General features: G+C 32.5%; 8 protein-coding genes, 1 long non-coding RNA gene and 1 other non-coding gene across 17 annotated transcripts; 7 read left to right on the forward strand and 3 right to left on the reverse strand.

Annotated features, from left to right (window-relative positions):
- The first annotated feature begins 10589 nt into the window (after window positions 1-10589).
- LOC18601192 (monooxygenase 1-like) lies at window positions 10590-15859 on the forward strand. Of its 6 annotated transcripts, none has more exons than XM_088805203.1 (6): window positions 10590-10828; window positions 13592-13738; window positions 13819-13869; window positions 14135-14306; window positions 14570-14798; window positions 15129-15859. In XM_088805203.1, the coding sequence occupies exons 1-6, from the start codon at window positions 10749-10751 to the stop codon at window positions 15650-15652; spliced, it is 1203 nt and encodes a 400-aa protein (XP_088661329.1). In that variant the 5' UTR covers window positions 10590-10748; the 3' UTR covers window positions 15653-15859. The 6 variants fall into 6 exon arrangements, with proteins under 6 accessions (XP_088661329.1, XP_088661328.1, XP_017975126.1 ...); XM_088805202.1 differs by lacking the exon at window positions 10590-10828 and adding an exon at window positions 12744-13265 and having other exon boundaries at window positions 14206-14306; XM_018119637.2 differs by lacking the exon at window positions 10590-10828 and adding an exon at window positions 12744-12936 and having other exon boundaries at window positions 14206-14306.
- A 10561-nt stretch (window positions 15860-26420) lies between these two features.
- LOC108661545 (uncharacterized) lies at window positions 26421-27469 on the reverse strand. The gene is made up of 2 exons (XM_018118972.1): window positions 27197-27469; window positions 26421-27002 (listed from the first exon to the last, which is right to left on the reverse strand). The coding sequence occupies exons 1-2, from the start codon at window positions 27467-27469 to the stop codon at window positions 26421-26423; spliced, it is 855 nt and encodes a 284-aa protein (XP_017974461.1).
- Window positions 27470-46130: 18661 nt separating this feature from the next.
- LOC18601193 (glutamine synthetase cytosolic isozyme 2) lies at window positions 46131-49844 on the forward strand. Its single transcript, XM_018119641.2, has 12 exons — window positions 46131-46323; window positions 46862-46901; window positions 47005-47108; window positions 47250-47298; window positions 47426-47532; window positions 47666-47753; window positions 48251-48379; window positions 48502-48576; window positions 48669-48722; window positions 48845-48882; window positions 48984-49143; window positions 49414-49844. The coding sequence occupies exons 1-12, from the start codon at window positions 46250-46252 to the stop codon at window positions 49564-49566; spliced, it is 1071 nt and encodes a 356-aa protein (XP_017975130.1). The 5' UTR covers window positions 46131-46249; the 3' UTR covers window positions 49567-49844.
- A 959-nt stretch (window positions 49845-50803) lies between these two features.
- Window positions 50804-84167, forward strand: LOC18601194 (Tetratricopeptide repeat (TPR)-like superfamily protein). 2 transcript variants are annotated; one of them, XM_018119599.2, is made up of 18 exons: window positions 50804-51004; window positions 51443-51538; window positions 52214-52398; window positions 52486-52590; window positions 64970-65070; window positions 66328-66406; window positions 67979-67990; window positions 68191-68256; window positions 72630-72698; window positions 72793-72849; window positions 74172-74249; window positions 77064-77161; window positions 77243-77288; window positions 79418-79542; window positions 80605-80713; window positions 82037-82099; window positions 82892-82957; window positions 83840-84167. In XM_018119599.2, exons 1-18 carry the CDS (start codon window positions 50875-50877, stop codon window positions 84029-84031), a joined length of 1677 nt encoding a protein of 558 aa, XP_017975088.1. In that variant the 5' UTR covers window positions 50804-50874; the 3' UTR covers window positions 84032-84167. The 2 variants fall into 2 exon arrangements, with proteins under 2 accessions (XP_017975088.1, XP_088661450.1); XM_088805324.1 differs by lacking the exon at window positions 50804-51004 and adding an exon at window positions 51162-51252.
- Window positions 84090-85356, forward strand: LOC108661762 (uncharacterized). Its single transcript, XM_088805325.1, has one exon. It carries the CDS (start codon window positions 84507-84509, stop codon window positions 85092-85094), a length of 588 nt encoding a protein of 195 aa, XP_088661451.1. The 5' UTR covers window positions 84090-84506; the 3' UTR covers window positions 85095-85356.
- Window positions 85357-85488: 132 nt separating this feature from the next.
- Window positions 85489-88337, forward strand: LOC18601197 (Pentatricopeptide repeat (PPR) superfamily protein). Its single transcript, XM_018119598.2, has one exon. It carries the CDS (start codon window positions 86119-86121, stop codon window positions 87910-87912), a length of 1794 nt encoding a protein of 597 aa, XP_017975087.1. The 5' UTR covers window positions 85489-86118; the 3' UTR covers window positions 87913-88337.
- A 6829-nt stretch (window positions 88338-95166) lies between these two features.
- On the forward strand, window positions 95167-95796 carry LOC148763069 (uncharacterized). Its single transcript, XM_088805412.1, has 2 exons — window positions 95167-95348; window positions 95460-95796. Exons 1-2 carry the CDS (start codon window positions 95167-95169, stop codon window positions 95794-95796), a joined length of 519 nt encoding a protein of 172 aa, XP_088661538.1.
- Window positions 95797-98315: 2519 nt separating this feature from the next.
- LOC148763070 (uncharacterized) lies at window positions 98316-100652 on the forward strand. Of its 2 annotated transcripts, XR_016026022.1 has the most exons (4): window positions 98316-98437; window positions 99068-99147; window positions 100016-100083; window positions 100509-100652. It is a non-coding gene; the product is annotated as an uncharacterized LOC148763070 (long non-coding RNA). The 2 variants fall into 2 exon arrangements; XR_016026021.1 differs by lacking the exon at window positions 100509-100652 and having other exon boundaries at window positions 100016-100135.
- A 5731-nt stretch (window positions 100653-106383) lies between these two features.
- LOC18601199 (Eukaryotic aspartyl protease family protein) lies at window positions 106384-108141 on the reverse strand. Its single transcript, XM_007032056.3, has one exon. It carries the CDS (start codon window positions 108028-108030, stop codon window positions 106690-106692), a length of 1341 nt encoding a protein of 446 aa, XP_007032118.2. The 5' UTR covers window positions 108031-108141; the 3' UTR covers window positions 106384-106689.
- A 25901-nt stretch (window positions 108142-134042) lies between these two features.
- Window positions 134043-134149, reverse strand: LOC148763071 (small nucleolar RNA R71). Its single transcript, XR_016026098.1, has one exon. It is a non-coding gene; the product is annotated as a small nucleolar RNA R71 (small nucleolar RNA).
- Between the last annotated feature and the right edge of the window lie 10030 nt (window positions 134150-144179).

The raw sequence follows: 144179 nt of genomic DNA on the forward strand, positions 1-144179 counted from the left end.
TCAAACAATATTAAGGAATAAGTAGGCCTAAGGCATAAATGAATGATGAAAATAAGGGTAAAAGAATGAAGGAAATAAAAATAATGATGATTTCCAAAGTAGGGGTAAAATGGTCATTTTTTATCTTGAGTCAAAATTTTTAAGTTTTCGTGAACTCGAGCATTTCTAGACCATTCTGGACTTTGTTTCAGTGTAAAAAGAGTAAAAAGATTACACAAAGGATTGAAGGAGAACAGGCTAACTTGTTAAGGGCATTTTCGTAATTTAAATAGAGATTGGATAAGCTCTAGCTATAAATATCAATTTCTTCCAGCAGCTTCTTCTTTCCATCTCACGTTTCTTCATCCTCCATGGAAGTTCTCTTCAAGCTTCCATAACTCTCTCAAGTTAGTCTCAAATTTCATGCTTTTGTGCACCTTTTCACTAGCCCTTTATGCTCTTTTACTCTTTCACCTTAAAATCCTCCAAAGTCTTAAACTAATACTTTCTCTCACTAGCTAGGTGTTTTAGAGAGAGAAAAAAAGACTCTATAATAGTTTGAGAATTCTTAAGGAGAAATCCAATTACAATTTAGCAAGGTGAGTGTTGAAATTGAGTTGATATTTTAGTTGTTGATAATGTCTAGTAATTTGATTTGTGAGTGTTTTATTGTTGAGATTGTTTAATCATTTTTAGTATGACTAGAGTAGTGCAAATAATAGCCATTTAATGGTAGTTGGAAGCTAGTAGGAATGACTAGTAGAACTCAATTTAGAAAATAGCTTTGGAATAGTATTAATGCCAAGTTGGGTTGATGGTGATGATGCTAATGTGATGATAGGTTCCAACGAAGCCCCACCACCCCATTTGTACCATTAGAGGAAGTTGGAGTTGAGTAAAGATTTAACGAATACTGGTGAGTGAACTTGCATTTCAAAATATCTTTGGGAAATGTAGATGTATTTTGGGTGAAACATTTGAATGATTTTATCCAACTTTTCTTTAAAAATATACCTGGGAACAAGCTTTTGGTGAAATGTTTTTATCTTGTGAAAATGTGCCATATAAATGGTTCATGTGTTATCACAATATGTTGATATGTATAATATGCATTGGATGTTCCTTTTTGTGTGATAATGATGACCCAGCTATGTGCGGTGTGGGAGTGCACATGAGCTGATGATGACTCAGCTATGTGCACTGTGGGAGTGCACATGAGCAGATGATGACCCAGTTATATGCGAGTAAGGAGTGCACATGAGCTGATATGGTGAGATGGTATGTATGATGATGTGTGTATATATATGTGTGTGTGTGTGTGTGTGTGTGTGTTATAGAAAATTCATGAGTATGGTATATGATTGTAATACGTGTGAATCTTGCATGTTGAACCTTGGAAATTTCTAAACATGTTCAAGTTGATTTTGTCTTTGCAGCTAAATGGCCTTTTCTTGATAGAATGAAAACTTGTTGTTGGTGTCTTATTTCTCGCTGCAGCGAAAAACTCTCGGGTTTGGAGGGTTACATTGGCTTGATTCTCGCTGCAGCGAGAAACATTTTTTCTTGCTTACCTCCTTGTTTGGTTGCTGCCTTATTTTTCACTTTTTTAGCACCATAGTTGATCATGGACTTCCAACATCAAGGAACTAATTAATTAAGTTTGAAATGAGGAGTTTTAGTGAGAAACCCTCGGCCAATTGATAGTTTGAACCAAATTTCGCTGCAGCGAGGACTCGTCGTTTGACTTGACTTGACTTGCTTGAATACTATTAAAGTTTTCACTCTTCAAATCCCTTGTTGTGCTTGGACCATTTTCGTCAAGTGATTAACTCATTAAGAGTTTAATGAGGGGTTTTAATTAGAACTAAACTAAATTGCATAGTTTTTGAAAATAAATGCATCATGTTTACTTTAAATTTTCTTTATCATTTGCTTGTTCCATTCTTTTATTCACTCACTGGGTTTATACTCACCGTTTTTAATTTCATGTTTTCAGATCAAGAGACAGTCGGTAACTAGGTCGAGGTTCTCGTAGATTCGTATCCTTGGTAGGTATCTTGGCATTTCGTAGCCGCACCTTCACCTTGGTCACTTCGTTGAAAGCCTAGAGTCATTTTTGTTGTAAATACGTAATGTGATGTAAAGTACTAAGATGTATGCCTTAGACCATATATGTATATTTTGATTGGTACAGTCACCATGAGTGGCATTAGTTAATGTTATTTTGGGCTAATATAAATGCAGTTTTGATTGTTATAATTTACTATTAAAGTACTGAAGGATTGAGATTATGAGATGTAAATGTAAAAACAGTTGACGGAATGATGGGCAGGATTATATAAATAGGCTTGCTTGGGCTTTGTGGGCTACATCCATTGGGCCCATGCACTGGTTATAGCCCGAAAATTGGGTCGTGACAAGTTGTTCATAAGCCTTAAGGTATTCAGTCTTTTTAAAATAATCTACTAAGTACTTTATAGGATCTTCTCCCTCATAATAGATAGCACTGATGGCATGCTGGCATGGCACTCCACTGATGTCCCAAGCTCGACAACTACATGTCGCATGCTGCAAAGATATCGCATAACTTTCCCTTACCAGATGCTGATACGAAATGAACATAGTATTTTCAAGACAACCAACCACATCATGCAGCTTGCTAAGAAACCACATCCACGAGTCTTTGTCTTCAACATAGCCTATGCCAAATGCAATTAGATATATGCACTCATTCGCATCTTTGCAATCAACGACAAATAGAACACCCTTGAACCTGCCTTTCAGATGCGTCGCATCAATTGCAACCATAGAACGCATAACATCCCTAAACCCTTGGGTACAAGCCCTATATGACTAGAAACAATATTTGAATCTTTGTGCCTTATCAGTAACCACCGCAATGACTGTGTCGAGATTTTCTCTTTCCAACATATAAAAACACAAGGGTAGTAGTTAAAATGACTCCTCTAGGGGATCGAAAACAAGCCTTTTTGCATACTCCTTCGCTTGTCAAGCCTTAACATATAAGCATTCCAATCCCCACTAAACCCTCATCTCACCAATTATGTCCTTAGGTCTTAATGCTATTCCATTAGCTTGAAGCTTGTGTGACATAAGTTCAAAAATTATCTTCGCACTTACAGTTCAAAATTGCCCTTGCAAACCATCGACAGTACACATGTGTATTTTGTGAAACGTTTGAACTTGCCAATATTCTCCTTCAGGTAACTTCATTGCACGCACACTGAACTTGCATGCCTTGTCCTTGCAACCAACCTCAAAACGACCTTTACATAACCTTTCTACTTTTATCTTAAACTGCTATTTTAGAGCCAATATGTTCAAAACTCGTTTCAACTCAACCTTCGAGGAAAACATTCTTCCTTTGTATAAGTGATCATCGGCACATGTTGACTCATCAATGTTAATTGTTTGGAAGGATAACCTTTTTGCACCTAGAATTAGCCACGTACGAGATATCCCTGCACTTCCCCTAATAACTATCATCGAGTAATGTCTCAAGCAAATGAATCCCGTTCTCACCAACGATGGGGTTATTGTATATGGGGTTGATAATTCTATAATATAGAGTTATTTAGGCTTAACTTTGATAGTAATTTAGCTTAGTTCTTGTAGTAATGTATAAAAGTTAGTAAGTTTTATTTAAATATTTTAAATTAGTTAATTTATGTGAATCAATCTAATCTTAGTTAATTTTTTGCTAAATTTGGTGCTAATGTGGTTAATATAGGTTGTTATTGATTTATTTGTGCTTTTGTAGGTGTTTAATGAAAGAAGAATTTTAGTGGAAGAAGAAGAGCAATTTTAAGGTGCAGACTTCCATTGCATATGTTTTGGTATTTTGGCCATAAATCTCTCTACAGAGCTTCAAATGGGATGATTCTTGAGTCATTAGAAATATAAGGGAAAAAGATACAACTTTTGTGTTTACCACTTCACCCAGTTCGGCTTGAAAGGTGGTAAAAAATTTTGTCAAAGTTGAAGCACTATAGTAGTCCTAGAGCAATTGCAATTTCTGTTAATTAATTGGGCAAGACTGTGGCCCACATAGTCTGTTGAGGAAATCCTAGCTGAAATTGACTTCTTTCTTCATCCAACTTAGCCTAACTTCAAAGCCTTATAAAAACAACATTTCAAAAAAGAACGAGACACCAGATTGACAACTAAGATTCAAGCCGCAAAATCATTGAAGCTGAGAAAAATTTGAAAGATTAAAGAAGATTTGAAGATCAAGAATACAATCCTTGGTTTTTTTTCTATATTTTTGTTATTCTCTTATTTTCTTGGTTTTGTTTTTAATGTTTAAATTTTATTTGATGATAATGTGTGACTTGATGGGGAACTAAATTATTAATCTAATATTATGATTGAACTCAATATATTGTCTGATTTATTTATCTTTCTTTTGTTTATATTTGATAGATTTAAGTTGTTTATTTTATTCTGTTCTTAATGCTTCTAGTTGACTGCCACCAATTAGATTGAATTGGAAATCTAGGTTAAACCTTGACGAAAGAAATTTAGGCAGACCTTGAATAGAATAACATATGATCAAATGCATATAGGGTAGACATACACCTATAAGCCATACATAGCTTAAATTACAGTACGAACTTAATGAATCTTTCTTTAATTTAATTTGCATAGACATATAGTAAATTAATTGAGAAATGTATTTTTATGAGAAACTCGACAAAGACTTGTAAATAATTTAAGACTTTAGGTTAACAACTTAATCTATTAAACTGAGTTAAGAGAGAGAGACAATAATCAGATGCAATATTGAAGGACATCATAATCTTAGGTCTGGTAATCACTAAAAGCTAATAAAATAATTTTGTTGATTAGTTTTAATTTTAATTTTAATTGTTTAAATAAAATTAAGGTGTGTTAATTTTAGTAGTTAACAGTAAGAGTTAACTCAATACTCTGTGAGATTGACATTCTACTAATCACTATAGTATCTTTGCAATACGTATACTTATGTGGGTAGAAAATTAAACAACAAAAGTCATCACACTGAACATCTCCTATATCAACACCTCCAATAAGTTTCGTTTCGCCTTCAACATTATTGCAAATTAGAATGTCACTGTCATAAAGCCATTCATCATCTAAACTGTCATCATGCCATTCATCGGGTCCGTCATCTGAATTGTCATCAAATCTATCTTCACTAGTAGGGAACAAATCCTCATTTCCCTCATCAGACAGTATCATCCTTGAGCATCGTAGTGTCATCATCCAACGTCGTAGTGTTGTCCTCAAGTGTCATAGTCTCATTTGAAAATGATATTGCACCCTCTACAGTTTCACCCGATCGTTGCGTTTATTGGATAAAAGCAAGTAATCGGTATAGTGTGTGATCGGAATTATGCAACCAACTATTCTGTGAATGTCCTGTGTCTACGGGGCTGTACAAACTCTTGTGCATCCGTCAATTGTCATTGTTGTGGGTTATGGACCGAATGCTGTGGTATATGTGAAGTACTGTAAATCTCATTTTGATTGAGCTGATTACCATGTTGTACAACTTCTTCATGTGATATAACATTTGTATGATGTCCCTTAATGTTGACATACACTGCTGGAACATTCCTCAGTTCTAGTAGAATTAATGCAACATTCTCATCGTCCTTGATAATTGGGCATGATAGCTCTCCGGGTGTATTGTTCAATGATATAACCCAATCTCGTGAATTTTTGAGTTTACCCCAACAACATCTTCAATTAGCTTCATCAAGCCCGCAAATGACAAATCACTCTTAACCTCTCGCATTCATGACTCACCACCCTTGTAAATGCCATCCACCCACTGACCACCATGTTTTATCACAAGTCACACAATTGAAACTCCACTAAAATTTTGAAAACAAAAAATTTGTCAGTCATTTTACACATTACATGCTATGTTCTAAAATTTGTCAGTCATGTTGTTATACGTCAGATACAAAAAATGTTACACACCATGTTCAATAAAAATGTTACACGCCATGTGCTAACACATGTTATTTCAATATTTTTTTTACACACCATGTGCATTAGAGATGCATGGCATGTAATAACTCTGGGCAATGTTTCTAATCCATGTTGTAATTTACACAAAAAGTTTCAGAAATTAATGTGTTGCAGCAATAAACTCAATAACATACCTTGATGTCATCTCTGCTATAAGGTTTGTTTATCGACGACGATATGGCCAAATGCCAATAGATAGACCACAACACGATCATGATGGTGCTCAATAGAGAGTTGACAGAGCTGATACAATTTAGAGAGCTAAGAGAGTTGATGACGATGGTGCTCAATAGAAAGTTGACAGAGCTGATACAAAGAGCGCTAAGAGAGCTGATGACGATGGTGCTCAATAGAGAGTTGATAGAGCTGATACAAATCAAAGAGCTAAGAGAGCTGATAATAATGGTGCTTAACAGAGAGTTGACAGAGCTGATACAGTTTAGAGAGTTGAGAGAGTTAAGCAAGCTGAGTAGCTGAGCATTTATTTTCTCTATGACGGGAGGGAGATATCAAGAGATTAATTTGTCAAGATGTTTTTAAAAGTATTTTGATCTACTCATGTTTGTTTTTGGGTATAAATAGAGAGTTGACAGAGTTGATACAGTTCAAAGAGCTAAGAGAGCTGATAACAATGGTGCTCAACAAAGAGTTGATAGAGTTGATACAGTTCAAAGAGCTAAGAGAGTTGATAACAATGGTGCTCAACATAATGTTGACAAAGTTGATACAGTTCAGAGAGCTGAGAGAGTTGAGCAAACTAAATAGCTGAGCATTTATTTTCTTTATGACGGTAGAGAGATATCAAGAGATTAATTTGTCAAGATATTTTTAAAAGTATTTTGATCTACTCATGTTTGTTTTTGGGTATAAACAAATAATTTTATATGAATGATTATTTTTAAAATCACTTCATGAAAAGAGTTATTTTTCAAAATTTTTCTTATTTAAATTCACATTTATGATTTTTGTTTGTAGGACGTGGTAGGAAAGGACGAAGGAAAGGTTGCCATTTTTGAAAAAGAAAACAAGGTCTGAAACAAAAGGGTCAGATGAAATCTTTTAGGAAAAAGAATTATAACAGATAGAAAATATGCTCTGACCAAATACGACCCTCCTGGTCTTTAGCGATGGCACTGGCCTTTTATCTATCAATATAATTCAAATGTCCTTAAAAGATTCATCTTCACTGCTTAGCCTTATAGGCCTTTTGGTTTCATCATTTTAGAGAATAGAATTCAAATTCTTTCGATGCACAAGATCCATAAGTTATGGCAAGTGCAGAGCATACTCGAAGGATCTGATCTCTGTTAAGGGGCTGAGGATAATTTGTTATAGTAACCCTTAGGAAAGAGGAGAAGAGTTTTAGAAGAGCATGTTTAGAAAACACACGAGGAATTTTATTTCTGGAAGTAGTTTTGCCTCTTTTACATGAAATCCTTTGCTTTTATAGGCAGAAGATTGGACACGATAAACTTTTTACAGTAGGGTTGGATAAGCATTACAGACTCTAAACTTTTTACAGTAGTTGGATAAGCATTATAGACTCCAATAATTATACTAACAGACAAACCTATATTGGTCAAACACAATAATTATACTAGCAGACAAACCTATATGATAGAGTCTTTGTTCATAGTTTGTCTTTGGGTCCGAGGTGAGATTGAGCTCAATTATTTTTTGCTATTTTCTCTCTTTATAGATATTATTGTGGTGAAATAAGTCTTCTGGTTCTTCGTCATAATGTCCACCACATGTTTGACAAAGTGGTTTAGAAGACGTAGCTTTATCTTTTGACTATGGTCTAGAAGAGCGTGTGGTTTTGTCTTCAGATGTCTTTATGGAGAGCTATGCAATTTTGTCTTCGTTAATTTCTTCTCCATAATCCCATGGATCTTGGGACCACTCATGAGAGTCTGGTATTCCTTCATTGTATTCTTTTAATGCTGCCATTATTTGGTTGTGGTAGGGTCCAGGTCTTTCTGGGGCATAGTCTCATGACATTTCTATTTTTGATGAAGGTCAGATATGATCTGGGATGATATTGTTGTGTTGGCAGATTCTTCTTTGAAATTCTCGATATTGTTTGTCAAGTTCTTTGATGTTGCAAAGAAATGACTTGTAAGTCCAAGCAGAGGGAATAACACCAAGTTGGATAGCTTTTCCATGAGTGAGAAAATATTGTGGCTTGTAAAGGATAAAATGGTCATTTGGTTTTTTTTTCCTGCCTCTCAAATGACTAATTCTTTCCAATAGGAGAGAGGGTAGAACCATGTGAGCATATCAACAAAATTCTTTCGCCATGGTTCAATCTCTTGGTTGATTGCTTTTTCAATGAATTCTAAAAAATCCATGATGTGGAATTGTATACCTATGTGGTACTTATGGGTTAAGTACCAAAACATCCATTTTAATTCATCAGGAAATTCCATGAACTCATAATAAAAGGGATGGATAAAAGGGTATTTAGGATGAAGTCCAGAAAGTTTTAGGACAAGACCACCATATTTTCTGAAAAGTTCAATTTGGCATTCAAAAATCATTTGGTCAGTTTTTTGATGGAATGTTCCTTCTTGGACTAATCTGAGGACTTTAGGAGGATAATTGGGATGAAGGTTTGTGGCTGTTGGGATAGAAGAGGAAGGAGTCCCTGAAATGTATGTACCTGGTTTTGGTGTAAAACTGGGAGGTGTTGGTTTTAATCTTGAGGGTCTTTGGTTAAACATCAAGATTTTTTTCTCTTGAAAAGTTCTGGATAGGAAATCTACAAGATGATTCGTCTTTCCTTTAATGTGTTTGGTTTCAAAAGAGTATTTTGAAAACCATTCTACCCACCTTAGTAACTAGGGATAAGAGACTGTCTTCTGTTTGAACTTAAGCATTTGAGGAAATAATGACATATCCATTTTTACTAGAAAATGATGGCCCATAAGATGAAATTCAAATTCTGTTATGGCCTTTTTGACTGCAAGGATTTCCTTGAAAGTGGAATGATAATGTAACTCTGAGTCTAAAAATTTTTCGCTTTTATATGCACAAAGATGTCTCTTATCTTGCTTTTCTTCTAGAAGAATTGCTCCCCAATATTTATCACTAACATCCATTTAGAGAACTCTTTTACCATCAGAAAGGATCTGTAGGGGCTGTAAATTTTGAGTCCTTTGTTTGAGATCTTGTATGGATCTTGTCTGAGCTGGTCTCCATTCTGGAAGATCTTTTTTGAGCATCTTTCTCAAAGGATTCGTCCATTTTGAAAGTCTGGGAATGAAGTCTCTGAGATAATTTATTATTCCAAGAAATTGTTGAACCTACTTTTTTGTGAGGTTTTGATCTAGAAATTTCAACAATTTTTGTGAAATATGTGGACTTGGTTGACATGTTCCCTGGAGGATATTCATACCGAGGAAATCTATCTCAGTCTTGAAGATTTGCATCTTTTGTTCTGAAAGCATGACTCCATATTTGAAAATGAGACTCGAGAATTGCTGAAGTAGTTGGACATGGTCTTGTTCTATTGGGCTGAACAAAAGAATATCATCTGTGAAAATAAGAGCTGAACCCAAAATAGGTTGGAAGATTCTGATCAATGGCTTTTGGAATAGTGATGGTGCTGTTTTGAGCCCAAAAGGTAGAACATTCCAATGATAATGATGGTTGGGTATGCAAAATCCTGTTTTGGGCCTGTCTTCAGGTTGAATTCCTAATTGTGAAAATCCTGCTTTCAGATCAAATTTGGAGAAAAATCTTGCTTGGGCCAGACTTGAAAAAATTGAATTTCTATTGGGTAAAGGAAATTTGTCATCTAGCAGGAAATAATTGAGAGGTTGATAGTTGATGACCAGCCTTAATCTGCCTCTTGTTTGTTCTGCTCTTTTATTAACATAGAAAGCTTGACATGCCCATTGAGAGTTTGAAGGTTCAATCAGCCCTTGTTGCAGTAACTCTCTGCATTCTTGTTCTGTTAAACTCTTGTGTTCTGGATTCATACCTGAATGACTTGCCTTGGTAGGATTAATATCCTCATTAAACTTGAATGGAAGCTTAATAAAGAATTCAAGATTCTTCCAGAGTGGGTTTTCACATTTGTGGAGAAATTCTAAATGAGAATTAGCACATGCCTTTTGCCTGAGAGTTTTAACTTTTTTCTCTTGTCCTTTTGTATTTCTGTATTTTGGTTGTTGGGTATGATCCATTACTTTCCAGCTAATCCTCAAAGTAAACACCCTTTGCATTGCCCAAAAAGTTCATACAATCTGCACAAAAATTTTGTCATGGTACTAAATAGTTATTTTACAGGCTAATTGTCTATAAATAATGAGGAAATCTATTCACGACAAGTCCATGAAAGTTTTTCTTTAGGTTTTATATTTATAATATTCAAAAAAAGATATATAAGGAACAATAATTGATAATTGCATTGCACCCATGAGTTAACCACCAGCTTTTATTTAATAACAAAACGTGTGGAGAGATGTTTTATGCGTGCTGGTAAAATGAAGTGAAATTCCTGATTTTTTGTTTTCTTTCGTCAGTTTTGTTTCATTTCATATTCATACTTTTGCTAAGTTGCTTATCTCGATGTACAGCTTCAAAGCAAGTTGACAAGGCAGAAAGTGAAGCAGGTGATCGGGCGAGCCGCATATATATGTATATGTTTATCTTGAGGGAAAGAAGCAACTGAAGAAGAATTAAGATCAGTAAACAGAGAAGAAAGTAAAAAAGAAGAGTGGGAGATGGAAAGGGGTGAGGAAGAAAGGATTGTCATTGTCGGTGGTGGAATATGCGGCCTTGCCACGGCTCTTGCTCTTCACAGGTTTTTAACATTATTTATCTTCCACAGCCAACTCCACTCTCTCCTCGATCTTTTGCTCTTTCTTTCATCTTTCTCTTTTGCTTGACTGTTTTGCTAAAGTACATTTTAGATACATAGGAAGAAAAATTGCTATCTATTATTTCTTTTTCTTGATCAATATATGAACAAGCTGATCTATAACTTGGGACTATATGAAATTAACAGCAAAACTGCATGTATACCGAATTAACTTTTATCCTTGTTCATAGCTTTAAACTCTCCCTTTTATAATTCTGGCCAAACGCTGAGGGAAGGCGTAATAGGGAGGCTGTGCAGCAAACAGGACATCAAGGTAGTTCAACAGAGTGAGAGGGGTTTACCAGTCAAAAGGGAGGGAGGGAGGGGTGGTTCGGGGAGTTTGGGCAGCATGTGTGGTTCTGCGACTCAGGGAACCTGGTGTGATCTAGGAAAAAGGGGAATTTTGTACTGATGCATCGAGATAGTATGAGTCATACCGTATCCAGTGCTTTATCTATAATCGAAAGACTAGAGACTTGACTAACAGCTCTATAGATCTTTTTTTTTTTTTGGAAGGTATAATTTGTATTCATTCTGTAACAGAGTACATTCATGCTACGACAAGTCTTCAGTCTAGCATTGGATGAAGACTTATAGCTATCAACTTATCCGAAGTCTCAAAAATATAAAAAATACATGATCCAGATATCTCTAGATCACACGAATACAACTCTATAAATCTAGTTAACAATCAATACAAATACAAATACAAATACTTTTCAAACTAAAATTCTGGTCAAATAATAGGCTTAATTTAATAACTGTCTAGACTTCAAGTGTTCAACGAATTTCTTTTGTCAAGGAAAGAAGAAAGAAGAAAGAAGAAAGGAAGATTCGAATTTAATTTTTTCCAACAATATAGGAAGAGATCATTAGATGGTGATAATCATTTAAAGAAATAAATGCTTGCTAAACACTTATCCAACTTTTATAATTAATTTTTTGTGACATGGGTGAATATATAATCAATAAGTTGGGTGCATTTGAGTGTGCCACTAAATATAGAAGAAAAGTGCAAACTCAACAAATATCATATGTTTATTAATTTAGACTTTGAAGAGACATCTTTAAGTTAGAATTTAAGACTATTTCGAAAGTTCCAAGTTAAAATCTTGGAATAAATTAAATGAGGTTTATAACATAAATGATCAACAGAATTGAGGAATAAGTCCAGTCTTAATGAAGCTTGAATGAATAGAAGGCTTGAATGAAGAACAGCAGAGAAGAGCCCGAGCTTGAAATAAAGAAGGCTAGGCACTAGGTGCTCTAAACGCACCATTTGACTAAGGGACAGGTGCTCTATACGCATCGTTTAAAGAAAGACTGGCATATTATTAGCTTGTACAACGAAAGACACCATTTCATTTAATCAGTTTTTCAAAAGTTAGTTCGGTGCTGTTAGTTATAGAGATTAGTAAAGTTAATTTTCTCTCTTATTGGTCATTCATTACCCTTATGTATATGAGGCAGTGTACAAAGCATTTTTCAATGAATTTTTTTCACATTCTCAAAAATTCCTGTGCCTTTCTCTCTTTTCTTAACTTTTGTCAATAAAGAAAACTCTACCTCTTATTATATAAGTCAAATATTATTTAATTTAAGGCTTAATCCTGAGAAAGACATGAGTGAGAATTGAGAGAAAAAACAAATATCTCCATCATTTAAATGCTAGACCTTTATTTTATCTCAACCACGACAAGAAAATTTTAAAACTTTTAGATTTAAGTTGAAGTCTTATCATGTATGTGAGTTTCGTCCAATTCTATGTTGATATTCCTTTTGATTTATATTTTTATATATATATATATATATATATTATTTTCTTTCTAAAATTATTATAAAAAATCCAAAATGCGATAAATTGCTTTGAATCTAAAAAAGAATTATTTGGATTATACCGTTTAGTGGCTAGAATACCTCGACACCATGCCACATTCAAAATGGAACGAAAAATGGCAGATTGTAAATATACCCAGAGAAGATAATGGGGCAGCCGAAACTTTGGCTAAAGAAGGAGTTCTTTGGGAAAATGCTAAAGCGTAACTGTCCAGGTCTGTATCTTCTCTGGGTTGCTGTCTTTGATGCAAGTGCTTAACTGGTGTCTCGAGTTTTTTGCCTGCTTAAGATCTGTTTTCTTATTGGCTTTCTTTTTTCTGGTGGACGGTTCTGGTTATGTGGGCTGCCTTGAGGGACGGGAATATGGTTCTGTTTCTGTGAAAAGGGTTATGAGATCGTGTTTATGTTCTGTATCATCGTACTGTCATGACCTTGTTGAGTGTTTGTTTTTCTGGTATTGCAAGGGTTGGCAATGCAATTCCTGCTCTGGTTGTATTTTGGGTGGAGGGTAGGCCTTGCTTGCAAGGGATATAGCTGTTTCTGGGTAATTGCTCTTGAATCAACCAATCTCTGTATCTTACCTACCCTATGAAATATGAACACTAAGAGGAGTTTGATGTATAGATTCAGTAAAAGCATATATTGGTATTAATTAATATGAATATTCATTTTGGTACGTCAAATATGAAATATTTTAAGTTTGTACAAAGTACTAAGAATCTAGTGTATCTCAAACCTTAATTAGACTTTCTCGTATATACCAATAAAAAATAGCGGATTTGACATTCGATTCGATAAACTCAAATCTTAATTATAGTTGGATTTGGGGGTTAAAAGTTTATGATTGATGAAGAGGAATGTGGAATTCAGGAAAGGGATTGTAAGTATGGTGTTGGAAAGATCAGAAAACTTGCGAGCTACAGGAGCTGCCATCATAGTGCAACCAAATGGGTGGCGTGCATTGGATCAACTTGGCATTGCCTCCAAACTTAGGCAAACTGCTCTGTCTATACAATCGTAAGATAATCTTCCTTCCTCTCTCTCTCCGAAAAAAGTATTGTCACTTGTTTTAATCTACCTAGGATTTTTGATCGCAGGGGACGATACATTACAGTTAAAGATGGCAAGCAGAAAGATTTGCCTGTTGGGTAAGCTTACCTTTTTCCTTATTACATTAGTTGTTTTTTAGTACAAGAAGAAGTTCTTTTCCTTTTCAAATGGTCAACAAATAGCATTTCCGTGTGACCTCTTGTCAATATACCTAAGGATTTTCTGCATAATACAAAAAGGGTTTTTTTTTTTATTGGGAAAAAATATTTGAACAGAGCTTTTTGAGCCAAAGACACACTTATTATGGATCTAAATGTCGGGGTAAGACAAATGGTTGGAAAATTAACTTACGAGTTTTTGTAGGGATGTTGGAGAATTAAGATGTTTGAAACGGACTGACCTCCTCAATGCATTAGCTGAGAATCTGCCTGCAGATACTGTCCGCCTCGGATGCAAGGTGGTGTCCATAAAATTAGATCCCTCAACGTCTTACCCGATTCTTCAATTGCAGGATGGAAGTGTGCTAATGGCCAAGGTAATTGGAACAATTCCTTCATTCATGCATACACAAAAACAACATTCATGGTTTGTTTTCAAAGCTTGTATTTGAGGGTAGAATTTAGATTTGGACTTTAAATCTAATAATTAATCCAATTACAACTCTCTCTCCCTTCTCAGAGTTTTACTTTTGAATTATACATGAATGTTAAATTAAAGTATTTGAAAATACAAAAATCAAAATTGAGTTTTCTAGTGGAACCTATGATGATATTAATTTGCAAATTATTGGAAAAGCAGGTTGTGATCGGATGTGATGGTGTGAACTCTACCATTGCAAACATTCTTGGACTCAACTCCACGAGGCTTTTCTCCACAAGTGTTATTAGGGGCTTCACAAATTATGAAACAGGTCATGAATTTGGCAGTGCCTTCCTCGTTTTCAGCAAAGATGATGTTCAGCTGGGACTGCTGCCTGTCACTGAGAAGCTAGTGTATTGGTTTGTAACTAGGAAACAAACTTCTCAAGGTAATAATTTAGCTTAGTCTAAATGTCACAGATACTATATAAGTAAGAGATGAGATGGGTGTTGGATTCCTTTGAATTAAAAATAGAATTATATACTAATGAAAAATACCCGAGTCGAGATAGGTTCAGATCAAAATAGATCTTTCTTTTTTATAGGTGAAAGAGTCAATACAACGAGAACATTGCACAATTACGTACTGATGTAAGATGTGTAACATAATTGCTTCCGTCGTCTCATAAATATCGTTGGGACACTTGGAATTTGTCCTTGTACTCATATTAACAATTTCTACATGTTTTTTTTTTCTTTGGTTTTAAATTTACCCGCAGATTCAAAGGTTTCGAAATCTCAAACTCTCATCAAAGAGTCAACTGTGGAAGCAATGAAGGGCTTCCCCATCCACATAATGGAGATGGTAAAGGACAGCGATCTGGACTCCCTGCATCTGACGGATTTGAGGTTCCTAGCACCATGGGATTTGCTTGGAACAAATCTTCGTAGAGGGACTGTGACAGTGGCAGGAGATGCCATGCATGCCATGGCTCCATTCCTCGCGCAAGGTGGCTCAGCATCTCTAGAAGACGCAGTCGTGCTTGCAAGATGCTTATCGCAAAACCAAACCATGCGCGTTGATGAAAAACAAGCGAAAACGATGATGGACATGGAGGCGGCATTGGATCAATATGTTAAAGAGCGAAAAATGAGAGTGTTTTGGTTGTCGCTGGAAACTTTTCTCATCGGGACCATGCTCGATACTTCAACCCTGCTGGTAAAATGCTTATGCATTATCTCTCTAATGGTCCTCTTTAGAGACAAGATTGCCCACACCCGCTACGATTGTGGTCGTCTCTAAGCAGCAGCTGTTGTAGTTATTGTTGGACTTGAGCACCCATGGCTGTGCTCCTCTCAAATGCCAAATAAAGTAAACTGAGGAAACATGACCTTCACAATATACAACAGGGTTGATAGCTAGAAATAATTCTGTTGGACGAACATTGTTAAATTACCATATAATGTAAGGTAAAAATAGAATTATATATATGAACAACGTTTGGTGTAACTAGCTGTGATAATAAAATTTAAATAAAAGAAGGGGGAAAAAGTAAGAAAAATTGAATTGCAATGTTGTTATGCATAAAGCTCCTGGTCAGGTGTCAATTTCGTTCCAAAATTGTGGCGCAAATTCCATTAAACTAGCATCATCCTCATTTTCGACGAATTTTCTATTAAAAATTCAATCCAAATTTTGTTAAAATGGTCATTTTTCAAAGAAATTTTACTAAGATAAAACTTTGCCCAACATCATGATACTGGAATTTGTAACTTGCAATATACTCTGGGAAGGGTGACTAAGGGAACCAAGAGAGTGGAGTCCTACTTTATAGAGTAAAAAGGAATTTTTTGAAATTTTATTATAAATTTCACTAAAATATTTTATTAGAAATTTTTTGAAATTCTGAATATTAAAATTCGTCAGAATTTTATCGGTGCCAATTTCATTAAACTAGCTTCATCATCATCTACAATGGATTTTGGATTAAAGAATACTTCATCAGAAAAATTTATTCAAAGTTTTGTTAGAATTTTCAACAAAATTTCATCAAAATATTTTGTTAGAAATTTGTCAAAATTTTGAATAATAAAAATTTGTCAGAATTTTGTTAGACAATTGTGGTGCCAATTCCGTTAAACTAGCTTCGTCATCATTTTCAACTAATTTTCAGTTAAAGAATATTTCATTGGAAGATTTTATTAAAAATTCAACAAAATTTCGTTTGAATTTTCATTTTTGGATGAAATTTTATAAAAATATTTTATTAGAAATTTGTCAAAATTTTGAATATTAAAAATTCCAGCTCAGAATTTTGTCAAAAAATTGCGGTGCCAATTCCATTAAACCGGCTTTATCATCATTTCTGATGAATTTTCAATTAAAAAATATTGCATTGGAGGATTTTATTAAAAATACATTGAAATTTTGTTCAAATTGCTATTTTTTTAACGAAATTTCATCAACATGTTTTATTAGAAATTTGTCAAAATTTCGAATATTACGAATGTAGAAAAATTTCATTAAAAATGGTAATTTTTCAATGAAATAACTCTTACTTATTGCAATCCATCGGAAGAAACTTATAAAGAAGTAATAAAAATCTTACGGTTTCATTTGGTAGTGGGCGGGCCGTGTCAACAAGTAGAAGATACCAAAGCCCAACTCGTTGTGGCCTAACTTGTTGAAACCCTTTAAAGAGGGTGGTTGCATGGGAATATCAGAATGTTCCCCATCAATTATTTTGTCCCAAAACCGCCACCATACCATTACTGGGAAAAGATAAAAGGAGAGAATTTCCTTTGTTGTTTCTTCTTCAAACATATGTTAGGCACATAAAAATGATTCCAATTGCTTCTAAAAGGAGATCAGTTGTAGCCATATCTAAAAAGATAACTACAATTTTGGGGAGAATAAATTCCTTGGAATTCTGCTGCACCCAACTAGTTTTTTCTATCCCACCCAATTAGCTTCTTGTAAACATCACCCACCAATTTGGATCGAAACACAAAAGCCTGCCATAATTGGCACCAGATACCTGAATCATGTGCCAAGATAAAAGACAACTAGGAAAGCAAATGGGCCAATTATCAAACAACTAGTCTGTCACATTGTACAATTCCTTGTGATCAATACTTCTTGGGCAACAACAACTCCTATAGCTCTACAGTGTAATCCAAACAAGGCACAAGACAATGCTAAAATTATTTAAATTGGAGGGATTACAAGACTCATCTCCATTACCAGTTTTTTTTTTTTTTCCATGTTATACCTAGAGGAAGCATTAATTAATATGTAGTTTTGTGTTTCGTTTAAACTGTCTTTGGCCTTGCTTTTCTGACCTGCATGGAGAATTATGATGGACTATTATATGTGCTGCTAGAGTTGATGCCACGAATTGCTTTCTGTTATTCTTGTTTTCATCAAAAGTGAGAAAATAAAGAAACTGAAAAATTGTTCTCTTTCCCCTTTTTCGTTGTTTGTTCTTTCAAAACTCAAAACCAATCTCACATAATAAGGTTAAACTTTTCTCTCTTTTTTTTTTTTTTTTTCTCAAGAAAAGGGATAGAGTAATGTATGAAAAGAAACATTTATTTTAACTATTATAACTTGAAATTTTAACTTGGACATCATGAATTTGAATCTTAAAAGTGAGAGATGTACTACTAATGGAGTAAAAGAAGTCCACGATCATACATATCGTAATGAAAAAAGTAAATAAATAAAAAATTATACATCATGAACTCACACTTTTAACTCAAAAGATATTTATTTATAAATCCAAAACCAACGCATCCCATAGACTTCCAACTTATAAGTCCAAAACCAATACATTTATGGCTTGAAAGTATGACATCCTCTTTTGATGTGTACACTCTGATATCAAATGTCAAAGTTCACACCAACTTATGAAATATTATTCACTTTAGTTAAATATACTTTACAAGTTGAAGATAGTATAAACTTTTAAATGCTCAGTCTCACTTTAATACTACAATTGATATAAGATTCATGGTTCCCCGCTAGAATCATGATATTTTTTATTAATGTGAGATTTATAACTCTTTCCATCGATGTGAAATTCATGATTTTTCTCCGAAATCATAACATCTTCTCTCAATGTCAGATTTATGGCTCTCGCCATTGAGAGCATAGCATCTTCATGGCTCTCCATTAAGAGTGTACAATTTATTCGATGTAAAATTCACATAACTCCTCACTAAAATCGTAACACTAGATCGATTGAAAGGTAAAATAGAAACAAATTTGTTTAAACATCTTTCAATTTTGACACTTTTGTTTTAAACTATGGAAAATATCATCATTTAGAGTAAGATGATTTCTTGTAAAGTGAGTCTACTTCGGAATCTAAAAAAAATCTAAAAGAGGGTTGAAATATTCAACAATAGTTGTCTTTTCCCGTTGGAGATGTCGATGGGCGATGGTTCCAAATCGAAGACAAAACTTTTAAATGTAATTTTTGACTATCTATGTGCCGTAGAAGTGTTATGATAATGAGTGAGAGAGAGGTAAATTCTTAAATTCAAATTGTTATTGATAATTGATTTGAAATTTTATGTCTCTTTCGATTATAATGTCATGACATACATTGTTTCCTTAACTCCCTATCACGAAATTGTCAATACATAAATAAAATAAAAAATTTTTAAGTCATTTAAGTAAGGTGTTACCATTATTAAATATGAGTAAGATAGTTGCCAAATTTCAAAACATTTGATTGTACATACATACATGGTGTGTGACGCCAGGATTAGACAAAGCAAAATGACCATTACTATAATTATAATTATTTGTTTATTAATTGAGGACTGTGGATTCTCTATTTGAAAGGTCTTCTAATTATTAAATTAGAGTATAGCATGGCTGGCAACCCCCAATCAAGAGAGAATATGCATGATATATGATGCCAGGATTAGACACAGCAAAAGTCAATGACCACGACTAAAATTAAAATTTTATTGAAGGTTGAGATTCTGGAATATTCAATTTGTTTTTTTCCTTTTTTATGAAACAATTTGCAATTGCTTAATCATTTTTGGCCTAATAAACAACTTTGAGACTTGCCCTTTCGACATAATCAAATAATCAAATCTAGTGACCTTTGTGTTACCCAAAAATGTTATCTATGATCATTCTTGAAAGAAAAAAGTATAATACTTTAAAAAATTCTAGAATTATTTAACAAAATTTTAATATATTTTTATTTTTTATTATGTTTAATTAAACTCTTATACTTTTATTTAGATCAAATAGGCTTTCTTAATTAACAATTGACTATCTGTTATTAATTAAAATATCACTTATTATTTTATACTCATGTAACATTCACTTGAAGGGTAAAACATATCAAGTGATTATATAATCATAACACATCAATATACCAACATTACTATCCATTATGATATATTAATATATTACGTTAACATAATATGATATAAAATGATAAATGATTCTTTTTATTAATGTCATACTCATAAAAATTTATTTGATTAAAAAATAAAAATATAAAAATTTAATTGAACGTAATAAAAAATAAAATTTTTTTAAACAATTCAAAGACTTGTTTTAAATATTATGTTTAAAAAACATTACTTGTCACAATTATTTACTCCGGTGACGTATAAGACAAATTCAAACTTCAAATATGATGTAAAAGAACTTAATAATATAAATTGACAAATTAGGCGTTATTCGGAAAAACAAAATCACTTAGAATCTGTGGCTTTAACTGTGATCAGTAAGCAGTGACTAATGCAAAGTCATGGGTCAACTTCGCAATTTCAGACGTCACTAAGTTGTTCTAGAAAAACTTGGGTTTTTTCCAATGTTGTTTCTGCCATTGTGGGAAACGAATGTTTGAAAGGGCAATTGCTTGGAACCATGTAGAAGGTGGACTTTGAAAGGTTTGAGTGTGGGTCTTCTCTTCGAGAAGTGGAATTATATGAATCATTATAGGTTTAAATTTATGTTGGATAAAGCCTGGTTAAGTTTAAGTTTTTCTTTTTTTAATGTAAATTTTGATTAAATAAAAATTGATAGATTGATAAGGTTCAGTAAATAATTAATATCTTTACACAAAATTTAAAAATTGAATTATAATTTTTAACAAAAAAAATACATATTTAAGTTAAATACCAAAACTTATTCAAATTATATATTATTTTATATACTTCAATTTTATAAAAATCAAATAAAGGTAGATTAATAAAAATGGAACAGAGCGAGTATTATCTTACATCCATCCATTCATTACCCATGCAAGCTACTCGAAACTCTAGCTCCTAGGTAATTAAATAGAGTTTTTTTTTTAATTTTCTATATGTAATAAATAATATAACTAAATGTAGAATTTAAATATTCAACGAATCAAATTTGAAAAAAAATAAATTAACTTATCTTATTTCCAGTTATATGTATATAATATATTGGGTTTATTTAAAATGTTGCATTCTTTATAAATAAACGTGAAGAACCAATGGTTTACTTAAACCAATGGAATCAGGTTGAGTATGATAAAATACAGGCAAAGTAATTTTGTTTTGGGAGAATAATAATTTTTTAAGAAAACCAAAAGCAACATATATATTTTAATTAAACTAAATGCTGCATTAAATTTAGTGCACATAAACCCAAAAAAATAAATTTTAGTGCTCATAAAAACAAGAATACTTTTGGAAAATCGAGATGCGGTGGGTCAAAATTTTACACTCGAGATTCGCTCTCCGTGTGAATTGGAGCTCCACCGAACAATCTCCTAAATATTATAGATATAATTATATAATATTCAAAAAAACTTTGAAACTATTTAAAAAAATTTTAAATAAATTTTTATTTTTATATTACATTTAATTAATTTTTTGTATTTTTATTTTACATTAAATAAACTCCTATAATTAATAATTAATTAACTGTTTCTAATCAAAATGTCATTAATAATTTTTAAGTCATGTGACATGTTGAGATGTTATAATGTATGATGATATGATATATTGATGTGGTATGATGATATGACCATATGATATTTTTTTATCTTACGTATTAGCACTACGTTAGTGTTCTATTAATATAAAATAACAAATGATATTTTAATTAATGATAGTTCTTCAATCATTAATTATAAAATTCTATATATTTGACCTAGAATAAAAATATAAGAATTTGATTCAATAAAATAAAAGAATAAAGTATTATTTATATAATTTTAAATAATTCAATAATATTTTAAAGTATTATGACATATATAAATATTACTAAAATTTTCAACAATTCAATTATTTCATTATTTACTTAAAATAAATATTATAAATTATCATTTATTACATTCGTGTCATTTGTGATTTGTATAATTGAAATGTGGGGTGAAATAGTAGTAGTATTACTTTAAAAATGTTTAAGACTTTAGGCTAGGTTATACAAACAAGTACAAGAAAACAAAAAGAGAAAGAATAATACTTTGATTGTACATATAGAGAGAATGATAGCTAATTGTAAAAAACAATAATTTATATTTAATAGTTGTTATTCTCTTTTAAAAAGATTAAGATTTGATTTCACTTTGAAGTAATTTTGCTAACTAATTTAGTCGATACATAACATTACTTCAATAATTTATACTCTTCATAAAGTGTTTAATATATAAAACCACTAATTAATATTAGGTTAAATATCATGGATACAATATCATATAAAAAAGATTTATTTAAAAAAAATAAAAATAGAACGTTGCTTTTGGGAAGTCAAAATTTAGTTGAGATCCATACCCACGATTTCAATTTTGAGGACACGTGGCACTTCTATTCTTATCATCTTTTACCGAACAAACCTATGGTACTTTAAATTTTAAGTGAAAGAAATTTATTTTTGAGATTTAATTTTTGATGTTTAGTTATATATTTTTAATTAGAATTTATATTTGATGTATTGATAGTGTATAACTTCTATACGCTATCAACTTATTAAAATGTGTCACCTTATTAATATGATAAAATAAAAAAATTTTAAAAACTTCAAATTGTTATGAAAAATAACTCAAAAGAACAAATAATGATAACTGAAAGAACAATTAAAGAAAGAAAATATTTAAAGAGGAGAAAAGAGATCTTATTGAAGTGTGTGTTTACAAATGAACTAAGGGACCTATTTATAAGCAAATAACCCCCTTATCTTGATAGAATTTACAAGATGAAGATAACACTTAGAGATTAGATGGATTAAATTCTAATCCAATCTAATTTACATCAAATCTAGATATAGATAGAATAAATGGATATTCACAAAAATATTCATAACACTTCCTTTTGAATATCCATTGTATTAAGAATATGCATTGTTAAAACTTTACAAGGAAAAAACCTCATGGGAAAAAATCCGAGTGAAGGAAAAATAGTACATAATTCTTTTCAAGAATACGCTTATGAAATACTGCCTCATTAAAAACCTTATCAAGAAAAACTCAGTGGGAAAAACCTTAATGAAGGAAAAGAGTACAGTGCGTATTTTACTCCCCTTGACAACTGCATTATTTAAGATCTTTAAAACGACGCATTCCAATCTTTTGCATCAACTTTTCAAATGTTGCAGTTGGAAGGGCTTTAGTAAACAAATATACTAGATTGTCACTTGAACGAATTTGTTGAACATTAATATCACCCTTTTCTTGAAGGTCATGATTGAAGAAGAATTTTGGCAAAATATGTTTTGTTCGATCGCATTTAATGTATCCTTCTTTTAACTGTGCTATGCAAGCAGTATTATCCTCGTATAATGTTGTTGGAATTTCTTTCTTGATTGACAAACCACACATTTCTCGAATATGTTGAGTTACAGATTTTAACCAGACACATTCACGACTTGCCTCATGAATTGTTAAAATTTTTGCATGATTAGAAGAAGTAGCAACTATAGTTTGCTTTACAGAACGCCATGAAATAGTCGTACCTCCATATGTGAATAAATAACATGTCTGGGATCGAGCTTTATATGGATCTGATAAATATCCTGCATCTGCATAACCAATTAAATATGATTTTAATGTATTTGAATAATATAAACCCATATACATTGTTCCTCGAAAATATCGAAGTATATGTTTAATTCCATTCCAATGTCTTCGAGTTGGAGAAGAACTATATCTTACTAATAAATTCACAGCAAATGAAATATTAGGTCGTGTATTGCTAGCAAGATACATTAATGCTCCAATTGCACTAAGATATGGTACTTCAGGACCAAGAAGTTCTTCATTATCCTCACGAGGTCGAAAAGGGTCTTTTTCCACATCTAATGATCTTACAACCATTGGTGAACTCAATGGATGTGCTTTGTCCATATAAAATCGTTTTAGTACTTTCGCTATATAATTAGATTGATGGACAAAAATGCCATTTGTCAAGTGTTCAATCTGAAGACCCAAACAAAACTTTGTTTTTTCAAGGTCTTTCATATCAAATTCTTTCCTTAAATAATCCACAACTTTTGATAACTCTTCAAGAGTTTCAATAATGTTTAGATCATCAACATAAACAGCAATTATCACAAATTCAGATCCGAATCTCTTTATAAAAACACATGGGCATATAGGATCATTTTTATAGCCTTCTTTCGATAAATATTCACTAAGGCGATTATACCATATGCGTCCGAATTGTTTTAATCCGTATAAAGATTTATTTAATTTGATTGAATAAATTTCTCGAGATTTCAAATTTTGTGCTTCAAGCAACTTAAATCCTTCAGGGATTTTCATATAGATATCATTATCAAGTGAGCCGTATAAATAAGCTATAACTACATCCATCAAACGCATTTCAAGTTTTTCATGTATTTACCAGACTAATTAAATATCGAAATGTAATTGCATCCACCACAGGAGAATATGTCTCTTCATAATCAATACCAAGCTTTTGGGTAAAACCTTGTGTGACAAGCCATGCTTTATATCTCACAATCTCATCTTTCTCATTTTGTTTTCGCACAAATACCCATTTATATCCCACTAGTTTTATGCCATTTGGTGTACGGACTACAGGTCCAAAAACTTATAATCGACATTTATTTCATTTCGGTTCCATCTTTTTCCTGTCATGACATAATTGATTGAGATCTCTTCATTTTCACTAATTTTAGGTACCTGAATTTCTTCTGAAATTATGTCAGGGGTTTTTTCTAGAGTTTTTGTTTCCTCTTCTTGACCATCTTGAATATTTGCTCCTTTTCTTTTTCGAGGATTTTTATCTTTGGAACCGATTGGTCTTCCACACTTCTGTCGTGTCTTAGACTCATTAACAACAACAGATTATCCTACATCAATTCTGATTGGAGCATTTGCAGCTGGTATATGAGATTTAGTTACTTTTTGTAGGTCAGTAAATGCGTCTGGCAACTAATTTGCTATATTTTGCAAATGAATTATCTTTTGAACTTCTTGTTCACATTGATTTGTGCGAGGATCAAAACTAGATAATGATAATGTATTCCAAGATATTTCATTTTTCAGCTGCTTATTTTCTCCCCTTAATGTTGGAAAATTTTTTTCATCAAAATGACAATCAGCAAACCTTGCAGTGAATAAATCTCTTATTGAGGGTTCTAAATATTTAATTATAGATGGAGATTCATATCCAACATATATTCCTAACCTCCTTTGAGGACCCATCTTTGTGCATTGTGGTGGAGCAATTGGAACATATACCGTACATCCAAAAATTCTTAGATGGGAAATATTTGGTTCCTGACCATAAACCAATTGTATAGGGGAGAATTTATGATAACTTGTTGGCCTGATGCGTACAAGTGATGCTGCATGCAAAATGGCATGTCCCTAAGCAGAAATTGGGAGTTTGGATTTCATAAGTAATGGCCTTGCAATCAGTTTAAGGCGTTTGATAAACGATTCTGCTAGACCATTTTGTGTATAAACATGACTAACAGATTGTTCAACATTTATTCCAATAGACATGCAATATTCATTAAAAGCTTGAGACGTAAATTCACCAGCATCGTCAAGGAGAATAGTCTTGATTGCATAATCAGAGAAATGTGCTCGCAGACGAATTATTTGTGTAAGTAATCTTGCAAATGCCAAATTGCGAGTTGATAACAAGCACACATGTGACCATTTTGTTGATGCATCAATTAAAACCATAAAATATCTGAATGGTCCACATGATGGATGTATGGGTCCACATATATCACCCTGAATACGTTCCAAAAACATAGGAGATTCAATCCCAACTTTTGCTGGTGATGGTCTTATAATTTATTTACCTTGAGAGCATGCAGCAAATGAGAATTCATTAGATTGAAAAATCTTTTGGTTTTTCAATGAATGACCACATGAATTTTCAATAATTTTTTGTATCATTATTGATCCGGGATGGCCTAACCGATCATGTCAAACATTAAAATTATCAATAAACTTCTGGTTTACATAAGTTTCAATCATTTAATTTTTGTGTAGTACATTTCAAAGGACAAAGCCGGTAATTTTTTCAATACACATTTTTTACCCAATATAATAGATGTAATATAAAGATATTCAGTGCCTCTTTCATTTGTTGTCTCAAGATGATATCCATTCAAACGTATATCTTTAAAACTTAATATGTTTCTTTGAGACCTTGTAGAAAATAATGCATCTTTTATTGTGAACTTTGTTCCTCCAAGTAGTGAAATATTGGCTCTTCCAAAACCTTTAATTAATCTTGTACTACCAGATATTGTATTGATATTAGCTTCTTTCATTGTCAAGCGAGAAAAATATTTCTTGTCTTTAAATATAGTGTGCGTTGTAGCACTATCTATTAGACAAATATCTTTATCATTGATCTTGGATTTAACTAGATGAATATCCATATTTTTTTCAAGAAAAATAAAATATATATAGTAAGAAACTTATATAAAAGAACATTAAATATAAACTTTGTTATTAAAATACAAAAAAAAAAAATCTTCCTAATAGACATATTAAAACACAATAACTTCTTAATAGAATTGTACTAAACATACTAAGTTCCAAATAAAGTTGTACTAAAACACATCAACAAATAATTTAAGAAATTTCATTATTGGGATTTTCATCACCAATCAAATGATCAATCCGTCCTTCAGGGTGGGCAAAAAAATCAGTAACATCCAAGTGTGTTATATCAACTTGGCGATCATCTTCAACAAAATTTGTTTCGATATTTTTTCCTTTATCCTTTAGTGATGCTTGATAAAGTTCAACAAGATGTTTTGGTGTACGACAAGTTCGTGACCAATGGCCTTTCATGCCACATCGATAACAAACATTTTCTGTATTCCTTTTACTTTGTCCACCTTTATCTTTTTCATGTATCTCTTCACTATTCATCCACTTCTGGTGGGTATTCTTATTATTAGAATAATAATTTGTGTAACCACCAATACTACGATAATTATGACGACCTTTTCTACGACCATGATTACGACCACGATTACGACCAAGACCACGGCCAGAATTTCTAAATGATGTCGCATTCACTTCAGGGAATGGAGTAGAACCAATTGGTCGAGATTCATGATTTTTCATCAATAGCTCGTTATTTTCTTTAGCCACAAGGAGACATGAAATCAGTTCAGAGTATTTCTTAAAGCCTTTTTCACGATATTGCTGTTGTAGGAGCACGTTTGAGGCGTAAAAAAAGTAGAGAATGTTTTTTCTAACAAATCAGCATCAGTCACTTTTTCTCCACATAATTTTAGTTTAGAATTAATTCTGTATAATGCTGAGTTATACTCACTTACAGTTTTAAAATCTTGCAATCACAGATGAATCCAATCATAACGAGCTTTTGGCAGAATTACTGTTTTCTGGTGGTCATATCTCTCATTTAGACTTTTCCAAAGATCGACTGGATCTTTTATTGTGAGATACTCAATTTTTAATCCTTTATGAAGATGGTGGCGAAGGAAAATCATCGCTTTTGCCTTATCTTGATTGAATGCTTTATTTTCTTCTTTGATTGTGTCTCCAAGACCCATAGCATTTAAATGAATTTCAGCATCTAGAATCCAAGATAGATAGTTCTTACCGGTAATATCAAGAGCCACAAATTCAAGCTTTGTAAGATTTGACATTGTGATGGCTGAAGAAAATTTGAACTTCGACTTTGTGAAGCTTAAGTGTGAGAGATTAGAGAATTGTGCTGATAACCTGTTATGAAAAATAGCTCAAATTAACAAATAATGATAACTGAAAGAACAATTAAAGAAATAAAATATTTAGGGAGGAGAAAAAAGATCTTATTGAAGTGTGTGTTTACAAATAAACTGAGAGAGCCTATTTATAGGTAAATAACCCCCTTATCTTGATGGAATTTACAAGATGAAAATAACACTTAGAGATTATATGGATTAAATTCTAATCCAATCTAATTTACATCAAATCTAGATATAGATAGAATAAATGGATATTCACAAAAATATTCATAACACAAATTAAATATTAAAAATTTATAATGATTAATTAAATAAAAAAATAAAATATTTTCACTTTTCAATCTCTCAACCGTTCTTTTTTTTGTTCTCTTCTTGCTATTTCTCTCTAACTCCATCATCTTCTTTTTCTCTTCTTCTTCCATTAAAATTAGGTTCTGTAAAATTCTATAACTTCAAAAGTAATTTTTATATTCTTTTCTTATTCTTTAGAGATTGAAAAAACAAGATTCAAATAAATAAATCTTATTAGTATAATTTTATTTAGTCAACAATGTTGCTTATAAATAATAGATTAAGTCTAAAATTATTCTTTTTCCATGGGCTTTAGGTTTTTTTTTTTCCTTCGAATACACTTGTAAAACTCCAAAACCCTATTAAAACCAAAATTCTTTAGAGCTGTTGTTTTACCGTTTTACTAAAACTCAAAATGCTAATACATTTAAACCTAAGGTGTTAAACTAAATCATGTGTTATTTGGTATTTAAACCAAAATCATTGTTCATATGATATGTTATATAAACATTTTAATTTTTAACTAAACCCCACGTTTTCAAGATTTTAAATGAAGAACAATTTTGGCTTAATCCTATTAATTAGACGCAAAATTGTTAACTTAATAAAATTTCGCTTATAGGATTTATATATTGAAATATTTTTTCTAATTTTTTTAAGATATGTTTTCTCAATCTCTTTAATAAAGAATAAGAAAATAATCTAAAAATTACTCTTGAAATTGTAGAATTTTGTAAAACTTACTTTTAATGGAAGAAGAAAAGAAGAAGATGATGGAGTTGGAGAGATAATGGAAGAAGAGGAGAAGAAGATGATGGAGTTGGAGAGAGATAAACGATGAGAACAAGAAAAAGAACATCTGAAAGAGATAGAAAAGTGATAATATTTTTTTGTTTAATTATTATTATAAACTTTTTAATATTGAATTTTCAATCCTTAAAGATTTTTTATTTTACCTCATTAATGAGGTGTCATATTTTGGTGACTTGACAGTGTAGAGAAACTATACACTATTAGTGTATTAAATATTAACCCTTTTGATTAATGTTTTATATTGTTAAGAATAAGACGATTTGAATTTTTTTATTTTATTAAGTTAATATTAATAATTTAACAAAAATTAAAAAAATTAAATTATGATATTAAATTAAAAAGTTAGGGATATATATAAATACAAAATAATTAAGCATCAAATTTTAAATCTAAAAAGACAAATTTATTCTACCTCAAGTTATAACGTATATTTTGTAATTTATTCTTTATTTTTGGAATGTCCAACTACCTTTCGTTCTTTTTTTTCTTTTATTACTTTTAAAAAAGAAATACTCATTAGAAAGGGAAGAAGAGAAATATTTGGAATTTGTCAAAATTTACCTCTCCCTTTAATTGCTAGTTTAGTCTTTATTTCTGTAACACCCCATACTTTGCTATGTTGACTAATAAAACTTATTAGATACCAATTGAGGTTAATTAGAGTGTTTAAGAGTGATGAAGGGGGGAGAGAATATTCTAGAGTAAAATATTTCGCACGTGAAGTAATAGTAATTAAATAATAATATTTTTATTGAAGATGAATTAACGATATAAAAAAGTGATTTGAAAGTGAATCAGGGCATAATAAGACATTTTGGGTGCCAAAGAGACAAGTGAAAAATTTTGAAATAAAATAATATTAAATTATTAATATTGTTTTCGTTGTCGAAATTGATCATGAAGGAGGAGTGTATGGTCAATCTAAGTGAGAAAGAAGAAGAATGAGGAAATTTCAAAGAAAAATAACGTTAATGGGGCCTTTGTGTCTTTATTAAATAAAGTTAGGGCGGATAAGTAAATATTTAAATATTACGGTGATACCGTGTTGAAGTGTAAACTTGATATTTTATTGGTACAAGTGTTAAGGAAGAAAAATGGAAAGAAAATGGAATTAAAAGATTGTGGGTGGATACAATTAAAAAAAAGTTGAAAACCTTGGAGGGCAAAATGGTAATTTTGCCATTAGTTTGGTTAAAGCTTCCAAAGGAAGTTTTGACTCTTCATCCTTATCCCATGGTCGATTCTTATCTCCAACCAAAAGATATTTTCTTCTTCTCTTTCACCCACCCAGCGCCTTTTTTATGCTCTCATGCCATTTTCACCTTACTACCATGCATTTGAAAGGAAAAATGGAGAGAATCGGCTAAGTAAAGAAAGAAGAGAAAAATGGAAGGCTTGGGTAGTGAGTGATTCAATAGTAATTGAAGAAATATCAAGTGGGTTTCAAGATTCAAGAGACATAAGGTAAGGATTTTTGTGTTTCAAGCTCACGGTTGGTTAAATCTTTGGAGAAATAATGTGTGAATCATTTTGGTAGCTTGATGATTAATGTTTTGAAGAAATAGTGGAGTGCATGCACGGGTTAACCAACCATAAAGGTAAAAACGAATGATGTTTTAAGTATAGTTGAGAAATCTTGAGAAATGGTTATTGTTGTGTAGTTGAAATTTTAAGTGGCATATTGTGAGGAATTATGGTTGTTGAAAAGATCTATTTACATAAGCTAGATGAAAATTATTAAGTTTGTATGGCATGTTGTGTGAAAGAAATGAAAAAGGAATAATGTGGATGAAGAATTGAGAAACAAAGTATTGAAAATTAGATAGATAAGGATGCATGTAAATTTGGAAATAATTGAGTGAAATTGAGAATAATTGTTGCTGCCATATATGTGGTTTATGTTGAGAAAATATATGACGAATTTGAATAAAAATCATTGGAAAGGTTGAAATGGGCACTTGATGTTATAAACAAGTTACCGGTACTTATAATCTAAAGAATTACGCAAGCAAAGGATATGAAGAACCTTAGCAAAAACGTGTCAAGATGTAAGTTAATAGAATGTGGTTTCATGTGAATGAGAAAGAGAAGTGGAAATGATATACACTAAATGTATTGAGTTTAATTTGTTGCTAGGAAAGTTTATCATGGTGGCGTACCGGGCTATGTAACGAGTGACCGACAAGTAGAAATAGTGAGATACGCACCCGAATCAATAGCGACGAAGCACCCCATTATTGTAAGGTGAGTAGGGGGTGCCTATTTCAAAATTTCCATAGCTATATAATGTTATACGTTTTATAAACGTTGCCAGATTTCACTAAATGCAATTGTGGAAAGCATGAGCTGTTAGCCTTGATAGGCGATTTCTAAATGGATTTATAATGATTTATACACTGTTATTGTGGAAAACATGGGCTAGTAGAACTCGTAGGAAATTGTGGATGTAAGTTGTTTTGAAAATTATTTTGGATACATCTATAGATGAGCTATATACGTAAAATGCTTTAGAAACCGAAAAACAAGTCTTTTATACTATTTTGCATTTAACGTCTGTGCCTTGTTTTTTTGTGTGATATATATAGTTTAAATGCAATTGTTAATGATTTAAAATGCAAGTTTTGAGCACCGATTTTAGTTCGATCTTTGTATAAGAGAATACACCATGCCTTTTGTGTGAAATGTAATTTGAAAGGTTATTGAACCTTGTTTTCAAATGGTTTTAAGTAAAAGACTTGGAAACCTTGATTTGCTTTTTTTGAAAATGGTTATCACAAACCAAGTGCCTCGAGAGTAGGCCGGTTGTCACTTCGGTTAAGTGTGACTATCGTGCACAAGTGAGCTTTAGCTAGAGGATCTTTCGGTCGCCAACAGGTTGTTAGGCGTGGCGAGGGCCACGACTTATGATATTATAAGTGGTTAGGCCATTAGTGATATACGCGGTTACGACCGCTTGATTCTCTGATGTCGGCCAACATTATGGAGACTGCCATGGCTATGGGAATCCGGTGGAGTAAGACTCCCGAATTGTTATTACGTGGAAGTGGGTCCACGTGTTGATATCATACTTTCCTATTCGAGAGCCTTTTGAGTTTTCAACGCATACTCTCTTACATGGTGGAGAGTTAAGATTTTCTCTGCAGCTCCCATTGTTTAAATAGAAGCCTTCAGTGCTTACTTGGCAAACATGAGTTGATTTAGGTGGTTGTACACTTTGATTTCTTTACATGCCACACATTTTGGGAGTGTGGATACCTTTATACTGTATTTCATATGTTGATGGCAAATGATGTTTTCAATGATTGAAACTCTTTCTGTTACACTTATTTTCGGCACTGTTTTGCCCAAGAAAGCATTGTATTATGATTTTATGATATTATTTTTACAAGGCATAAATATCCTTCTTGTGGTTTGGTTTATAAGATTAGCATTTTATATTCTAGTTTTATCATTCAAATGATCTGCTTATTGCTTGTTTCCCATCTATTCCCTACTCAAGGAACGATGATCACTGAGTTTGTGAGACTCACCCCTTTATTTCCCTTTTGTAGATAACGATCTGCCTAACGTGCAATCATCAACACTTATGGTCCATCGCAGATAAGTAAAGGCGTCTCATAGCATTTCATTCCAAGTCACTCCTTGGCTAAAGGTCGAGTTGTAGCACTTTATTTAATTGTAAATGGATAGTGGCCTTGGTATATGTATTAAACTAAAGACTTTAGACCTCATTGTGTATGCTTATGATTATATGTTTTAAAGATTGAATTGATTATTACAATTATGGTTCAAGATATGATACGAAAGTATATGGTTTAAGCACTATAAGGAATGGTGATCATATATAATGAGCTAATAGGTATTTCTAGTAAAGCTTGTTCGGGATTTGGCGGGTTTACCCGCAAGTCTTGAACACCGGTAATAGCCGAAGAGCGGTTGTTACAATTTCCTTGTTACTTTTACTTTTTTTATTTTTAAAAATAAATATATAAAAGAACATTTAGATAAAATTTTTTTGTGAATTATAAATAAAAAAGTATTTAGTATTTTTTATGGAAGGATAAAATAGTCTTGCATTTATATTTTCATTCCCATAATTTTATCTTGCATGTCATTAAAAGTAACATATTTTTAATATTTTTTTTATTTCTATTTGATATACTGAAAATAAATTTCTTCTGTTGGAGTTTTTGCAATTAGAAAACAATGTAAAAAACATATTCGGATACAAAAGTAAATAAAAATGAGGAAATATTATATACAAAATATATGTAATTTTTTTAGATGACAAAATGTATGATTCTATTTTTATATAAACTAATTATATTATGACTATTATGAAATATAATTTGAAAAAATAACTATAAGAGAAAATATTTAAATGGAGTAAGAAAATCTTATTTGAGTGTATGTTTACAATAAAGTGAGGGTCTATTATAAGTGAATAACCCCTTATCTAGATAAAATTTACAAGATAAAAATAATGCTTAAGGGATTCGATATGGATGGATTAAATTCTAATCTTAATCTAATCTAATCTATATCCAAATCTATATATAATATATATATATATATATATATATATATATATATATATATATATATATATATAATCAAATCTAAGCGTTTAAATCAGATTATACTTCTTGTGTTTGGCCTATTTTGTTATTTGATTTGGTTTGAACTTCTTGTGTCATAACATAATGAACATTCACACATATTTTCATAACATTCTCCCTTAAATATCCATTGTATTAGGAATATACTTTGTTAAAACCTTACTAAAAAAAACCTCATGGGAAAAAAATTGAGTGAAAGAAAAAAATAGATAATTTTTTTTAAGAATACGCTTTTGAAATACTGCCTCATTATAAATCTTACAAAGAAAACCCAGTGAGAAAAATCTTGATGAAGAAAAAGAGTACATTACGTATTTTACTCCCCTTGATGATTGCATTACTTGAAATCTTTAAAACGATGCATTCCAATCTTTTGTACCAACTTTTCAAACGTTACAGTAAAAAGCATTTCGATGAATAAATATGCTAGATTGTCACTTGAACAAATTTGTTGAATACTAATATCACATTTTTCTAAAAAATCTTGAGTGAAGAAGAGTTTTGGGGAAATATGTTTTGTACTAACGCCTTCAATGTATCCTTCCTTTAACTGAGCTACGCAAGCAGTATTATCCTCATATAACATTGTTAGAATTTCCTGGGTTGACAAGTCACACGTTTCTCGAATATTTGAGCTATAGATCTTAACCAGACACGTTCGCAACTTGTCTCATAAATTGTCAAAATTTTTACAAGGTTAGAAGAAGAAACAAATATAGTTTGTTTTACAGAACACTATGAAATAGTCATACCTCTATATGTGAATAAGTAACCTATTTAAGATCAAGCCTTTTGTGGATCAAATAAATATTCTACATTCACATAACCAATTAAATTTGATTTTGATACATTTGAGTAAAATAAGCCCTTGTCCATTGTTCCTTGGTGATATCGAAGTATATTTTAATTCCATTCCAATGTTTTTAAGTTGAAGAAGAACTACATCTTACTAATAAATTTACAACAAATGATATATCAGGTCTTGTATTCCTAACAAGATTTATTAGTGCTCTGATTATACTAAGATATGATCCTTCAAGACCAAGAAGTTCTTCATCATCTTCACGAAGTTGAAAATGGTTCTTTTTCACATCTAGTGACCTTACAACCATTGGTGAACTTAATGAATGTGCTTTGTCCATATAAAATTTTTTTAGCACTTTTGCTAAATAATTTGATCGATAGACAAAAATTTCATTTGTCAAGTGCTCAATCTAAAGACTTAAACAAAACTTTATTTTTTCAAGGTTTTTCATCTTAAATTCTTTCTTTAAGTAGTCTACTACTTTTAATAACTCTTCAAGAGTTTCAATAATATGTAGGTTATCAACATAAACAGCAATTATAACAAATTTAGATTCAAATCTTTTTATAAAACACATAGGTATATAGAATCATTTTATAGTGTTCTTTTAACAAATATTCACTAAGGCAATTATGCCGCATGCGTTTGAATTGCTTAATCTATATACATATTTATTTAATTTGATCGAATAAATTTCTTGGGAATTGTGTACTCCAGGTAACTTAAATCCTTCAAGGATTTTTATATAAATATCGATATCAAGTGAGCTACATAAATAAATTGTAGCTACATTCATTAGATGCATTTCAATCTTCCCATGTATTGCCAGGCTAATTAAATATAAGAATGTAATTGCATCATCACAAGAGAATATGTCTATTCATAATCAATACCAAGTCTTTGGGTAAAACTTTGTGCAACAAGTTGTGCTTTATATATCACAATCTCGTTTTTCTCATTTTGTTTTCGCATAAATACCCATTTAGATCACATTGGTTTCACGTCATTTGTTGTGTGGACTACAAGTCCAAAAACTTCATGTTTTGCTAGTGAATTCAATTCCAGCTTGATTACGTCTTTCCACATTGGCCATTTATTTTTATGTCTACATTCTTTAACAGATGTAGGTTCAAGATCTTCATTTTCTTTTATAATATTGAGTGTTATATTATATATAAAAAATATCGTCGACATTTATTTCATTTTGGTTCCATCTTTTCCCGTCATGACATAATTTATTAAGATTTCTTCATTTTCAATGATTTAGGCACCTAACTTTTTTTTGAAATTTTATCAATTATGTCAAGGATCTTTTCTAGAGGTTTTATTTCTTCTTTCTGACTATCTTATATATTTTCTCTTTTTTTTTTCAAGATTTTTATCTTTGGAATCGATTGGTCTTCCACACTTTTGGTGTGCCTTGTTTTACTAGGACATCAATTCTAATAAGAGCTTTTGCAACTAGTATATGAGATTTAGTTATTTTCTTTACTTTAGTAAATACTTATGGTAATCGATTTGTTATATTTTGCAAATGAATTATTTTTTGAACTTTAAGCTCTCATTGCTTTTGTGTGAGGATCAAAACTAGTTAGTGATAATACATTCCAAGAAAATTTCTTTTCCAACAACTTATTTTCTCTTTTTAATGTTGAAAAAACCGTTTCATTAAAATGACACTTGGTAAACCTTACCAAGTTACCGTCAATTAATCTCTTGTTAATGGTTTTAGATTTTTAATTATAAATGGAAATCCATATCTGTAGACACCCATTCAAAATCAACCAAAAATAAAAATAAAAATAAAAATAAAAAATAAAAAAGAGGAAAGAAAAGAAAATAGGGAGAAGATTGAGCATGTACTCAGCCCTCCCTTCTCTGGTCCGTCATTACGGGGCACTTAAGGCCCTTGGAAAGTAGTCGAATTTTGGAGAATAGTTACCTCCGACAATTAGCCCCCATTTATGCCAAAGCCTTGTGAAATCATGCTCAGAAGAGCATGATTTCATCGTTGGATTGTCAAAATTTTTGGACAATCCAGCTTTTAAAAGGGGGCCTCAGATAGATTTGAAAGAAATACACAACAACCCAAAAAATACATACAAAAAAAAAAGGAAAAGCATGGGCATTTGTTTTTGAGAGTTGGTCGGTTTGGGTTTTTAAGGAGATTTTGATTTTTAGGGAGGGGTTTTTGGCTTTGGGAAAGCGGCAAAAGAGTGAGTTTTCTCTTGGGGTTGGTGTCACCGGTTGAGCTTAGAGAGAAAAAAAGGAGGGGAAAGAGAGGAGAGAGGCGCCGGTGGTGGGGAGTGTTATGGACCGACGAGGGGAAGGAGTAGAAAGAGAAAGAAAGAAAAAGAGAAGAAGAAGAGGGAGTGGCTAGGAAAGAGAAGAAGAAAGAAAAAAAAAAAGAAAAAAAGAAAGAAAAGGATTTGGGTCAAGGGTCCGGTAGGCTTGCAAAACAGGCTTGGTGTGGTAAGCTTAGGTCCTCTACGGGCTTATAGAAACTGGGCCAACCTAACCCAATAAGGTAAAACTCTTTCTTTTTGTTTGTAGGCCTTTTTAGTTGGTTTTGGGTCTTACCGATTTTGTATAGATAAAATGTATTGTTGATTTAATGTTAATTATTTTAGGAAAAGTTATAAAAAAAATTTAAAAAAATTTTATTTATGCTGATTTTAGTGTTAGAAAATAAAGAATGGAAAATGAAAATAAATAATAATAATAAATAAATAAATGATAATATTAAAAAATCATAATACAAATATAAAAATTATAAAAAGTAAAAATAAATTATGAAGAATAATAAAGAAATAAAAAAAATAAGAAAAAATATAATAATAAATATAATAATAAAAAGAAGTAGAAGTAATAAATAAATAATAAATATACATTTTTGAGTAATTTCACTTAAAATTGGCAAAGAGTTGCCACTTTTAGGTGGGTCACTTAAATTTGGAGATCGAAACGGATTTTCACCGAAGCGTCGGGATAAATCCGAACTCTATACTCTAACACCTATTAATTCAAATAATTGTTTAAAAAATATAAAATGAAATAATAAATAAAAAAATAAAAAGCAATAACATGCATTAAAGAAAAATTTTTAATAACAAACACGTAAACAAGGCAATAAATCACCTTGAACTATTAAACACATTATCACATGAATTTTAACTAATTAAATCAACAAACGCGATCATATAGGCATCATCATCTTATATTGTCATAGCATGCCACATTCTTCGTGTTAATGGGGTGAGAATCTCGATGATGGGATTTCCTCGAGGAACTAGTAGAGACGAGTTCTTCCTGAGATATCTTTAGGTGAGAAAAACTTCGAGATTTCACCAAAGCGTTGGGATAGTTTTCGAATGATTTTCCAATAAGCGATTGTCGACCTCATTGTTTTAAAATTGAATAAATCATGACATCATTTTATGATTGCATCACGTGCATACATAAAACCGAGTAAAAAACTCAATCAACCAAATAATTAGTTAATAAGCAAAGGTTAAGGAGACATAGGAATAAAATCAATCTAGGCCACGATAGGATAATTTAAGATTAAATGGTACTGTTCGTGGAACGGGAGCCATGGAGGTGCTAACCCTTCTCTGTATGTAACCGCACTCTCGAACCTATCTCTAAAAAACATAGACCAATTCTTGTTCTTTCGACGGACCTAAAATTAATTTAGGATTTTATCGATTAGAATCGAGTTAATAGTTGGCCAATCACACCTAAATAAAAAAGATTGGCCAATCCTAGTAACTCGATTTTCGCCCGCGTCTAGCGGTCGGATTCTCAGACCCGCATGTTACGACAATATCTAACATATATTCCTAACCTCCTTTAAAGATCTATCTTTGTGCATTATGGTGGAGTAATTGGAACATATACTGCACATCCAAAAATTCTTAAATGAAAAATTTTTAATTCTTAACCATAAACCAATTGTATAGGAGAGAATTTATGATAACTCATTGACTTGATGCATACAAGTGTTGTTGCATGCAAAATGACATGCCCCCAAGCAGAAATTGAGAGTTTAGATTTCATAAGTAATAGCCTTGCAATTAGTTGAAAATGTTTAGTAAACAATTCTACTAGACTATTTTGTGTATGAACATAGCAACAGGTTGTTTATTAGTTATTCCAACTAATATACAATATTCATTAAAGGCTTAAGATGTAAATTCACCAACATTGTCAAGACGAATAGTATTGATTTCATAATTAGGAAAATGTGCTCGCAAATGAATGATTTAAGCGAGTAATCTTACAAATGCCAAATTACAAGTTGATAATAAGCACACATGTGACTATCTAGTCAATGCATTGATTAAAATCATAAAATATCTAACTGGTCCACATGGTGATGTATGGATCCACATATATCACCCTAAATATGTTCCAAAAATGTTGGAGATTCAATTCCAACTTTAATTGGTGATGGCTTTATAATTAATTTGCCTTGAGAGTAAGTAACACATGAGGATTCATTAGATTGAAAAATCTTTTAGTTTTTCAATAGATGACCACATGTATTTTCAATAATTTTTTGCATCATTATTGATCTAGGATGACCCAACCAATCATACCAAACATTAAAATTATTTGTAAACTTCTGCTTTACTATAGTATGAGTTTCAGCTATTTTAATATTTGTATAATAAAATCTAGAGAACAAAGCAAGTAATTTTTTCAAAACACACTTTTTACCTGAGATAATAGATGTAATATAGAGTTATTAAGTGTCTTTTTCATTCGTTGTCTCAATATGATATCCATTCAAATAAATATTTTTAAAACTTAATAAATTCGAAACTTAGTTTAAAATAATACATCCTCTGTGTATAAACTTTGTTCCTCCAGGTAGTAAAATATTGACTTTTTTGGACCCTTTAATTAATCTTGTACTATCAGATATTGTATTGACATTGGTTTCTTCAATTGTTAAGTGAAAAAAATATTTTTGTCTTTAAATATAGTATGCATTGTAGTACTATCTATTAGACATATATCTTCATCATTGATCTTGGATCAAAATAGATGAATATCCATATTTTTCTTCAATAAGATAAGATATATATATAGTAAGAAACTTACAAGTTAACATAAGAGAATATTAAATATAGAATTTATGGTAAAATACCTTGACTCTTTTAAGTTTTAGCTATAATTCTACATGGGTTCATTAGTATTCGAAATAGACAGTCCGTCCCAAAAGAATATCTTTCATTAGATACATAAGTTTTGTTATTAGTCAACCGTCAACATTTCCATTAAGATAATTTTACTATTCATTAATTTTAAAAATTATCATTATATAAAGTATAATTTCTTTCTCTCACTACCCAAGCATTCTCTTTGCTTTTCTCACTAAATTTTCTTCACCGCAAACAACGACAGCGGACGATGATGGACAGTGACGACGGATGACATGGAAAATGTTAATCGGACATTCCTCAACTAGATCTAGTGCTCTTGTGGCTAGATCTAGCTAAATAGCATCAAATTTGGCATTCCCATTGCAATCTGGCACTCCAGTAACCAGATCTGGTCAAGAGGCATCAGATTTGGCCACGGGGTGGCTAGTTGGCATAAGGAAATGTCACCATCTAGCTTAAAAGAAAGAAAAATAGTGAAGAAAGAAGAAATGTATTTTAGACATTTCACATTTACCTGTTAACGTTGTTAACACGTTTAGGGCGGATTATCCATTTCAAATACTATTGGACTTGCATGGAATTATGGCCAAAACTTAGGTGGGTTAGGGTACTTTACCCTATAATTTTTTTTTTTGAAATTTACACTAAAATTTATTATTAAAACACATAATAAGAACATATCATTTCAATATAATGAGAATATATAAAAATATCTTCATGATAAAGTTATACTAAAACATACCAACAACTTATTTAAGAAATTTCATTTTTGGATATTTTAGTCACCAATCACATGATCTAATCCTTCTTTAAAGTGGACAAGAAAATCAGCAACATCCTAATGTGTTATATCAACTTGCACATGGTTAAAATCATCTTAAACAAATTTTGTTTCAACATATATATATTTTGCTTTTTTTAGCTTTTAATGATGCTTGATAAAGTTTAATAAGATGTTTAGCGTACAACACGTATGTGACCAAGCCTTTCATCCCACATTAAGAACATACTTTTTTTTATTCCTTTTATTCTATTCACTTTTTTCTTTTTCTTATATCTCTTTATTATTCATCCATTCTTAATGGGTTAAAAGCATTCATCCACTCCTAATAAGTTAAAAGTATTCTTATTATTAAAATAATGATTTGTGTAACCAACATAATTGCAATAATTATGGTAACTTTTTTCACGTCAATGACTATAATTATTAAATAATATCGCATTCACTTCAAAGAATGGACAGGTTCATGATTTTTCATTAGTAGCTTGTTATTTTGCTTAACCACAAAAAGACATGAAATTCAAAACAAAATGTATTTTTGGATTACCCAATGTATAATATTTTCACTTGTTATGAAATAGATATCAAATAAAGTTAGATATCATTCAAAGTCAAATTCATATGTTTAATTTAAAATGTCTTTTACAAAATCTCACAATATCAAAGATAGATTTATATATGTTGAGTAAAATAATGGTTGAAATTCAACAAATAAATGATATAATTATCATATATATTCTCATGCTCAACCTGATTTAATATATCAACAAACAAAATATGATAAATACTATATAATAGCAAAATTCACATTAAGGCTGATTTTCAAGGAATGAAAACATCAAAGAGATATCAAGTTACTTACTTGATTTGCTAAAATAAACTATCAAAGATCAACTATTGAAATTCTTTTGAAGTTTGGAGATGATGAAAACTAAATAATATCAAAACTTGAGAGATTAGAGAATTTTGTTGATAACGTGTTATGAAATATAACTTGAAAGAACAATTGTAAGAGAAAGTATTTAAAGGGGGTAAAAAAGTCTTATTTGCTCTTCAAAAAAAAAAAACTCTTAACTGAATGTGTATTTACAAATGAAGTGAAAGCCTATTTATAGGTGTGAGACCTCGACCCCTACAGGCCCGTAACTAGGTGTAGACGCGATATCATTGACGAGGGGTAATTTCATCATTTTCTTAGTGAGCCCCTAAAAGTAAGCTTTTAAACAATATTAAGACCTAAGACATAAATGAATGATGAAAATAAGGGTAAAATGATGAAGAAAATAAAAATAATGATGATTTCCAAGGTAGGGGCAAAATGGTCATTTTTCATCTTGGGTAAAAAATTTTTAAGTTTCATGAACTCGAGTATTTCTAGACTATTATGGACCTTGTCCCAGTGTCAAAAGAGTAAAAAGACTGCACCAAGGATTAGTGGAGAACAAGCCAACTTGTTAAGGGCATTTTCGTAATTTAAGTGGAGTTGGATAAGCTTGAGCTATAAATATCATCTTCCAGCAGCTTCTTCTCACATTTTCAGCAGCTTCTTCTTCTTCTTCTTTCTTCCCTCTCACGTTTCTTCATCCTCCATGGGAGTTCTCTTCAAGCTTCCATAACTCTCTCAAGTTAGTCTCAAATTCATCCTTTTGTGCACCTTTTCACAAGCCCTTTGTGCTCTTTTATCCTTTCACCTTAAAAACCCTCTAAAGTCTTAAACTAATACTTTCTCTCACTATCTAGGTGTTTTAGAGAGAGAAATAGGGAGCTTTTATAATAGCTTGGAAAATTATTGGAAAGAATTTTAAATTTTACAAGACTACCAAGGTGAGTAGCAAATTAGAGTTGATTTTTAAGTGTTGAGAATGTCAATTGGATGCTAGTTAGGAGATAGCTTTTAGAATTTATAGTTGTGTGAATTGGGTTAATTGTGATGCCAATGTGATGATAGGTTCCAACGAAGCCCCACCACCCCAGTTGGACCATTAGAGGAAGTTGGAGCTGAGTAAAGATTTAACGAATACTAGTGAGTGAACTTGCATTTCAAAATTTCTTTGAAAATGTAGATGTATTTGGAGTGAAACATTTGAATGATTTTATCCAACTTTTCTTTAAAAATCTACCTAGGGAACAAGCCTTTGGTGAATGTTTCTATCTTGTGAAAATTTGCCATATAAATGGTTCATGTGTTATCATAATGTGTTGATATGTATAATATGCATTGGATGTTCCTTTTTATGTGATAATGATGACCTAGCTACGTGCGGTGTGGGAGTGCACATGAGCTAATGATGATGGGATGGTATGCATGATGATGTATATATATATATATATATATATATATATATATATATATATATATATATATATATATATGTGTGTGTGTGTGTGTGTGTGTGTGTTATAGAAAGTTCATGAGTATGGTATATGGTTGTAATACATGTGAATCTTGCATGTTGAACCTTGGAAATTTCTAAGCATGTTCAAGTTGATTTTGTCTTTGCAGCTAAATGGCCTTTTCTTGAGAGAATGAAAACTTGTTATTCGTGTCCTGTTTCTCACTACAGCAAAAAACTCTCGGGTTTAGAGGGTTATATCGGCCTGATTCTCTCTACAGCGAGAATGTATTCTCGTTGCAGATAGAAAGTTGCTTAAGCTTCTCACTGTAATGAGAAACTTTCTGTTTTGCCTCTTGAATCTCGTTGCAGCGAGAAACTTTCTGTCTTGCATGCTACCTTGTTTGGTTGCTGCCCCATTTTCCATTTCAATGACACCATAGTCGATCATGGACTCCCAACATTAAGGAGTTTATTTAATTAATTTTGAAATGAGGGGTTTTAGAGAAAAACCCTCGGCCAGTTGAGAAACCCTCGTCCAATTGATAATTTGAGCTCAAATTTCGCTGCAGCATGCCTTTCTGCTGCAGTGAGGACCCGTCGCTCCATTTGACTTGCTTGAGTGTTATTAAAGCTTTCATTCTTCAAATTCTTTGTTATGTATGAATCCTTCATCATCAAGTGATTAACCAATTAAGTGTTTAATGAGGGGTTTTAATAAGAACTAAACTAAATTGCATTGTTTTTTTTTTAAATAAGTGCATCATGATTTCTTTAAACTTTCCTTATCATTCGCTTGTTCCCTTCTTATGTTCACTTATTGAGTTTGTACTCATCGTTTTTAACTTCATGTTTTCAGATGAGGAGGCAGTTGGAACCTAGGTCGAGGTGTCCACGTAGTTTCGTCTCCTTGGTAAGTATCTTGGCATTTTGTAGCCGCACCTTCACCTTGGTCACTCCACTAGAAGCCCAGAGTCATTTTTTGTTGTAAATACGTACATGTGATGTAAAGTACTAAGATGTATGCCTTAGACCTTATCTGTATATTTTGATTAGTAATGCCACGACGAGTTGGCAATCGTTATCAATATTTCGAATTGAAATTATGAAATGTGACTTTACCAACTTTTGATGGAATGATAAACATGTCATATAGATAGGCTTGCTTTGACTTAATGGGCTACATCCATTGGGCCCATGCGCGGGTCATGGCTCGAAAATTGGGTCGTGACAATAGGCTAATAACTCTTTATCTTGATAGAATTTACAAGATAAAGATAACATTTAGGGGATTTGATTTGGATGGATTAAATTTTGATATTAATCCAATTTAATTTATATCCAAATCTAGATATATATAATAAAATCTATCAAAATAGAATTTGCAAGATAAAGATAATACTTAAGGGATTTGATTTGGATAGATTAAATCTTAATCTTAATCCAATCTAATCTATATCCAAATCTAGTTATTTATAATTAAATGTAAGAGTTCAAATCAAATTATACTTCTTGTGTCTGGTCTTGTTATGCTGTTTGATTTCGACTGAACTTTTTTCGTCATAATATAATACACATTCACACATATATTCATAACAATAATTGATTTTGCATTTTATAGTCATTTTAAATCAATAATGATATTAGTTTTCTTTTGCTTTATAGTAATTCTTAAAAAAAGCTAAAATAAAAAATAAAAAAACAAATAGTGCGTAAAAGCACTATCTAAGAATAATCTTTCACCAAATAATTATCGATTTGTTTTTCGATTTATAACTTCTAATCTTTTATGATAAATTGATACATGTATTTTTTTTATCAAATCTTAGATAAAAAATTTGTTGATATCATTTTTTATTTTTTATTTATTTTCATATATAATTTTTACTCAATTTAAGATTATTAATATCTCAATCATAAATAATCATTAACTAAATAGGGTTACCAAAAATTAAATTGGTTTCAGAAATTATTGTTGCCCAAGCCTATAATATTATGAATTGATGGCCACCCAATTCCCTACTTTTCATGAAGGGGCAAGGGCTAAAGCAGAAATAGATATTGTTGGCTATAAAGTAAATAAAGTGCTCCACCTACAGCCTACATTTAAAGACCCTTCAATTATTTCCCCATCTCTCCTAAATTTGTTAGTATTTCTTTACTTTACTTTTGCAAATGTGAAGATATGATGCACAATAATAATGGCTTTTTTTTGACAAAGTCTCCTGTTTTTGATTGTTAATAATTGTTCATAAAGCTATTCAAAAAAAAAAAAATTGTTCATAAAGAAGAAAAAGAATAAAGAAGGATTTTAAACTCTCACGTCTTCTAAATTCTCTTATTTTTGAACTCTCCAACTGAGTTCAATTTTTATAAATTGCATTTGAATAATTTTAAAGTCGGTTAGTTCAATTAATCAAGAAAAATTTTCATAATCGAACTAAATCAATTTAACCATTAATCAATATTCTTAAATGAAATAATTATTTTAATCAAATTAATTGAATTAAATTAATTAAAATTTATCGATTAACTCAATTAAATTGGTTTTAACTAATTTTACACACCTTACTCTCCGTGTCCCTCTAAAATCAAAATTACCATTAATTCATTTGATAGATGTAATTCATGTAATAAAATATGAGTCAGAATGTATATGAATAAAATATAATATTATATACCTATATATATTTAAAAAAAAAAGAAAACCCTCAATTATTAGTTCCTCAACTCAACATGCACGTAGTTGACCGTTGGTTCCTTCGTCCCTCCGCAGTGGTCGACAGTCATGAGCCAACCAAACATAAGAAAAAAAAATTAAGAATGATTAATTTTTTAATTAAATTATTTTCTATTAATCCAATAAGCTGGACTTTTCTGATAAACGATTAGATTTCCTCCACGAGCGATAAGTACGAGTATCCACTCTTCTTAATTTTTTTTAAATAAAAAATGAAAAAATTACTAATAGTACAATTCTTTTTTATTTATTTATTGAAAATAAAAATAAAATTGTTTTTAATGAAAAAAATATTAAAAAATAAAATCATAAAGCTTTAAGAATTCCTTTATATTATGAAATCAACAAATTAGATTTGATAATTTTAGACACGAAATGAAAAGACACGTGATTAAATAGATTTGAATTTGACCTTAATATGTTTCATGTTTAATTATATCTGACACAAATAATACGTTTAATTAATTATGTTATCGTATTTAAACATGTATATATGACATATTTATCAATTCGTTAAAATTAATTATTAAATATTATTTTAAACTTACTTAAATAATTTTAAATAATTATTTTAATTTTTTTAAAATTTTATAAAGATAATAATGTAATTATCCCCACACACTAATTTTAAACTTTTGATTTGTTTTAAGGTTAGATGTTAATTATGGATTTTATTAATATGAATATGATAAACTGATAATGAATTTTATATATATTATTTATATTAAATTTTATTGTATTTAATATTCTTATTTTATTTTATTATAATTATTTTTATAATTTTAAATTTTAAATTTAAAAAATAAATTTATATTTAATTATAAATATTTTTATTTAATTATTAATCGTATCGCTTCTTGAATGAACTTGTTCAAAAATACCGTCTCATATAATATTAAACATATTTGTATATATATTTTAAATATTATTATAAATAATTATTAATATTTTATTTTTATTTAATTTTATGTATTTTATATCTAACTCGACAGGAAAACAGGAATCCCCGTCTGACAACAGACGCCGTAACCGCATTATAAAGGGCAAAGCAAACCTCCCTCTGTGTTCTACGTCTGCGTTTCCTACTTTCTTTCATTCTGAGAGTTTGAGAGGAAGAAACCTTTGAACTCTTTTCCTTCCAAGAACATGTCGCTTCTTTCAGATCTTGTTAACCTTAATCTCTCAGACTGCACTGAGAAAATCATTGCTGAGTACATATGGTCGGTCCCCTTCAGTTTTCCATTCTTTCTATATTTCTCCATGTGTATTTGGTTTCTTTGAACGTGTCTTCTTTTTTGTTTTGAAATATGTCTAACTCAGTGAATCTGTCAATGGGTTTGGTTTACTTTTTTGTGTTTTTGCTTTTCATTTCTAGTTGGTTTCGCCTATACTCTGTTTTGCTTGCTAACATAATCAAAACAGAGTTTGTTATGAACTTTGGTTTTGAGAAAGCTTCTCTTTTCATTAACTGTATTGATCCATGATTCAATAATTGTAACTCAAAAGTGTCCAGAATCTTATGTTCTCATCTTCTATACTAAAAATTTTCAGTTGATGGCTTCTGCCTAATGATGGGTATACTTTGCTTTTTGATTGTCTTCTTTTTCTGATTGTTCAATAGTTTCACAAGTAATTTCGAGGCAACTTTTCGCTGCTTTTGAGTCAAAGTCTAAAAAATCACTAACTTCTTTTCCCTGCCTTTCATCTTTGTTACTACTGATGGAAAACTTTTTGCTTTTTAAATTTTTTAATGAATAGGATCGGTGGATCTGGCATGGACCTCAGAAGCAAAGCAAGGGTAATTGGTTTTGCCCCTAGGAAAGTTTGTTTTTTTTTTCTGCTATTGTCTACATTTATAAGACTTTCTAATAATATGACTGCTTTAATTTTGTTATGTAAAGACTCTTTCTGGACCTGTGAGCGATCCTTCAAAGCTTCCCAAGTGGAATTATGATGGTTCCAGCACTGGTCAGGCTCCTGGAGAAGATAGTGAAGTGATCTTATAGTATGTTTTTTTTTTGCCCTTTTCTCTTCAATCTTTTTCCTTTCATTGAAAAAAGTTGAAATATTTGGTTCTTTAGCCTTTATTGTTTTCTGCAAGATAGTGATGGATTTTTTTATATATATTTTCAATGAAATGGAACAGTCCTCAAGCTATCTTCAAAGATCCATTTAGGAGGGGCAACAATATTCTTGTAAGTTCTGTTTCATCTGCTATATTTTGTAATTTGTAACCCAATCTTTTTGGACTAAATGTATGGTTAACTGAATGCTAACTTCCAGAACGTGCAATTGACCTTTTAACTTTGATGATTGAATTAGGTCATGTGCGATGCTTACACTCCAGCTGGTGAGCCGATTCCCACAAACAAGAGATGCGCTGCTGCAAAGATATTTAGGCATCCTGATGTTGTTGCCGAAGAACCCTGGTATTTTCCGTCACTTGCCATGGTTTTCTTCCTTCTTTTTTGGGATTAAATTGGACGAGGCTTAGGGGAAAGGAGAGAATCCAATCTTTTAACTACTTCACACTGTGTGATTTAATCTGATACGGGAGAACAGGTATGGAATTGAGCAGGAGTATACCTTGTTGCAGAAGGATGTTAAATGGCCCATTGGATGGCCTCTTGGTGGCTACCCCGGACCTCAGGTAATGAAGCTTTCTTTGCTTTCTTTCTTTCAAACATTATTTTGTATTTCATCTTTATTTTACTAGGTTTGTTGTTCTCTGTAATTCATTAATTGCTGGACTCATAAGCATCTGTCTTTTCTTAAAACTTTTGTTTATTTGCTAACCCAACTTTTGTCTTCATAAGGAAAAAGTAACTGTCATGCATTCACACGAGCTTCTGTTTTTTCAGTTTCTTTTGTGTTCAGCATGCTAGTTTTTTTTCCCTCCCTACTGCTTTTTGTGCCAACCATCTGTAATGATCTCTGCAGAACTGCCACCATGTGGATGGATGATATTAGTAGCGTACGATTGCTCTTAGTGATGCCATATTTTTAAAGCAGTTTTGTTAATATACTCCTTTTTCTATTAGGCACTCGCTTTCCTAATTATATGACCATCTGGACATGTTGGAGGATTCAAGTTCTTTCTCATAGAGAAGTAGTAGCTGATATGATGCTTTTGTTTTTGCTTGACAGGGACCTTATTATTGTGGTGTTGGGGTCGACAAAGCCTTTGGCCGTGATATTGTTGATTCTCATTACAAAGCTTGTTTATATGCTGGAATTAACATCAGTGGCATCAATGGAGAAGTGATGCCAGGACAGGTAAGAATGACCATATTTTCTTTTTAATTTTATGTTCCAAGTGTTAAGGTGCTGATTGAGGCTGCTTCATTGTTTCTCAGTTATTGATTATGTTAAGCTTAACCTTTCTTCATCTTTTATAGTGGGAATTTCAAGTTGGTCCAGCAGTCGGCATCTCTGCTGGAGATGAGTTGTGGGTTGCACGTTACATTTTGGAGGTAATCCAGCATGCTTTAGTCAAAGATCATACAAGAGTTTTTGCTTCTACTCTAGTTGTTTTGACCTAATTATTTTTGTTTCTGAATTACAGAGGATTACCGAGATAGCTGGAGTGGTGCTCTCCTTTGATCCTAAGCCAATTCAGGTTCGAATAGTTGGTTCCATTAGCAATTGTTTTCTCCCTTATGGTTCAAACAGTGTGTTCTCTGCTTTGCTCAAAACTAGGGACTTAAAGCTTATTGAGTTATTTACCTTGTTTGATCCCAGGGAGACTGGAACGGTGCAGGTGCTCACACAAATTACAGGTACGTTTTTAATTGATTCTGAGAAGTTGATGGAAGAACCAATTAAGTACTTTTGTCGGTTTTCTCTTGTTCCTCATTATGAAGTTTACATGATGTTTCAGTACAAAGTCGATGAGATGTGATGGAGGCTATGAGGTTATCAAGAAAGCAATTCAAAAGCTTGGGCAAAGGCACAAAGAACACATTGCTGCATATGGAGAAGGCAATGAGCGCCGTCTCACTGGGCGACATGAGACTGCTGACATTAACACTTTCTTATGGGTAAAAACTCGTAGAACATCATGACATTTGTTTCCCTCTATCACAGTCTGTATAAGTAATGTGCAATGTGTCCAATGCACTTCAGAATGAATTTGTCAGCATTGTCATGATCTGTGTGCTTTTCCATGAAGCTCCTACATAGTGGTTTGCCATTGAAGTTCTTAGCACCATTCTAACTTCTTTGGTGTGCTATGTGTAATCTCCAAGAATGTGCCTTGTCTGAAATATCTATCTGATTCTAATGTTCTTGTCATTCCAACTGTTGGATAGGGTGTTGCAAACCGTGGGGCATCCATCCGTGTTGGCCGGGACACTGAGAAAGAAGGAAAAGGGTATTTTGAAGACAGGAGGCCAGCTTCAAACATGGATCCATACGTTGTAACTTCCATGATTGCTGAGACCACCATCGTGTGGAAACCATGAGGGCAATTGCTAGCCCATCTTTGTGATGTCGTTGCTCTCTTTCCATGGTACAAAGGAAAGAGCTTACCTTTTGTTTCCAGTAGGATACACTCATTTCTGTTCAGTTAGCACAGCTTTCTTTCCATTTTCAAGCTGTGCATCAAGGGCAGTAGCCCTTTATATTCGAGGTAGCAAGGGTAGTTTCTGTTGCTTCCTTGCAATTACAGTGTTAAATAAATACGAATGCTTATATTTCAATAATGAAATCTGAAAGGGCTGGATTTTCAATTTCAGAATCAGTTCATCTGTCTTTGCTTTTGCTCTGTTTTTTTCTCTGTTTCATTCATACTTCAAAGAAAAAAAAAATTACTACAACATCTATACGTTATCAAAGATTTAGGAGAAGAACTTCTAAAGATCAAAGTGGCCTTTGCAAACATTTTGGAATATTTTTCAGTCAAAGATTTGAATATATTTATATTGAAAAAAACGTAAAATTATTTTTTAAAGTATGGGAATGTTTTTTATTTAACTATTAATTTTAATAATATTTAATTTGTAAGCATATAAGAATTTTAATTACATTGAATAACTTTTATTAAAAATATACTTTTTGTCTATTAATAAAATTTATCTAGTTTTATAAATGAGAACTTTAATCACATTGACCGGCTTTCTTTAAAAAACTATTTTTCTCAATTCTAATAATATTGAATAATTTATAAATTAATATTAGTACAAAATTTCAATTTTTATATAATTGAAACATTAATTGTCTTTTATTTATATACAATAAACTTTACACTTTAGAAACATTTGTATTTTATATGTAGTTATTATTTTTAAAAAATTGTATTAATGTGTAATGCATGTGACAATAAAAAGTAATAAGCAATTCAGATACTAGAAAAGTTTGTGAGTGTGAAAATTGAATTGGTAAATTGTTTTTTAAGTTAATTGATACAAAAATAGTATAATAATTAGGATTCTTCAACTCAAAATTAACTAGTTATATTGTTTAATTAATTTATAAATTTTTTGGTTGATAAATATTTGAGAAGAAAAAATGGAAGAAAAAATTAAAAACATAAAATATAAATTGATGATAAAATGTTTATAGTTAATTAACGCAGAAAAATAAAGAAGTTTATTTTTTTTGTTTATAACCAAAGCCCAAAGCATAAAGCATAAAGCATAGAGCCCAAAGCCCAAGCCCAAAAATTTCCATTCCTGGTTTCGTCATTTTTATTTTTCTTCTCTGCCTGCCTGCCTAACGGAATTAAACCCACGGTTTTAGGTAAGGAGGGAATAAAGCAGGCACCGGCGAAGATGTTTGTACGGAAAGCAGCGGTTAGTTTGCTAAGGAGAGTTCGCCTTCCTTCTCAATCCATCTACGTTTCGGCTTCTGCTTCCCGACCAGTTAAGGCAACCGCCACTCCATTGCCGTTTCCTCTTTCCAGTACGTTTCGATTCCATATGAAAAGTTTCAACATTTGTGATCTTTATTTCTGTTAATTTCACTCTTTAAAGATTGAGATTCAAATATTTGAATTCAATTGAGTGAAGCTACGTTGACTTAAATCAAGCCTTTATCCTTTTAAAAGTGAAAGAGCTCAGTTCGCTTGTTTATAAGGCCAATTATTTGAATTATTTCCCGGAGGCTGTATCTAGCGCCAGCAGTTCGTGTTATTGTGTGGTAATGTGAAGGTAAGAGTATAACAGATAAACGGCTTGAAGCGGACGTCAAAGTAACAAAACATGTTAATTACACGAGTTACGTGACATGATACGTTTGATATGTTTAAATACGATTAACTTGTTACACAGTTAACCCATTTAGACATGTGTATAAGTATATTTCTTCTATATCTCATTGATTTTGTTAATATGATTGCAGGCAAAATAAAATTCCCCTATCAAATTGGTTATGGGAGTTCATGGAGGATGAACCATGCTGATCCTTCTATTTGGATTATTCTGTCTGTACAAGCTGGTATATTCTATTTTCATGGGGTTTCCAGAAATTTAATTTTAGTATGTAGTGACGTGACAATAGTGTTTTCTTTGTCTCACTTCTTTGTTTTGCGATATAAGCTAACATATATGATACAAAGTAGGCTTGCAAGAAATAGGAGAATGGCTGTCTTTATAAAACTAGTGTTTTCTACTCCTTGTCAATAAGACTCCCCATAAATTTAAAAAGAAACAAGAGCAATAGTTGCAAAAAAAAAAAAAAAAAGTAAAATTCATAGATAAACAACTTAATTAACCTACAAATCCATTTCTAGGAAGTCCTCTATTGATGTCTCAAAAATAGATAAACATCCAGTTTGGGCTGACTCATCAACTAATAAAGAGCTTTAATAAGGATAAGGAGGTTAGCTTCATTTGTGTACTATATTTTTTGAGGAGCTTTCCTCACAAAACTGTGTCCGTTTTTCATGAAAGGCATCATTATTCTGCCTCTAAGTAACATTGCTTTGGAGTTGAACCAAAAGAAGACAAAATACATGTATTGCTTTAAGGTGTAGCTAACATCAATGAAAATGCTTTAGCTGTTTAAAAAGTACTTTTAACCTCATTTTACTCATTTGTTTTGTTTGGTTATTGTTTTATGAATGGTAAATTGCTGAATAGTTCTTTCTTGATGACTCTGGTTTCTTTGCAGCTATAATTTTGGGTATAAATGTCAACCATGTTTTAGCAGAAGATGTGTCAACAAGTTCTGAAAGTGATGAGCAAGGTGCTAATATTGTTGGATTACGCAAAATCGAGGATGGCTCTGTGATATCCAATATACACACATCTAAGTGGAGAGTTTTTACGGATAATGGGAGGGACTACTTTTTGCAGGCAAGCATTTTTTTTTCTCTACATTTTGTGTCTCTGTTTTAGTTTCTGATTTGCTCTCTCTCTCTCTCTCTCTCTCATAAATGATAGGGAAAACTAGAGGAAGCAGAAAAGTTCTTCCTTTCCGCACTCAAGGAAGCGAAAGAAGGATTTGGGGAGAGGGATTCCCATGTTGCATCTGCATGCAACAATCTGGTTAGTCCACTTCTGAAATGCTTTTGGCTATTATTATTGTGCATGAAGCACAAATACTCCGACACTCTCTATTCATATCTTATCAATTGCAGTACCCTGATCCTCCCAATACTTTTGGGCACGTACCTGATACTATAGAAACAAAGAACAAGAATTATCTTTGATACTCTAGGAATACTTGTTGATAATTGAGCCATAATTCATGATATGCAAATGATGTACATTGTTTGGATTATATTGATATTGAGGTTTTGATGTTACTTCTATTGTTTAGGACTTTGAGTGGTTTAAAAAAATTGCTTCTACAAGGAAATGGATTTGAAATAGCTCTGATTAGACTTACCTTTTTTGTTATTCTCTTTGAAGCACACTACATTAACACTGCTTAATCCCTTATCACTTATATCATAATGCAATTTTAGGACTTAGATTTTATTTTTCTATATGGTAAATGCAATAACTATTTTAATTTCATGACGGATGAATGGCTCATTGATATCTTCTATAAATATCAAGCAAAGTTTTTATTTTTAGTTGTAATTCTTCTTATTCTGGTTATTTATAGTCTTATGCACGCAAAGACACATATGTACGACTTATCACAGTATATTGCCCATATGAGTTGTCCACTTTTGAATATTAGTTGTGAGAAATATACAATGAATTTCTGGTAGGTGTTCAAGAAATAAATTTTCGCTAGGCCGCTGATAGTAACGGATATTTCCATAAGTGAACTAATAAGGTTCAAAACACTAGCTTATTTCAGTCTCATGATTTTGGCTAAGTTTGTTTCTAAATTACAGAGAGCAGTTGCAATCTTTGTTGGTTCTATATAGTAATTGTCTTTTATTGATTGATTAAAACTTGTAATTGTCTTTTTGACTCCTCCAGTATCTTCTTTAATGCGTGGTTTTTGGCAAAGACTGGTGCTTTATAATTCATTTTTAACATCTCACAACAGAAATATGAGGAAAAAGAAGTTTGCTGAGGAAAAAAATGCAAGAGAGGGAAGTATTATAGAATGATGTGGACTGTACTCTGTGGAAGACATCAGCTGATTAGCAAGTGACGTCTTGGGTAGGGGGAACTTGGAAGATGTGGTTTATAAGATGGTAGTAACTATGATTTTATTCAGCAATATGAAGTCCAGGTTTTCCAAAGATGTTGGTTACGACAGTAAATTTGTCATAAGCTAGGTGTATAATACTATGTAGAGCTTATACAAATAATGTTGATGCCAATGTTGACTGTTGAGGTTGAGATAGGGTATATTTAAGTTCAAAGAGTGAAAAGTATCATCAAGATGATGGAAGCAATCACAGTACAGATGGTATCGTGGTCGGGTACAGTTAGTATGAGATTATGGATCGGGCTATGGTAGGTGTCAAAAAGGTTCAGGCACCTTAAGTTTGCAATAGTGATTTATTGCGGGGTTTATTGGTGATGGACACGCACATGCATTCTTAACAACACAGAAAATGCAGTTTAATTAGAATTATGGATGTTGATTACCGATTCAAGATAGCAACAACATAAGGAGATAGAAAAACAGTAAGTGATGCTACTTCTTTTCTTTAGATTCTAGAGATAGCAGCTTGGAAGCTTCTCACTTCCCTTGGACATTTCATTCCTCTCCCTATACGCGTAGATTTTGTGAAACCCTAATATTTTTATAACGGTAAAATGGTCATTTGACCAAAAGGCAAAATGGTAAATTTGACCAAAAATGGAAAAATGGTAAATTTGACTATATTTAAGATAATCCTAGGTGAACTTCTAGGAATAAATTTTCACACATAATCAAAGCTTATTTAAGTAAGAAAAACAAAGTAATAAAAAATTAGAGAGATTTACAAAGTAAAAGGGGTAATTTTCACACTAAGGGCAAAATGTTAATTATATACCCGAAAGTAGAATTTATAACTTTTCATAGATTTTAGAACCTTCAGGCATCAATAGCATAAAGAAAATCACAGTGGACTTTTTCTTGGTATAAAAAATTTGTAAAACAACATAAATAGCCTTTAGGGGGAAAATGATCATTTATCAAAAGACCTTTAGTATGCCTTAGGTATAAAAATCTTACTTTCATTCTTTTTTCTTCTCCTCCCCCAAACCCGCTGTTTGGTATTCTTCATTGTTTTTCTCCTTATTCTTCTTTGTTTTCTTCATATCTCACTCATTTGAACTCCAAATGGAGTGTTCTTGAGCTCGTGTCCAAGGTTTTCAGCCATCCTCTTTCATAATCTCCCATCAAAATTCTCAACAAAAACCTTCATGCTATTCTAGCTCTGACCGAACCTATTTTAAAGAGATAGAGTTTCTCTCTTCAAACTAGCTTGCAAGACCACTTCCAAGTGTTGCTCTCTTTCATTTTCAAGCACTTTCCACCTCCAAATTGGTCTAGATATTGAGGTATATCAAAAAACTTTCATGATTAAGTTGTGATTAGTTCTTAATTAATTAATTAGTGCTAACAACTAGTCTTATTGTTTGTGTTAGGACAACTTCACCACAAGTCCACCAAGGTAAGTAGAAGTTGAATTGAGATAATTGTGATAGTTAATGATAGCTTAGAATGTGGATTAGGTGCTGTTTTGATGAATAAGGATTAGTGATGAAACAATTGGTAAGTGTTGTTAAAATGATTAATTGAGTGCTGTAGATGACTAGTTTAATGACGTAATTTTGTTGGTGTAACTTGACTTTAATTTATTTAAGGTTGGAATTATGAATTGTATGAATGAATTAAGTGCTGAAAAATGATGATAATGTTAATGGAGTTATGAAAAGAAGGATATAGCACTAGGTTGATTAGTTAAATTGTAGTTAGAAACTAGTTAGTAAAACTAGTAAAGTTTATTTATGGAAAATTCATTTTTAATATCAATGTAGTTTTGATGCAACTCACTCATAAGTTTTGTTGACTTCTTCTTTCAATCAACTCTAACCCTCAACTATCACTCGAAGTGGATATATGGGGTCTTGGTGGTGCCTAAAAATATAAAATTTACATCAAATCAACCAAAACACTAAATGAATTTCCATAAGCAAATTTTACTAGTTTTGGTAACTAGTTTCCAACTACAATTTGACTAGTTAACCTAGTGCTAAATTTTTTTTTTTCATAACTCTATTAGCATTTTTATTATTTTCAGCATTTAACTTATTCATATAATTCATAATTTCAACATTGAATAGCTTACTTAATGTCAACTTACATCAACATAATGCCAATCATTAACCTAGTCATCTACACCACTCAATTAATTGTTTAGTCTTGCAGAGCCCACCTTGTAAGAACTAAGTCCAACCAAGGGCAAACCGCCCATGGAGTAGTGCCAACCCTTACTACTTGGGGTTTTGCTCATCTAGAGCACATAATCTTTGATGTCCTAATCATATAACATTAAGGGCCATCTGACACCTTTTACCAAGCATGTGTCCCAGTTTGCCAACACATGACTAGAATCGCACTCCCTACTAGCTAGGAGATCAAACATTATGCATAAAGACTAGTGTCTACTATTGTAAGCTATAGGTCTTTACTTAGGTGGCTCCACTTCATTGATAGTTTAATTCGCCTTGTTTTGACTCTTTCGGTTTTTATAGCAACTGTAAAGAGTCTTTTTAATAATGAAAATTGTAAAACAAGACTCTGGAACAAAATAGATGATGAATTTCTTGCAAATAATTTAGTTGTTTATATTAGGAAAGACATTGCTAGCCTTTTCAGTACAGAGTCAATAATTGATGAATTTGAATCTAAGAAACATCGTCGAGCACAGCTTTCCTAAAAGATTATTTTAAGTCTTTCTTTTTTTGTTTCTTTTGATTTACATGTATCAAATTATTATCAATTATGAATATTTTAATTATTGGTTAAATTTAATATATTAGTTTTAAAAATTTTTAACCCTTATTCCTCTGTCTTTGGCCTCTCAACAAAAGTTGGCTAGCTCTACTCCGGGTTAGCAAGCTCATAAATCCCTCTTGAAGAATGACGTGTGCTTCGGTGGTAAATTATAGAGAAGAAAGTAAAGTAAAAATAAAAGGACAAAAGAGAAAGAGAAAGAGGTGTGGAGAAACTTAAGAGTTAAAGAGGGTAAAGTTGAGTGGGGAATAGGGGGTCATTTTGCTATTCTTTATTTGTATTAGTTATTAAATAACAAAATTATTTTGAGGGGGCCATTGAGAGAAAAAATATAGAGTATATAAAAGATTTTAAAAATTTTGGAGAGGCTACAACCCCACTATAACTATAAAAGCATCCGTCCTTGACCATTACTCATTTAACATATCCCAATGGGTAGTCACACCATGTCACCCAAATCAAGTCCACTGATATGGCGATCCTTCGAATGCTTCCAAGATTCATCAACCATGATACAATTGAATCCACATGGTCCATATGAAATTATACGTGATCAAAAAGGTATACGTTTCTAACAATCTTTATCACGCATCATATCTTGTTCAAATTCTCAACAACAAGGTTACATATAATATGCTGTCAACATTAAATGCATTCACAACGTCCTTATCAACTCATGGTCAATGTGACCAGCGATGCATTTTATCAAGATTAAATCATTAAACAAAACTAATTTCAAATAGCTTGCCTTTCCAACAATCTTTATCACGAACCATATTTTGCTAAATTCTTAACAATAAGGTTAAATATCATATTTCCTCAACATTATACACATTCACAACATTATTTTCAACTCATGAGCAATATGACCTGCAACACATTTCATCAACATTTAATTCATCAAACAAGCTAATTCAAATAGACGCTTGTTCCCTTGTAAGTACATAATGGTAGACACATTTATGTAAATATGTATACTCTAGCATAGCTTTTGAAAGCATACTTTAAAACATCATTTCAATTCATATAAGACTCACGAACACACATCCAAGATCAGCATATATCAAGTATCCAATTGCACGTTGGAAAATTTATATTTCATGCATTTTTAATATTAAAGTAGTTTTGATGCAACCCACTCATAAGTTTTGTTGACTTTTCCTTTCAATCAACTCTAACCTTGAACTATCATTCTAAGTGGTGTGTGGGTTTATAAGTAGACTATTAGTTTTGTTAGTTAGTTTCCAACTATTATTTGACTACTCAACCTAGTGCCAAATTCTTCTTTTTCATGTCTCCATTAGCATTATCATTGTCTAGCACTTAACTCATTCATACAATTCATAATTCTAACATTGAATAGCTCATTTAGTGTCAACTTATACCAACATAATGCCATCATTAAATTAGTCATCTACACCACTCAATCATTTTAACAAAAATTATCAATCTTTTCATTATTCTATTAATCCTCATTCATCAAAACATCTAATTCACATTCTAAAAGATTAACCATCTCAATTATCTCAATTCAACTACCATTTACCTTTGTTGACTTGTGAAGTTTTCCTAGTACAAACAATAAGACTAGTAGTTAACATTAATTAATTAACTAAGAACTAATCACAACTTAATCATGGAAGTTAGGGTTTTGATAGACCTTAATGTCTAAACTAATTGGAGGTGGAAATTGCTTGACAATGGAAGATAATAGTACGATAGCGTTTGGTACTGTACAATGTAATGTGATTATAGGTAATGTGATTGCAGGTAATGTGATTGCAAACAATGTGATTATAGGGAATATAACATTGCAGTGTTTGGTATATAAGTAATGTAATGATTAAAATGCAGAGAAGATAACATTACAGTGTTTGTTTTACAAGTACTTTACAGGGTATGTGATGTTAATTTCTAAAACTACCCTTATATATTAAAATACAAGTTTAACATGTATTTTTTTATTGTTAATTTTTATATAATGTCATTTTTAAATATATTTTTAATTAAATATATTTTATTTTTCATTTCTTATTATAAGTATATATTTTTTTATTTTTAATATAATTTCTTATATTGTATATTTTATTTTAAATATTTTTTTTAAAAGATAATATTTTATTTTTATTTCTTAATACGTTTTTTATGTATACATTAATGTGATAGCTTCCTCTCTTGTAACTAATATCAAATTGGCAATAAAATACCCATAATTCTCAATCTCCAATTAATTTTTTTTAAAAATATCATAAATATAAAATAACTTGCTATCAAGCTAAAACAAAATATCAAGCATAGCATCACCAAAACCATATAACTGAAAATCATAAATGAAGTTCCTTGATTGATGCTTTAAACCAAAAGCCATAAAGTTCTAATAAAACCAAAGTTGAAGTCACTTAAAGGATAGACACACCATTGTTAAAAAACAAAAGAGTTCAAAGTTAATAACACTATTAAAGTTCACCCTAAATTGATAACTAGCTCATTGCAATAACAATATCCATCATTGCTTTAGATTGAGCCACTAAGCAAAGGCTTCACATAAATTTTCTGCAACTCCTTTGACAATGAAAATAGATAATTTATCTTCCACATATCACTAGAGATGATATGTCCAGCCTTAACAATTTCTTCAGGAGTCAAACCTTCAACTCCCTGAACTATCTTAGCTACACGCTTTTTCAACTTTGCATCTTCAGCCATGAATTGAAAACAACTTGCTAATTTATCAATTCCTTCCCTTGCACCTTGACAGATTTCTCCAATTTTATCCACATTAGATTGGAATGCATGAACAATGTTGTCACCACTACTTTTTGTCTTAGATTTTTTGCCACTCACCTTTCTGTCACCTTGCTCTATAGTCCTTCTTCTAACAGCAATGGATCCCTCACTATTGGTAGCTTGAGCAGGAGAAACATCATCATCACCATTGTCATCTTCATCATCATTCAATGCACTGAAAGCTTTTGAAGCTACCCTTGTTGCTGCAAATGCAACTTCCTCAGTTTCTATGTTCTCCACTGCATCAGCTGGTGACTTTGCTCCTTCCCTAGTTGCTTTATCCTTCCCAAATATAATGGCTAATTGATCAAAGTGAGGGAAAGGCTTGTTTCTAAGTCCTGCAGTAGTTGAGTGACTCTATATATATAATCAAATTTAAGGCATCAAAAAACCATGCAAAACCAAATATATGCCTGACTTTAGAATATAATAATGTTGTAAAATAAATTAGAATCATTACCTTAACCCAACCAATCCAAACATCATCATCACAAGTAACACATTTTTTGACATCATTCCAACTGAATCCAGAATCGGAATGCGATATCATCTCAGCAATTTCCCTATATTGTGTCTTCTACAACCTCATTCTAGAGTTAATATGAGGGATAGCCTTTATGTTGCAATTTGAGATCTTTTCTTTCATCCATTTCTCAAGTTGTTGCAAGTAACTAGGCTTGAATGTCCCATTATCTCTACCCCAACTTCATTCACAAGATCAATGCAGCAGTCAATTAAGACTCCATCTTCAATAGGTGTCCACTGATGGGTCAATTTTTTGCTTGTCCTTCCTAATCCTTGAGATGATGCAACTTCCATCTACAAATATGAAACATAATATGGAAACGGCATAATAACAAATATATAGTATACAATAGTTAATTCAATATTAAAGAAGAAACATAACTTATCTAATTAAGAACAAATACAAATACGTCTCAATCAACATAAATTTGAGTTATTACAAATAAAGCATACAACTTTTGTTGAACTAAATAAAAAATTAAGTTTCATTTCTAGAAGCTATCCAATCATTCCACATTTCTTGTGCCAAGTTATTTCTCCAAGTAGTCCATGCATTTGATGTCTCAATGTATTGGATCATATCTGCATTTTCCATCGCTTTTGATTCCACATACTCTTCATCCATTTCATCCTCAAGTGGATCATGTGTCATTTCTTTCCTAATGTGATTGTGTAACAATGCACAAGCAGAGATAATTCTACATTTTGTTTTTACTGGGTAACAAGACTTCTCTCTAAGTATTACCCATCTCATCTTAAGGAATCCAAAACATCTCTCAATAACATTCCTAGCACCAGAGTGTTTGTAATTAAATAGTTCTTCTTTTGAATGAGGAGTGCGATTTTGTCTCCATTCATTCAAATGATAACGCTGACCTCTATATGGAGTTAAAAACTCCTCTCTATTTGTATCCCCAGCATCACATAAGTAGAAAAAACCTATGATAAAAAATTTATTCTTAGTACATCACTCTGAACAATGTCGAGCTAAAATAGTTAATAATTTAATGTATATTTTTCTCATACCTTTTGGGATTTTCAATCCATTTTTTCTAGATATTGCATCTCGAAGAACCCTAGAGTCTGATGCAGAACCCTCCCATCCAGGTAAGATATATATGAATTGCATATCCTGTGAACATACCCCTAACACATTTGTAGCAATTTCATTCTTTCTTGTTCTGTATCTAGGCTTATCAATTTCCAGGGCATTAACTTTAATGTAAGTTCCATCTAAAGTATCTAAACAATTCTATCGTTTCCAATAGAATAATGACAAAAATTATCCTTTAGTTGCATTTTTAATAGATTCTTATACTCAAGCTATAAATGTTTTAAGAAATTTTAGTTTACCTTAAACCATTTTCATCTGAAGTCAATTGAATTCTCAGGTACAAGCTTTGGCTTCTTTAGCAGTGTTGATTGCAATCTTAAAACAGAATTCAAAACTAAACCAAAATGCCTACTCACTGTCTCACCACTTCTAACAAATTCTCTCTTTATGATCCTATTATTTGCATGATGAGAAATGATGTACAAAAAGATAGCCACCATTTTCTCAACATTCATGTTTTTTGTTGGTGTAAGCCTACCAATGCATTGAAGCATATTACATAGTTTATAAAATGCAGCTCTATCCATTCTAATGTTTTCAATGCATGTTAAATTAGAATCAAACACCATTCTCCTAAAATTCAATTGCCTAATAATGTCTCTTATAAGTATTAGTTTTGAATTTTTTACGCTTTCTAGTATTCATTAAAATATGATAAAATCCTTGAACCAAAGTATTAGCTAAAAGTATCATGTTGAACAGCTCAATGGCTGATACAATAGCAGACACGATCGTTGCAATTTGCTTTTGAGAAAACCCTTCCATTGTGTGAACTAATAATATAAAAAAATAATTAAAATAATGAAATATAAACATTATACAAAAACAGCATATGGTAAGCACAAAGTTAACTTTTCATGTCCACCTTACAAATATTCAATTTAAAAACAGCATATAGAAGGATCCATTTTTTATATGCAGGGAATATGTTGGATAAATTTAATGTAAGTTCAATTATTACTAAAGACGATTTAATGGTAGTAATCAAAGGCAAAAAAAAATAAGATTGCACTGCAAGAAGCAGGACTCAAACCCGAGACCAATAATGCAAGCGTCGCTAAGCAATTAACCACACAACCAACTAAACAAATTGTGATAGGGTGCAACCAAAAGTTGATATAACGACTGGCAGTAACAACTAAACCTTTTTGCACTCTTTTCTTGCACCTTAAAATTTAAAAAAATATTGCAATGGTTTCTTACTGTCAAGACCAAATTTACCCTAAACAAAATAAAACACATGGGAGGTCAAATCTTAAAAAAAAAGGTAAAAAAAGAGTAAAAATTCAAATTCAGGGTTAAAATAAGGTTTTTTGGGGTCAAAATGGCAGCAAACCGCCTTTGGTTGTTTGTCAACGTGTAGATCTCGAAAAGTTACATGGATTTAAAAAAAAAGCACCCCGATTGGACAACCGAGCACAAAGTTACGACCTTTTGAAGTTGAGACACTTTGTGACCCAAAACAACCGAAATATTGTAACATTCTTTACTAACTAGTCACGCAATGGCTATCAACTAGTCACGCAATGCTTTATCAGAAATTAGTTACGCAATGCTTTATTAAAAACTAGTCACGTAATGTTCAAAGTCAGTCACGTAATGCCTATCAACTATTCACGTAATAACTTATCAGAAACTAATCACGTAATGTCTTATCAAAAACTAGTCACGCAATGCCCAAAGTCAGTCACGCAATGCCTATCAACTAGTCACGCAATGACTTATCAAAAACTAGTCACACAATATTCAAAGTCAGTCACGCAATGCCTTATCAAAAACCAAGCACAAAGAAGATGGCCATGTCTTGACGGCATCATGGATTTGGCAATGCTAGGTACAAGTTTTGCTGCTTTCAGCATTTCTAATTGGATAAAACTTGAAAACTATTTAACTACCCATATTTTGTTGAGGGAATAAAAACCAAAAATTGCAATACCAAAAATTGCAACCAAACACGCAGCATTTTATTTCATCACAATTACCTGTGCCTCTTGTTGAAGATTAGCCCAGAAATCCAACCTCTCTTGCCGATCAAGGGTCAAATTGTTTTAGTGATAAACTCTAAAATATAAATATGAAAAAAGCCCAAATTAACAGAAAAAATACAGATTAAAGAATAAAAGAAGAAGATAAAAAAGGAAAAAGAAAAAGAAGAATGGAAGATTTCAACCCATAATTTCAGATGATGAAGAAGCAGAGCTAGAAGAAGGAGGAGCGACTTTAGCAAAATGGAGAAGAAGCAGCAGACCTTCAACCCCAAAAACGATGTTTTGCTTTGAATTGTGAGTAATTTTTTTAAAAGATGATGGGTAAAAATGTCCTTAAAGACATTGCAGAGTACAATGTAATGTGATTGCATTGGTTTTGGATTGCAATCACATTACATCCATTGGCTGCAATGTGATTGCATTACAATCTTATATTGCAGTAATCTGTTACAAAACAAACACTGTAATGTAATTTAATTGAGCATATTATAGGGAATGTGACTTTACATCCCTTATACCAAACGCAACCTACTTGAAAGTGGTCTTGCAAGCTAGTTTGAAGGGAGAGAAACTCTCTCTTTCTAGAGTAGGTTCGGCCAGAGCTGGAACAACATGAGGGAGGTGTTTTTTGAGGATTTTGATGGGAGAATATGAAAGAGGATGGTTGAAAACCTTGGAAATGAGCTCAAGAACACTATATTTAGAGTTCAAATAAGTGAGATATAAAGAAAACAAGGAGAACAATGGAGAATACCAAATGACAGGCTTGGGGGAGAGGTGAAGAAGAAAGAAAGAAAGTAGGGTTTTTATACCTAGGGTGTATTAAGGGTCTTGATAAATAACCCTTTTGCCTTTAAGGGCTATTTTACACATTTTTACACTAGGAAATGTCCACTGTGATTTTCTTTATGCCACTGATGACTAAAGTTTCAAAAATCTATGAAAAGTTATAAATTCTACTTTTGGATGCATAATTACCATTTTACCCTTAGTATGAAAATTACTTCTTTTCCTCCATCAATCTCTCTATTTTTTTTATTCCTTTGCTTTTCTAACTTAAATAAGCTTTAATAATATGTGAAAATTTAATCCTAGAAGTCCATCAAGGATTATCTTAAATATGTTTAAATTTATTATTTTGCCCTTTTGGTCAAATGATCATTTTACCTCTATAAGAAAAATTAAGGTTTCAGTGATTTGGTTCAGCAGGTTAGTTTTCCTTGTAGACTAAATTCAAGCTTTTCAATGGACATGCTTAGCTATTTCTTTCTATCTCATGGTATGCTCAGGTTCAGCTGAGTGGGTGTACCTATTCTCCTTATTTACTGCTCAAGCTCTCCCATGGAGTCAACTCTATTTTTTTTTTTTTTTTGCAGAATGCAGAGCGAATCTGTCTGAATTTTCACCTGTGATGTTTGAATTGCGCAGAAGTCTAGAGTTAGTGTGCCCAGAGAGTTCATAGTTTGTGGTAGCCAAACCTGATTTTGGTAGTAGGTAGTAAAAAGTTATCAGCTAGGTATTATTTGATATTGTTCGGTAACATTAAAGCTATGATCACTTGGACAAACATGTCAAATCCTTTAGTTGTATTCCCCAGCTGTTAACTTCTATTTCGATTTTGGATGTTCTTTCATCAGTTTCACTTGCTTGCTGCTTACAGTAATTGCTCAATAACAAAGTTGATGGTGTTGTTGAATTTTTTGGTTTGTATGTGTAATGTTTTTGTGCCCTAGAGCTTTTGTCATGAGTGGTCTTTCTCAAGCATATTGAAATTCTCAAACTTTTACTAGTTTGAAAATTTTAATAATTGGTATATTATGTGTGCCCCTCCTGTATTAAACAGCGCAAATCATGTTAGCCTGTGTTGGAAAGTTTAGCAGATGATTAGTTGTCTTATATTTCCTCTAGTTGTCCTTATTGACCCAATGAAACAGAGTAATGCAGCCAATTCTTTTTGCTCATCAAAGTTGTGATTGAAAGTTTTTTTTTTCTTTTCTGATTCTGTTCATTTGCATTGCATTATAGCTGCTTCTATTTAAGAAATTCATTACCTTTTTCTGTCTACTTTTTTTCCTCTTTCATCCTTTTCAGGCAGAGCTTTACAGAGTTAAAAAGGCATTTGACAAGGCAGAACCTTTGTATTTAGAGGCCATCAACATACTAGAGGAGGCATTTGGCTCTGAAGATATACGGTATCTAGTGTGATTACATTGTGAACTATGACATTATTCGTATATCATAAGGATCAGATCTCTGGTACATTCATTTTGCACAGTTGTCTTTCAAATGATATTTTAGATTTCATTAAGATGGCATATTTAGGTGCATTTGCAAACTTATATAACTTTATAATAATTATTCATGTTTCTGATGCCATACAACATACAGCATCTTCATTTCTTTAAGTGTTATAACTGCCAATTCTGGTTAGGATTTGATGCAGAAGAAACTAAAGCTAATTCAAAGTAGGTTTCAAGGAGAAGACTAAGATTTGGTAATTCGATTACCTTCTTACTTTGGTGTCAGGTCTAGTTTGTGTTAAGAAAGTAATTCGCATTGAGAAATTATCATGAGGAAAGAAGGAATCGGCAGGATAAGAGAAAAGCATAGAAGAGATGAGAGATTGAGAATCCTAGGAACTTAGTTTCAGTAATCATTCAAATAGGTAACTTCAGCTCAGCTCCATGCATTTTGCTTGTTTTAGTGGAAGAAAGAGATTGTTGTTTTGATTATTAAATTCTCATTGAAATTGGTCTTATGTTAGAGAAGACCTTAAATGTTTAGAAATTGATGTCCTAACTCAATTCCCGATATTAGAAAACATTGAATATGGACCAAGTAAAACCAATTTAAAAGTTTAAGATGCTACAGCCTATTAATGCTACAGCCTTCAGCGAATGGTGCTAGCAGCAATGTTTAGTATTGGGCAACAGTATCTTGCCTATTTTTCCAATTATTAAGGAAAATATTATCGATAGGGAACACTAACATTTAGAAGAATCAAGCTAAAGGAGTAAAGGAAACCCTAGGAATTAAAAAATGCTCCTATTTTGTTCAAAATTTTTATACTGTTGATGGTTATTAATGGAGATGATCTTTGTCCAAACATGAAATCTATTTGGAATTTATCTCCTTAAGGAAATAGGTAATTGGTGTTTTGTTGACGTAGTGCATTTTCCAATTTATGATTCAAAAAGGTAGATGTACCAGAAGACAGATACTGCACACACAAATAAACATTCATTGCTGTTATTAACACAGTTATAAGTTCTTCCATTGTACCTTATTAGTTATAAATTCTTCAATTGACATCCTTCAACTAGCATGTGTAAGGTTTTGCTATGTCTATGTTCAGTGACTTTGATTTGATTGTCTGGGTGCTAGCAATTACCTACTTAATATTTTTTATTTATATTTGCTCATTAAACTCCATTATCGTAATAATACAGTGTAGGAGTTGCCTTGCACAACCTGGGACAGTTCTATCTTGTCCAGAGAAAACTGGAAGAATCTCAGATGTGCTATGAGGTAATTGAATATGGTTAGAGGAGCATTAACTTAGAGATTTTTTTTTTTTTGATAATCGATATTTCTGTCTGTACCAGTTTCCCTCTAGTGGATTGTACAAGTAGTTTTAATCATATATTCCGTTGTTGGAGGTGCCTCTTTTTTTCATTTTTAAAGAATTCTTTTGCATTGTTAAAGACATGTAACTATTGCATTGGTATGATGATATCTGCACCAATATCCTATTAACTTGTTTATGAATGAAATTTTGGGTAGCTAGTTGGGTATACATAGGATGTTTGGTGGAGAAAACTTTTCTTTCTTTTTCACGTTGCTTTCACTATGTCATTACTTTTTGTCACAAAGACTGCTTATATGAGTAATGAAACATGTCATTAAGAGAACACACGAAGAAGGTAATGAATGACTATGGAATTCAGAATTTTCAACCCATATGGGAGTAGTTAAAGGTTGCAGTCTTAAACAACTCTGGTGTGAGACACCAGAAAGGAGAAACTGAAGTTACCAGTAACTTTTTCTACAAAAATTGATCAAAAATAGTATCAAAGCTTAGTTAGTGTCTAGTGTGTTAAGCTGAGGATTACAAAGTTCAGTGATGTTCCAGATGTGGAAATGTTATTTAACTTGATAAAAAACACATTTCGTACTATGGTAGAGGCTGTTGGTTGCATCAATGCACAAGCTTTCTTAACCTTCTAGTCCTTAGGCTTTGGTATTCTTTACTTCATCTATAGAATTATTAGTCTTTAAATACTGATATTATTATTCCTTATAATTTTGTTCCTTTCAACTGTTGCTAGTTGTTTGTTATTTGTAGTTTGCATCTAGCAAGTAGACAAGGTTTTAACTGGAAGACTGAGGTTATATTGTAATGAGACAGCTCCTTAGTTGTTATTAGTGGAGAACTTGGGTAGTTTGCTGCACCGTAAGAATGATTGAATAGCATGTCACTGCTCTGATTATTATGTCATCTGGATTTCAGACAATCGCAGTATTATGACATTTAAATAACCACTCATTTTCAGTTAAACTTAAAAATTGGCAATAGCTAGTCTTTTTCTAGTGCCCCTGCTTCATTATTTGTCCCCAAATCAAAGTATTGTATGTTCTCCCTTGGTTGGGAAAGGGGATGTCTAGTTGAGCATCTAATTATATTTTAACTTGTAACTCATACCTTTTTTTTTAATTTTATTATTATTTTTATATCCTTGTTTTAAACGTGAAGTATTTAATTCTAAATATTCCAGCTATCCTTTGATAGATTAAATTTCTAAATGCTTCCCTACTTTTACACTTGCCTAAACATGTAGAAATGCTATTTATTTCATGTCTATTGGGATTTTAGTCAATTTTAGCTTCATTAACAATTTGTTTGTATTTGGCTCAAAATTCTATGGTGCATTACAGTAGATTTTAACTTAATTGAATTCATTAGCATTTTTCTTCTATGTTAGACGTATGTTGAAGTTGATTTACCAATAATATTTTTCTACTAATAGTTTCTGACAACTTGATCTAACATGTTTTTTTGTCTTTGTTTTGTTTTTTTTTTTTGGATAATTCCTTGAACAGCGTGCTTTAAAGGTATGAATCAGATATTGACATAGTTATTTTTTCATGTAGATATGTATATGCATTACGAACAGAGACACATATAGGATTAGAAAAAAGTTTCTTTTTAGTGTTTTCAACTTAAATGAACTTTGTAACTCAAAATTGACATTTGTTTCCTTTTCTCAATCATTTCTTTGGCATGACTAAAACTATACTACATAATGGTTCAGATCAAGGGACGTGTTTTGGGACATAGCAACATAGATTATGCAGATACAATGTATCACCTTGGCACGGTAATTTGTCAAATCTCCATATTATTTTAGTATCCTATTTTTGTTGCTACTGCCCCTTGGATTATTAATCATTTCTTTTTCTTGTGTTCTGCTCATTTTACTTTTCAATTATAATAGAAATCAATTATCACATCAATATAACCACATGAAACGTAGCTTCACTACTATGCCCCTCAGCACATATATGGATATCAATTGTCACATAAATTTATTCATGTGACATGTAGCTCTGCTATCATTCCCCTCAGTCACATTAATATCTATGTCAAGACATAATCAATTCCTTATCTAGCCTCTAGACATTTAAATCATCAATCAAGTCAAATCCCATCATATACTAATTCTCTATATAATGCATGCAAACTCACACTATGCACAAAGCAACATATACTCAATTTCACAAAGTATATGGAATGGCAACATATTCAATTATGCTCGGGCAATACACTACATAAAAGTTTGTTCCTTATGTAGTTATTTATAAAACATGTATATCTATGTGCCTTTCACATTTCACAGTAAATCAAAATTCTAGGCACATTTCGACAAATCAATAATCATGTATTTCCATGAAAATTGTTTAATGCAAGCCCACTCACCTAGTGTGCCACCAACCACAATTTAGAATCACCTAGCTCAGCTCCTCTAGCTATCAATTTTCGGAGCTTCAGTGCGACTTTAGGCAACAAATTATACCGTTAATTTCAAGCATTCCTTAATCTTCAACAAGTCCTTTCACAACCAAAATTTCATTATCAATTATGTGATTTCACTTAAACATGATCAATTTCGAAACTAGTTGAATGAACCTCATCTTCCACCATTTTACAATTAATCTTTCAATTTCAGTACATAACATCGACAACACAATCTAATACACCATTGTCCAGCCTCAACAACACAATTTCAAAAATACAATTCAACTGGTCCTTACCTTAATGAACCATGGAAATTAACTAACCAAGACTCCTAACTTATGGAGCTTGTACAAGTTGCAAGCTTATAAACAAAGATTTTAGACTGATTAAATTGAAGACGACAGCCCAATAAACTCAAATCTCACCTAAACTCCACTTACCATTATACCAACCAAGTCTAAAATATATTATTTTTATATTTTATATTTTATTTATAATTAATTATGAGGAAACTTGTGGCTAACTTGCTTGGTGAAGAAAATTACTTGAAAGTCAAGTGTGAAGGTCTAGGCTTGGAGGGGGAATTATTTGAAGGTTAATGTAGGAGAAGGCTTAGCTTGAAGCACAAGGGAGTTCGTTCATTTTTAATTTCTCATGGCTTCCTTGTCACCCGAGGATGTCAATGTGGTAGGAAGAAAGAACATGGTGAGAACTAAGTCTTGGAGGAGTGAAAAGAATTTTCTTTTTTTTGATACTTGCCGGAGAATGGAAGAAAGGAAAATGGCTTTTAGAAGTATTGGAAGAATAAACAAAAGGATTGGACAGAACATGTTACATGATCCACTTGTCTTTGGAGGAATGAAAAGGAATATGCAATAAACGCTTTAAGAACCCTTGCGTGGCATGCAAGATATGTGCCACATTATTTTATTGCTTTTTCTATTAATGGGCTAGAACAATGTGGCATGCAAGAAGCATGCCGTATTATTTTATTATTTTTCTATTAATGGGCTAATTGCCCATTAACCCTTGCATCTTTCTTCTTTTCTTATTAGTTTGTCTTCTTTTGTTCTCTTCAGTTAGGTGCCTCATTATTTTCTTTTCTTCTTGCTATTTACCTTAGTAATTCCATTGTTTTGCAATATAATCCTTAAATCTTTTCTTGATTTTGCTATTTAGTCTTTTTTTAATTCCTTTGTTTGCAATGCAAACCTTCATTATTTCAATTTAATCCTCCCATGATGCAATTTAGTCCTCCATTGTTGTATTACTTTTCCTTATTTTAGCAATTTCATTCTCCTTACATTCAATAACATTAATCTTTTATGCAGTTGCATCATTTTTCTTGCAATTGCATCATTCTTCCTTCCATGCCATCTCCATTCTTTATTTTCTATTCTCTCATTTTTTTCAATTTAGTATGCCAACAGTGAGATTTGAAGTAATTGACTCTTAAAACATCATTTTCCTTATTCTCTTATTTTCTCCTTTCTCTCATTTTATTTTTGAGCTCACCAAGATGGTTTTCCAATTTAATTAACCGTATCAAGAAATTCAGGTTTTCACATTCTCCCCCACTTATAAAATTTTGGTTCCCGAATTTAAGCCAATTGTAACTGTCCTCAATTTCCAGAATAATTATGGTTACCTTGCCTCAACTTATCAAATCGATTGTCACTTACATGATTATGGCATAACACTTTCACTGAGGCTGGTTTACTTAGACCCAAAATTCCTTGACTTGTCTGCTCAAGACTTCATTATTTAATGTAGTTTAAAGACATAACATGATTTGCACTTGGCTATCGTTGCCTGTTTGATCTCATAGCTATTTTGTCACGATCGATGTAGGCGGAATAGCAGGTGTCCACTACAACAGTTCCTGTTTACCACCATACCTGCTCGGTGACAATAGATGACATCCATTGGGGCATCTACGGGCGGAACAACAGCACCGTCCCTGTTATCCCCTGAAAAGAATTCCCATTGCAAGCAAGAACTATTCAATAAACGTACAAAGTAATCCGTCAATTACCTCAAATTCATTTGCCTAATCCATAAATCTCAAGTCACTACTCGCATTGTACAAAACTACCATGAAATCATGTAGTCTTATCACAGTAGAAATCTTTCTTGTGTATTAAGTTAACAAGGTCATCTTAGCCAAACATACTTGCATATCCCCAAATGTATCAAGCTATCTCATTACTTCTGACCCAACATGGTCGTCCCGTACAAGGACATACTCACATGCCTTAGGGTACTTGTTCTAAATCAGCCTTCTCAAAATATTGTTGGTTGACTACATCTCTCAACCTTTATGTGCCATATAGGCTAAAGTCTCCCATTAGAAAGAGTAGTACTTTTTAGTTATGCATTGCCTTAACAAATCTCAAACTTATTTAGGCTGAAGTCTCCCATCAGAAGTAGTACTTTACAGTTATGCATTGTCCTAACAAATCTCAAACTTTTATCAATTGGAAACTAACTTCATGGCTTGTTGCTAACGATTTACTATCATGATGGTCCAACTACCATCTTACTCCATGTTGAGCAATTTCTCTCTTCACAACCACCTATCATTTAGCTAATTGTGAGGTTAAAATATTCAAAATTTTCTAAGACACTCCCAAGTTACTAGTGCCAATGTCCATAATCCTCTAGTAGGTCGCATTCCCATGGTGCATTACATGTACCCTTAACGAATGGATCAATATTGTTACTAACATATTGGAAACAAATATTGCGTACATATTCATAGATGTTTCGGCTCTAGCAGACCTAGTAGTCCTGTTTTATCTACCATGGCCCTTAGCCACAGGGTACGTGATCCTATTAACGTTTCGTTAGGAGCGTTGTACTCCAAAATCTTTCTAACAGTGGCTCATGTCTTAGGTGGCATTCTTCCCTAGACAAGAGTAGACACTGATCAATTTCCCTTACAATTCATACTCAATCACTAGTTAAGGGTAGGTTTCTAAACAACATGAGATTCCTCGTAGCCTCCTGCTTGTGGGTTGCCACGTGGAACACAAACCACAAACAAGACTCTACACAAGACCCCAACTCTCCGTTGTACAGATAACACCCCTAGGACTCATCTAAACCTAGGGCTCTTAACATGGCGTTGAACTGTCACCATATGTTTTAAAAGGGAGAGAGATTTGCTTGGTGCAAAAGCTAGTTGGTAGCATTGAAGTTCTTTTATATGTTACCTTTGAGCAAGAAGCATTGTCTAATTTTAGACAAAAATTTAAAAAATAGTGTCTTTGTCATTTGCACCTTTTTTTTTTTAATTTTGTTTAATTTCTTTATGTCGGCACAATTTAGAGTTTGTCAACCTTATATAAATAGGTACTTTTTATCAGACTTTTGAGGTAGCTTTTGACACTTGAGATGTTTTCATTTAAGACATGAATATAGAAACTTGAGTTTTGTGACTTTGGCAATTGATTTTCTGATATATTAGGTGTTGGGTTTGAGATTATTGATGCTAGATCAATCTTCTAATTTTTTTCTTGAACAATGATTCTAACCTGTAATTTGAATTTGAAATATGTTTTGTTTGTTCACACTGCAATTGTACCAGGCAAGAATGTATTATAGTGATGCCCTAGCGCTACAATAGACATTACAATAATCTACTCAGCTTCTTTGTTTTACTCTTTGTCTTGGTCTCTGTTCTAAATAATGTACTTTATTTTCATGTTAGAGTGACTTGTAGTTTAACTGCAGGTACTATATCTCCAAGAAAAAGTAACGGACTCTGAGGTCCTTATTCTGGATTCCATCAGAATATTAGAGGTGCATTACTTTTTCGGTCAAAATTAGTGTCAAATGGGTGTTATGGTATTGTATTTGGTGTTTCCAGATCTTATTAATGTTTTAAAATATCCAGGAAGGTGGTCAAGGGGAGTCAATAGCATGCATCAGGAGATTACGGTACCTGGCTCAGGTTGCAATTCATGTCCTTTCTGTAGCGTTTTTGGTATAATTTGAATAGTATTTTTTCCCCATTACTAGATGATTGTAACAACAATGCCAAGGGAACAGCCCTAGATTTTATAGGAGTTTTACCTGGTTAGACTAATGAAAAAGACTCCATTATACTCATTTTGCGGATCTCTTGAGGTGAAATGGGAGTTTATTATCATGGCACTTGCTTCTTAGTTCTGATTGTAGTTTTCTAGTGGCTCTTGGTCATGTAAGGCAGCCAAAGGGAGGCCATTGTTTGAAAATTTGACGGTAGTTCACTTCCTTTTGTCAATTTAAAATTCCACCTACTAAACTAAACACTTGGAGAAACAAGATTTCTTTGCTTGTTAAGCTAGTTATGGGATTTAGACAGCCATAAAAGTTTTAGTTGAATTGTCACGACCTTATATCAGGCCCACCTATATGCAGTTTTAATGCTCATCCTTTATGGCTTTTCCTCTTATGTGAAATGTCTATTCATCTGTTTGTTGACTATGTAAAAAATCCTCACTTTTTAAGATATCTGTAACGAACGTATACAAGTTGAGTGATTTGTTTGGGAATGGAAATTATAGTACTCCCTTTATCCCATTGAAGTTGGCATATATGGAAAACGATAAAAATTGAGTCTACACCTTAAGAAAATGTAAAATTTTATGTACAACTTATTACTTACTTTAACATTCAATGCTGAGAGACTCTAGTGTATAATTTTTCATACAAGATGGTGCACCTGCTTGAATGTTTAGTTCATTTGATAATCTATGCTCCATTTTTTTAAACACATGTTGTACCGATTTTTTCCTGTTTGTGGCATTGTACCTAATTTTTCATTTACCTGTTATCTGGTTACTGTGCTTCGTTGCCTTCCATCTGTATGACCTGATGCAGGAGCACTCCGGAAGTCATCTATATTAGTAATTTTATATTTTTTCTGTTTTACCTTTTGTTTATAATTTTGTAATTATTTTTATTTTATTAAGTGTTCATTTGACTAGCATGTGATCTTTTAATGAGTTTGAATGGATAGGATTAGATGGAATTTATTTCTGATCCCAAGGGCTAGGATTAAAAGGTGCCATAACCTAGTATAAATAACTTTTTAGACTCATTTGGCAAGCTGTAGTATACTTAGATATTTTTTGTTAGTGGTTCTACAACCTGAAACTCTAGTTTTTCTTGTTCTAACTTCATTTTTACATCTTAGCCTTTATTCTGGTTTTCTTAACTTTTTTTATTTTCTTTTTATTTATACTCCCATACTACATCATGATCACTTACATTGTTAATGTTTTTTTCTAGATGTATATAAAATCCAATCGTACTGCCGAAGCTGAAAATGTACAGAGAAAGATCCTTCATATTGTGGAATTATCTAAGGTTTAATTTTTTCTCTTTGCCTCATATATGTACATGTATATATATGTGCTTAATTGCTATTATACATATGTTTGTAGGTATGTGTAGGTGTTGGTGAATCTGGTTGTGAAATTCTTACCCTCTCAAGAGTTTTTTATTATATCTTTTCAAGCAAATTTTGTTTGAAGTTGAAATTATATAGACTTACATAACCTTTTTGTATCTTGTGAAGAAACTCCTATTATCCTACTTGTTGATTTTAGAAGCGCTCTTATGGTCTGTTTATCAGCTTCTCCTACACAATTTGTTTCTTGAGGAAAGAATGTCTTGTTTCTATTTGGAAGATTTTGGAAATAGCTTCCCAAGACAAATCATTTTCCACTTTCATTTCCCATTTCTTCTGGTTGATGAATTGTCTACTGAAACTATTGAGCAATATCTAGGGAAGATTTAATGATGATTTTTTAAATGCTTGTTGTGGTTAATCACGCCTGACCTTTCCACTAACAGTGTGCTTGGATAGATAGGAGAGAGGAGAAAAGAAGAATTTTAGGAGAAAATGAAGTGACTTGAAGTGAAATTGAATCAATTCAACATCTCTTGTTGTTTGGATGGTAAAGGAGTGGAGTTATGATAGTACAATTTTTTGACCCAGGTTCTATTGAACTTAAATGATATATTTGTAAAAATTATATTGACTTAAATTAGTGAGTTTTCCTTTCTCTCCAAATTTCACAGCTTTCTGAGACGAGATAAAAAGTGGTTAAAGTATAAGCAATAATCTCGCTTTTCTTTTGTTCACTTCTCTCTGGAATTGGGTATTCAAACATGTAAAAATTTTATCATATCTCTCCATTTTACTTCTCTTCTGCCCACTACTCTCAATCCAAATACATTGTGAATAATCTCAATGTCATTCCTCTGTTAGCCATATGGCAGTGTGATTTAGGACTGATATTGAGTAATCACTGTGTCGCTTTTTGGAGGTATTAAGTCAAGAAAATGTCTAAGGCTTTGTAATTACGGTAGAAAGATAGGTTGGTTAGAGGTTATAAAGGACCTTTTTTTTTAAACTGGGATTGAACTTTGAAGGAAAATGATGTGGAGATGTCCACTAAAAATGGGTTGTTTTTGAAGAACTCAGAATCCTGTGTCATATGGACTGCATGAGAAGTATGGTTCTCTCACAGGAATAGACTATTGGTTTGTGCTTTTCACCAATCTTTGGGGCCAGGAGGTGGCAGGAAGAGATTGTTTGCACACTTCCACTTTCCAGAAGTGTAAAGTGTGAGATGAGCTCTCCTTTTGGGGCTTTATCTTTTGTTGGAGTTATGTTGACTTAAATTTTTACTGGAAGCAAGTAAGGAATTCATGTGCCCCCTCAAAGGTGGCTTTTTTTTTCTCTTTGGACTGTCATGATTGTGAAGATTTCATGGCTGGTAATTTTGTTAGGAGGAAGAAATTCTTTGCTTATTGGTTTTGCATAGGCAGACAGATTGAAAAAAGTTTTCATATGAATAGCAAGAGAATTATTGTTCCCTCACTGTCATAGACTACCTATCTGTCCTTTATATTGGGCTAGTCAAGTAGGTTGGTAGGATGGGATTCTGTGCACTCCTTCTAGAAGTAGAAAGTGTGATAAAACCAGTAGTATCAAGGAGTATGCCTACAAACACCTAGGCACTAATGTGCTGCACAAATAAAGCATCTAGCACCCCTTTGTGCAAGGTATCTTTGATGAGTTGCATGCCTTTTGCACCTAGGTGGCTTTTTCTGAGGCAAAAAGGCAAATAAGAAGTCATCCCGCCTCAAATGTCCCTTTGGTTTCTTTAGTTTGTAATTTCTTCATTAGCTATCTTTTAATAGTCAGAAAAGGGAAATATAGCTCTCTTTATAAGAATAAGCATTGGATTGTAAAGTCCATGCACAATTCTTTTTGTTGAGAAAAGCAAAAAACAAGTGTAAGTTTTTCTTTCATTTTTTCTGTATTAACTGTCTGACCGAAGAAAATCATGCCAAACCATGGATGCCATGTGCACAAAAACTTCCACAATCTTATTTCAGATTTAGAAGTTTCATGCATTGGACACGTCTTCACCCCTAATCGCAACCTGCTAACATTGTTATTAACGATGCTTGATCCTTTAAAAATTAGTTCCTTGCATCACTTGGGTTAGTGACCTTTTTGCACTTTGTACCTCAGGCACTGTAAGGGTACTAGAGCCTAGAGTGTCCCTCGCACCTTTGACAACTTCAAGTGAAACCTCTTTTTTTTTTTTTTCCTTTTTATTTGGTCCAATGGGCTTTGCAAGGACACTTACTTTAGACCTATTTTGCTCATTTTGGCACTTTAATCAGGTCATATATTCTCCTCTCTCTCTCTGAAGAGTTGATAATCTCTAACAGCAGTTTCTCTTTGCAGCACTCATTTTGCTGTTTGGAGTTTTACCCTGCTAACAAGTGTTAATGAACTTGTACCAACATGATACTGAGGTTCACTACTATATAATTTCTATAGCAGAGCACTCAAGTTAGATCTCCTACTTTATTACTTAACTCTGTAAATAGGGAGTTGAATGTGTGCATTTGGAAAAACTGTGATAGGAGCAGTCATACAAAAATATTATTATGACATTATTTAAATCCCAGTCACATGGTGAAGAACACGTTACGTGCTAAAGTTTCTACTAAGATTCTTATGAAATATGATTTAGAATTTTTTACTCCCAACAATTGCCAGAAGTCCCAAAATGCCTTCAGTATCCCATTGCTAGCGTCTTGAATTATTACTATTTGCTTTAGTCATTACCCCTTTTTTTTATTTTTTTCCCACAGGGATGGAACTCATTGGACACGGTAATTGCTGCAGAAAGGTTGGCGTTAACATTACAATCATCTGGGAGCTTAAAAGAAGCACAGGAACTTCTTGAAAGGTGGGTGATTTTGGTATTTATTCAACATTATGATTGTCTGTGGTTCTAGATTTTATAGTTTCCCTGCAATTTTCGTTGTAGGTGTCTTGATGCGCGGAAAACATTACTTCCTGAAGATCACCTCCAGGTATGGTGTTTTGATGCATACAGATAAGTATTATAAAGAAAATAGATTTGATATTATTTTGATGACTTTTTATGATTCAAGAAAGCATTTTCATTGTATGCTGGAATTCTAACAAAATTGATTACTAATTCCATAAAAAATTGGAATAAATCACCAAATTGAGGATTCTTATGCTTTTCAAGGTTTAGAGATTTCAAAGTAATTATCACTGTATGGTTTGTAGAGTTACAAAATAATGAATAGTTGCTTGTTTTCAACTTAAAATTAAGACCTTTTCTATGTTGATAAAAGATGCATATTTATTTTTTCTCAATCAAAGATGTAGATTTTATTAATTATCTTGAAACTGATACAATATCTTGGCATAGCCAAGTAATAAGGAAGACAGAACCCCAGCAGTAGTCTGTCATCTCACAACATGCCTAATGATCGCATCATATAAATCCAAATAACCACATTACAGGGGACCATAGTGAGAACAGGATATCCAATATTGATCCTTCGCACATAAGCACATAAACAGACTTTACAGTAGATGAAATAGACATTAAAATCAAAAGCATACACTTGCTAACAAGTAAAACCATTCCCTAGTAAGCACTTCATACCCATGAACCAATATCACACCAGGAGTATCACACTCCACACCTACAGCACATAACGCCATCATTTAACAAGGCTACCCAGAAATCTTATACTCCTGCAACTGGAAGCACTCCGAGGCACAACCATCGACCCCAAACATCAACCATTACACAAATAACGCCAAAAAATGGCCCTGCACACTCTACACACCGAGCACATCATAATAACACTATTATCAACAGATATCAAACCAAGGAGCCATACCAACACAGAACTCAAAGTATCACCACCGTGCATAAAACATTTCATCTCTGTCCACACCAAACCTAGCCAAAGCATCTGCCATGGAATTTGCCTTCCAAAGGATATGATGGAAAGAAAAGTCACCTATAACATTACAAAGTCCATCCATTTCATTGAAGGTTTTCCATAGGTTCCATGGCCTGAAACTACTTTCCTTTAGCCAAGACAAAGCTAGTTTTGAATCTGACTCAATAATAAGCTTGTTGGAGCCCACCCAAGCTGTAGATGCAAAGAGTTTAACAACATAAAAAATAACCATGAGTTCTGTGTAATTCAAGTCTTGTATTCACAATCGGCCACAAAACACGCCTTGTGCTTGGCCATTGGAGTCTCTAAGCACACCGGCGCACCCCTCCAGATCTGGTTTACCATGGATGGAGCCATGAACATTGAATTTAAGATCTAAAGATTGTTATTTTGGCAATTTAATTAACTTTTTGTTCTATTTCCGGTGTCAGTCATCTTGCATGTTGGAAAGAATATTTTGTAATCGAGGATAAACCAATGTAAAAAAAAAAAAAAACTTCACCAAATAAATCCTCTTTTAAATTTTTATTTATGATACACATCTGTTTTTTGCTAAATTAGCACTAAAATTGAACTTTAAAAGTATGTCTTTATTGAGTGTGTTTTGTAAACATGTTTCATATAAAAATGTGAGCCAAATTCATCAAAGCATGTTTTCTTTCATGTTTTTAACACCGGAAGAGTTTGGTATATAACTTTAAAAAGTTGGATGCACCTGAGCATTTGGCTCATTGGTTGGTGCATTATCCCCCTGCCTAAAGAGTAGGGGTCGAATCCCCTCTCCCCCAATTATTAAAAAAAAAAAACTTTAAAAAGGTGGATGGCTTTGGCGAAAAAATAATTGTACTTGGATGCGTGTTATCATTGACTCAAATGTTCTGTGCATAAGTTCATGATTGCCTCTTTCCACTTTTATGTTTGATGCTCTGCTTTCTATGATATTTAAAAATTTTATGAGTAATTGGAAGGCTCCCATGGTGTTTAATGTTGTTCATGAGAAAAGCTTCAATGTTTGGATATATTCACTAACTTTATTGTTTTTGCACTTAATGGGTCCCAACATTCTTATAAATTTTAAAATATTCAATAATCTCTTTTGAATTGGTCTTTGAACGAGACAAACATTGGCAACAAAATTGAAGTATAAAGAGAATTTTACTTCTATCCTATTTTATGTAAATTAAAGCAGAATTGCTTTCCTTCTCTATGGACAGATCGGAGCCAACATGCTTCATATTGCTAGGGTGGTAATTAATTCCAATCAACATAGGAGGATGCGTGTTTCTGATGCAATTGCTGAGCTTGACAAGGCAAAAGGTCTTTTAAACAATTCAATGAGGTTAGTACTGTTTCATCACATCTAATGATCCTTGTTAAAAAAGCTTAAGCACTGTCCAACGAACATTAACAGGAAAGGAGAAAGAAGCTAAAACTAACTTGACTAAGGATATAGTCTCCAATGGAGCAAAGTGATAATGTAATCCTTGTAGCTGAACAGTTTAGTGGGAAAATTCATTGTTGTTTACATGTGTTGACTGTTAGGAATGCATGTTGTCCTTTCCTACCTCTACTTGTTTCTTTACAGATACTTTTTCTCACAGATGACTACCCAATTACTAATGACTGAAAATCAATCTGCTTTGGTGAATGATCTTTACCTAGGGTTTGAGGTGCTGCCATAACTAGTCAATTACTACTACATTCTACACTTATACTTGTCAGATGCCACATAAGCAGACTGGGTTAACGGTGTTTAAGGTTGGACTAAAATGATACATCATTTGAAAGTTCAGGGTGCAAACTGTACATTTTTTTTTTGTTCAGGTACCAATTTATAGTTAAATTTCCAAATTTTTATTAAATGTGGGTGCACCCGTGCATTTGTATGTCTCTGATTGCATGCATGTCTGTTGGTAACTGGTTGAGTTGGTTGCTGGCCCTCTAGAGTGTTGTGACTGGGAAAGCAGATTAATATGCTCGATGCTGGATCTTTGGGAACAAAAAGAGCTGGATTTTGGAAGGACTAGAAATCCAGAAATCCTGTAAAAAACGAGCAAGATGGTGTTGTTAAGAACATTTTGTTTGATTGGCTGTCTATTCTATTGTCCCTTTTGAGGTCTTTGAGCTGATTTATGGGCCTCTTTCATGTTTCCTCTTTTTGTGTCATCATGCCTGCATTTTGTCCTTAAGTTCATTACCAGATAAATAAAAGAGAGTGCTCCAGAACCTATGTTCTGCCACTTTTTATTCTTCCATTTAGTTGATGATATAGTTAGGATCAAATATTTTTCTTTGACATAGGTTAATTTGTTATTTCTATACTAATAATTTATTTGCTGGTGTTCTCTTTATATCATAGATTCTTACAAATAAGTCTTGCTCATTTCTTTTTACATGATAGAATAGCATGGCAAGTTACTACTAAATTGAAAAGACAAGAACGCAAGAAGCAAAGTTATGGAGTTTCTGGAAAAACTGGGAGGGATGGCCATGCAGCACTGATCATACTGGTTAGTTCCTTCGTACATACATTAGTTGTGCACTTCTTTTCGTGTGACTGTATAAGATTCTGCTGACTGTAGAGAGTCAAAAAAGTCAACTTTCTTTTCTCCCATGGAATAATTACTTGTCAAGTTGAATATTTTGGGACAGAGGGAGTATGATATAATATGATATTGTTTACCATTTGGTCAAATATCATAGTCTCTTTAATGAGCTTGGATTCTTAGATTGATAATAACCAGAATAAGGTAATAGTAATAGAATAATGTTTTCCCAGCCTTTATCCTTATTTATACTTCAGGTCTTGTATCTTGTTTCTCCTTCACTAACAATGTAATACCTGTTAAAAGGTTGTTTTTGCTGATTGTTGGATTTACATATTTGTTATGATCTACATAGAGGTGGCGAAATTTGATCCGAACCCAAAAGCCAGTCCAAACTAGCAAGAAACTGAAACTGAGGCAAACCAAGCTGACTCAAACAGTCAAAAACACAAATCTCATAGATATCCAAACTCAAAATGTTCGGGCTTAAATGAATGCGAACCTAAAAGGACCCAAAATTGATATAACTTGTATTAGAAACTATTTAAATCCAGTGCAACCTGAAACCAATCCAACCCAAAAATCCTCATAACCTGAATTCATTACCTGAAATGACCTGATCTGTTGCTAGATGACTTTTATAAAATGAAAAAATATCAAATGATAAATATAAAGCCAATTAGCTTAAAATTTTAAATAGAAAATAATTTTTAAAAATTAAAAAAATAAAATTTTAAAATTATATGATCTAATAGATATATTATTTTATATTTAAAAAAGAAAGAGGAAAGACTATTTTTTCCTTTGAATTAAAAAAAAAAGGGTAAAAGAGGTTAGGTTCCTATGCCGGGCAATCTTTTTTAATTTGGCTCCAAAATTCCAAAATTGAAATTATTACTCTATATTAAAGTAATATTGAGGCATTGAAATTAAGCCAAGACATATTAATATTCAAATGGTCAAATGTTGAATTAGACCAATATTTATTACCCTAAACCCATAATGATCCCAAGTCCAAAGTTATTTGAATCCAAAGACAACCCAATTCAAAGCTGCCCATTTGCCACCTCTAAATCTGTTAGTAGACAAAGTTGATTTTGGTTTCTTGCCTGGTCCTAGAAATTAATGATGAACTAGTCATATTAAAACATAAATTGAATTACAAGTCAACGTTGAGCTAGAGATTTAGATGCTAAAGAAATGTTGTTTTTACTTCGGGGACACAATTCTTTTTGGTAGCATGGGAATTTTGCAACATAGAATTAATATTTGTGGTTGTGGTTGCAGTTGCAGTCGCTTGATGCACTAGGGCTTTTGGAGATTAGCCGTCAAGAATTGCAGAAATCAGTGGTTAGTACTAAGCTTATGGTTCTTGGCATCTGCCACATTTTTTTTAGAAATAGTTTAAGATTCATGCAAGTTCTTGCTTCAGTCAGGTTTATATATATATATATATATATATATATATATATATATGCTCAGCTACATATATTTATTTATCACAAACAGTTATTAATTGATGAAGTTTGATATGATAGCATTCAAATCAGTGACTATTACAAGTCTCCAATACTTGCAGTGTCAATTTGCCTGGTCCTTCCTTCACCTGCCTTATCAACAATCATAATCAGTATTTAAAACCTGTCAGCTGGTTGTGAAAATTCCCATGACCGGTATCCTTTTGCTTCTTGTTGAGGCACAGCTTAATTCATAATTTCATCCTTCCCTTGAAAGGAGGCTCCAAGTTTAAATCTCCTCTTCTGCTAATCACTATTTAAATTCTAAAAGGAGAAAAAGCAAAAAGCTACCCTTCTGCATTTGGATTATCTCAGATGAAAACCAGTACTATCATCCTTCTTCAACATTCTTTTGATAATTTTCTTCTTTTTCTTTTCTTTTTTTATTTCAATATTTTGGACAAGTAGATCAGTTGTGTTTCTCTTCACCTAAAGTAATCCTATTTGAAATGATTAATGATATTGAAATAACTCTAGATGTCAATTCTTTTATTCATTCTTTTGTTCTGGATATAGTGAAACAATTGGTAGTTTATGCACAGTTTTTATTCCAAATTGTCCTTCAAATATTCTACTAATTTCATCACAATTCACTAATAATTACTATGATTGTATTGGGATACAGGACAAGTCTTTATCTTCTCCTGAGGCTAAGACTGCACATTTTGAATGCATTTCTGCCTACAAAGAGGTACATTGACTGGAAAATATATTTCTTCATATATATCATTTATTGCTCCTTTTATTTTATTCTCTCTCTCTCTCTCTCTCTCTCTCTCTCTCTCTCTCTCTATCATATATATCTTGTGTGTCGTTTCCTTTGAAATTTCTTCTAGTCATTATTCCCCCCTTAAATTTTCTCACTTATCCTTTTTAATTGAAGGAGAGGATAGAAATGAGGTATAATGATTTTTCTCCCTTTTCAGAAACAATGATGCTTGTCCCCACCTCCCAATGCTTGAATAAGATGTATAAAAAGGTTATTTTACATACATGCTCATGCATCTTTAGATCATTTGTTTATGATATGAATATTGGAATTCTTAACTGTATGTATCAGTATTCATTAATAATTTCTGAAGGAACAAATTGGAGTGCAAATGAATAAACAATAAAGTACTAAAAAGTGAATGATTAAACAAAGATGAGAAAATGTTTACAATTATGTTGTGCATTAGAAGTTTTCTCAATCCAAGTTTGTCATAAACTAGCAAAGGTAATATAAACTTCAAGGTTCAAAATGTAGAAATGTTTTGTTGCTAGGAAACCTGCAAATTATGTCTAACTATCCCTTTTGTACTATATTTTCTTTGTTTTTAATATCGTGCGTTATATATATATATATAGATATCCTGTATTTCTGGAGCACAATTGTTAGCTTTTGATTGCATGTAATATCCTATGCAGCAATGCACCTCATAGCACTTCAAAACCAAGTTAGAGATTAATCTCTTTTACTCCTACATTATGGCTTATATATTTTGATGATGGATTCCTTGACATGGAAATCATAAACTTGAATTACGGATGTCTTTGCAAGGATATTAATTGTTTTAAATTTTGCACAATGCAGTTTGCAACTGAAAGGTCAATCAGGGATTCTCCTGAAGTAAAGGCCGAATATCTTTCTTGTTTGAAGCACCTTTCAAATCTGCTAGACGCTGAAGGGACACAACAATATAGAGGAACAACATCACTAGAGCTGAAGGACGAAATCAAGCGTGTAGAGCTTGATATTTCTTCATACAGGAGGCGCAAAAGCTAAAGCCAGCAGCTTATTTTCATTTAATCATGTTTACCCTCAGAAACACAGTAGGTCTTATTGTTATTGTAAGTACCTGCCATTAACCCTTCTGATATATCAAAAGTTGACGTTTGAGTGGGGTATTCCCCTTTGCTAATTAGGCTTTGTCCCACTTCCTTAGATTGTGCTTATGTGCAAGAGAGTTTTGTTTTTCTGGACACTGAATTACCAAATAAAGTTCTCTTAGTCCTCCTAGGAACCCAACTGCTACCCACCTCTCAACTTCAGGTGGGGTCGAATGCCCTTCTCAATTGAATTGTCCTATTCAATTCTGACAGCAGAGCAAAGGCCCAAATTGGATCACGAGTAAGTTAGATTTACATTACATACAGCATTTCTCTTAAGAGGAAGTTGGGTAACTAGGAAGGAAAACAACTAGTACCAGCTTTCATTCCTACTCAGTCCATTTGCTGCTGTCCTTTCTGGGAACTTTCCCATGGATAGGAAAAAGAAGAGAAGCAGCTCCGATGGATTAGCACAGGTAAAAGCTGCTGCATGGGCATGGTACCAGCATGGTTCTGGCTCGGAGGGGAAGCCCATCCGAGAATTTGACATCACAAGAACAGAGCGAGCCTCCAGCTCCAGGCCGTCACGGTACAAGCTGGAAGCCATGAGAAACAACACAGGCAAAGGGAATCATAGCATGGAGATGGAGGGATCTCCATCACAAACACCTAGATCCAGTCCAAACATCCAAACCCAGAATTCTCCCCTCGATTCCTATGAAACCAAAAGCATTTCCAAGCGACTTAATCATCTCATTGAGTTTGGCGGAATCAAATTTTACAAGGGGTTATTAGGCATAGATGGTGATTACCAGAAGAATTTGTGCACTGATGGTGCTCGCAGTGGCAGTGATAGGAAGAAAACAAGCAACAAGTACTTGAAAGGGTTTCTGCTAAGGCGTAAAGTGGTATGTGGCAGAAGGCAAGACGTAGATGACAGAGCAGTCAGCGATGACCGGCGGCGACTGGAAAAGCAGATGGTCAACCCTAAGCCACGGGAATCAGCCCATGGCTATTGAGAAATTTGCTTGCAGCGTCAACCTTTTTGGGTGGTTTGGTCTCTGGCTACGTATTAAATGTCTGCTGCTCATACGTGTTCTCTTTGGGAATTACTTGCAGCCTCTTCTTCATAACACAAATGTCAATGTACTCAAATCTTGATATTTGATTGACTCAAACCCTGCATGGAAATTGTCTTTAACATGTCAACATTTCAACAACAACCACCTTTTTATTCGTTCATACCAAAAGAAAAATAAAAATATAAACACCCGGCTTTCATATTTTTCTTATATCTATGTTAGGATTTGTGTTCATAGTTGCACATGATCAAGTCAATGACAAAAGTTGATAAGAACAATTAATTTTGTATTAAAAGTTATTTTTGAAGTAAATTTATGAAGTGGATTATTTCTCATAATTTAGACAGCGAGCATGTAATGCAACAGCTAGCTGCCACTGTCTCAACACATTCAAATCATCATGCTTGGATAGGAGGGAATGCATTAGCCGAGATTAGGAAGGGAACTAATCTTTGACAGGTTAAAAAGCTGCAGGGTCGAGAAGAACTGAACAGGGAAACTTTTATCTCCAAATCAAACTAAGAAGTTTATCTTATTTTGTCATCATCTCTCTTGTACTATAAGTGAATGCAAATCCAAGGCAGTTTTCACTTATAACCGAGAGGGAGAAAGAAAGTAGACGAGGAGGACAGATTAATGGGGGAAGGTGGCGTCGTGCAGTGGCAGCTGGTGACCCGCTCCAGCTGCGGTGGAGCCGGAGTGAGAAAGGGAGAGAGGGGAACTTGTTATCTTTTGAAAAATAAAAAAATAAATTAAATATCTACTGCTATCGTCTCATCTCAGTTGTTTTCTTTTAGTCTCTTGTGTTTTTCTTCTTTGTTTTCAATTCCTTCGGGTATTTCTCCGCCCTTTTTCTTCTCTGCTCCACCGCACCTGTCCTCTTTTCATTCTCTCCATTGCCGCGGATCTGATAGTGCCACCTTCCCTTTCTCTTCGTTGTTATTTTGGCAGGAATTCAATCATGCTGACACTTGAAATCGGAAGAAAATCGAAATCTCCGACTCCCTCTCCTGCCCAACTCTGTTGTTTCTTCTTCTTCTCCTCTTCCTCCTCCACTCCCTGGTACTCTCCCCCTTTGCCTCACCAAGAAGACCCAATTCTCACCACGCTCTCTCAAGCAATTAGAAGCTCCCAAACAAAGCCGCTTCACATATCTCTCAAAAAACTCCTCCCTTCCCTTACTCCCTCTCATGTCATCAACCTCATCACCCTCAACCCTCACTCTCTATCCCCACTCTCCCTCCTCTCCTTCTTCAACTTCCTTTCTTCCCATCCCCCCTTTCGCCACACGCTTCGCTCCTATTCCACCATGGCTCATTTCCTTATTGCCCACAAAATGTTCCATCAAGCACAGTCTCTTCTCCATTTTTTAGTCTCTCGTAAAGGAAAAGGCTCGGCTTCTTTGGTTTTTACTTCGATTATCGAAACTAAAGGTACCCATCAGTGTGGCTTTGTTTTTGATTCTTTAATGATTGCGTATAAGGATTTGGGTTTTGTTCCTGATGCTATTCAGTGCTTTAGGTTGGTAAGAAAGCATAAATTTAAATTACCATTTCAGGGTTGTAAATATTTGCTTGATAGAATGATGAAGATAAGTTATCCAATGGTGAGTTTGGGATTTTATTTGGAAATTTTGGATTATGGGTTTTCGCCCAGTGTGTATAATTTTAATATTTTGATGCATAAATTGTGTAGAGTGAGTCAAATCAAAGATGCCCAAATGGTGTTTAATGAAATTGGAAAGAGAGGTTTGCGTGCTACAGTTGTCAGTTTCAATACTTTGATCAATGGGTATTGTAAATCAGGGAATTTAGGAGAAGGGTTTAGGTTGAAAAGGGCTATGGAAGATAGTGGAATCCGTCCTGATGTTTTTACTTACAGTGTTTTGATTAATGGGTTGTGTAAGGAGAGTAGGCTGGATGATGCGAATGGGTTGTTTGAAGAAATGTGTAACAGAGGGTTGGTTCCAAATGATGTTACTTTCACTACCTTAATTGATGGACAGTGCAAGAATGGAAGAATTGATTTAGCCATGACAACATATCAGCGGATATTGTCAAAAGGCTTAAAGCCTGATTTGGTTATGTTCAATACACTTATCAATGGCCTTTGCAAGGCTGGGGATTTAAAAGAGGCAAAGAATCTTATTGCTGAGATGAGTTTGAGAGGTTTGAAGCCTGACAAGTTCACTTACACGATACTTATAGATGGATTTTGTAAGGAGGGAAATATGGAGTTGGCAATTGAGATTAGGGATGAAATGGTTAAGCATGGTATTGAGCTTGATAATGTGGCTTTCACAGCCCTTATTTCAGGGTTGTGCAGGGAGGGAAGACTCATCGATGCTGAAAGAACATTGAGGGAGATGTTAAGTGCTGGTATGAAACCAGATGATGCTACGTATACTATGGTCATTGATGGATTTTGTAAGAAAGGCAATGTAAAAATAGGTTTTAAGTTGCTTAAGGAGATGCAGAGTGATGGCCATGTGCCTGGTGTTATAACCTATAATGTTCTTATGAATGGACTCTGCAAACTAGGGCAAATGAAAAATGCTAATATGCTGTTAGATGCTATGATTGGTTTGGGGGTTGTTCCAGATGACATTACGTACAACATTCTATTAGATGGTCATTGCAAGAAGGGAAATCCAAAAGATTTCAACAGATTAAAAAGTGAGATGGGGCTGGTAGCAGATTATGCTTCTTATAAATCACTAATTAGCCAGATTGGTAGATCTTCAAAACATAGGTAACCCTTTTGAGAGTAGGTTTGCTAAGTGCCTATTGTCACGCCCAGCATTTCAAAAGAAGTAGGCGGAATGTTTCATCCCATATTGGTCAGGTAGGGAATCTTAGAAAGCTTATAAGCGTGGGCATTGCACACCTTATGACGTTGGCATTTTGGAAAGAGGATAGTGATTTTATGACAAAGTGGACTCGACTTAGACTTGACCTACGCCAATCACCTCCAAATGGGAGGCAGGTAGGAGTGGTCATCTTCAAAAGAAGTAGGTAGTATGCTTTATTCTCACATCGGGCAGGTAGGGGATCTTAGAAAGTTTGTAAATGTGGGCATTGCATTCCTTATCAGGTTAGTCTTTTGGGAAGAGGGTAATGGTCCTGTGACATGATTGTTTAAAGATGATTCAACAACATGAATTTTGTTTTTTCTAGCAAACTTTGAAGTTCAATACAGTTGATTACCTTGATCTTCTGGATAGCAACGTTGATTGAGATCCTGGACAATGAATTTTATGTAACATTTCTGGCAAAATAGGAGTAAGCAATCACTCGTGGGAACCAACGGTGGTGTAACATAGCCTGGTTGTCTTGGAACTTTGGAAGTGATATTTCCTGTGTAGCTTTGACCATTGTGCTAGGGAACTCTCAAGATGGTGGTAACTGTTACAAGAATAAAACAGCTACAAATCGAGGGAGAGTGCTCGTAAACTGAAGTCATGTATTTTGATCCAATCAAATTGTTTACAAGGCAAGGTAAGATCTGTCAGTGAACATCAAGATAACCAGCACCCTCAACTTGATTTTCAGCCCCAAGCTCGTTGAAAAGTCAAGCCTGAGCCTAGGGATTGTGTATGTGAATCAGATCATGAACCTTGGTGATAATCAAGCTTCCATACGGTAGAGCCCAAAAATTAAATAGTGACTGGGACAGGGGCTCAAATGTAAGGCTTTCAAATTGATTCAGCATGAAGATAGCTAAGGGTGCTTGACCTCTGGCCCTTCTAAAAAGTCATTATGCATCTGTTTTTAGCACCTTACTAAGGTCTCAATACGTTGTCTCGTAGCACTATTTGTATACACGGAAAAGTTTGATGATACGTAAATCACATGCAGCCACTTTTTGTGGTGCTTGCAAGAGATTTGTATGAATGAAAATGACTTCACATGCCCATCTTTCCCACCTGAAAAGCCAAGAATAAAACACGTTCGTGCGCATATGTCACAGAATAAATTTGGAGGTGGATGCAGTTGGGCCACTGGTGTCCTTAGGGTCCAGTGCGATTGCTTGGACCCTCGTGCAAAACTCAGCCGCAGGTCACTGAGCCTAAATGCCTCAACAAGAAGCCATTCATAGAAGAAGATCCCTTCGTTTCACTAGAGAGTCTACGTACATCGTCATTTACCTGGATAACAACCCATTATTCTGATGGCACAGTTTAAAGGATAAAAAGAAGATAACGGCAATAAAAATACGAAGGGGAAACATATAAGGAGGTATCTAACAATCAATCATGCTTAAACTCTCTCGTTCTTCATTTCCATTTTGTGTTTTTTTGGATTGAATTCAAGTGCATTCAAAGAGAATCTTCGAAGCGCAATCTTTAATTCTCTATTCGTTTTAACTATTGTAAGTGGAATATATATATATATATATATAACATTTTCAAGAATCTATCTACGTAAAATTATTATGATTATTAAAAAAAAAAAACTTGCTGGAAATTATGTCTAGCCTAAAGCAGCGTACTCCTGCATGCAAAATTCTCCTTTTCTAGTTATTTTTAGGTTGTCATATCTTTGGCATCTTCAGGCTCAACCACCTGACTTCTCTTCTTCCTTCTAAAAATTCCACGAATAATCTTTGGGAAGATAAATATGTTAGTATAATCCCTACAAGCCAATCTGTGGTTGTATAGGAATTGCAATTTTGAGATATTCATGTATGACATTTTGTTATTCATAATAACATTGAGGTAGTTCTTTATCCATAAGTTTGTAATTTAATTACTTTTTTTACTTATGTAGATAAAGCCCATGAAACTATATATGCCTTGCAAAGAAATTGTATTGGGATACAATTATAAAATCCTTATGCATTAAAGCATTGTTCTTAAAAGTTCCTGATCATTGTATTATTGAGACATGGCATCAATAATGCTCAAAGATTGGCACATGTTATGTTCCTTACTTGTGAAGTAAGCAATCGTTCTCATAGGTTGAAGTATAGAGATACTTGGAACTAGCATGTGGGTGCTTGCCGTGGGAGTGCGAGTTCACTGAACATGACCGCCGTGAGAAGTGCATTTGGTACCTCACTCAAGTATTTATACAATACTTCTCATGTGTCAGTTGTGTAACTACTCCCTAGACTTGAGACATCAGGTTGTCTTGTATGTGGAGTACTATGCTTTGATTTCATCCTTATGGGTGTCTAATCAAGGATGCCAAAATAAGATATTTTTTAGTATAGTATGAAGCATATGAAGGCAAATGAGTGGTCAAGATAGGAATCATCACCCCAAGTGATTCGAGGAAAATATCTCATTAGTTTTTGGTTTACATTAGCTTAATCAAATCCTTGGTCAAGGTGATTAGGAGATTATGAAATGAGTTTCATAAGTCTCCATAAAACTAATGATCTAACTGCAAGAACAAATATGGAGATCAATAAGAGTAGGCACTGCACCAAGTTCTTATTATCTTCGGGATATATGATGAGGGAATGAATTACACTGAAAAACTGTACACTGAAGGGTTGTCAAAGAATCTTTTGACTCTCCTAACAATTGGTTGGCCATGATGCATTGCTAGATACCAATCATGGTCTATGGAATTGAATTAGTTAATTTAAAATTGAATATGATTCATTTAAATTAATTAATTAATAATATTATAATTCAATTCCATTGTCAATATGTTAAGAACCTAATGGGTTACACACAAAGGTTGCAATTTGGATTAAATTGAAAGTGTGATGATTTAAGTTAGACTTAAATCAAATTCTAGGTTTTAACTACTAAGGACCTAATTAAAAGAGTTTAATTAGGTATTGGTTAAATATTATAATTGTTATAATATTAAAGACTTATTTTGCAAATTTCAATAAGTTAAACCTAGATATAAATATCACATTATAGCCACTCTTTTTCTTTAAGGAGAAGGAAACAAAGAAAAAAAAGATTTTCTCTTGAGTGTTGCCACTCTTGAGAAGTTTATTTTCTTTTGAAAACTTCTCCTTTGATTCTTTGCTGGAAATCAAAGAAGAAAAGAGGACAAATCGTTATCCACTTGCTAGCACAAGCCCATGGCATAAAGTTCTCTCCTTGAGAAAGATCCGTTGCAATCGTGTGTGCATCATTGGAGGCCAAGCGATTGAGTGGCTGGGATTCTTTCACATAAAAGGTGTTCACGTTTTGTCACTAAAAGGAATCCATTTGATTACGATATCATTTGGAAAGGTAAAATTTTTTTATTTTATGTGATGCTTAACTTTGCATTAAACAACTAAGGTGATCCAAAAGTATGAGGCATGGTTTTTATTTTATTTCAAATTTTTTATTCTGCTGCGTTGATGCTCTAATCATGTCGTTCCTAGCAGTGGTACCAGAGCCTCCCTTGGCTCGTTTTAATGCAAAGGTATGTCTTGTTATTGTTAATTTCAATTCTGATTGGGTGTGAGGGATTTGGAAGAGAGCAAGTAAGTGTTAAATTTTGATTATATTTTAAAGTAGTTTATCACATATTCGAGTTTTGATTTTTAATACTTATTTATTTCAACAACTAATCTTGTTTAAGTGTCTCAATTTTGCAGAACAATATGTGCATGAGATGCACAAAAGAGTTTAGCAAGAAAAGGATTCGAATTCATGGGAAACAAGATGCGGTTTGGTGATAGAATTCAATTCTGTTTAGATTTGCATGTGGTTTGATTGTCAGTTTTTAACAGGGGTCTAAAAGCCTCCAAAAATTCTGAAAAAATTTGGAAGTAATCTACATTGAAATTGTTTCAATATGGTTAATTACCAGCTGAAAATGGTGAAGGAAAGGCCGTGAAATCATGGCTGAAACCATTGCTGCCAGCAGTAGTTTCATGTCATGATTTTGCTGAGAAAGTAATCTTCAAATGGTCCTAAAATTGTGCAATTGTTATACCTTTTTGGATAAATTTTAAAGTTTGAATATGTTAAAAAGATGCCTGGAAAGATCACTAAAATTAAGGGATTTAATCCCTTGATTTATGCCATCATAATGCCACATATGCAACCCAAAAACTACAGCTATGTACAGGATACATAGGCTGCGTTTTTTTGGGGTTTTGACCAACTAAATCAAGTCCAAAAATTATAAAATTTTAATATGGAAAGGTTCCATATGTTAGCTGACCATGGTTAAAATTTGGGAATTAAATTCCCTGATTTGATGCCGCATCAAGCCATAAAACTGTTACTGGTACACTGCTACCAGAATATTGTAAAGTCATGGTTTTTGGGATTTTAGTGTCCATATTTGCAGCATAAATTGGTGCAATTAAAAACTCTAATTTTCTAAACAATATCTTATGGAAAAGTTCTAGAAAGATAAATTTTGATATATTTAAATTAGGAAATTTGATTCCTTAAAATAAGGATATCAGGATTTAATTCATCACATCCATAAATTTAGGAATTTGATTCATACAAATATGGGAGTGTGATAAATATGGACAAGATACATATCATGAATTAATTTCCTTCTTTTAAGAAGTGAAATTGGAATAGGACACTTAAATATAATTAAAGATAATGTTGTCTTAAATATTATATTTAAATTATCTAATGAGATTAGATAATTGAAAACATATAATCTTTAATTTAAAAGGATTAGTAAAAGTTACTTAAAACGTTTAAAGATTACAAATTAAAAATGTTTTAATTTTTAATAATCTTTTAATTCTAATCCTAATGAGATTAGGAATGGATAATATTACTAATATTGATTAGTAAAGACTTTCCATATGTGGAAAACTGTTTCCATACATGGAATTAAAAAAAATGAACTCGAAATTAGTTGTACACTAATTCGGATGCCTCATATAATTAACAATTAGAATAAGACATAGTTTTAATTTTATGTTCATGTGGATGGATGAATGTGGATGATTATGGACTAGGCCCAATATGATTGTGGATGTATGGTTAAATTTTATTATGATATTTATTTATTAAATAGGGTCTGCGCACCCTGCCTTTCTCTCGATTTTCTGGAATTGTAAAATACTCCCCTCGGATGTACCACGAGGTTTCTTTACTAAAATGTAATTAGTTACATATAAGTGTAGAATTAGGATTCGTTTAAAAGTTATTTTACAATTCGACGATGAAGACCTAAAGGTGCCGTGAAGATACAAAGAGGAAGATTACAATATGTTGAATGTTATCCCCTAGGTTGGACCAAGCTAATTTCCTTCGATGGCTCAAGGAAATTAGTATAGATAAAGTCCATAATCAGCCAAAGTAGTATGCATGAGATAGATTTATTTATGCAATTAATAAATGCTATGCATGCAAAGATGAGACCTTAACTAAGTTAAAAATAAGAAAATCCCTTGGTAAATATTGAGTCACATGCCATGCATGATTAAGTTGCCTTCCACCATATAGCAAGACAACCTGGCTGCTCTTTTAATCGGAGACTTGTTGAGCACACTCAAGGTCACACTTTTACACGAGTATGTTTGAGCTATTGGTGGGTCTTACTCAACTAGTTTCATAAAATTCGGATGCTTGGAAACTAGAGGCAATGGCTGGGCGAAACATATATGATATGTTTAGGCAATGTGTTGTCACCTAGTTGATCTAGGAGTTGTATAGAGATACAATTGGTAAGCTCAGTTACCTATCTAATCCAACTATCATGGTTTGTTGAGCACACTCAAGGCCATGATTAGAATGGATAAGGATCTTAGCCCACTAAGAGAATCCTTGTAGAGATCTCTCGAGATGATATGGAGGGTTATCATCTTGAAAAAAATAGTGGGAGTAATCAATTTAAGATTTACTATCTCATCTTAATTGATTATAATACATGATCACTCATAAACGTTCTTTAAATGTCTAGGTTGTTAAAATGCGAATACACATTACTTTGCGCCACATACTTGATGTCATCTTGAAATTCAGGCCAAAATGTTTGGACTGGTATATCAAGTTGAGAAATGTTTTCAAATATCTATTTAGAATATATGTTATTAAGGAAGATATCCTTACCTTCTTGACAAGGACAAAGAATGAAAAACTAGTAAAAGTTTTACCTTTGACCATGTATATGATTGAAGTAAATCTATCTACTATTGATCTGTCATCATGGGTATTAGATACTGGATGTGGGTCACACTTATTTAATGACATGAAGGTGTTGGAAACGAGTAGAAGATTAACAAAGGGAGAGGTGGTCCTAGGAGTAGGAAATGGAGCAAAGGTTGCTGCATCGGCTGTGGGGACAGTTACCATACCTTTACCTTCTAGGTTGATCTTGGAATTAAGAGACTGCTACTATATTCCTTCCATATCTCGAAATATCATATATGTGTCATACTTGGCATTATATGATGATATAAAATTTTGCATTATGGGCAATTGTTGTTCTTTCTCGAAGGGAGAGATGCATTATGGTGCAAGGACACATTTGAACAGTCTATATATTCTTGATCCTAAGAGACCCATACTCAATATAGAGGTCAAGAAAGCAAAAAAAGATTATCCAAAACTATCCTATATCTGGCACTGTAGGCTTGGACACATCAATGAGACTCGCTTAACCAAGTTACACAAATAAGGTTACATCGATCCATTTAATTATGAATCTTATGGAACATGTGAGTGTTGTCTCCTTGGTAAGATGACCAAGTCGCCTTTCACCAAGAAAAGTGAATGAGTTGGGGTGTTACTAGGACTTGTACATTCAGATGTATGTGGTCCTATGAATACTAGTGCTAGAGGAGGATACTCCTACTTCATCACCTTCACAGATGACCATTCTCGCTATGGTTATGTATATCTGAATCCTTTCACAAGTTCAAAGAATATAGAACAGAGGTTGAGAAACAAACTGGAAAGAGTATTCTCACTCTTAGATCTGATCGAGGAGGATAATATCTTAGACAAGAGTTTCAGGATTATCTGAAAGAGAATGGGATTCTCACACAATGGACTCCTCCAAGGACTCCACAGCATAATAGGGTGTTTGAGAGAAGGAATCGAACTTTATTAGACATGATTTGATCTATGATGAGTCGTGTAGATCTTCCTATATATTTCTGGGGATATGCCCTAGAAACTGCTGCTTGCATATTGAACCAGGTTCCTACCAAATCAATTGATAAGACACCATATGAGATATGGAGTAGGAAAATGCCCAACTTATCTTATACTAGGATTTGGGGATGTACTGCTTATGTGAAGCGTACAATGTCTAATAAGCTAGAAGCGAGATCAAACAAATGTAAATTTGTGGGATATCTTAAAGAAACTCACGAATATTATTTCTATAATCCCACTGAGTAAAAGGTGTTTGTCTCAAGGCATGCCACTTTCCTTGAGAAAGAGTTCCTAAATGAAAGGGCTAGTGGGAGTAAAGTTGTACTTGAAGAAGTTCAAGTCCCACAAATTGACATTCCATTGGAACTTGAACTTGAGATTGTGACATCTGATATACAACTACAATCTCAAAAGGCACAACCACTCAAAAGGTCTAGTAGAATACGTCAAGCTCCAAAGAGATATGGATTTCTCTTGGAAAGAGACGCATTGCCCATAAATGATGAGCCTACATCCTATGAGGAGGCGATATTGGACATCGATTTTGAGAAATGGCTAAAAGCCATGAAATCTGAAATGGATGCCATGGATACCAACTAAGTATGGACTTTGGTGGATCCACCTGAAGGGACAAAACCCATTGGGTGCAAGTGGGTCTTTAAAAGAAAGAGCGATATAGATGGCAAGGTGCATACCTTTAAAGCTAGACTGGTAGCAAAAGGTTACAAACAAAGACAAGGTATTGACTTTGAAAAAACCTTTTCACTAATTGCTATGCTTAAATCCATTAGGATTTTGCTTGCAATTGTTGCACACCATGATTATAAAATATAGCAAATGGATGTAAAAACTGCATTCCTTAATGGAAACTTGCAAGAGAAAGTGTACATGACACAACCTGAAGGTTTTATATCCAATGCTAATGCTAATAAAGTGTGCAAGCGTTAAAAGTCCATTTATAGACTTAAGCAAGCTTCTCAGAATTAGAACATCCATTTTGATGAAGCTATAAAAGGGTTTGACTTCATCAAAAATGAGGATGAGCCATGTGTCTATAAAAAGGTTAGTGGGAGTGTTATAATTTTTCTAGTGCTATATGTTGATGACATATTACTCTTAGGAAATGATATACCATTGCTGCAATTTATGAAGATTTGGTTGTCCAAACAATTCTCCATGAAGGATTTGGGAGAAGCAACTTACATTCTAGGAATAAAGATCTATAGAGATAAATCTAAAAGGTTGCTAAGTTTTTCCCAATCCACATACATAGACAAGGTGCTAAGGAGGTTTAGCATGATGGAGTCCAAGAAGGGACACTTGCCTATGTCGCAAGGCATCTATCTCTCCAAAGACATGTGTCCAAAGAATCAAGAAGAAAGAGATCGAATGGATAAGATCCCATATGCTTCAGCAATAGGATCTATCATGTATGCGATGCTTTGCACTAGACAAAATGTATCTTACACTTTGAGTGTCACGAGTAGATACCAAGCTAATCCTGGTGAAAGTCATTGAATTACTGTGAAAAATATCCTGAAGTACTTACGAAGAACTAGGGATGTATTTTTGGTTTATGGATGAGGTGAACTCCAAGTTAAGGGTTATATGGATGCAAGCTTTTAAACTGACAAAGATGATAGCAAGTCGTAAAATGGATATGTGTTCACACACAATGGAGGTGCAGTGAGTTGGAAGAGTTCCAAACAAGAGACGACTATATATTCTACAATCGAGGCCGAATACATCTCTGCATCTGAGGCAGCGAAAGAGGCACTTTGGATTAAAAAGTTCATTACTGAACTAGATATGGTTCCTAGCATTGTTGATCCAATACCTTTGTATTGTGATAACAATGGAGCCATTGCACAAGCAAAGGAACCAAGGTCTCATCAGAAATCCAAACATGTATTGCAGCGTTACCATGTGATCAGGAAGATCATTGAAAGATGAGACATTTGCATAGAGCGTATACCCACTGAGGATAATATTGCTGATCCTCTCACTAAAACACTATCCCAGTAGAAGCATAATTGTCATGTTGAGAACATTGGTATTAGATACATAGGCGATTGGCTTTAGTGCTAGTGGGAGATTGTTAGTATAAGCCCTACATGAAATACCCCATACTTTGATATGGTGATAAATAAAGTTGATCGAATGCAAATTGAGGTCAATTAAAATGTTTATAAGTGATAAAAGACGAAAGGAGTAGTTTAGGATAAAATATTTCGCAAGTGAGAAAATAATAATAAAATAATAATAATTTTATCGGAGGAGAATTTGTGAGATAAAAGGCGATTTGGAAGTCAATTGAGGCATAATAAGGTATTTTGGGTACCAAGGAGACAAGATAAAATTTTTAGAATAAAATAATATTTTATTAATAAAATAATATTAAAATATTAATATTTAGCCGGATGTCGAAGTCAATCAAGAAGAAAGATCATATGGTTGATCCAAGTGGGGGAGAAGATGACAACCCTGACTCTATAAAAATATTTATCATGACATACATGTGATGGAAAGCATGTTTGCATGCTAGGAGAGTCCCGAAAAATTTACAAAAGTCGGTATTGTACCTAGAGGTACAATAAAGTTGATTTAAGCCTCGAACTAGATCAAATAGAGAATTTACAATGAAATTAAGAATTTTAAAGTCCCAGAATGGTTTAATATGGTGATTCGGAGTTCGATGATCAATTTGGAGTCAAACCGGAATTTTCGCTATCCAGGGGTAAAATGGTCATTTGCCACTTGGGGACAAAATGAGAATTTTAAAAATGATTTTTTTGGCCCCATTTGACTTATTGGAGTATAATTTGACTTATTGGAGTAAGATTTGAGGTTTAGAAGTGAAAAATTTTAATTTCGGTATAATTTGGAGTAAAAGGGTAAAATGGTAATTTTGCCACCCCAGGGGCAAAATTGTAATTTTCCACCACCAGAACATTTTTCCAGCACATGGTCTTCCTCTATCCTCATTTTGACCATTGACTAATTGTGTGGTGGAGATAAAAAGGATTAAAATTTTAAAAATTTTAAAAACGGGCCAATGACATGATGCCATGTGTCATACCTTTATTATTTTATTATTTTTTTATAAAAAGGCATAAAATCAGCCCATCTTCCACCCCATGGCCGGCCAAACCAGCAAGAAGAGAGAGAAAACAAAAACAAAATCCTAGAAAGAGAAAATCAAAGAAAAAGTGTGAATTTTCAAGGAAATTAAGTGAAAAATGTGAGATTTTTCTATTAAGCTTGAGTTTTCTTATTCCCAAGCATTTCTCTTTATTTTTCATGATTAAATTACATGTTTTCATGATGAATTCAATTCTGAAAAAATGGGTTAGGAGAGAGAAAGTTGTTAGATTAATTTGATTTTAAGTTATGTTAGTGTTTTAAGTTAGTTTAGCATATTTAGGAACAAAACAACAAGAAAAGAATTTATTTTCCTCCATTACCATTATTAGCCGAATTTTCTAGGGGAATATTGGCTGATGATCTTGATGTTTATTTGAGGAATTATGATGAATAATGATGAATTATGAGCCTAGAAAAATAATGGAAATTTTCGGAGCAAAAATACGATTTTTACCCACTAGGGGTATTTTCGTAATTTGCTACCGAGATTGATAAATTGAATCTCATTCACAGTCATGGAGGTAATTTAGTTATAATTGGAGTGTAGAAAGTGAGAAGAATTGATTTGGAGTTAAATTGGAGATAATAGGCCGAATTAGGTCAACACCGCATTTAAGCGGTTGTCGGATAAGTTGTATATCATATCATGCATATATACCGAGCCTGAATTGATTTTATAATGGTCAAGTATTGATGTGGTGAATTATGTATTGTACATTGTGGATAGGTGGTGAACAAAGTACACTGGTAAAAGTACAGAGATTGTGCTTGGAGACTGAGATTAGGAGTACATCGACTCCTAGAACTGTGAGTGAACTTATTATCGTCTTAATTATCTAGAGTAGTTTTATACAACTATGTGATTTTATGAAAAATGAGTTTAAATGGTAAATTGCTATGTTTTAAGAGAAATTGTGATTTTATAAAATGATTTTATAAATTTTCTGGAAAATCGAATATTAGTTTTGAAAATAGAGTAATTGGAGATTGCTAGTTTGTGTTGCAAATTTATGGTTTTGAATTGAATGGCTTATGATAATAAATGAGCATGAATGGCTAAACTGATTTTGGTGTTAGAATTATTTATACTGTGTATTCAGCCTTGAGAGGCTAGGTTGCAATAAATTGACATGTCATGCTAGAATGAATTTTATTGATTGGTGGATTATATATTAATTATTTACTGCAGAGGGGGTTCCGTGGATCAGCCTATTAGAGGGGCACGGTAAACTCCATTATATTATTACCTTGAACGGAGAGGCGTGTAGGGTATCTCCTGGGGTATAGCTTAGGGTTCACTTCACGCCAAACCACCACGTGAAGGGGAACTCAGCCAACGCCAAGGAACGGCTGTATTTTTCTCAAACTAAAATATATTTTAAGTGTATACAAGATTTTAACAGCCTTGGCAGACTCGGTTAGATGCCCTGCGCAAGGTATCACCGAGTATGAGTTTTGGCACGAGCCAAAGTTTTAAGAAATTCATAAGCCAAGTTGATTTCTCGATTTTTATGGATTGATTTTATTTGGTTGAAAAGAGTTGAAAGGTAATAAAATTACAGTATGATGATTTATTTTAATTGTCTCCATTTACTCGACTTTAGATAGTTTAGATGGTATCTGTTTACTCACTGGGATTTTATAATCTCACCACCCTCATTTCCTCACATTTCAGGCTCAGGGAATTCCATAGTTAGCTGACTTTGACAAGGACTTTCATTTGGACTCGAATCGGTAAAAGCTGTAGGTTTCCAACTTCCGATGCATTTTGGTTAGATGTGGGCCCACGTGTCACTGTAAAAGAAATTTTATGCTTTGGTTATTTGTTTTATAGTATATATAAATATAATTAACTTTTACGCTATAAGAATTATGTACCGATAGTTTTATGAAAATTATTTTATAAGAAAATAGTTTATTTTATTGAATATTTTTATTATATTCAAATGGTCAAATTTTCACTTCAAATGAATGTTTTAGATATTTAATTTGTTTTTAAATCATTAAATATATATTTTCGGCTTACTTACTACATTTTTAGCATGTTTCGAGATTTTCGACAAAAATGACGAAAATGCCCCTGTGAGCCAAAAAAAAATGTTATGTTATGATTTGAAAATGATTTGTAATCCTTCGTATTTTGATATTTGATAACTATTGCTCACCAGGGAAGTGCGAAAGCTTATACGAGAGCCTTGCGAGGTTTCGATCGACATTCGGGGTGAAGAATGTTTGTCGAGGCTTCGCGGCGGTTGTCACGGGCTCGATGGGGAGTTCCGGGTAGTGACACTACAAGCTAATTTTGTGGTTGTATGGGAATTACAATTTTGAGATATTCATGTATGACATTTTGTTATTCATAATAACATTGAGGTAGTTCTTTATCCATAAGTTTGTAATTTAATTACTTTTTTTACTTATGTAGATCATGGAACTATATATGCCTTGTAAAGGAATTGTATTGGGATACAAGTATGATATCCTTATGCATTAAAGCATTATTCCTAAAAGTTTCTGATCATTGTATTATTGAGACAAGGCATCAATAATGCTCAAAGATTGGCACATGTTATGTTCATTACTTGTGAAGTAAGTAATCGTTCTCATAGGTTGAAGTATATAGATACTTGGAACTAGCATGTGGGTGCTTGCCGTGGGAAAGCAAGTTCACTGAACATGACCCGCCGTGAGAAGTGCATTTGGTACCTCACTCAAGTGTCTATGCAATACTTCTCATGTGTCAATTGTGTAACTACTCCCTAGACTTGAGACATCAGGTTGTCTTGTATGTGGAGTACTATGCTTTGATTTCATCTTTATGGGTGCCTAATCAAGGATGCCAAAACAGGATGTTTTTTAGTATAGTATGAAGCATATGAAGGCAAATGAGTGATCAAGATAAGAATCATTACCCCAAGTGATTCGAGGGGAAATATCTCATTAGTTCTTGGTTGACATTAGCTTAATCAAATCATTGGCCAAGGTGATTAGGAGATTATGAAATGAGTTTCATAAGTCTCCATAAAGCTAATGATCTAACTGCAAGAACAAATATGGAGATCAATAAGAGTAGGCACTGCACCAAGCTCTTATCATCTTCGAGATATATGATGAGGGAATGAATTACACTGAAAAACTGTACACTGAAAGGTTGTCAAAGAATCCTTTGACTCTCCTAATAATTTGGTAGCCATGATACATTGCTAGATGCCAATAATGGTCTGTGGAATTGAATTAGTTAATTTAAAATTGAATATGATTCATTTAAATTAATTAATTAATAATATTATAATTCAATTTCATTGCCAACATGTTAGGAACCTAATGGGTCACACACAAAGGTTGCAATTTCGATTAAATTGAAAGTGTGATGATTTAAGTTAAACTTAAATCAAATTCTAGGTTTTAACTACTAAGGACCTAATTAAAATAGTTTAATTAGGTATTGGTTAAATATTATAATTGTTATAATATTAAGGACTTATTTTACAAATTTTAATAAGTTAAACCTAGATATAAATATCACATTATAGTCACTCTTTTGTTTTAAAGAGAAGGAAACAAAGAAAAGAAAAAGGAATTTTCTCTTGAGTGTTGCCACTCTTGAGAAGTTTATTTTCTTTTGAAAACTTCTCCTTTGATTATTTGATGGAAATCAAAGAAGAAAAGAGGACAAATCATTGTCCACTTGCTAGTACAAACTCGTGACATAAAGCTCTCTCCTTGAGAAGGATCAGTTGCAATCGTGTGTGCATCATTGAAGGCCAAGTGATTGAATGGCTAGGATTCTTTCACACAAAAAGTGTTCACGTTTTGTCACCAAAAGGAATTCATTTAATTACGATATCATTTGGAAAGGTAAAATTTTTGATTTTATGTGATGCTTAACTTTGCATTAAACAACCAAGGTGATCTAAAAGTAAAAGGCATGATTTTAATTTTATTTCAATTTTTTTTATTCTGCTACGTTGATGCTCTAATCATGCCATTCTTAGCAAAATATTCATTCTTCAATTGATATTTAAAAAGCATAATACCTAATAAAATGTTTACTTCCCCACCCTTGGGAGCATCGAGCAAGGAGCACTAGATAGGTGCTCCCCTCTCTTGAAGAGCACTTGTCATGGGGTGGTCGACCGACGACGTGATCAACCAACGAATGGGAACGTTATCGGCCGGTCACATTGTTTTAGAGAAAAAAAAATAAAAGAGAAAGAAGAAAGGGTATTTTAATTTTTTTCATTTTTTTTATTAACAACGTTTGTATTTTTAAGTTTTATTGTCCATTTTAAAAAATGAATCTGCATGAAATTTTGATTAAAACTTTGGAAGATTTTGATATTTTAGATTTTCTATAATATCTTGTTGGCATACGAGGGGAAGAAGGATAGAACAAAGCAAAGGCATCCCGGCCACGGAAGCAAAAGAAATGGTCATATGATTAGGTAGCTTACTTTAAAGTGGCAAAAGCACCAGGTCCAGCAAACCCGTTTTTCCGTGTTTGGAGACACCCAACCTAAGTTCCTGTGGATTTCTTCTAATCCTTCTAATGTCTGCTTTCTCTTTGCTGCATCTAATGGCCTCTTTTTCATAAAGAGTAAATATTTAATTTCACTATCATATAGGCACCTTCAATTTAAAAGCAAAACAAGTGCTTTTCCTTTTAAAAATTAAAAGCACAACGGCTTCAAGTTCAAAAGTCCCTTCCTCGCTATACTTTGGAGGAAAAAAAATTATATACCAATAAATAAATTTGATCATAAACATTCGAATGTGTCTAATACTTGATTGATAATACCATATCAGCATCGGTCATATTAGTCAATATGTACTAATTTTGAGAAAAATTGATACATTTAGCACTATCATTTTGTTTCACTCTTTATATCGAACTATTATCGATTAATATAGACCATTTCGATCCATTTCAATCATATCATTTGAACAATGTTATTTCGAGCTGTACAAGATTTTACCTCCCTTTTTATTTTTCTTTTAAGTTTCTCCCTATTCATCATCATTTTTAATTTTTCACAATTTGATCCAAAATTGAAAATGTTTAGGCTATTGAACATATTTAATAGGAACTTGTCATATATTCTTAATATTTTTAAGAATATGTTTCATTTGTTTGATGTTTGAGAATTATGAATATTAAATACTATAAGTTTAAAAACTTATATTAGCATATGAACATATGTATGTATGTAATTGAAGTTTATTTGTGTGTGTATATATATTTTATAGACAAATATTATGTAATATCGATAAATTCATAATGATACATCGAAACAAAGTGATATCCATGTTAGTGACAATCTTGGTTTCAAAGCCTTAAAACATTGAAAAACAAAAAATCTTATATAACCTAATAGCGACTCAAATCCTTCATCAAATGAAATCCGAAGACCATACCATAAGGATGCACACACCTACGCCATGCATGCCGTTTTCTTAAAATAGCTCATAGTGATGGAAGAGAATATATATATATATGTAAGTGACCCTAAAAGCAATGCAAAAACGAAGAATGAGAATCCTTGGTCTGAAATCCCATCCTTTTGATTGGAAAATTGTACACTGCTCACAGCACAAAGACGAGCCAGTGAAGAAAGGAGAAGGAAAGATGAGAGAAGTGAGAATGGGGTTTGGCAGAGGCAACGCGTGGAGAAGGAAAAGTGTAGTGTGGGGACCATGAACATTAGTTTTAAGTATGTTTGGTAATAAAGCAAAAATCTATGTTTGCTCAGCTTAGCAGGGGCAGCAGCAATGACCAAATTCAACAAAGACGGTGGGTGTTGTTTTTCACTGCCCAAATCATTTGCTGACAATCCCTTTAGTTTGGTCATATTTTTGCTGCAGAAAGTGGGATTCTGAGGGCGTGCGTGTTAGTTTCTCGAGAAAACAAGGCTCAAAGTGATTTCACAGCACACCACTTTTGTCTTTGCCAGCTGTTGCCTTCTTTGATTTTCCTTTCTTTAATTTTCCTTCTTTGTTCGCTTCCTCACTCGAATGATGCCTTGCTGTCTTTCCAGACCTTTACTTGACTCCATTTCTTATTGACACCTGGTTGGACTTTGGGTTAGTGCTTTTCCTTTGGTTTTACTCTCCATACTAAAATCTCCTTTCAAAGAAAAATTAAAAATTTAGAGATTTAATTTGAACGTTGTGATCTATTGGTGTTTCTTTTTGGTTGGATTCCATCCATATTTTTTGACGTTTTACCATTTATCCATAATCATTATTACATTTCTTTTATTACCCTTCCATTTACTATGAACGTTGCATGGGTATGGGAAAGAGTTTTGAACTTATAAACGTAAATATTATACATTATTCTAATAAATTATTTTTAAAAAATATATATTATGTCTTAACGCATGATATAACACAAAAAACATTTAAATTTCTTTTTGATGTAATTTATAAAATTAATTGTTTATATTATTTTAAAATAAGATTAATTGTTTGTCATTAGTCACGTATTTTATAGGAAAAGAAAAGTTTAACATAATACTTGAAAATACCCTTAAACTGTTTAAAGAAAATTCAAATAAGTTTTTATTCTTCTATTACTTCAATCAAATCTTTATATTTTTATTTTGAATTAAATAAGTACTTGTTATTAACGATTGATTGAATGTCATTAGTTAAAATATTATTTATCATTTTATATTCATGTAACATTGGCATGACATTAATATTGAAGACGAAAAGCGTCATATGATTTTGTCATTGCACTAAATCATCATCTATAATGACATGCTAATATTACATAATATAAAATATTAAGTGATATTTAACTATCAATAATTAATTATTAGTAATAAAATTTTATTTGATTTAAAATAAAAATTTTATTAAAAGAAATAAAAAAATAAAAATTTATTTAATTTTTTTAAAATAATTTAGGCCGCTGTAGACATTATATCAAAATAATTGGCAAACATGAAGTAAGAGTGGCGGTTTTTGGTTTCCTTTTCTATTTTACCTTGACATAGAGATCAGGGAGGTGGTGGAGGGTATCACAACAGTGAAAGCAAAGGAAAAAGCCCTTCAACTTTGGGTAAGGAGCCGTTAGAAAGTGAAAACAGACATGATTTAGAAATGATGGATGAGATTAGTGGCCACGTGCGCAGAAGAGGTTAAAAAAGTGAAAATAGTTTAACTAAAATTAATTAATCATGTGACGGTCGGGAGTAAGAGAGTAAGCAATGCCCAGTGCTGGCCAAGAGTCGGCGAAAGACTTGGGACAAGCTGTCGTCTACTTGGCAAGCGTCCAACTAAAACTGGGCCCCCCTTCTCTTTTCCTCGTAAAATCTTTGGGCTGTTGGCCGGGATTAATTATCTTACTTATATATGTATATACTTTGGAATTAATAATAAATTATATAAATACATGAAAAGTTAATGTTGAATTAAACCCCATTTTTATCTTCTTGTAATAATTAACATGCTAAATCATGTAAAAGGATAAGAGGGAGGGGGGTGAGAGTGATGGGAGTGGACTTTAAATAGTAGAAAGAGGAAAGATGTTTACAGTATTACGATGGAGTGCTCTCTTTCTATTTTAAGTGTTAGATAACATGATCTATCACATTGGTTGGAGAGCTGTCCATTTCTACCAATTCAACCAAGGAAAGTAGTTGAATTTCGTGATGACCATAACCAAAGCCCTTTGTTTTGTTATCATCATCGCTCTTGCCCAAATTTTAGGTTGTGTGGCTTATTATTGCCCCCTGAATCCAATCGTTTTCATTATCATATTTCCTTTTACTTTTTTTTTCATAGTAATTTCTTGATTTAAAAAGTCCGACATATCACTTTGGATGGTGAACGATTCTTTATTATTTAAAACTTATTTTAATATTAACCAAAAGTTATTGCAGTTCACATTTTCGGTGTTTTCTTCAAATTTTATTCAAAATTAATCGATTATATTTTTAATTTTCGATTGCATACATATTTAAACAAGGATCATGAATGTATTAAAAAGAAATACTAAGAGACAAAAAATTAATGGAGGAATCTCAACAAGATGCATAAAAGAAAACAATCAAGTTTGATAACACAATTTTTACATCCTCTTATATACACTCTAGTCTGACTTCTCATCGCTTCTCTACCACCATACAACAGTCCCCCCAAGTACATGCATGCTTAAAACCTCTCGGATGAACACGTGACACGTGGCATTTAGCTTCATATAGACCGTCCGATAGGATACGATCATTCGAGATGATCTACGCTGACACGCCCATCTTACTAAGTAGGCAAGGCAGCACAGCAGCCCCCATTCTCATGCACACAAAAGGGTGGTACCATTATATCTATAGCACCATAATGGCTCTATGCTGCTCTGCTGCAATCAGCCTTACCAAATCCCACTCTCCTATTCACCAGATCATATTCCACCCATAGATTTTGTTGATGAAAGTTTCCGATTATGTTGCTAGCAGCCCCAAGCATACTGGAGCGTCCGATCCCCAAGCAATGGACCCCACCCTCGACATCAGCCAGCACCCTCTCCTTCTCAACGGTGATCTCCACCCCTTTCTCAAACTCCAACACCATATCGCCTATCAACCGTCCGATCTCAATGGGGTTGCCATCAAAACACATGTCAGCTACTCCACCGTACACGTAACCCTTTTTAATCCTGGGACCTACCAGTCTCACCACCTCTTCCCTCACCTTGTTATAGGCGTCATCGACCAAGTAAGTAAACTCGGAACCCGAATCGATCATGGTTTGACCAGACCCGCCTGCGTCGGGTCGGAAAACGGATGTAGGAATTGGCAATTTTTTGGCTCCGATTCTTATCCCCTGCATCGGAAGAGTGTAAGCCAAAGGGTCCATATTCGGCCTGGCTCCACTTTCCGGGAAAATCATAAGGTTAACATACTGAAACCCGCGGGAACTCGGATTTTCACCGAGGTAAAACGACCCGGTGGGTGAAAACCCGGGTTGGGTCCGACGAGTAGGCACACAATAGGAAAATTTGGAAATTTTAGCTTGGGAAGCAAAAGACAACCGTCCGAGGTTCATTCCCAGAATACCCTTGTCTTCGCTTGTGTCCGTGGCACAACCAAGGATCAAAGGAGGGGTACTTTGGGAGCGGGAGAAGGTGAACTTTTCTCTGACCAGGTTGCCCTCCGCAAGTGTTCCATCGGCGTAGAAGTAAGAATAGTGGCATAAACGGTTCTGGTCGCAAGAAGTGGGGAGGGTGAAATCGGGAATTCGAGGCTTACAGAGAGGATGGGTACATGGCAAAACAGAGAAAGAAGAGGAAAGAGAAGGATCAAACGACGTCGGAGGAGGAGGCGGCTTCCGAGCAACCTTCTTGTGACACTGAATCCAGGAGAGTTGGCTCCCAGTGTCCAACACCATCTGCTGAGTCTGCGGCGGAGTGCCTATAGGGAGAGCCACGATCAGAGCCATGGAGTACTTGAACGTCGTCTTATAATTATAAGAAGATGGCCTTGGCTGAACCGTCGAGTTTGGCTTGGTTGAAACCAAAGAACGGTAGAGAGTTTGAACATTGTCACGAGAGAAACGGAGGGAAGTGAGAGGAAAAGAGAAGGAAATCGAGTTGTTCGGGTCTTGCGCTGCCTTTCCTTGTGTAGCGAGAGAGAGAAAACAGGTCGCCAGGAAGAAAAGAAGGGGGTGAGGCTTGAAGAGAAGAGCCATGGAGAGGCAAGAGAAAAGAAACTAGGGAAGAAGAGACAGGGTTTGAACGTTCATGGAGTTAGTGAGGCTGTGCAGTGTGCGGAAGAGAGGGTGGGGTTGTACTTGTATATATAGCAAAGGAGGAAAGAGAAGAAGAGTGATTTGAATGATAGGACGAAAAACATGAAGAAATCTACAGAAAAGCGGACGCGTTTTCTTACTTGGGCGGTTAGATCTTATGATGAATTTTAATTAAAATTGGTGGCCACCATTTTTACGATTTACTACTGTGATTCAATCTCTGCAAAACCAAAATATCTTTCACCTAAAATAATAAATTGTCCCTCCAAGGTACACAAGTTTGCAAATTTATTCCAACTTCCCTTCACCAATATTTATTTCTGTTCTTTGTTATTTTTGTCCTTTTTTTTTTACTGCATTTTTTTTAAACAAAAAGCACAAACCTATTTTGTACTAAAAAATTTACTAATTTTTACTATTGAAAAATAAAAATTAAGAATTTCAGTAAGGAAAAAAATAAAAAATATTGATTGTCAAAGATAGAAGGAGGACCAGCCTGATCAAGATTGACATATACTTTTAAAAATTGCATGAACTATTTTAAAAAATTTAAATATTTTTTATTTTTATTATATTTAATTAAATCCCTATATTTTTATTTTTATCAAATAAATATATTTTTTTAAAAGGTAACAATTTATTAAATAAGACAAGAGGAGAAGATCCCAGTGACGAAATCAAGATTTTAAGTTTGAGGGGATGATAATGAAAAATTTAATATTTAAGGAGATGGAAATTATAAAATTTTTTTTAAAAAAAAAGTAAAATTTTAAAATGTTAATATAAAATAAAATAATATTTGGAATTTTAGGGTGGGCGAGAGCCCTTACTAGCCCCCCACCCCCCGCCTCTATCTGTGCAAGTACAAACAAAAAGAGCTTTTGATTAGTTAAAAACATAAAATTAATTAGAATTATAATTAATGAATAATTAATTATTGTTAGTTAAAACATTATTTGTAATTTTTTATACTCACGTAACATTAATATGATGATATTTATGAAGTGTGAAAAAAATTGTGTGATTATATCATCATATTATATCAACATATCATATTATTATTTATTATGATATATCAATATTATGTTAACACCATGTGACATAAAATAATAAGTGACGTTCTGATTCAACTATTAGTCATAAAGATCTATTTGATTCAAAACAAAAGTAATATAATAAAAAAATAAATATTTATTTAAATTTTTTTAAATATTATGTCGATAGTTATTTTGATTAAACAAAATCGAGAATTATTTTGGTTAAACAAAGATGATTGTTTGAGTGGATAATTTTATTTGGTTGATAACCAATTTGGCTTTGAGATTGGGGTTGAGAAAACAACAAAAAGCTAAATAAGTTGAATGCAGTCTTAATGTGTACGTGAGTGTTTAGAATGAATGCAATGATATCATGAAAGAAAAAGATGTTTGGTCATTAGCTGGCTACTTCACTTTCAACAGTTGTCCATCTTAAGATTGTTTAATGCTCTGGTCAACTAATATTTTAACGTTGCTCTAATCCTTTCCCCACCCTCATTTTCTTTTGTCCCACTAACAAAACAACTTACAACACACCGAATGAACTATCGAGAAGGTTATCAATTCCTTTGAGGCCATATGTAATTGAAACCAACATTTTGATTTTTACCCAATTCATGAAAAAAAATATCATGTTACATATGTGACAAAATTAATTGATAAAAATGATTAAATCTCCATAGAGAAAATTTCTCACTCAACTAATTTCGTCACATTAACATTCATGTTTTTAAAAAATGCAATAAGTCTGATGGTCGATAGAGTTATTTTGTACATGCGACATATGTTATGTTAAACAAGTAAAAAAGAAAACTAAATCTATTTCAAATTTCAAAATCTTAATAAGTCGGAAGTAATGTCCAACTTTAAAAAAAAATACATTGTTAAATGAGGACGTTAAAGTTTTATTGACAATTTTAATTTTTAAATCCGATTAATGAATATTTTGATAGATGCATATTAATTAAATTATTATTTTAAAAAGGATTTTTTTATTAATACATTTAAAAATAAACAGCACATTAGTTACCTAAATCTTTGTAATAGGTGCATTAACATTTCGTTTTAATATTTTAATTGAGTCGGTAATGTCATTGATGTAGTTGACTTGACGAGCGACTTGGGAGCGGTCAAATTACGTCAAGGGCTAGTCAGTTCGCTTTTGACAAAAACCCCGTTTACTTCTAGTGAGGGGGACAAAAGTACGAAACCTGGGTTCCTCTTTTGCCTTTATATTTTTTTCTTTTCTAATTTTTTATTCTTTTCATCTGATTAGATTTTAATGGTTCAAGGTATTATTTGCACTTATTTCTTTTAAAATTTATAACAAGAATTAATATTTTATACATTTAATATTTGATGCAATGACATTAAATCTTGATATCTCATTATTAAAATATTATTTTTGAAAAAAATAAAAAATTGATAATATCTTAAAATAATACTTTATTAATAAAATTTTAAAATAATATTTTATCAATAAAATATCAAAATTTGATGACTTGAGTACATCAAATATTCTCCCCAGCAAAGGTCAGTAATTTATGGTCAACACCAGCTGGTTTGCACAATAGAAACCAACTCAAAGCTGTTTAGACTTCACAACTTTTGTGGAAAACGCTGAAATCTCCACTGTTTCTTTGAATATTTAGTTTCCTTAGCTCTATGTGTGGGAAAGAGAAGAAAAAGCAGGGTGAGGGGGAAGGAATCATTAATGTAACAATTTCAAATAAGAATTTCAAAATTTAATCGGATATTTATAAAGTTCAAATACCCTATCAAATAATCTTATTCAAGTTGACGTTTGTACCTTTACCTAAAAACTAGTACCTTACAATGTAAGTGAAGTTTTTTTAATTTAAAATAAGTTAAAAAAATTTCAAAGCCAAGATCGATTAAACTAATAAATTTTGTAAAACATGTTGCATATATCATAAATATTAAAATTTTGAAAGATTTTTATTGGTTTTTAATATTTTACTCACAGAGTGTTTTAGTTAAAATTCAAATGGATTTTTCATGATTTGCCAATTATTAATTTTCATAAAATTTTTACATGATAGTAATATATTCAACAAGTCAATATAATCGATTTTGATTTTTAATTTTTATTCACTCATTTTTAACTGAATTTAAAAATTCCACGAAAGTTTTGCCAAAATTTTTTATTTTTTGGGTAGGAGATTTGCCAAAATTTATAAAATCACATTGTCTAGGAGTAGTAAAATATTAACATGAAATTAAAACCAACAAAAAAATATTAACATGAAATTAACAGTAATATTACCCCATGAATGCAAAGAAAAAAAAAACCAAGGAAAAGAAAATTAGGATCTCGTGTTTAATGATATTTGTCTCCCAACAACAAGAAAAAACACAAAGAATCAAATAATATATGTACCTTATCCTAACATTTGATGTTGGGCAGCTTGAGCTACAGACAAACTCACAAAGGCATCTTAATATTGCAGTAAAAAAAATACTATTTAATGTATTCAATCATCTTACTTATTTAAGAAAAGTTTGTTCATTTAATTACATAAACCTTATAGTTTTTTCCTTTTTAACATTTAGTAATTAATGCAAAAATGACTTATAAAATCAAAAGCCTATTCAGTATTTAATTTTCAGAAGCATACCAAACAGCTTCTATATATATAGTATATATCCAGTATTTCAAAGTTTCAAAACTGAAAATTCGGCATTTAATTTTTTCCATATGATATTGAATTTTTGTAGTTTCTTCAATAACACCTATATAAATATTCTTTTACAATGAAAATATTCTATTATTGGCATATTAGAAAATGAGTTACCAAATGCAATGAAGAAAGATTATCGGTGTTAGAAAAGAGAAATATTATATTCTATAATTATATATTTTACAAAGTAACATAATTATGTATTATTACAAAAGTGAATGAAAGAAGTGATGAATTCAAGATTTTGTATCAAAAGTGACTAAAAGATAATTATAAGAGTAATCACATTACATATTTCAAATTTTATACATACAATAATAAAAAAAATAAAAATTGAGAGATGACGGCAATCACCACCTTGATTCCATCGGTGAATGATATATGTATCACAAAAGGTTACTCTTATTTATAATCTAATTCTAACAAGATATTGGAGTCTACTTAGATAATAATATCCCAGGCCTGACAAGACTTAATGCAAACCCTATATATTTTCTATCCACCACAAAACACAATCTACTCTCTCTCTTGGTGCCAAACCAAGACAAGGTTTCAAGTTTGAAAGGATAAAAGCAAAAAATTCAATATTTGAGAAGGTGAATTTATAAAATTTTTAAAAAATCAAAAATAAAATTATAAATATTTAAAATAAAATAAAAATTTTTTATAAACTTTCAAAATTTTGACCTATTAACCCCCTTCCTTTGCCTCTGGTCTCTTTGTTGAATTCTAAAGGAATGTCCTTTTTTTGTTCTTCCCTACATTGTCACAGTTAAAATCTAACTTGATTTGATTATAAAAGTTAACCCATTAATCCGGATGACATGAATTTATGATAATTTAAATTCAAAATTATCTAAACTCGAAATAATTTGACTTGAATTTTCATTGACTCAAGATGATCCCAACCCAAACCCCGACTTAACTTTCACAATTACCGCATCACATGGATGAAAGGTGGGTTAGGCTGCACCCAAAAGATGAAGACATGAAGCAATTAACATGGTGAGATCAATCTCAACTTCCTTTTTAATGTTTTCACAAGAAGGAAAATATTGGAAGTACATGTCCCTTTTATTTATTTATTTGCTAAAGCTGGAATTTCATAATCCATACATTATTTCCTGTATTTGTGAATCAAAGAAAAGTGATATATGCAAAGAAAGTGACAAGTTAATATTTGTCCTTTAATTAAGTTATTATAAATAATTAAATCAGAATATGAATAATGTTGAATCTTAACCCTTTAACTAGAAATGGTTTTCCAAAATTTAATGCTATAAAGGGGAATTAAATGCAGGCCATATTAGAGGTTAAAAGTAGAGGTGGAAAGCTGTGGAAGAAGATGTTAGAAATTTGGCTTTGTCAATGTCATGTGTGTCTGTTTTCTGATGTCAACTCATCATATTAACTCCTTACCCCTCGACAGAGCTAGCTTGCTTATTTCCTTACCTCACAACATACCTAAGCTGCATTGTAATTTGTTTGGAAAGCAATTTTGGATACTTAGTGTATCTTGATGTCAAGTAAATGATAGTTCTTTATTTTTTCATCAAAGAAAAGAGTTGGTAAAATTAATCATAAAATTTAGTATAAGATTATTATTCCACGCATCATCGTTGACATTTTTAAATTTTTATAAACAGGATTATAATGTTGTCGCATGTTTATTTAGTTGTTTTGTGGATTTATTAATTTTCTTAAATATAGTTTAATTACATCTGTGACAATTTTTTAATTTTGCTTGTAAATTTTATAAACTGTACCGTTAATGTATACGATAATAATTTATAAAATAAAATGTAAATAAAATTTTATTCTTTTATTTGGTTCAATTAAATCTTTACTTTTGAACGAAATAAATTGGTATGACTAACGGTTTATTAACTATGGTTAGTTAAATCGTTACTTGTCATTTTTATATTATATGGTGATGACTAGATATACTAATATGTTATAATGATGATGATGTGACATGATGATATGATTTTATTAAATTTTCACCTTCCACTTCAATGTTACATGGATATAAAAAAGACAAATATCATTTTGATTTATGACAATTAATCAACTTCTAATTATAAAGGTCTATTTGGCTTAAAATAAAAATACAAAAGCTTGGTTGAAAGTAATAAAAGAATAATAACTTATTTGAATTTTCTTAAATACTTCAATAACATTTTGAAGCATTGTACCTTTTTTTTTTTTGGTAAAATACTCTGATTCACCTAAGTTTTGACCATAATTTTACATGGATTTATTAGTATTCGAAATGGACAATCTGCCTCAAACTTGTAAATGGCATTAACGGAAAAATATAAAATGTCTACAATACTTTTTTTTCTCCACTCTTTTTTCATTATTTTCCTTTTTCAGGCCAGCCCCGTGGTGCTTTCTTATGCCAGTCAGTGGTGCTTCCTTATGCCAGCCGAATCTCCCTAAGAAGAGCACAATCTGATCGCGTTTTTTTTTAAATACTAATGGACCTGTATGGAATTATGGTTAAAATTTAAAAAGTCAGGGTATTTTATCCTTTTTTTTTTAATTTGAGAGAATAGGATTTGAGTCAAACTCTTTCCATAGGAGGATACATGCACCTAACACTAAATCAAATACTTAAATAAAATTAAATAAGACTTACATTTTTAGGTACCTAAAATAATAAAGCTTACATTTTTTGAAAAAAAAAAGATTTTTTTTGGGTGTTTTTAAACTCAACCCAATGTACTACCATACTAGATAAACTTAATCTGATTCATTATGTTAACCAGATTTCATGCATTCCACTACATCATCTAATTAAATAATAAGATAAAGTTAACATAATTGGAATAAAAGTTAATGCCACATGTGTATAGTTGAACTCATCAACTTCCACTATGTGAAATACAAACTCTTTATTTGGCAACAATTCAATTAAAAGAAAAATTGAAGATGAATAAGGAGAAAACACTTACAATAAAAGAACATTTTTTTAGTAATATGAGGTGATGACAAATGATTCCTTATTTAATTTGTAAAACCAATAGACACGAAACATTCCCCTAATTTTTATTAAAGACATGGAACTTGTTAGCACAAGATGACAAAGTGTTATTTATGTTTTGAGGGGAATATTTGTCATCTAATTCTTAAATCATTGATAAATTTTGTTGGTTTTAGGTCACTTGGCACTTTCACATGACCATTCCATGTTGAGTGAAGAATCTTTAGTTGAGAATTAGGAAAAGAAATCTTCAATTATATTCACGAGTTATGCAAACATGATTTGGATCAGGTTATGGTGGATAAATACAAGAAATATATACTTGTCTAATTAATGACAAAATGTTTCTTATAGTCTTTAATATAATAAAGTTAATTGAATAACATATCTTAGATTTGTAGAACAAACCAAATGTTCAAAATTATTAATTGAAGAAAGCACCGACTGGATTCTACTCAAGTATGGAACATTGTTATGATGCCTTGGATATAAATTTCACATTCGAGTTGTGATTGTGGGTGCCTATTGGGTTGATCAAAGGTCAATACTCCAAAATTAGTTTACGAGATTGGTTATTAACATTTAGGTAATGTTTGGTACCTTACAATTTGATATAATTACAAATAATGTAACTGCAAACAATCTGATTGTAAGTAAGATAACATTGTAGTATTTGGTATATAAGTAAAATAATGATTAAAATGTGGGAAATATAACATTACAATGTTTAGTTTACAAGTACTTTGTTTAGAATGTAATATCAATTTCCAAAATTATTCTTATTTATTAAAATACAAGTTTAATGTACTTGTATTTTTTTATTATTAATTTTTATATAATGTTATCTCTTAAATACATTTTTAATATTATATATTTTATTTCATTTCTTAATATAATTTCCTATACTATATATTTTCTTTTCTTTTCTTTTAAAAGACAATATAAATTTTATTGACAGTCATCATCTACCATCTAATAGAGAATAATTACTGAGAGCAACAAAGAAATATCTCCCGAAATTTATATAAAAAATAAATTATAATATTATAAAATGTCTTTAACAAAGTAACAAAGTTGAAAGATAAAAATATCTTTAAAAATATTGTAAAGTGTAATGCAATCTGATTGCATTGATTTTGTACTGTAATCATATTATATCCATTAACTATAATGTGATTGTATTGTAATTTTACATTACAGTGATTTTATTGCAAAATAAATACTACAATATAAATTAATTAGACACATTACAAGGAATGTGTTATCACTTCTCTTATACCAAATGCTACTTTAAGACTCCATTGAGTTCACTATTAGGGTGAAACTGTATAGGAATCGTCCTCCAAATTTATTAATGAGCTTGGCAACTCAAAGGAATTGTTAATGACCAATGTGAGGATGGTCTGATTTTGTCAAAGCCTAGGTATAAGAAGAAAACCATTTTTGATGCTTAATTTTTTTTTCTCAATCTAATCTAGTTATTTTATTAAACAACACAGATACAAAATCTTGTCTTGAGTTAAAAATGTGATAAAAAATAAACCATATAAACGAGAACCTAGCAAGATTTCTACAATTCTTTCGACGTAAACATGTCTAAAAACTAAATTTACATTATACATCATATGAACATCTACTAATTAATGAACCAAGAACATGACATAACATACTGCCTATAAGTTCGCAATTTAATGCTTAATTTTGTGTGTAAATTTGTGTTGGGAAATTGCGGAATTGTCTCTAAAGAATTGCCCAAGATCTAACCCAATCAATAGAATAAAAAAAAGAAAGAAATCAAGCACACCCACAAGAACACAAGAATTTACATGGTTCTGTCTTTTTATGACCTACATCCATGGGCACAGTAACAGAGAAAAATCCACTAAGAGGAAAAATCAGGAGATTACAAGAACAGTCTCAAACTCATAACCCTTATCCCACGTACACCTAAATCACTCTCTCTAAATCTAGGTGATTATTATTCTTTAACCCATAGGGTCCTTTTATAGTGCCAAATACAATAACCTTATCATAATATAATTAGGAATCTTATCTTAATATAATTAGGAATTGTTATTCTAGTTTAACTAGATTTAAAGACTATTTTATAAGGTATACTAATTTAATTATAATTAAACAATCCTAATTAAATCACAATTCAAGACTATCCTAACAAATCTCCACCTTAGGCTTGAATTCATCAAGCTCCACTTTACGAACCAATCTCTGTCGACACCGCCACTACCCCAAAGGGCCTCAAGCACTATGAACATCGATCAAGTCCAAGCAATGCTTGAACTTTATCCCAAAAACTGACTTAGTTAGCATATTTACCGGATTTTCATATGTAGTTATTTTCTTTGCTACAATCTCACATCTAGATTCTTGTCCAAAACAAAGATCACTAACCAAGTCTCGAAGCCATAAGGCTTCCTTCACAGTCTCGGTCACAGTCATATATTCAACTTCAGTTGTAAACAAAGCAGCTACTACTTTCCAATTGATTGCAGACCCTGAGAGAGTGAACACATACCCCATTCGAGATCTTTTACTATCTAGATCACCAGTAAAATCTGATTTGGAGAAGCCAACCACATTACGACTAATGTTTGCACCTCCTTCACACACTAAGCCAACTTTAATAGTAACTTTAGGTGTTTTACAAGCTCCCATGTTTGATCCTAGTGTAGAGACTCAATCTTCTTAGAAGACTCGGCATATGTAATTTCCTTATGATAAAAGTAAGGCTCATCAATCTCTACTTCAACAAATAAAACATAAGAATCAGAATCACCATCAATACAAGTAATGCTTCGTTGAGATACCAATTCTTGTACCTCTTGCAATTCTTTCTGGATTTCACTATCATCTCGCACTGTCACAAGAGCATTGATTTCAAGCTCCACCTGCTTGCCAACTTCTTGGTCTGATGTGTTTGCAATTCTAGACTTTATCCCACAAAGTAATGCAGACTTGTCAAAGGTAACATCCGACTCACCATAAACTTGGGGAACTTATAATCAGTACACCACAACCGATAACCCTTCACCCTATATGCAGAGCCTAGAAATATGCACTCCGTCTCTCTCAACTCAAGTTTACCATCACTCACATGAGTATGAACAGGACAATCAAATACTCTCAATATGGAGTAATCAGTGGGCTTACCAGACCAAACTTCCTTTGGAGTCTTAAATTCAATTGCAGTTGATGGAGACCGATTTACCAAGTAGCAAGCCTTGTTGATAGCTTTTGTCCATAATACTTTGGTTAGGCCAACATTAGAGAACACGTATTTTGCTATCTCCATAAGTGTTTTCTTCATCCATTCTACAATATCGTTTTGATGTGGTGTTTTGACGATAGTGTAATGTTTAATGATTTTTTTATTATTGTAGAACAAACCAAACTCACCTTTGCAAAATTCCAAATCTTTGTTTGTTCGAAAGCTCTCGATCCTTTTCTTAGTCTGTTTCTCGATCAATACCTTCCAATGCAAAAAGGTGGTTAACACTTCACTCATAGCCTTTAGAGAATACGTCCACACCTTTCTTGAAAAATCATCGATAAAGATCCACATATATAATGATCCACCTTTTGATGCCATCGGAGAAGGATCTCACAAATCTAAATAGATGTAGTTTACTGTACTCCTGGTTCGATGAGTTTTAGTGCTAAATTTCACTCTATGTTGCTCACAAAAATCTAGCTTTCCACTCTTTTGACCACATAGTAAACTATGCTTACTTAGTTTTCTAATCCCTCTCTCGCTCATATGACTAAATCTCATATGCCATAAACGTGTTACATCATCTTCAGGATCATTAAATGAGATCACAGAAACAGTTTTAATGACCGTGTTTCCCACTAGACAATAAAGGTCATCAGATAACTTACCTTTCATGATAGTTAAGGCTCCTTTAGATACTTTTAAGATACCATCTTGGCCACTATATTTGCAACCCTTCTTATCTAACAAACTCAAGGATATCAAATTCTTTTTCATGTTAGGTACATGTTTCACCTCAAGTGCCCTTACTATACCATCAAACATCTTGATTCGAATTGTGTCAATCCCAATAACTAAGAGAGAGAAATCATCTCCTAATTGTATAGCGCCCATATCAACATATTGATAAGTTGTAAACCAATCATGCCTAGGACATATGTGGAAGCAACAGGCCGAATCTAAGATCCATGTATCCTTCAGGTTACCATTAGTAATTGTAAGAACACTATCAACTTCCTCAAAAGTATCAAAATCAACTTCAACTACGTTTGCAGTATTTTTAGACTTATTGATCTTTTCATCACCCTTGAATTTAGTACAATCTTGACGAAAGTGACCTTTTTTACCATAGTTCCAGCAAGTATTTCCTCTTGATCTAGATTTGGATATAGATTTACCTTTTCTGTCTAAGCCTTTCTCTTTACCTCTACCTTTATTTACAACCAAACCTTCTGCTTGATTTTCATTCTGAATACCACCAACTTTCTTCTTTAATTCCTTGAAATTTAAAGATGCCCTTACATCCTCGAAAGTGAGAGTTCTCGGCTGTATAGCATAGTATCCACGAAGTTTTCATACGATGGAGGCAAACAACATAAAAGAATTAGGGCTAAGTCTTCATCCTCAATTTTAACATCGATATTCTTTAAATTAAGAATAACTCTATTAAATTCATCAATGTGGGTATTAACGGACATACCTTCACTCATATTGAAAGTATACAATCGTTGCTTCATATAAAGCCGATTCGTTAGAGACTTGGTCATATAAATACTTTCGAGTTTAAACCACACTACAGCAGTAAATTCTTCATCTGTGACTTCTCTTAGCACCTCATTAGACAAAGCAAAGAGAATAGCACTATGTGCTTTTTTCATAAGGTCATCTTTCTCACCATCAGATAAATTCGAGGGAAGATGCTCTTTTCCCTTCAGTGCATTCAATAGTCCTTGCTGCACTAGTAATGCGCTCATCTTAACACGCCACAAGCTGAAATCGTTTCTTCCATTAAACTTTTCAATCTCATACTTGGTCGACGAAGTTGCCATAGCGAGATTCAGATTGACCCAAGACCTTGAAGCTCTGATATCAATTTGTTGGGAAATTACGAAATTGTCTCTAAAGGATTGCCCAAGATCTAACCCAATCAATAGAATAAAGAAAGAAAAAAATCAAGCACACCTACAAGAACACAAGAATTTACGTGGTTCGGTCTTTTGATGACCTACGTCCACGAGCACAACAATAGAGAAAATCCACTAAGAGAAAAATCAGAAAATTACAAGAACAGTCTCAAACTCATAACCCTTATCCCACGTACACCAAATCACTCTCTCTAAATCTAGGTGATTATTATTCTTTAACCCATAGGGTCCTTTTATAATGCCAAATACAATAACCTTATCCTAATATAATTAGGAATCTTATCCTAATATAATTAGGAATTGTTATTCTAGTCTAACTAGATTTAAAGACTATTTTATAAGGTATACTAATTTAATTAGAATTAAACAATCCTAATTAAATCACAATTCAAGACTATCCTAACAATTTAGTTTTACACTACTTGATTAAGGTGTCTCATTATAATTTGACAAATGTAAAGATTTATGTTTAAATAACGACTCTTTATATTTTTAGAGTTGTTTTCATCTGTTTATCTAAAAAGAACAAAAAGTTAGTTGAAATGATTGTTTTAACCATAAATGTACAAATTTTTTTTTTAAAAAAGAAAGAATTTACTTTAGCTTTTCTTTTTTACAACAATTTTCTTTAAAACTAATTGAATTTAGCTTTTCCTTTTTACAATAAAAAAGTTAATGAAATTAACTAAGAATTCTCATTAGAAAGAAGAAAAAAAAAAGGAGGGGCAAAAATGGAGATTCCCCTTGCTCAACACAAAATGAACTATCAATTTTAGTACCAATCTTCATGGTTTAAACATAATTGGAATATCAATTTCCTTGAGACTTAAATTGACTATATTATTATAAATATACAAATATATTAAATCTTTACGCATATAAGTTTCATCAGAAAAGAACAAAATAGAGGTCAAGTAGCAATAATATTAGTAATAATAATGCAGAGGTTGGTATGTACAACATCAGTTGATGCCTTCACTGGAAGAAGCTATGTGAAAGGCTACTATTTATTGATGGCTGTTACATTACATCGACATCATTTCATTAACCATGGCTTATAGCGGACCAGCTTCCACTCTTAATTTTCGTTTTGCCTATCTCATTCTTTATGGGCCACTTTCACACCCCATATTCTTGCTTATGTATAGTATATCCCACTTATGCTTATCCTAGAGCATTCATAGTGGCAACATTCTCTTCTTTTTTTTTTTAGAAAAAGAAAAGGCATTAAACGATTAATGTTTGGTGAAGTAAGAAAGAGAGAGAAATACTCATTTATGTATAAATTTTTAAGTCCCTTGACGTTGGTGATATTCTAGCTTGGATTTGAAGTCCTAGACGAGGATACTTCTTTTGGCTATTATGTCTTTTCGCTTATTTGCCATAATAGTGTAAAGGTATAATATTTAAAAAAATTCTTGAATTATTTAAAAAATATATAAATAAATTCTTAATTATATTATTATTTTGAAATCAAATAAATTTTTATAATTAATGGTTAATTAAAAATTGTTATTCAAAATTTCATTTATCATTTTATATCACATAATGTTAATGTAATATACTGACATGTTATAATGGATGATCATGTGTATTTTTTACCCTCCACATCAGCATCATGTGGATATAAAATGATAAGTGGTATATTGATTAATAATAATTAATTAACCATTAATCATTAAAGATTTATTTGACGTAAAATAAAAGTACATGAATTTGATTAAATGTAATAGAAAAATAAAAATTTAGGTAAATTTTTTTAAATATTATACCCATAGTAAATAAGTTTAAAGTTATTCCAACTAAAGTTTGATGAATACTCATGCACTGAGTTTGGCCCGAGTAAAGTCAAGTTTCTAAGTTTATTACTTAAGTTGAAAACTGATCGTAATGGGTTGTTTTTGAGCCGAGTTTAACCCCAAAAAAATTTAAGCTTTAGCCTTGAGCACTTATGGGCTCGGATATAGCACAAGGATCCACTCAAAAATTGCAGTTGTGGATTCAATGGCCCGTCCTTTGCCAAATTGGCTGGGCCTTGCAATGTGGTCCTAAGCTTGCAAGCGTTTAGGATTATAATCCAAGTGACCAAACCGAACGCCAGAAACGGTTTTTTGGTTTCTGCCCTTCACTGGCCTCTGACACAGACACCAAAAACCATGCCCGTTGTTATACCCAGGCCTATAATTCCAACTACTTGACGCCCAACTGACCCATGACCAGAACCCTTGACCAGGTGGCACCCCATCCAGTCATTTGTAAGAGGCCAAGGATGCAGGAGCTTTGCCATAAGTAAGGGTGCCTTTGGTTTAAGAGAAGTGAAACACATGCCCTATAATTTAAATGACTTGTAATCATTTTACAACGTTTAGTTGAGAGGAAGAGGAAGGGAATGTGTTAGCAAGGGAAGCTTGTTACAAAGAGCTAAGGGAATGTCCGAGGGAAATTTACATTCCCCCAGCAAACGGAAAGTAAAATATCTTTTTCGCCGTCTTAACCTTGACATTCCTCTTCATTTGCTGCTCTTCTTTTTCCTCTTCTTGCTCACCCACACATGCATTTCGATCAAATCCTGCCTTCTTCTTCTTACCGCCCGTAGGAAGGCTAATAGATCACCTGTACCAAATTTGTCGTGTTTATTCTTCTGCTTAGGTATTTTGTTGAAAATATTGCAATGTAATACCTTTCAGGCATTCATTTTTTTTTGAGAAATTAGAGCTTTTTAGCTTAAGTAAATTAAGGGTTTTTTTAAATATTTGTACAAGTGTAATATTTTTTAAATTAAGGGTTTTTAGCTTGAGTGTGTTTCATAAGCTCGGATGTCTAGGGCCTTGTCTTGTTACAATGTGGAAGGTTTACAAAGTTTAGGCAATTAAAGGAAACATTTGAAGCTTGCTTAGAGAGTTCCAATAGGATTCAATTTTTGTAAAAACATTACCCTTAGGTCATGTTTGGTTGGGGGAATGGCTAAGCCATTCCTCATCTATTCTTTACAAAATTTTATCCCCTTATTTGGTTTGCTCTTGGGGAGGGAATAGCCATGCCAAAAGGAATGACAATTCTTTAAAATTGGGCAAAAGCTTGGAATAGCTAATACCACCTTCCTCATGGTATTAGATATTCCACACTTATGGAATAAAATTTAAATATTTTGGATTAAAATATCTTTATTTATTTTTAAAAATTACAAATTTAAATTTATAAAATTAATATTTTAAATTTAAATTAAAAAATATTAATATTTTCATATTTTTAAATTATAAATAAAAATTAAATATTTTAAAATATTAAATTTTAAATTATTAAGTGAAATTTAAATTAAAAAATGAAAAATGCAAATAGAGAAAAATAAATCTTATTATAATAAAAAGGTTAAGTTATTAATTATATATTATAAAATATTTTGAATTTAAAATTATTAATATTTTAATCATAATAATATTTAAATTGTAAATTAAATTACCAATTATTAATATTTTCAATCAATTATAAATTATTAATATTTAAAAGATAAACTTAAATAAAAATAAATAATCATAATAAAATTTAAATTATAAATAAAATATTTATATTTAAAAAATTAATCATTCCTTTATACATAAAATATTAATATTTAACTGATATTTTATTAATATTATAAATAAAATATAAATTATTAATATTTAAAAAATAAAATAAAATAAAAATAAATAATCATAATAACATTTAATATTAATGATTAAAGTATAAATAAAATATTAATATTTAAACTATCAATGTTTAGTATTTTAAATAAATTATACATTATTAATGTTTAAAAATAAAATAATTTAAAAATAAATAATCAGACTAACATTTAAATTATAAATAAAATATTAGTATTTTATAATGTTAATGATTAGATTATAAATAAAATATTAATATTTAAAAAATAAAATAAAATAATCATGTACATAATAAAGGGTATTTTTATCTTTTTATTTTATTCTTTCTTATTCCAAAGTTATTGTTACCAACCAAACACTGCAATAAGTCATAATAATCATTCATGTTCTATTCCATTCGTCATACCAAACCATGTAATACCTATTCTACTCTATTCTTATCTCATTATATTCCCACGTAATAGGTATTCTATTTCATTCCTATCTATTCCACGAACCAAACGTGCTATTAGGGAGATAGAGAGAGTAGAAAAGGGTGCAAGTTGAGGAAAAAAGGGAAAGAAAAAGACAAGACAAGAGGAAGAATTGTCACTTTCCTGTTGGATTTAGAATAATAGTTTTGGTTGGATAATACTTTATGTTAGATGGTTGGTCCAAGATTTTTTTTTTGCGATGGTTGGTGAAGTTGGCAAGAGGATTTTAGTGTTTATATAATATTTCAGCTATAATGTTTATATAGTGTTTCAATAGCAATGTTTATATAATGTTGATAATAATATCAATAGTAGACTTTATATAATGTTTGAACAAAAAAAAAGTATTAAAGTTGAATTCGTGTACTCTTTTTTTCCTTGTCTTTTCAAATATGGGTTAAATGCTACATACAATTTGTTTTAGCTAATTGTTGTTAATTAAATCTTGTTTCGTTCATGTACTTGTACTTCTTGTTTTAATCTTTATTATATTAATTTCAAGAGAGCTACATGTTTAAAGTGGATTGTCTTAGTATTTAGAGAAATTTTGTTGATGTACAATGTGTTATACAGTTTGATTCCTAGTTGTTACATTACACTTATAAATGTTTCTTTTTACATTATAGTTCACACAATGAGTAGATATTCTAAATGGCAAATTGTAATGATCGTGTCTACTATTGCTTTGGCATTACAGTTATATACAATAGTAGTGGTGATTATTGCTTTGCTTAATCAATATTGTTACGTTTGCCTAAAGGAAAGAAAGTGTGAAAGGTCATATAATGGTACTAGTTATGAGAGGCATATTATTAAGCAATTGACCTTTAGAAGAATGGTGTTTAATTTTGATATGACATGCATTGAATATACTCAAATGGATAGGAATGCCTTTTATAAACTGTGCATTATGCTTAAAATCATTTGTAGGCTTAAACCAACAACACACATGAATATTGAGGAAATGGTTGCTATCTTTTTGTACATCATTGCTCATTATGCAAAGAATATGATAATAAAGAGAAAGATTGTTAAAAGTGATGAGACAGTGAGTAAGCAATTTGAGGTTGTTTTAGATTCTATTTTGAGTTTACATACAAGCAATAATATTGAAGAATTCAGAGCCTATAACTGAGAATTTAACTGACCTACGATAAAAATGTTTTAAAGTAAACTTAAATTAGGTTCTCTTTATAATTTAAATACAAAATTTTTTTAGTTTGAATCTAATAAGATATATGTTTGTGTCACCATTCTATTGGATACAATAAAATTGTTTAGGTGCTTTAGATGGGACTTATGTTAAAGTCAATGTCTTGGAAAATGATAAGCTTAGATATAAAATAAGGAAAAATGAGATTGCTACAGATGTCTTAGATGTATGTTTAGAAGATATGCAGTTCATATATATCTTACCTAGATAGGAAGGTCCTGCTGCAGACTCTAGGGTTCTTCGAGATGCAATCTTTAAAAGAAACGGTTTGAAAATCCCTAAAGATAAGGGGATAACATGTGTTAAATTAATAATTATAAGGTTTTAGTGTTAGCTTGATATATTTTATTTCTAATCTAAAAATATTTTTTTTATCATAGGTACTATTTATGTGATGTTGAATATACAAATGGAGAGGGATTTTTAACTCTAGATAGTGGTCAACAATATCATTTGAATGAATGGAAGCAAAATCGAACTCTTCGATCAAAAGAAGAATTGTTTAATTACAAACACTCTAGTGTTAGAATGGTTATTGAGAGATATTTTGGATTTTTTAGATGAGATAGGCAATACTTAGGGAGAGGTCTTGGTATTTAGTGAAAACCAAGTGCAAATTATATTGGCTTGTGCTTTGTTACATAATCATATTAGAAGGGAGATGACACACGATCCATTTGAGGCTAAATTCAATGAAAGAAATGTGGGATCGACAGAATTGGAAAATGCAACATGTAGTAGTATATTTTTGTAATTGTAATTATTAGATGTTAGGTTTTTGGGGTTTTAGGGTTGCTAACATTAATAATTTTATGGGGTAATGATTGTATAGAAGGCATATTTTGCATAGTTTATGTAAGGGTAGGTTTTTTGGGTTCTTGCAATTTTTGTATGAAGGGATGTGAAGTTCTTTTTATATACACTTCTACCTTTCACGTACAAAGATCTTTGCTAACATTTTGTTATTGTAGATGGAAGGAACATCAACTCAAGGATCACAAAAGGTAAGTAAAAGATCCAACCATCAATGAACTCCTCTTGAAGATGCATTTCTAATTAATTGTTGCTTGGATCTTGTGAATGTTGGTGGTTGGTCTAGAGATAGTGGGACTTTTAAGCTCAATTACTTGCAACAACTTGAGAAATGGATGGCTAAAAAGATCTCAAATTGTCATATTAGAGGCATCCTTATTATACAATCTAGAATGAGGTTATTGAATTCACAATATAAGGAAGTTGTTGAAATGCTAGACCATTTTGCTTTTTGCTTTGAGTGGGATGATGTCAACAATTGTCACTTGTGAAACTAACGTTTGGAATGGATGGGTGAAGGTAAGTAAACATGGGTGTCATTAAATATTTTCTTGTTATTTAGGTCACTAATATGTGTTTATTATTGACTTCAATCCATATGATTATTTACTTATTTTCATTAATGTTTGAAATTGAATTACAGGGTCTTCCAGCTGCTGTAAGACTTATAAATAAGCCTTTTCCTCATTTTGATAAGTTGACAATTATATTTAGGAGGGCTAGGGTAACTAGAATAGGAGTAGATGCACCAGTTGATGTCGTGGAGAAAATAGAATCCATGGAAGCAACAACAAGGGCAACTTTAGATGCATTCAATGGATTGGGTGGTGAACATGAAGATGATGATGTGAATTTTGTAAACATTCAAGAGACTTTATTAGCTACTTAACCTGTTAATGCCAACACTGAGACATTCACTAGTACAATAAAAAGGAATGTAGTGTTGCCTGAGGTAAATTTAATTTGAAAAAAAGCTAAGACAAAATCTGGTGGTATTAGTTATGAAGAGTTGGCATTTTTTAACAATATAAGTGATTTGAAAGATGTTTGTAAAGTTGCAACTGTTGAAATTGGTAACTTGGCCAATGTTTTAAACACATGGTTGATGAAGATGACATGAATATGGAAGTTTTTTTGATATGTAAAGGGATTCGAAAGACTTCAAGGGTTGACTCATGATAACATTATTATAACTGGAGAACTTATTTATAGTGACCAGAAAAAGGTTAATTACTTCTACAGCATGTCAGATGAATACAAGATCTTTTATGTGAAAAGAGTACTTAAGCTTAGTGGCTCATCAATAAAGAGTAATTACAATAGACAAGTAGTTATTAATTATTTGCATGTTAAACTTTCTTGGATTGTCATTCAGTAGGAACTTTATGTTTAATATTTGGAGTTTGAAGGTTGTCTGTTGTATGAAGAATATTTGGTGTTTGAATGGTGTTAATATATTAGAAACTTTTGTTTGAATCTTCTAATGTAAAGTTTAAATCCTTTTAATTTAAAGTTTAACAAATTTTCTTGAGTAAGATCCTTATTTTTGAATTAAATCTGGACAATAAAATCTTTTAAAGGGAGATGAATTAACACAAAAAAAATTTGGAAGAAATTGAAAAGATTAAAGAGATTGACCATATATCGATAGATTTTAACATCTATCGATAGATTTTCTAAAAGATTTTCAAAATTCACACCAATCTATCAATAGATATGGGTCAAGGTCTCTTTGGCTTGCTCTTGGGTGGGTATCTATCAGTAGATTTTACAAATCTATCGATAGATTCAAGGGATATTGTTCTAGGTGACAATCTATCGATAAATGCACGACATATATCGATAGATGCATTTGCTAGTCTTTTCTCAGATGTCTATATATTGATAGAAGCTACACATCTATCGATAGATGCAAGTCAGTGTCTCTTTCAATTGTTCTTAGGTGGCTATCTATCGATAGATGCGCAAAATTTATCGATAGACGATCGTGGTCTTTGAGGTCTTGTGTTTAGAATAATCATTGATCGATAGATGATCCGAATCTATTGATAAATACGCCAATCTATCAATAGATGAAGAACATCTATCTATTTTTTTTTTATAATTGGGGGAGGGGGGATTCGAACCTACTCTTTAGGCAGGAGGATTATGCACCAACCAATGAGACAAATGCTCGGGTGCTTGTTTTAAAATTGATAGATTGAAGGCAGTTTTAAAATTTAAAGAGCCATGTTGCTTTTTTTTTTTAATTTAAAGTACTTAGCTCTTTCATTAAAACTTTTTCGAGGATGAGTAAATACAAATTTTAACTCTTTCTCTCCCAGATTTCATTTAAAAATTTGTTTTTGTTTCTTTAAATTTAACACCCTTTGCATTACTTTGCATTTTGTAAAGTGATGAGAAAATTCAAATTTTAACTAATTCTCCCCTTGATTTCATTCAAAAATTTGGTTTTTGTTTCTTTAAATCTAACACCCCTTGCATTTAAAACTTTGCTTTTTGTAAAGTGACGAGCAAATACAAATTTTAACTAATTCTCCCCCATTTTGTCATATGAAAAACCTGTGACCATGAGGAATTAGGAAATCAATTTAAGCTTTCTGAATTTGAATTAGAATGAAGTAAAGTCGTTAATTGAATAACAGACCAACAACAATGAGATAAATTGAAGAGTAGTAAAGCATTAACCATGTAAATATATCCAAAGCAACATCCATGTATATAGTCAAAAGCTCAAAACATCATGTAAATACATCCGAAAACATAGAAACAACAAACATGTGGCTGAATATACATCTAAAAAATATGTAAATACATCCAAAATTACATGATGCATGAGAATTTGATGCACAAGTAGTGATAATTCTATTTTATAGAATTATTGTATTCCAAATTTGTTATTAAATATTAGCTAAGTCCTCAATTTTCAATTATAATTTAATTATTTTTAGTTGTTTTTATAATTAGTTTATTTTTTTGTGAGTTATTTTAATTTTATGTTACTCCTTTTAATTTGGTTATTATTTATTAGTTTTTATTTTTTTTGTAGGATTAAAAGTGATTGGCCTTAATTTTGGAAAGTAAAGTGTTTAAAGACCTAGAATCTGCTTGCATATGCTTCAGTATTTTGGCCATATCTCAAGCTACAGAACTCCAAATGATGCGATTCTTGAACCATTGAAAATCTAAGAGAAAGAGCTACAACTTTCATGAAGATTAATTTACCCAGTTCTACTTTGAAGATAGAGAAAATCGTATTGAAAAATAGCTAAATGTACTGTACCGGGAATGGAAATTTGTAAAGATTGACAATTGATTTTTGGGCCTCTCATTACACTTTTAAGCCCAATTAAATCCTAGGTCAGCTTAAGAAACTTTAGGTTAAGCTTATTAGTATAAATAGGATATGTTTAACAACATTAGAGAGACAACCTTTGGAGATTCAAGAAGCTAGAAGTTGAGGTTGAAACTTGGAGATCAAGACGACAAATATTGTTTTGTTTTCTTCCTTGGCTTTTATTTTTCTTGTTACTCTCAATGGTTGAATTTTATACAATGTTATTTGGTTTTGCAATCATGAGTAGCTAAGTTTCTTTTTCTAAGATTGCAATTGAACTCACATGTAATCTAGATTTTTAATCTCTTTCTTACTTATCTTTAATGGGATTTGAATTGTTTATTCCAATTTGTTCTTAATGCTTTTAATTGCCTGATCACCAATTAAATTGATCTAGGAACCTAAACAAACTTGGGAAAGGGAGTTTAGTGTGGACTAAAATTGGGATAGCATATGATCATATTAATTGATTTGCGTATAGGATAAGGATATACCTATAAGCCATATGTAGCCAGATTAGAGCCTGAACGTAATGAGTTTGTTTTAATTTCAATACACATAGGGATATAGTATTTTGGTTAAAATAGATATTTTTATAAGATGAGTCGGGAGACCCTTATAAATAATTTAAGACTCTAGGTTAGCAATTCAACCCATTGAAATAAGTTAAGGAAGAGAGGTAAGATTTAGATGAAGTGTGAGGGATATTGTAATCCTAGACTTGTTTGATTTGATTTTTACCCAATTATATTGTTGCTTTGATTTTTCTTTTTAGTATAAATTTTGGTTAATTAGTTTTAGTTAATTAATTTGGTTATTCGAATTTGATTGTTTGGATAAGATTAAATTATTATAATTTTAGTACTTAATAAAATTTTAAATCAATTTTCTGAGGGATCGATACTCTGCTTGCTAATATGTTGTCTATTCGATACGTATACTTGCGTAGTGAAATTTTAACTGACAAGTTTTTGGCGTCGTTGCCGGGGAATTGTTTCTAAAATTTTTACTAATACTAATACCAAGCAATTTGGTCTTACTTCAATTTTTGTTTTTCTTGTTTTAATTTTAGATTCTGTTTGCTTGCAAATATCTTTGGTCATTGTATGGAAAGAAGAGACAACTTGAATCTTGTTCCTTTTGATCTTGAGATAGAAAGAACTTTCAGAAGACATCGAAGGGAGAATTTACAAGTTGCAGTTTCAAATCAGGCAATGGTTGAGGATAACAATAACAATGGCAATAATGCCATTTGTCACGACCCGGAACCTCCCTTGGGCCCATGATAACCGCCGCAACGTCTCAATTGACACTCATTATCCGAAATGCCAATTAGAACCCCGCAAGGCTTACATATCAGTTTCTTGCCTTTTTTGTGAGCAATCGTTTTTAAACAATTTCCAGTAGTTTCCTGCTCAAGTAAATCAAAAGAAAAAAATATTTTAAAAGGATTTATAGATAAATATCACTATTCAAAATATTGATTAAAATATAGTATTTTTTTTAAAAATAATATTTATAGAAACACGTGTAAGAAATCTTTTGTAACGTGTAAGTAAAATAAATTCACACATACAAAAATTTACAAAGTTATAATGTACAATAATGGTTACAATGACAAGTGACCCAAAATACACCTAGTGTTGGTGCTAGAAACCTACTGTCTGTGTGGTAGAGATGTCAATTGGAATTCTCGACAAAATAGGATATCTATAAGCTACCACAGACCTAAAATATTTCGAAAGGAGGTGGGTGAGATTTTGTAATCCCAATGGGTAAACAGACATTATCATAAATATCTAAAGGCGAGTAAAATTGAGGCAAGTTTAAACAACAAATTACGAACCATTTCATAATGTTTTCAATTTATTTCTTAAACTATAAAATATTTGTAATTTACCAAAACAGTTGTTAAGGCTTATGTCTTTTATAAAAGAAAACAAGGCTCAAGCCAAAACTAATCCTTGGGGATACCTTGGCCGAGACATCTAACCGAGTCCGCCAAGGTTGTTATAACATTTACATGTGAAACACATTTTTATTTTTAAAACAAGCCGTTCCTTGGCGTTGGCCGAGTTACACATTCACGTGGGGGTTCGACGTGAAGTGAGCTCTAATACTACCCCGGGAGTTACCCTCATCGCCTCTATAATCGGAGTAACTATATAACCGGGTTTACCATGCCCCTCTAATAGGCAGTCCATGAAAACCCGTCACTGCAGTGACCAACCCACCAATTTTAATAAAATTTCGACAGTATAACGTGGCTTTTATTTATTTATCCAGCCTGCATAGTAAAAATAGCTTACATAAATTTCTCAATACACTTACAAAATATAGCCACATATACTCATATCTCATAAGCCATTCATAGGAAAATATATAATTTTCAAGACAGTTAACAGCCTCCAATTACTCAATTTCATAATCAACCCAATATATCTTTATTTGTCACATTTATTTGTAAAACATCAAAAATCTCGTTTTCATTTCATAAAATACATAAAGAGCATTTAAAAATAAACTCTAGATAATTTACAATAATAATAAGTTTACTCACCGTTTGTACAAACTAAAAGCTTTCTAGGTGCCCCGATAACTACTTGTCGTGTACGATTTTCTTGCCTTTACAGGAAGGTTCTCCTCCTAGACACATTGCAAAAATTTACTCAATTCATCACATTAATGCTAAATAACTATATATTTGACTTAAATCCTATACGAATGCATGGTATGAAATGCAATAGCCAAAAATGGCTTAAACGCGGTATAAACCTATTTTTGGCACTTTACCCGATAAATTGGTAACGCGCTTCATTTTAGCTCTAAATTGTCCCATTCTCTCTCCAACATTTCTAACCATTAATTATCAGTGAATATTCCTCTAAAATCACCAAAATCAGCTCACTCTCTTCCTTGGAAAATTCGGCAAAAAATGTGACATTAACTCGGTTAATTTTCTACTTTGTTTTTCTATCACATTTAACCATTTTTCATCATTTTCTCTTCATTTCTCCTAGTATAAAAATCAGATCATCATCATTTTACATCAATGCATATTCAGCCAAGGGTGGGTATTGTGAAAATTTAATGCTTTCTTGCCCAATTTAATTTCTAAACACATTTAACTAACTAAAACTATCAATTTAACTAAAAATCAAAACCTAAAAATTTCAAAATCTCTCCCCTAAAATTTTGTCCAGCCCTTGATGTCACTTTTAGATCTCTCTCCTCAATCATGCTAAATGGAAACAAAGGCATAAGAAAGGTAGAAATCAAGCTAAAGTCGAAAAATCTTACCGTTAGACGCGTAAACGGGCGAAAAACGCGAATTCCCCTTTGAATTTTCTTGTTTCTCTTTGGTTTTTCTTTTTTTTTCCTTTCCTCTCTATTTTCTCTCTTGTTCTCCCTTATGGCCGGCCAACACTTAAAATGTGGTTTAAATGGGCTGACTTTTCATTAAAATAATATTATATCATTAAAAAAATACCACGTGTCACTTTCCCATTGGCCCATTTTTAAAATTTCATCCATTTGTTTCCAAATTTTCACCATACACTTGTCCCACATATCCATAACTTAGATAAAATTCTCAGACTTATCCAAAGTCTCGGTGGAGTGATTTTTGAAATTTACACTTTTACCGCCGTAAAAGTGAAAAATTACATTTTTACCCAAAAAAACTGAAAAATTGCCCATAGACATATTTTTCATCCCTTATACTCATACCATTCTCCAATTTGTCAAATTTGATCTAAATTCTCTCAAAATCTCAAATTTTGTCTACGGGTGGCAAAATTACGATTTTACCCCTACACTCCAAAAATCACCAGAATTAAACTTTTTCACTTCCTATCATTAAATTATACTCCAAATAGTTAATCTTGGTCAAAAATTTCACTCCATGATCAAATTATTATCTTAGGTGGCAAAATGACAATTTTGCCCTTGAACATCAAAATTTCTAATTTTACTCTAAATGAACCCTCGAACTCCGAACAATCATTTTTAGTCATTCCTGGACTATAAAATATTAAATTTTATCCTACAATTCCTATTTGAACTAGTTCGAGGTTAAATCAACTTAAGTGTACCATTAGGTACGATATCGGGTTTCGTCTTTTCTTAGGTGCTTTCCTAGCATAATAACATGCTACTCAATGCATGTATATCATGACATGTATTTATAGGGTCGGGTTTTACACCATTAATCTGGTTCCCGAAGCAAATAGAACACTGCGGGATTATGCTATTCCTCTTTTGCAAGGTTTGCACCAAAGCATTAGGAGACCCTCCATCAATGCAAATAATTTCGAAATTAAACCAACTTACATTTAGATGATACAGTCTTCAATCCAGTTTGGTGGGTTACCCAGTGATGATACTAATTCTCATTTGATAAATTTCCTAGAGATTTGCGATACCTTTAAATACAATGGTGTAATTGATGATGCTATTAGATTGAGACTGTTTCCGTTTTCTCTGAGGGATAAAGCAAAAAGTTGGCTTAATTCACTGCCCAATGGGTCTATCAGTACATGGGAGGACTTGGCTCAAAAGTTTCTCGCAAAGTTCTTCCCGTTTGCAAAGACTGCAAAGATGAGGAATGATATCACCTCATTCACACAATTTGATGGTGAATCCTTATATGAAGCATGGGAGAGGTTTAAAGAACTACTGCGAAGATGTCCACATCATGGGATTCTTGATTGGTTGCAAGTTCAGACATTCTATAATGGGCTGGTTTGGTCAATTAAAAACCACAATTGATGCTGCTGCTGGTGGGGCATTGATGAGTAAGAATGCTGCTGATGCTTATAATTTGTTGGAAGAGATGGCTTCAAATATTTATCAATGGCCTTTAAAAAGGTCGGGTTCGAGAAAAGCTGTTAGAGCCTATGAAATTGATGCAATTGGCAACTTAGCTACGTAAGTGGCTGTACTGTCTAAGAAATTTGACACACTTGGAGTTCATGCAGTTCAAAATTCATTTGTAGTTTGTGAGATGTGTGGAGATGGCCATTCAAATTATCAATGTTCATATAATTTTGAATCAGTCCAGTTTGTGGGGAACTTCAATAGATAGCAAAACAACCCATATTCCAACACTTATAATTCTGGTTGGAGAAACCATCCCAATTTTTCATGGAATAACAATGCAGGGCCTTCCAATCAAAAACCCAACATGCCTCTTGGTTTTCAACAACAAGTTAGACCACCAGTTCTTAAAAAGAAGTCCCATGTGGAAGAACTTTTCTTGCAATATATATCAAAGATTGATGCTATAATTCAAAGCTTTGGAGCATCCTTGAGAAATCTTGAAACCCAAATGGGACAACTTGCAAATTCCATCAACAATAGACCTCAAGGTTCCCTACCTAGTGACACACAAATCAATCCTAAAGGTAAGGAACAATGCCAAGCAATCACTTTAAAGAGTGGAAAAGAGATTGAAAGGGTGAATGAAAAAGCAGTTGAACTTGAGAATGAACATGTTGATAATGAAGGAATGTGTGAGAAAAAGAGTGAAGTCAAGCAGAAATAAGATGTTAAGGCTGAAAATCAAAGAGCTTTTCAAGTTATCCATCCTCCACCACCTTTTCCCCAAAGGCTCCAAAAGCAAAAGCTTGAAAAGCAATTTTAGAAGTTCCTCAATGTATTCAAGAAATTACACATAAATATTCCTTTTGCTGAAGCTTTGGAACAAATGCCCAGTTATGTCAAATTCTTGAAGGACATCCTCTCCAAAAAGAGAAAGCTAGGTGAGTTTGATACTGTCTCCCTTACAGAAGAGTGTAGTGCAATTCTCCAAAATAAACTACCACCAAAACTCAAAGATCCAAGTAGTTTCACAATCCCTTGCACAATTGGTAATTTATTTTTTACAAAAGCTTTGAGTGATTTAGGTGCAAGTACCAATTTAATGCCTTGGTCAATTTTTGAGAAACTTGGTTTGTGGGAATGCAAATCCACTTCTGTTACTTTCAATTGGCTGATCGTTCTTATGTGTACCCAAGGGAAATTATTGAAAATGTTCTTGTCAAGGTAGATAAATTTATTTTTTCGGTTGATTTTATAATTTTTGATATGAAAAAAGATAGGCAAATTTCAATCATCCTTGGGAGGCCATTCTTAGCAACTGTTAGGGCTTTAATTGATGTTGAAAAAGGTGAGCTCACTTTAAGAGTTCAAGACCAACAAGTAACATTTAATATCTTCAAAGCTTAAAATTGCCTATGACATCTGAAGATTATTTTTCTGTGAGTGTGGTAAATAACTTTACACATGATGTTTTCTTAGAAGAAAATCCCAGTGATCCTCTTAAAGCATGTTTAGTTGCTAACTCTGATAGAGATGATGATGAATTTATTGAATATTCAAATTTATTGAATGCTCACTCCAGATTTAGAACTAATCATCAATTTGAGTCTTTAGATATTTCAGCTTCTTTGATGCCAGCTTCTAAGCCTTCCATTGAGGAGCCACCTATTTTGGAACTCAAACCTCTACCTACACATTTGAGGTACGATTTTCTTGGAAAGTCTTCTACTCTTCCAGTTATTATTTCTGCTGCTCTCACTAACATGCAAAAGAAGAAGTTGTTGAGGACACTTAGATAATTCAAGAAAGCAATAGGGTGGACCATAGCTGATATTAAGGGAATTAGCCCTTCTGTTTGCATGCATAAAATTCTCCTTAAGGAAAATCACAAAGCCTCAATTAAACAACAAAGAAGATTGAATCCCATCATGAAAGAAGTAGTCAAAAAAGAAATCATCAAGTGGTTGGATACTGGAATAATTTATCGTATCTCTAATAGTTCATGGGTAAGTCCAGTTCAATGTGTTCCTAAGAAAGAAAGAATGACTATGGTTGCCAATGACAATAATGAGCTCATTCCAACAAGAAATGTGACTGGATGGAAAATGTGCATGGACTACGGCAAGCTCAACAAAGCTACAAGGAAAGATTACTTCCCTCTTCCATTCATTGATCAAATGTTGGATCGCTTGGCTGGTAAGGAATATTATTACTTTCTAGATGGATATTTTGGTTATAACCAAATTGCTATTGCTCCTGAAGATCAACAAAAGACTACATTTACATGTCCTTATGGCACCTTTGCTTTTGGAAGAATGCCATTTGGATTATGTAATGCACTTACCACCTTTTAGAGATGTATGATGGCCATATTCACAAACATGGTGGATAAATGTTGGGAGGTATTTATGGATGATTTTTTTGTCTTTGGAAATAATTTTGATGATTATCTTTTAAATCTGGCTAGGGTACTAAAGAGATGTGAAGAAACAAATTTGGTGCTCAACTGGGAGAAATGTCACTTCATGGTGCTAGAAGGTATTGTTCTTGGGCACAAGATCTATAATAATGGCATTGAGGTAGATAAAGCAAAAATTAAAGCAATTGAGAAACTACCACCTTCAATAAATGTCAAAGGTATTAGAAGTTTTCTTGGTCATGCTGGTTTTTACAGAAGATTTATTAAAGACTTTTCAAAAATTTCTAAACCACTTTGCAATTTATTGGAAAAAGATGTGCCATTTAAGTTTGATAATGAATGTCTTGTTGCTGTTGATGAATTGAAGAAAAGATTAATATCTGCACCTATCATAATTAGTCCCGATTGGACTCTCCCTTTTGAATTGATGTGTGATGTGAGTGATTATGCGGTGGGAGCTATTTTGGGACAAAGGAAGAATAAAATCTTCCATTCCATCTATTATGCTGGCAAGACTTTGAATGAAGTCCAGAAAAATTATACCACAACAGAAAAAGAGCTTTTGGTTGTGATTTTTTCTTTTGTCAAATTTCACTCCTATCTCGTGGGGACAAAGGTGATAGTGTACACTGATCACTCAGCTATCAAATATTTGATTGCCAAGAAGGATGCTAAGCCAAAATTGATAAGGTGGATTCTCTTACTTCAAGAATTTGATATTGAGATTCGTGATAGAAAAGGAATAGAAAATCAAGTTGCAGACCACCTCTCAAGATTGGAGATTGAAGCTCAAGGTAAAGATTCAACCTTAACCAAAGAGACTTTTCCTGATGAACAAATCCTTCAAGTTGGTAAGAAATCACTTCCCTGGTATGCTGATTTTGTAAATTATTTGGTAAGCAATATTATTCCTCTTGATTTAAATTCTCATCAGAAAAAGAAATTTTTACATGATGTTAAATTTTATTTTTGGGATGAGCCTTACTTGTTCAAACAGTGTAAAGATCAGATGTTCAGAAAATGTGTCCCGGAAGAAGAGATTCAAAGTGTGCTTCACCATTGCCATTCTTCAAATTATGGAGGACACTTTGGAGGAATAAGGACTGCTGCTAAAATCCTCCAATCATTTTTGTATTGGCCTACATTATTTAAGGATGCTCACAATTTTGTTTTGCATTGTGACAGGTACCAAAGGGTGGGAAATATCTCAAGGCGACATGAGATGCCTCTTAACAACATCATGGAGATAACAGTTTTTTATGTATGGGGTATTGACTTCATGGGTCCATTCATATTTTCATATAACAATAAATACATTTTGCTTGCTGTTGATTATGTCTCTAAGTGGGTTGAAGCGGCAACCTTTCCTCATAATGATTTGAAGGTGGTAATGACTTTCATCAAGAAGAATATTTTCACTCGATTTGGCACTCCAAGGGCAATTATTAGTGATAAAGGAAGTCACTTTTGCAACAAGTATTTTGATGCACTTTTGGCAAAATATGGAGTTAAACACAAGGTTGCCACTGCGTACCATCCTCAAACTAATGGCCAAGTGAAAGTATTGAATCGCGAAATTAAGAGGATTTTGGAGAACACCGTGTGTCCCACAAGAAAAGATTGGTCAAAGAGATTGGATGATGCACTGTGGGCATATAGGACTACTTACAAGACCTCAATTGGCATGTCTCCATATAAATTAGTCTTTGGCAAGGCTTGTCACTTACTGGTGGAACTTGAACACAATGCTTATTGGGTCGTGAAGATGTTAAATTTTGATTTACAAGTAGCAGGTGAGCAAAGGTTGTTGCAATTAAATGAACTTGATGAATTTCGCCTTCAAGCTTATGAGAATGCAAAACTCTACAAAGAGAAAACAAAGCAATAGCATAATAAGAAGATATTGGAAAAAAGCTTTGAGCCAGGACAAGCAGTATTGCTCTATAATTCTCGCTTGAAATTATTTTCGGGAAAGCTCAAATCAAGGTGGTCTGGTCCTTTAATTGTCAATGAGGTATTCCCACATGGAGCGATCAAAGTTAAAGGGACAGATGGTCGAAAATTTAAAGTCAATGGACAAAGATTGAAGCATTATTGGGGAGGCGAAACTAATCGTCAAAAGTCCTAAATTCACTTGCTTGACATTGCCTAGAGCCCAAATCAGTCTAGCCGAAGACTATAAATGAAGCGCTTCTTGAGAGGCAACCTAAGCTCCTCAACTTTACTTGTTTTCATCTTTATTTTATTTCATGCTTTTTAATTTATTTCTTTTAATGTATTTTTTTTCATGTTCCTTTTTTGCAGGTAATTGGATTAAAAAAATCAAAATAAAAAAGAAAAAAAAAAGAAAAAAAAAGAGTCAGAGCTGCGGCCCTCAAATTGAGAGCCACGGCCCTAAAATATGCAAGGCAAGACAGCTGAAACAGAATGTTTCAGTGCCACGACCCTCACTTTGAGAGCCATGACGCTGAACAAAGAACACAAACACAGAATGGTTGAGCGTCGTGGCGCTCAAACCCGAAGCGTGATGCTTCGGGCTGGCAAAGTTGAGTGAGGGCCGCGGCGCTGGGTCGGGGCCTAGCCCCAACCTTTTAAAAACCCTTTGTTTTTTTTCTTCTTTCACTTCATTTTTTCTCCTACCGCCAAACATACTCCCCTATTCCTCATTCCCTTTCAACTCTCCTGCCTCATTCTTTCTTTTGCACTCAAAATTTTTGCATATATTTCTACTTAGATTTTTTCTTTTTTCACTTAAAATCCTGCACTTATTGCACTCTTAAAGGTAAGTACTCCTCCAATCACTTGGTTTTCAATTATTTTGTGTAGAGAAAGGATGAGGTTGGTGTTAAATTTGATAAATTTTTGCACCTTGAATGAGTCCATTGTGCATGATTATTAATGGGTTTTTCATACTTCCTCATGATTAATGCTTGAAGTGCAGAAAATTTTAATGATTAGTGCTTAATTCTTGTTACCCATATAATGGATTCATGGATTTTTTTTATTGCTGCCAATATACTTGATAAATACTTTGTTGATGTGGGTGCATGATGGGTTTGTTTAATTTTTGATGCTTGGTTGAGCAAGTAGAAATAAAATTTGGAATTGTTGGTGCAACACATGCCATATCTGATAATTTTGGATGAGTACATTGTTATGAAATTATTTTTATTTTTTATTTTTATAATTAGACTATGGCATTGTGAAAATTATGACTATGAAAAGGTTGTCTTAATGTTGTAAGGAATAAAGAATTTATGTTGTATCTTAAGAAGTGCGATGGTCAATGGAAATCTTGAATTTGGATTGTTGAATTGAACAGGAAGTAATCAAATTTGTGCTTGTAGATTTTTCATATTTTCATGCTTATTCACGCAATACTACTTGCATATTTTTCCTTTGGAATTTGTTTTGATAATTAAATTTCTTTTGTAGGAATGGCACTAAAATAATCTAAACCAATCTCCAGTGGTGCTTTTGATAGATTGAAGTTCATCTCTGTTGAAGCCTCTGCGTGCTATCATACGTCCTTGATCAACAAAGTGCCAATTCCAAAATGAGGAATAGATATCCCTATCTTGCCTTACAAAGAGATTCATGACATGCTTCGCAATAGATATTGGCAGCGATTTAGTCACCAACCTGAAGCTGCAGTGGTGCCTGTAGTCCAGGAATTTTATGCTAATGTAGTTAAGCATGTTGATGGAGTGGCATTTGTTCGTGGCAAACAAGTCCCTTTTCACAACCAAGCTATCAACGCATTTTTTGAAACTCCAAATATTAAAAATGATGAATATGGACAATACTTAGGTGATCATCAGGATTACAATGAGATTATATCGACGTTATGCGTTGAAGGAGCCCAATGGAAGACATTGCATGGTGAGCCAGTTTCATTCAAACGGAGTGCCATGAAAAAGGAGTTAAAAGTTTGGTTACACTTTGTAGCGGCACGGTTACTCCCTTCCACTCATATCAGTGATGTCACGAGGGATCGCGCAATGCTTATTTATGCCATTGTTACCAATAAATCCATTGATGTTGGTAAGGTTATCTCTCATGCCATCTTACATACGGGCCGCACTAAACGAGATGGTATCGGTTTTCCTTCCTTAATCACTACATTATGTGTGAGAGCTGGTGTGCAATGGAGCGATAAAGAGAATCTGCAGCAACCAAAACTTCCCAACACCATGGGCATTCTTAAGAGATTAGAGGAATCTGCATCGGGTGTTGGTAGTTCTTCCCAAGCCGTTCCCCTACCTTCACAGGCAGCTCCCACACGTAGTGTTGCTCAATGGATGGAGAGCATTGATTGTCAATTAAATCATCAGGAAAGGTAGAATCGGGCGATTGAACAGATGATGAGAGCCTATGCTGAACACATTACGATGGATATGTCTACTTTTCCTTCGTTACCTACGGATTCTGACTCTGAGGATGATTTTGGTGGTGATGATGCAGAGGACTTCTAGACTACAGATTCAGAGTGAGGGGAGTATTCTTGTCCCTTTTCTTTTATTTTCTTTTATCACATTGAAGACAATGTTCATTCCAAGTTGGGGGGAGTAGTTTAGAATTTTGTTAGTTTATTTTTAGTTAGTTTTATTTAAGATATATCTTGCATATTTATTTATGTTTTGCATGTTTTGTTGTGTTTCAGAAAAAAAAAAAAGAAAAATTTTTTTGAGATATTTGCACCTCATTCATGATTGTCCAAATCCTAGGATGATATTTCAATTATCTTTTAATTCTTATCTTTTGGGAAGCATATAGTTATGATTTAATTTTATGTGATATTCTTGTGTTAGCTTTATATTAGAATGTGACTTCCAATAATTTGAGCACTCTACTCTTTTACTTAGAATTTTTGTGTGATTTAGAGAGATTTTATGTTGATGAAAAAGTATAATGAAGTCAAGAATTCTAGAATTTGTTTGATTCTCTCTCAAGGCGAAATCTTAGATAACACTTAGGATAGGAAGTGATTTAGGCCATCTTTGGACCGTTTGAGCCTACCTTGTTATATTTATCCTTAGTCACCCTTTTTGAGCCTAATTTACCTTTTCTTTGTAATTACACAGTTATGTTAGCCTTGACTTATCTATTTAAATCCAGCAATTTTAACCTTTTACCCTTTAAGTATTTTAGTCTTTCTAAGGACTGGTTTAAGCTTCAAGATAAATTGAGGGAGAAAGGTAAAAAAAAAAGTGATGGTTGTTAGCAAAATTACCCCTAGTTTATAATTGTCAAAAATAAATTTGGAGGTTGAAAAAAAAAAAAGAAAAGAAATAAAGTGTGTTGTACAAAGGAAAGTTCACTTCAAGTTGGGGGGTGCTATTAAAATCAAAATTGAGCTCTTTATATTTCCTAGATTGATTAAGTGCTTAAGCTGAATTTGAGTCTAAATATATCTTTTATCATACCTTGACCCTAGCCTTACATTACAAGCTTGATAAAGACCTATTGATCCTTGAATAAGTGTTAATCTACATTAGTGGAGAGAGAGATGAAAAACAAGCTTATGGGATCTTAGTACTAATCTATGCTTAGATTTAGCATAAACTAATCCGAATTGCATGATATTCTTTGTAAAAGAGCATTCACACACACACGGAAGTCCATTCGAAAAGTAAGTTTTCACTTGAATTGATGCATGAATTTAATGATTATCTGCATGTTACCTTAATTGGAATTTGAGTTAATTTCTGAGGAAAATTTGGGAAATCATGATTGGTACTTATATCTCTTGTTCAAGGATTTTTTTTTATGTTCAGTTTTCTTTTTGTGATTTTCTTTTGCTTGAGGACTAGCAAAATTTTAAGTTTGGGGGTGTGATAATTATATTTTATAGAATTATTTTATTCTAATTTTGTTATTAAATATTAGCTAAGTCTTTAATTTTCAATTATAATTTAATTATTTTTAGTTGTTTTTATAATTAGTTTTTGTTAGTGAGTTATTTTAATTTTATGTTATTCCTTTTAATTTGGTTATTATTTATTAGTTTTTATATTTTTTGTAGAATTAAAAATGATTGGCTTTAATTTTGGAAAGTAAGGTGTTGAAAAACCTGAAATCTACTTGCATATGCTTCAGTATTTTGGCCATATATTGAGCTACAGAACTCCAAAATGATGCGATTCTTGGATAATTGAAAAGCTAAGAGATAGAGCTACAACTTTCATGTAGTTCACTTTGCCTAGTTTTGCCTTGAAGATAGAGAAAATCGTGTCGAAAAATAGCTAGATGTACTATATCGGGAATAAAAATTTGTAAAGATTGATAATTGATTTTCGGGCCTTTCATTACACTTTTAAGCCCAATTAAACCCTAGGTCAGCTTAAGAAACTTTAGGTTAAGCTTATTAGTATAAATAGGATATGTTTAACAACATTAGAGAGACAACCTTTGGAGATTCAAGAAGCTAGGAGTTGAGGCTGAAACTTGGAGATCAAGACGGCAAATATTGTTTTGTTTTCTTCCTTGGCTTTTATTTTTCTTGTTACTCTCAATGGTTGAATTTTGTACAATGTTATTTGGTTTTGCAATCATGAGTAGCTAAGTTTCTTTTTCTAGGATTGCAATTGAACTCACTTGTAATCTAGATTTTTAATCTCTTTCTTACTTATCTTTAATGGGATTTGAATTGTTTATTCCAATTTGTTCTTAATGCTTTTAATTTCCTGATCACGAATTAAATTGATCTAGGAACCTAAACAAACTTGGGAAAGGAAGTTTAGTGTAGACTAAAATTGAGATAGCATATGATCATATTAATTAATTTGCGTATAGGATAAGGATATACCTATAAGTCATATGTAGCCAGATTAGAGCCTGAACGTAATGAGTCTGTTATAATTTCAATGCACATAGGGATATAGTGTTTTGGTTAAAATAGATATTTTTATAAGATGAGTCAGTAGAACCTTATAAATAATTTAGGACTCTAGGTTAGCAATTCAACATCATTGAAATAAGTTAAGGAAGAGAGGTACGATTTAGATGAAGTGCGAGGGATATTGTAATCCTAGACTTGTTTGATTTGATTTTTACCCAATTATATTGTTGCTTTGATTTTTCTTTTTAGTATAAATTTTGGTTAATTAGTTTTAGTTAATTAATTTAGTTATTCGAATTTGATTGTTTGGATAAGATTAAATTGTTATAATTTTAGTACTTAGTAAAATTTTAAATCAATTCTCTGAGGGATCGATACTCTGCTTGCTAATATATTGTCTATTCGATACGTATACTTGCATAGTGAAATTTTAACTGACAAGTAGCCATCCAATGGAAGAGTCCAAAAATTGAGTAGTAAAGATGTCTTTTGTGAGAACTCACGATGGTGGTGGAAATCAAAAGCGAAACTGATCCTTTAAGCCTTGTTGTCATTGCAAGATCTCATGATTTTGCGCCTCTAAGACATCCATACGGGCGGTCAACCTAGAGTCCATTGTTCCATATATGAAAGGAGTCTAGTGAAGGCTTGC

This window comes from Theobroma cacao, chromosome 4, assembly GCF_053813885.1.
Source record: "Theobroma cacao isolate CCN51 chromosome 4, ASM5381388v1, whole genome shotgun sequence".
In the NCBI taxonomy this organism is placed as follows: domain Eukaryota; kingdom Viridiplantae; phylum Streptophyta; class Magnoliopsida; order Malvales; family Malvaceae; genus Theobroma; species Theobroma cacao.

Coding starts and splice junctions, on each gene's coding strand:
- LOC18601192 (XM_088805203.1), top strand. CDS start 10,749: ATGGAAAGGGGTGAGGAAGAAAGGATTGTCATTGTCGGTGGTGGAATA. Junction 10,829..13,591: donor ACGGCTCTTGCTCTTCACAG/GTTTTTAACATT, acceptor TGTGGAATTCAG/GAAAGGGATTGTAAGTATGG. Junction 13,870..14,134: donor CAGAAAGATTTGCCTGTTGG/GTAAGCTTACCT, acceptor GAGTTTTTGTAG/GGATGTTGGAGAATTAAGAT.
- LOC108661545 (XM_018118972.1), bottom strand. CDS start 27,469: ATGTCAAATCTTACAAAGCTTGAATTTGTGGCTCTTGATATTACCGGT. Junction 27,003..27,196: donor GATATGACCACCAGAAAACA/GTAATTCTGCCA, acceptor CTCCTACAACAG/CAATATCGTGAAAAAGGCTT.
- LOC18601193 (XM_018119641.2), top strand. CDS start 46,250: ATGTCGCTTCTTTCAGATCTTGTTAACCTTAATCTCTCAGACTGCACT. Junction 46,902..47,004: donor ACCTCAGAAGCAAAGCAAGG/GTAATTGGTTTT, acceptor TGTTATGTAAAG/ACTCTTTCTGGACCTGTGAG. Junction 48,723..48,844: donor TTGATCCTAAGCCAATTCAG/GTTCGAATAGTT, acceptor GTTTGATCCCAG/GGAGACTGGAACGGTGCAGG.
- LOC18601194 (XM_018119599.2), top strand. CDS start 50,875: ATGTTTGTACGGAAAGCAGCGGTTAGTTTGCTAAGGAGAGTTCGCCTT. Junction 51,005..51,442: donor ATTGCCGTTTCCTCTTTCCA/GTACGTTTCGAT, acceptor ATATGATTGCAG/GCAAAATAAAATTCCCCTAT. Junction 52,591..64,969: donor CATCTGCATGCAACAATCTG/GTTAGTCCACTT, acceptor CATCCTTTTCAG/GCAGAGCTTTACAGAGTTAA.
- LOC108661762 (XM_088805325.1), top strand. CDS start 84,507: ATGGATAGGAAAAAGAAGAGAAGCAGCTCCGATGGATTAGCACAGGTA.
- LOC18601197 (XM_018119598.2), top strand. CDS start 86,119: ATGCTGACACTTGAAATCGGAAGAAAATCGAAATCTCCGACTCCCTCT.
- LOC148763069 (XM_088805412.1), top strand. CDS start 95,167: ATGAGTCGTGTAGATCTTCCTATATATTTCTGGGGATATGCCCTAGAA. Junction 95,349..95,459: donor GCTTATGTGAAGCGTACAAT/GTCTAATAAGCT, acceptor GTTTGTCTCAAG/GCATGCCACTTTCCTTGAGA.
- LOC18601199 (XM_007032056.3), bottom strand. CDS start 108,030: ATGGCTCTTCTCTTCAAGCCTCACCCCCTTCTTTTCTTCCTGGCGACC.